At 47.5% G+C, this 144179-nt stretch overlaps 3 protein-coding genes across 3 annotated transcripts; 2 read left to right on the forward strand and 1 right to left on the reverse strand.

The window, feature by feature from the left end:
* The first annotated feature begins 4625 nt into the window (after positions 1 to 4625).
* Positions 4626 to 13279, forward strand: LOC132818241 (zinc finger C2HC domain-containing protein 1C-like). Its single transcript, XM_060829020.1, has 3 exons — positions 4626 to 5516; positions 6201 to 6602; positions 13043 to 13279. Exons 1-3 carry the CDS (start codon positions 4626 to 4628, stop codon positions 13277 to 13279), a joined length of 1530 nt encoding a protein of 509 aa, XP_060685003.1.
* A 4136-nt stretch (positions 13280 to 17415) lies between these two features.
* LOC132818452 (serine/threonine-protein kinase Nek9) lies at positions 17416 to 85864 on the reverse strand. The gene is made up of 23 exons (XM_060829536.1): positions 85568 to 85864; positions 80019 to 80196; positions 79459 to 79514; positions 78376 to 78446; positions 75450 to 75555; positions 66927 to 67058; positions 65432 to 65542; positions 65200 to 65264; positions 60373 to 60423; positions 55527 to 55719; positions 53640 to 53784; positions 50242 to 50442; positions 47064 to 47110; positions 46417 to 46578; positions 45636 to 45744; positions 40901 to 41062; positions 33890 to 34060; positions 32831 to 32890; positions 31064 to 31230; positions 30015 to 30176; positions 24279 to 24476; positions 21086 to 21139; positions 17416 to 20910 (listed from the first exon to the last, which is right to left on the reverse strand). Exons 1-23 carry the CDS (start codon positions 85775 to 85777, stop codon positions 20662 to 20664), a joined length of 3060 nt encoding a protein of 1019 aa, XP_060685519.1. The 5' UTR covers positions 85778 to 85864; the 3' UTR covers positions 17416 to 20661.
* A 52314-nt stretch (positions 85865 to 138178) lies between these two features.
* Positions 138179 to 141046, forward strand: LOC132818022 (protein c-Fos-like). Its single transcript, XM_060828624.1, has 4 exons — positions 138179 to 138444; positions 139167 to 139340; positions 139585 to 139692; positions 140149 to 141046. The coding sequence occupies exons 1-4, from the start codon at positions 138316 to 138318 to the stop codon at positions 140647 to 140649; spliced, it is 912 nt and encodes a 303-aa protein (XP_060684607.1). The 5' UTR covers positions 138179 to 138315; the 3' UTR covers positions 140650 to 141046.
* The last annotated feature ends 3133 nt before the right edge of the window (positions 141047 to 144179 follow it).

The following is a 144179-nucleotide window of genomic DNA, read 5'->3' on the forward strand; positions in this document are numbered from 1 at the left end:
CAGAGATGTATTACAGAGGTGTATTACAGAGATGTATTACAGAGGTGTATTACAGAGATGTATTACAGAGATGTATTACAGAGGTGTATTACCGACCTCTGGAGCAAGGGACCAACTTGAACCCAAGTGTCCTTGCTCAGAGGAAGGATACAACCACTGTACCACAGGAGGGAGCCCTTTATGTGACCAATGCGGTGGTGCAGCTTGATTGCACCTCCTGTACCAACTGGAACATCCTTTGGAAGCTCGGCATGGGATCTAAGGTGGAAACAACATGAAATTGGACATGGAGTAATAGAAATTGGTAAATAATAAAAAGAGAGGCACCAGATTTCTCAGCAAATCAAAACAATATTGGAAATGGCTAGAACATTCTGACAGGTGCAGGAACTACCTGTGACCGGTTTACAATATTTAATGAAAGCTAGGCTGGTGAAATTGACAAAGCTGTTCAAGGTAGAGGTGTCTGAAAAACTTACGCAAGCTGAGACAGCTGAGGTGTAACAATCAGGAGTGATAGAAATGTAAGAGGGACCAGTTGTTTCAGGAACCAAGTTATTGCAGTTAGTTGTGTTTGAGTTATCATTAAAGCAGATTAAACATGAAATACTGAAGCATCTTGAAATAGAAAAGGAATTAGAAATGAAGAAACTTGGAAGTGAAGAAAAGAAGCAAGAAAGAGCATTTATAAATATGGGAGTAGAATTGCAAAAGAGAGAAAGACTGAAACTACTTCTGACATCTGTCCTATATCTATCACCCCTCAATTTTATAGCTTCAAATTGAGGGGTGATAGATACAGGACAAATGTCAGAAGTAGTTTCTTTACTCAGAGAGTAGTAGGGGTGTAGAACGCCCTGCCTGCAACAGGAGTAGATTCACCAACTTTAAGGGGATTTAAATGGTCATTGGATAAACATATGGATGAGTTTGGAATAGTGTAGGTTAGATGGGCTTCAGATTGGTTTCACAGGTCAGCGCAACATCAAGGGCCGAAGGGCCTGTACTGTGCTGTAATGTTCTATGTTTCTATGCTCTATGTTTCTATGTTACGTTTTATATTTCTGTTCTATGTTCTATGTTTCTATGTGTATACGCTCTATGTTTCTATGTTGTATGTCCTATGTTTCTATTTTCTATGTTTCTGTGTTACATGTTTCTATGTTCCATGTTTATATGTTCTATGTTTCTATGTTTTATGCTTCTACATTCTGTGTCTATGTTGTATGTCCTATGTTTCTATGTTTTATATTTCTATGTTCTACGTTTCTGTGAAGGAAATACCAGCTTTAATGAGATGTCAGGTGCAGACGAATGTTCTGATGTTGAGAAACCAAGCCGTAAGCAAAAGTCCAAAAGCCTTGCTCAGGCTTAGGGCTGTGGAGGCAGGTGGAAGCATTCTATGTTTGGTTTGATAATGTAGCAAATTAAAAAGAGTCATAGAGGCACAGAGATGTTCAGCATGGAAGCAAACAGGGCGACACAGTGACTCAGTGGTTAGCACTGCTGCCTCACAGCACCAGGGACCCGGGTTCAATTCCAGCCTCGGGTGACTGTATGGAGTTTGTACATTCTCCCCATATCTGTGTGGGTTTTCTCCCACAGCCCAAGGAGGTGCAAGTTGGGTGAATTGGCCATGCTAAATTATCCATAGTGTTCAGGGATGTGTAGGTTAGGTGCTTAATCAGGGGGAAATGTGAGTAATAGGGTAGGGCAATGGGTCAAGGTGGGATACTCTTCAGAGGGTCAATGCGGACTTAGGCTGAAGGACCTGTTTCCACACTGTAAGGATTCTATGATTCCTCTATGAGAACCTTTGTTCCAACTCGTCCATGCCCACCAGATATCCTAACCTAATCTAGTCCCATTTGCTATCACTTGGTACATATCCCAGTAAACCCTTCCTATTCACATACTGTCTAGATGCCTTTTATATGTTGCAATTGTACCAGCCTCCACCACTTCCTCTGGCAGCTCATTCCATACACGCACCACCCTCTGAGTGAAAAAGTTGCCCTTTAGGCCCCTTTTATATCTTTCCCCTCTCACCCTAAACCTATGCCCTCTAATTCTGGCTCCACTACCCCAGGGAAAAGAATTTGTCTATTTATCCTATCCGTGCCCCTCATGATTTTATCAACCTCTATAAGATCACCCCTCAGCCTCCAACACTCCAGGGAAAACAGCCCCAGCCTGTTCAGTCTCTCCTGATAGCTCAGATCCTCCAACCCTGGCAACATCCTTGTCAATCTTTTCTAAGCCCTTTCAAATTTCACAACATTTTTCCTAAATGAAGTGATTGAAGGTACCAGCAAAGCAGGTTGACAAGAAGAGCTTGTGAGATTCATGCATCACAATCGGAGGTTTCTATGGGTTATGCCACTATTTTAAAAAGGTTATTCTGTGAGTTAATTGCTGATGCACACAGGCAAACATTTTGAAGCACGAGGATATAGCCTGGACACATCCACATTGAATTGGAAATGATAACGCAAACACCTTTGACCATTGGATATGGGTTTTGAGAGTACATACCATGGATGAATTTCATGGGAAGATTTCTCTCTTGGAGGAATTAAAAACATCACTTCTTCTAGAAATTCAATTTCATGTTGAAGACTGGAGTTGTTTTCCTCACAGCAGAGAAGATTGAGATGTACAAAAGTATAAGGGGCATAAAAAGGATAAACTGGAATCCTGCGATAGGGTTAGGGTTAAGGTTAGAAACCCAAAATGGAGGGATCAGTGATGAGGGAGCATAGATTTAAGGTAAGGGGCAGAAAATTGAGAGAAATGAGGAAAAAAAATATTTCACCCAGAGGGTAGTGGGAATCTGGAACTCACTGCCTGTAAGGGAGCTGGAGTATTTAGATGTACACTTGCAATGCCAAGACATACAAGGCCATGGGTCAGGTGCTGGCAAATGGGATTAGAATAGTTAGGCATCTGGCAGACACAGTAATAGCTGATGATGAACTGAATCCATGAAATTAAACATTTTCCCCATTACTCCCATAAACATCCAGAAAGGAAAGCGAGGAATCAGGGAAGATCTGGCGAGTTTTTGCTTTCATTGCAATGTATTTTTTGTGGGCGGCACGGTGGCACAGTGGTTAGCACTGCTGCCTCACAGCGCCTGAAGACCCGGGTTCAATTCCCGACTCAGGCGACTGACTGTGTGGAGTTTGCACGTTCTCCCCGTGTCTGCGTGGGTTTCCTCCGGGTGCTCCGGTTTCCTCCCACAGTCCAAAGATGTGCGGGTCAGGTGAATTGGCCATGCTAAATTGCCCGTAGTGTTAGGTAAGGGGTAATGTAGGGGTATGGGTGGGTTTCGCTTCGGCGGGTCGGTGTGGACTTGTTGGGCCGAAGGGCCTGTTTCCACACTGTAAGTCTAATCTACTGGGACCCTCTTCAGGTCAGAAATGAAGGAGGGTGCTGAGATTGGAGCTGAACATAAAGGCCTCAGTGTCTCACAAGAACATGAGAACTAGGAGCAGGAGGAGGCCATTCAGTCTGCTTGTGTCTATTCTGCCATTTGATATGATCATGGCTGATCTCACCTTGGTCTAAACTCCACGTTCCTGCCCTGGTCTCCATAACGCCTCAACGCATTACTAATTAAAAATCTGTATCTCCTTAAATTTACTCAATGTGAAGACAGATGTAAAATTATTGTTCAATGTCTCTGTTATTTCCCCATGATCTATAATACTTCCATTTCTAAGGTTGAACATTTACTTTAGCTACTCTCCTCCTTTTATTTACTTGTGAAACATTTCACAACCAGTTTTTATAGTTCTGGCTAGTACTCTTCTAATCAACTTTTGGTTATCCTTTGCTGATTTTTAAAATACTCCCCAATCTCAATGTTGTGACTATACTTTGCACTAGGTCCTTTTTTTAATTTAATATTGTCCTCAACTTTCCTGACTGTGCCTTTCCTGGCGAGTTTTTGCTTTCATTGCAATGTTTTTTTGTGAACATTTTGAACAATTTCTTTAACCATTTTCCCACTGCCTATTTGCTGTGATGCACTTCAGTGTCATTGCCAGTTATCCCTTCAGACCTCAATCACTGGTTTTAAGATTCTTGAAGACAGTGAGGACTGCAGATGCTGGAAATCAGAGTCTAGATTAGTGTGGTGCTGGAAAAGCACAGCAGATCAGGCAGCATTCGAGGAGCAGAAGAATTAATGTTTCGGGCAGAAGCATCGTTTCCTGATGAAGGGCTTGTGCCCGAAACGTCGATTCTCCTGCTCCTTGAATGCTGCCCGACCTGCTGTTTTCTTCCAGCCCTACACTCTCAGTTCTGATCTCCAGCATCTGCAGTCCTCATTTTCTCCCAAAGTAGTGTGATTCTTGTTAGTTTTGTAGCATATTGTTCTTGGATTCTGTTGCAAAAATATTTTATAAACCCATCTTTGAGACCACTTTGGCCAGGGTTATTCATCCAGTTGATAAGAATCATAAATCCCCACAGTTGTTTTATTGTCTTTGCTAGAAACTTCGATTATATCTTGTTTTGTGATGAAGTAACTTCCTGATAATGGTTAAGTTCTAACTGTCTCCTGGTCAATTCTGATGTGCTGTTTAAATTGTTTTTCCTGCAGGCTCCAGGACATGTTAATGGCTTGTTGGGAAATGGGTCCTTATCTTCAGATTGATCCTTTGTCCCCTTATGGCAAAAATAAATCTTCAAGGAAGCTCCCGCCCATCAGTCAGGGTGGCCATGATATTCCATTTGCGACACCTCAAACTAAACTGGACTTACTGAAATGTCAGATCCAACAGAAGTTGGAGCGAGAGAAACAGGTGAAACTTATGGCCATTTACAAACAGCAGTATCAGGAAGCTCTGTATCGCCTTCGAACCACCTACCTCGTGGAAGCTCACTCGGGGTCCTACAGAAATCCCGGAATCTCTGAGCAACTTTCAGCTGATGGGTCACATGTGCAATCTCCGATGTCAGAGGATCAGGATTTAGGATGGACCCAGGTTACTCTCGGTCCACAAGGCAAAAGGAGCGCTGGCATTGACAGAGCTCACCCTCTGAGGCCCATCGATCGGAGACACTCAGGACTCAGCAACGTCTTAAACTTTGAAGGAGAGACCCCTGATTGGAGGAGTTTAATACATTTGGATGCCCCCATGTGGCCAGCTGTTACATTCAGACCATCACCACCTAAAGCACCAAGAAGCAAATGTCAGTCCAACTGGTCACAGTTAAGGAGCAGGGAGCGGGGTATGGAACTGAGAACATCAGAAGATTCAACATCTCCAGTCCAACCTCATCAAAGGAGCAGCCAATGTCATAACTCAACCTTCAGTAAAGGGCAGGAAACCAGAGAGCTCCAAAACAGTCAGCAAAACGACAGAATCAACATAGACGTTGAGATTTCTAAGAAAGAGAGTCTTATTCAAGGAAGACTGAGGAAAATAGAAGAGGAACTGAGACTAATTCAGATGCAAAGAGATGAAACAGACGAAGAGACGGAAGATCAAAATATGGAGGAATCAGTGACAGCAGAAAGAGGGGTTATGGAAAGAGAGAGATCAGAGAGAGAGATGGAGGGGTCCGGGAGAGAGAGATCAGAAAGAGAAAGAGAGAACTCAGGGAGAGAGAGTTCAGGGAGAGAGAGGTTGATGAGAGCAAGAGAGAAGCCAGGGAGAGAAAGTGAGAGCTCAGGGAGAGAGTGGTTAGAGAGAGAAAGAGAGTGGTCAGGGAGAGAGAGATCAGAGAGAAAAAGAGAGATATCAGGGAGAGAGAGATCAGAGAGAGGAAGAGAGTGGTTAGGGAGAGAAAGTGAGAGCTCAGGGAGAGAGTGGTCAGAGAGAGGAAGGGAGTGGTCAGGGAGAGAAAGTGAGAGCTTGGGAAGAGAGAGGTCAGAAAGAGGAAGAGAGTGGTTAGGGAGAGAGTGGTCAGAGAGAGAAAGAGAGAGCTCAGGGAGAGCACGGTCTGAGAGAGAGAGGGAGAGTTCAGGGAGAGAGAGGGAGAGTTCAGGGAGAGAGAGGGAGAGTTCAGGGAGAGAGAGGTCAGAGAGAGAGAGGGCAAAAAGAGAAAGGACAGCTAGAGAAAGGGAAGACAAAGAGAAAATGTTGGAATTAGAAAGAGAAGCAAAACACAGACAGAGAGATATAACAGAGAATGTAAAAGATGTTGACCATAGAACAACAAAAAGCAGCAATGAAAATTCATACAAGGCGAAAATTAGCAACCAATATAAAGGGAAGGAACTAACCGAAGACAGCTTTGATGGCAGCTCCTCAGATGAATACAGTGATCATTCAAATCCATTCGCAAATTATAAAGAGATTGCAAATGAAGAAAAGAATGACACAAAGGATGATACTGATCGTACAGCACAATACAGTAACTCAGTAGAGAATGAGAGGACAGAGTGGAATGGACATTATTCACCAGAGGAGAAAGCCCACTGTCCTTTCTGTGGCCGAAGGTTTGTTCTAGACCGCCTCGACACACATACAGAAATCTGTAAGAAAGTTTACAAACGCAAACGGAAAGTCTACGATTCAGCACAGAAGAGAGCGAAAGGAACTGATTTGGAGAATTACCAGTGCTCCCACAAAGTCATCCCAGCACCGGTAAGACAAGGGCAACTCCTGAACCACCAGCCTGCATGTGGTTCATGGGTAATGGGCTCCTCTATCCAATCTTCACTCCAAATTCACTTCCGAGGCAACTAGGATTCATTTGCAAGGGAGTTGGGAATCTGAACAAGCACCTTAACACTAATATTGTCACAGGAAGGTGTCTCAGTGCTGTGGGGTTGGCACACTTAAAGCAGGGTTTGGCTGGGAAATGGATACAAAGGTATAGAAAGGCAAGGTAACGCTAGAAATAGAGAACAAAATATGAACTGAGTACATAAAGTCAAGAAGATAAGGGTGAGAAAATAGACAAGATGGAAGCTGCTAACTGAAACAAAAACAGAGTTAATATTTTTGAGTCCAGTGATCCTTCTTCAGAACTGGTCACTGGACCTGAAACGTTAGCTCTGTTTCTCTCCACAAATGCTGCTAGACTTGCTGAGTTTCTCCATCAATCTCTGGTTTTATTGCAGATCGTCAGCATCTGCAGTTCTTTGTTTTACCTTAGCTTTACCTTAGGAGGACAGGACAAACAACAACATTCCAGTTCACATGGTCTTCCGGTGGAGTGGGTGGGGCGCGGAGTCAGGAAAGGAGATACAATATTAGATAAACAATTACAGCTGTAAGGATGGTTGATCTATTGCAGGTTCATCAAATGAGGAATGTGGGTTGAACTGGGGAGTATTAAAGGGGCAATCACTGCTGGGAGTGTACTCCCGACTCCCTAAACAGTCATAGGATACTAGCAAACCTGGAGGGAAATCTCTGAGAAGGACATGATAACAAGGACAGCAATAGGAGGGATTCTGACCAGCCGAATATTAACAGGAATAAGGTCAGTATAAAAATTGAGAGGGTACAGAATTCATGACATGATCAGGAGAACATTTTGTAGTTAATCCCTCTCAAAACCAGCAAGAGATGGTTTGTGACTTTGCTTCAGGGAATGAAGCTGGGTATCAATGGGAGAGCATTTCGGTAACAGTGACCATAATAACTACAATACCTTAGAAACTACAATAAATCCTGGCCTAGCCATCCCACACAACGTTAAAAATTGGGAAAGGCAAATTTTACTAAAGTTGAGATGTAATTTTACAGAAGTGGGTTGGAAAAATCTATCCAAAAGTCAATCAAACCGGAGCAGTGGAATACATTCAGGAAGAAATATTGCCACAGATATCCTGGCACATAATGGGTGCAAAGATTCCAATGGTTCAGATTCACCTCAGGACCTTTACACGAACCTTGATGAGAATTGTGTACAGGCCTCTAAACAGTACTCAGGATGTGGGGAAGAAAACAAATCAGGAGATAGAAAAGGCATATAAGAAAGGCACTAGTGGAGACTGCAGTATGCAGGTGGACTGAGAAAATCAGGTTGATAGCCTATCTGAAGAAAGAAAATTGTGGAATATCTACATCATAGCTTTTTGGAGCAGCTTGTGGTAGAGCTCACTAAGAAACAGGCAGCTCTGGATTTGGTGCTGTTTAATGGGACAAACTTGATAAGGCAGCTTAAGGTGAAAGAATCCCTAGGGGGCAGCGACCATAATATTAAGGAACTCACCCTGCAGTTTGAGAGGGAGAACCTGGAATCGGATGTAACGTATTACAATTGAGTAAAGGGACTACAAAGACATGAGAGAGGAGCTGGCCAGAGTTGATTGGAAGGGGAGCCAAGGCGGGAAGATGGTAGAACACCAATGGCAGGAGTTTCTGGGGGTAATTCAGTAGAAACAGCAGAGATTCATCCCAAGGAAGAAGAAACATATGAAGGGGAGGATGCGACAATCATGGCTGACCAGGGAAGTCAGGGACAGCATTAAAACAAAAGAATAGGCATACAGTGTGGTGAAGATTAGTGGGAAGCCAGAGGAATTAGGAAGCCTTTAAAAACCAGCAGAGGACAACTAAAAAGCAGCAAAGGGGAGAAGATGAAACATGAGGGTTCAGAAAGATTTACAAAGATGTTGCCAGGGTTGGAGGGGTTGAGCTGTAGGGAGGGGTTGAACAGGCTGGGGCTGTTTTCCCTGGAGCGTTGGAGTCTGAGGGGTGACCTTATAGAGGTTTATAAAATCATGGGGGGCATCTAAAACTAGAAGGGATAGGATTAAGGTAAGAGGGAAAGAAGTAAAATGGACAACTTCTTTCACCCAGAGGGTGGTACGGGTATGGACTGAGCTGCCAGAGGGAGTGGTGGAGGCTGGGATAATTACAACATTTAAGAGGCATCTGGATGGGTTTATAAATAGGAAGGATTTGGAGGGATATGGGCCCAGGTGCTGGCAAATGGGACTAGATTAACTTAGGATGTATGAGTTGGATCAAAGAGTCTGTCTCTGTGCTGTACATCTCTATGACTCTCTGAAAACCCCAAGATGTTGTGTAAATATATAAACAGCAGCAGTAAGAAGCTTTGAAGGAGTTTAAAGGTAAAATATGTAAAAGACAAGGTTCAGTCCACTGTCTGCACCAACCTGCTGATACTAGTCACTTGGCCGCACATTGGGCTCATCGCCTTGAACTTCAAGAGCTCATCCAAGTATTGTTTAAAGGTTGTGAAGTTTCCCCTCCAAGGTGGGGCATTCAGATTCCTATCATCCTGAAGGCTTTTCCCCAAATCCTCTCTAAGCCTTTCACCTTAAAATTATGCCCCTTCTTACTTACTCTTCAACTAAGGGGAGCAGCTGCTTTCTATCTACTCTGCCCATGCCCCTCATAATCTTACACACCTCTAACACATCGTCTCTGAATCCTCTCCACTCTAAAAAAAACCTGAGCTGATCCAGTCTGTCTTCATCGCTAAACTGCTCCATTCCCGGCAACATCCTGGAGAATCTCCTCTGCCCCCCCTCCCCACTCCCCTCCTCCAGTGTAATCCCATCCTGCCTATAGTGTGGGGACAACTGCCCACAGTCCTCCAGCTGTGGCCTCACCAAGGTTCTGTCCATCTCCAGCATCACCTCCCTGCTCTTCCCATCTATACCTCAGCTGATAAAGGCAAGTATCCCATACACCTTCTTAACTACCACATGGACTTACCTTGCTGCCTTCAGGGATCAGTGGACAAACTCCCCAAGATCTCCATGTTCCTCTGAGCTTCCTAGTGTCCAGTCATTCTCCTTTGTCTTGTTATTTCTTCCAAAGTGCAGCACCTCATATTTATCAGAGTTAAACTCCATCTGCAACTGATCTGCCTGTGTGACCAATCATTTTTTTATCCTCCTGTAACCAAAGACCATCTTCACTATCAATTATTTTGCCAATCTTCATTACATCCGCAAACGTGGTTATCATCTCCTCCCCAAACCATATCACAAATGGTAAGGGACCCTGCACTGATCCCATTGGTATGTCCCTGCTCCAGTCACACAACCTGCTATCACCATCCACTGGCTCCAATTTGGATCTAACTTGCCAAGTTACTGCTAACCCTATGGGGTTTTATCGTCTTTATCAGATGTCCGTGTAACACCCTGTCAAAGGCCTTGCTGAAATCCACACAAACCACATCAACTGCACGACTTACATCCACACACCTTGTCCACTCCTAGAAAAATTCAAACTTATGAAATAGTAAAGAAGAAATGTATACACTGTGGGAAGGTGTCTCCATGGTGGTACAGTGGCAAGCACTGCTGCCTCACAGCGCCAGAGACCTGGGTTCAATTCCTGACTCAGGCGACTGACTATGTGGAGTTTGCACATTCTCCCCATGTCTGCGTGGGTTTCCTCCGGGTGCTCCGGTTTCATCCCACAGTATCAACAAAAATGTGCAGGTTAGGTGAATTGGCCATGCTAAATTGCCTGTAGTGTTAGGTGCAGGGGTAAATGTAGGGGAATGGGTCTGGGATGGGTACGCATCTATGGGCTGGTGTGGACTTGTTGGGCCGAAGGGCCTGTTTCCACACTGTAAGTAATCTAAACAGAATGGTACCCTTGTGTAATCTACTGTCAAGCACATACCGAGTCACACAGCACCCAAGTGTTATACAGTGAGGTCTATATCCACTGTACCCCTGTATTATACAGTGAGGGTTATTTGCCCCATATCCCAGTGTTATACAATGAGGGTTATATCCACCGTATCCCAGTGTTATACAGTGAGGGTTATATCCACCGTATCCCAGTGTTATAGAGTGAGGTCTATATCCACCGTACCTCAGTGTTATACAGTGACGGTTATATCCACCGTATCCCAGTGTTGTACAGTGAGGTCTATATCCACCGTATCCCAGTGTTATACAGTGAGGGTTATATCCATCGTATCCCAGTGTTATACAGTGAGGGTTATATCCACCGTACCCCAGTGTTATACAGTGAGGTCTCTATCCACCGTTCCCCAGTGTTATACAGTGAGGGTGATATTCACCATTCCCTAATGTTATACAGTGAGGGTTATATCCACCGTATCCCAGTGTTATACAGTGAGGTCTATATCCACCGTATCCCAGTGTTATACAGTGAGGCTTATATTCACCGTACCCCAGTGTTGTACAATGAGGGTTATATCCATCGTATCCCAGTGTTGTACAGTGAGGGTGATATTCACCATTCCGCAGTGTTATGCAGTGAGGGTTATATCCACCATATCCCAGTGTTATACAGTGAGGGTTATATCCACTGTATACGAGTGTTATACAGTGAGGGTTATATCCACCATACCCCAGTGTTATACAGTGAGGTCTATATCCACCATACCCCAGTGTTATACAGTGAGGTCTATATCCACCGTACCCCAGTGTTATACAGTGAGGGTTATATGCCCCGTACCCCAGTGTTATATAGTGAGGTCTATATCCACCGTTCCCCAGTGTTGTACAGTGAGGGTGATATTCACCATTCCCCAGTGTTATACAGGGAGGGTTAATATCCACCGTACCCCAGTTTTATACAGTGAGGGTTATATCCACCGTATCCCAGTGTTATACAGTGAGGGTTATATCCACTATATCCCAGTGTTATACAGTGAGGGTTATATCCACCGTACCCCAGTGTTATACAATGAGGGCTATATCCATCGTATCCCAGTGTTGTACAGTGAGGGTGATATTCACCATTCCCCAGTGTTATACAGTGAGGATTATATCGACTGTATACGAGTGTTATACAGTGAGGATTATATCCACTGTATACGAGTGTTATACAGTGAGGGTTATATCCACCATACCCCAATGTTATACAGTGAGGTCTATATCCACTGTACCCCAGTGTTATACAGTGAGGGTTATATGACCCGTACCCCAGTGTTATACTGTGAGGTCTATATCCACCGTTCCCCAGTGTTGTACAGTGAGGGTGATATTCACCATTCCCCAGTGTTATACAGTGAGGGTTAATATCCACCATTCCCCAGTGTTATACAGTGAGGGTTAATATCCACCATACCCCAGTGTTATACAGTGAGGGTTATATCCACCGTATCCCAGTGTTATACAGTGAGGGTTATATCCACCATACCCCAGTGTTATACAGTGAGGGTTATATCCACCGTATCCCAGTATTATACAGTGAGGTCTATATCCACTGTACCCCAGCGTTATACAGTGAGGGTTATATGATCCGAACCCCAGTGTTATACTGTGAGGTCTATATTCACCGTACCCCAGTGTTATATAGTGAGGTCTATATCCACCATTCCCCAGTGTTGTACAGTGAGGGTGATATTCACCATTCCCCAGTGTTATACAGTGAGGGTTAATATCCACCATACCCCAGTGTTATACAGTGAGGGTTATATGCCCCGTACCCCAGTGTTATACTGTGAGGTCTATATCCACCGTTCCCCAGTGTTGTACAGTGAGGGTGATATTCACCATTCCCCAGTGTTATACAGTGAGGGCTAATATCCACCGTACTCCAGTGTTATACAGTGAGGGTTATATCCACCGTATCCCAGTGTTATCCAGTGAGGGTTATATCCACCGTATCCCAGTGTTATACAGTGAGGGTTATATGCCCTGTACTCCAGTGTTATACTGTGCGGTCTATATCCACTGTACCCCAGTGTTATACTGTGAGGTCTATATCCACCGTACCCCAGTGTTATATAGTGAGGTCTATATCCACCGTATCCCAGTGTTATACAGTGAGGGTTATATCCACCATACCCCAGTGTTATACAGTGAGGGTTATATCCACCGTACCTCAGTGTTATACAGTGAGGGTTATATCCACCGTATCCCAGTGTTATACAGTGAGGGTTATATCCACCGTACCTCAGTGTTATACAGTGAGGGTTATATCCACCGTATCCCAGTGTTATACAGTAAGGGTTATATCCATCATACCTCAGTGTTATACAGAGCATCCGTTCCTCCCTCTAATGGTAGTGGTTTTGGGTGGTGGGTTTTGCCTGAAATGTTGTTTGTGACTCTCACTGTTGCTTTCCCCCCTCCCCCACATTGCTCCTGTGTCTAACTGCAAAGAGAGTGAACTGGAAGGTGAGGCATGATGCTTTCATCCGCATGTTGCATGCGGCCCAGCAAGCTGAACTTGAAATATATCGTGGGAAGAAGCAAGCAATTGCAGCGGCCTCCCCTTCTGTCAACTCCGACTACGTCCAGTGTCCACACTGCAGCCGTCGCTTTGAACCCAACGTGGCCCAGAGTCACATCCCCAAGTGTAAAACACTGAGGAGCCGACCAACTCCACCCAAGAGGTAACTCAGCTGATCCACTGTTGGAGGCTGCAACATCTGAAGAGAGCAGAGAGTGAGGAATTGGACTGGACTGTGGTGTGGGCGCGATATCAAGGGGAGAGGGTGTAGGGCAGAGTTTATCATATTCTATCTGGCTCATTACTTTACATAAATAAAATATGAATTATCATGTGAAAAATGCATCAGGAAGTGAATAGTCTTCAAACTGCAACCTCTTTTCAGAAAACACTCACACATGGATAATTAATCGGTCGTATTGATCAGAGGTGATCAAAGCTCTGAGACCTGGCAGAGGTTAATGTAACGCTCTGAATTCAGACACTAAAACACAAGGCAGAAGGTGACCCCTGGTCACCATTCCACAGACCAATCACTCCTTGTTACCCACAAAATCTTCATACACAGCCCCCTGGCTCCAGCTTATCTGCAGCTCAGTTTTCCCACGGCCAGAACAAACGACTGTGTAAATGAACCTTGTCGAGCGCCTTACTGAAGTGGTAGATCACATCTAGCACACTGCCCTCATCAATCCTCTTCTTCAAAAAACTCAATCAAGTTTGTGAGACATGATTTCCCACGCACAAAACCATGTTGACTATCCCTAATCAATCCTTGCCTTTCCAAATACATGTACATCCTGTCCCTCAGGATTCCCTCCAACGTGTTTACCACTGACATCAGGCTCACCGGTCTATAGTTCCCTGGCTTGTCTTTACCGCCCTTCTTAAACAATGGCACCACGTTTGCCAACCTCCAGTCTTCCGGCACCTCACCTGTGATTATTGATGATACAAATATCTCAGCAAGGGGCCCAGCAATCACTTTCCCAGCTTCCCACAGAGTTCTAGGTTCTGACAGCAGACCTGTGTATTTCTGACAGCAGATTCCGTTCCAGGTTGTTGGTGAAGGCAAAACTTGCTCCATCCTTCACAGCCATCTTCTGAAATGTAAAGATCCAGAAACACAGACTACTCTGGCAGCCGCTGTCACGAAGTATGTAAGTGTGAGGCTCAGGTACTGGGAGGTTTCAGCTGCCCAGTGAGTCAGGTGTCACGTAGGGTAGGGCTGCAACATCCAAACTCAAGATGACAACAGGGCCTGGTACGTGATGGAATGGTTAGGATAGGTCAGGGTGGGTCGGAGGTATTGGGTCCTGAGGGGCAGCTGTGGGCTAATGAATCAGGTTAGGTCCCAGAGAGGCAGGCGGTGTGCTAGCAGAATGGGGTTCATGTTTGGTTTTCAGGTCCTGAGCATAGGGAGGTCCAGAGGCAGGTGGTGGGGGTGGAGGATTTTGGGGGTGCCCACAGTGGAGATGGGATTCGGGTCCTGGAGGCAGTGGGGGCAGGAGCTGGAATTAGGGGTGTGTGGTGAAGGTGTAGTTGTGGGTGTGTTAGCTAAGTCGGGCATCAGTTCAAGATTTAGTCAGGGGTTAGTCTCGGTACAGTCTAGCTGTACTCAAGTAACTTCATTTAACTTCAACAAAAAGACTCCAAATTCTCTGATTTAAATGGCTCATTTTTTTGAGGCTACAGGGATTGGGGATTGCTTAGAATACTCAATTTCCCAATTAAGCCTTTTATATTCACTTGTGGGGCATGGGTGTCACTGGCTGGGACAGCATTACTCAGCCCTAATTGCCCTTCAGAAGGTGAAGTGAACTATTCCAGTTCATGAGAGGAATGGCAAAGTATTTCCCAGTCAGGATGGTGAGGGATTTGCAAGGGGACTTACAGACGGTGGTGCTCCCAAGTATCTGCTGTCCTTGTCCTTCCAGATGGAAGAGGTTCTCAGTTTGGAAGGTACTTTTTTTTAGATTACTTAGATTACTTACAGTGTGGAAACAGGCCCTTCGGCCCAATAAGTCCACACCGACCCGCTGAAGCGCAACCCACCCACACCCCTACATTTACCCCTTTACTTAACACTACGGGCAATTTAGCATGGCCAATTCACCTGACCCGCACATCTTTGTGACTGTGGGAGGAAACCGGAGCACCCGGAGGAAACCCACGCAGACACGGGGAGAACGTGCAAACTCTACACAGTCGCCTGAGTCGGGAATTGAACCCGGGTCTCTGGCACTGTGAGGCAGCAGTGCTAACCACTGTGCCACCATGCCACCCACTTTGGTGAATTCCAGCAGTGCATTTTATAAATGGTACACACTGCTGCTACTGAGCATCGGTGATGGATGCTTGTGGATGTGGTGCCAATCAAACAGGCTGCTTGGTCCTGGATTCTGTCAAACTTCCTGAGAGCTGTTTGAGCTACACCCATCCAGGCAAGTGGGGAGTATATCACATAGATGGTGAATAGGCTTTGGGATGTCAGGTGGTGAGTTACTTGCTGCAGTGTTCCTAGCTGCTGACTGGTTCCTGTAGTCACTATGTTTTTGTGGTGCGTTCAATTGCATTTCTGATCAATAGTAACCCTAAGGATGTTGATAATGGGGGGTATTAATTGATGGCAACTCCATTCCTGATGAAGGGCTTATGCCCGAAACGTCGAATTTCCTATTCCTTGGATGCTGCCCAACCTGCTGTGCTTTAACCAGCAACACATTTTCAGCTGGGATCTCTAGCATCTGCAGACCTCATTTTTTACCCAACTCCATACACTGTCAAAGGATGGTGATTAGATTGTCTCTTATTGGAAATGGTCAATGCCTGGCAGTTGTGTGGCGCTAATATTACTTGTCATTTGTCAGCCCCAGCCTGGATGTTGTCCAGATCATGTTGCATTTGAACATGGGCTGCTTCAGTATCTGAGGAGTTACAAATGGTACTGAACATTGTGCAATCAGCAGAGAACATTCTCACTTCTGACCTTATGGTGGAGGGAAGGTCATTGCTGAAGCAGCTGAAGATGGTTGGGCCTAGGACACTAGCCTGAGGAACTCCTGCAGAGATGACCTGGAGGTTAGGTGACTGACCGCCAACAACCATGACCAGCTTCCTCAGTGTTAGCTCTGACTCCAACCAGCAGAGAGTTTGCCCCCAGATTCCCATTATACCAGGGCTCCTTGATGCCACATTCGGTTGAATACAGCTTTGATGTCAAGGGCTGTCCCTCTCCCCTCCCTCTGGAATCCAGCTCTTTTGTCCATGTTTGACCCAAGGCTGTGATGAGGTCAGGAGCTGTCTGACCTTGTGGGAATCCAAACTGGGGGTTGCTGAGCAGGTTATTGCTGAGCAGGTACTGCTTGATAGCTCTGTTGATGACAACTTCCATCACTTTACTGATGATTGAGAGTAGACTGGTGGAACGGTAATTGGCCGGGTTGAATTTGTCCTGCTTTTTGTGTAGATGACATACCTGAACAATTTTCCACATTGTCAGGAAATGCCAGTGTTGTAACTATGTAACAGTTTGGCTTGGAGACGGGCAGGTTTTGCAGCACAAGTACTGTTGCTGGAATGATGTCAGGGCCCATAGCCTTTACAATATCCAGTGTCTCCAGCTGTTTCTTTGATGCTTCTCTCCTGAAAGATTATCTAAAACTTGTTGTAAACTCATTCTCTTAGGGGGTTGTGTTCACTTTGGTGTCTGTCTTCGTTTTTATATGTTCAAAGAAGTTCTTACTTTCTGTTTTGATATTACTTCAGAGTTTATTCTAAATGTTGATTGTCTTCCTCCATTATTTTGTGACCATAATTTGATAATTTTAAAAACTTGTCCAATCCTCTTGTTTACCATTAATCTTTGCCACACTGTATGTTGTTTCTTCCAATCTGATGCTCTCCTTAACCTCCCTGGTTAATCAGGTATGGCTTATCCCCTTTCCAGAATCCTCCTTCCTCACTAGAATGTCTTCCTTGTGAGTCATGAACTATTTTCTTACAAGTCTGCCATTGTTCCTCAACCATCTTTCCTACTAATCTCGATTTCCAGTCCAATGCTGTCTTCATTCCTTTGTAATTACCCTTGCTTACGTTTGGCACACATGATTCTGACCCAGGTTTCTCATTCTCAAACTGAATGCTCAATTCTGCCATCTTAAATGGCCTGTTGCTGGCTCTGCTTGTCCCTCCATTTGCCTTGTGCTCTATTCCGTCCACCCTGCCCTGCACTCACTCCAAATAGGCATTCAGCTTCGACATGCAACATTGTGCCTGCAGCAATATGGAACACAAGACAGGGCAAGATCCAAAGTACTTTATTGTGATTACACCTTTATTCTAAATGATTTTAAGCATATAAAATTAGTGTTTTCAGACATGATTTAGCGTTTAGAGACTTTGTAAACCAGATCTGTTGTGGTCAGAAGCAATAAACAGAAGCAGAGAGGAGCTGAGCTAATGTAAAACACAGGGGGAAAGTGTAAGTAACTTCATAAACATTGCAATTCAAATAATAAGCCACACCCAGGATGCTTTTTGCAGGGAATCCTGTGGGAAGCACTATTGCGGAGCTGAAAAATGCATAAAGAGCTGAGTTACAAAAAATTAAACTGATTGCCTGAGAGAATTCAGGGCTCAGGTACTTTGAGGGTCAAAGACAATTCATAACCAAGGGTATGTGACCAAAACCCCTCAGAAACAGAAATCAGGTTTCAAACACATCTCATCATAAATATACTCCAGATCAGCCCTAAACCACCCCCAAACCCCACTCTCAAAAATGATCCTCCCTCATTAACCCTCAATAACTCCTGCATGGTCCCCAAAACACCCACTGCGCAGTCGATACCTCTAACTTGTAAAATCCCTGAACACTTCCCCTTCCAACTCATACCTATCCTCTCCTAAATATTACCTCCATCCCTACTGTTCCAGCATCGCTTGCACAGCCCTAACACTTCCTGCTCAGCTTTCCCTCAATCTCACAGTCCTGACAGCATATTCATTCATCAGGGAAAATATAATCTCTTGAACACAGTATGCTCACACTCAATCCCTGGGAACAGAGTGAACAGGGAGTTGACCTGAAGTAAAGCTCTGAAATCTCGCAATTAATCTGGATTACAGATTACACCACAGACCAACTAATAACCGATACACATTGGAAATCACTGAATGCAAACCTCGTTCAAATGATAGAATTCCCACTGAATCAAACCTTTTCCCATTCACTCCCCATGAACCAAACCTCTTCCCACTCACTCTCGATGAACCAAATCTCTTCCCATTCACTCCCCATGAACCAAACCTTTTCCCACTCACTCCCCATGAACCAAACCTCTTCCCATGCACTCCCCATGAACCAAACCTCTTCCCATTCACTCCCCATGAACCAAACCTCTTCCCATGCACTCCCCATGAACCAAATCTCTTCCCATTCACTCCCCAAGAACCAAACCTCTTCCCATTCACTCCCCAAGAACCAAACCTCTTCCCATTCACTCCCCAAGAACCAAACCTCTTCCCACTCACTCCCCATGAACCAAACCTCTTCCCATTCACTCCCCAAGAACCAAACCTCTTCCCACTCACTCCCCATGAACCAAATCTCTTCCCACTCACTCCCCATGAACCAAATCTCTTCCCACTCACTCCCCATGAACCAAACCTCTTCCCATTCACTCCCCAAGAACCAAACCTCTTCCCACTCACTCCCCATGAACCAAACCTCTTCCCATTCACTCCCCAAGAACCAAACCTCTTCCCACTCACTCCCCATGAACCAAATCTCTTCCCACTCACTCCCCATGAACCAAATCTCTTCCCATTCACTCCCCATGAACCAAACCTCTTCCCACTCACTCCCCAAGAACCAAACCTCTTCCCACTCACTCCAAATACATGAAACTGCCTCTCATTCACTCCCAATGCTGCAAACGTCCTCCCACTCACTGCCAACATACAGAATTCCAATACATCAAACCTTTTCTATTTGTTCTTCTTACAGACTCATCAATATCTAACTTGTAATTCGCTGCTGAACCTAAGAACCCATAATGGTGATTCTAATCCAGCATGCCCACCAATGTCCGTTTAGGCATGTGTATACAGCTGGAGGTTATATAAGGATATGGCTCTATTAGAATCCTAGAACTTGACTCAAACCCTGGATCATGGCACCAGGAAGCTCCAATACACAGCAACTTCAAATCCCGGAGTAAAATAAAGAATCATGGATGCTGGAGACTTGAAACAAACCAACAAAACCAGAAATTGCTAGGGAAACTCAGCAAGACTGGCAGTATCTCTGAAAACAGAAAGCAGAGTTAATCCTTCAAGTTCAATATGGTACAGGGTCATATTGGATATGAAATGATAACTCTGCTCCATGGATACTGCCTGCCTGCTGACTTAGTATCAAATCCAAGAAATTCACTTCAACTGTTTCCTCGATCCTTCAGATTCCTGATGAAGGGCTCCTGCCCGAAACGTTGACTTTCCTGCTCCTCGGATGCTGCCTGACCTGCTGTGCATTTACAGCAACACTCTAATCTTGACAGTTTTCTAGATCCCATGAGTCTACATATTCAGGAGTGAAATCAACCTGGTCTGTGCGAGATCTCCATGGAGAGAGGATTTCTACTCGATACATTTCAGGCAGTGGTGCTCTGCCAGTATTCCCTCTCCACTCAGCAAATCCCCTCTGCACTGGGGAAAACTAACCCAGTAACACGGATTGAGGTGGGATGCCAGTCAGTGCCAGGGACACACCCAGCATATCTTAAACATCGACCCTTCCATTCCACAATTCAACTGCATTGCTGAAACTCTCCACAAGCTTCTCTTTATATTAGGCCTTATGCTTTGTTCTTTCTTCTTGCAGCTCAGTAAATACAACTCCTGCCTCAGAACCTGCAGCTGAGACACACGACCCTTTCCTACCTCTGCCCTGCAGTTAATGAAGAGATCCGGAGAGTTCACGGTGGGGTTACTGTGAGGCATTCACTCTCATCATTGTTACACTCAAAGGCTCTGTAGATATGACTTCTGTGCAAAATGTTCATAAACACTGTTTGGATATAAGGCACTAAATCGTATCGTGGACTGGGCTAAATTCTACTACTTTAAGGCACTGGAAGTTACAAACTGATCCATTCCCAGCATCTAAAATCAAATGGGCATGGACCATTTCTTACAAAGATATACACTTAAGCAATCTCACCTTGTACGCAACTTGGAGTAAACAGGCAAATGTGTTTCAACAGCCCTGCTGGTTTCTCTCAATACCAACGTATATAATCACACTGTCAAACTGCTTCAACCAATGGGTGTTAAATACTTCAATCCTCAGAGCACTGTTACCTTGAAGTAACACCATTCCTATAATTTACCCAATGCTTTCTGTAGTTTCTGCGTGGGGCAGGAACACAGCACAAGTTCCCTGACACTGGCAGGTGCAAAAGGCTCATGCCAGTTTTCCAGTTAAATGGAGCCCAGGGGGAGTGGATGAAAGCTGTGAGTGCTCAATGGCACAGCCATTCAAACTCTACTCAATCTGACAGAAAGTACCAGAAGGAGAGGTGGCTGTAGGACTAGTGTCCAAACTGGAATCTGCTCCCAGCTTTGAGTCCTTGTCTGAACTTGCAGATTGCAGACCAGATGCAGAAATAACTGTGGGATTCACCCTCAGAATGGCCGAATCTGACATCTCTTTCCCATCACTGTCCAATCTTCGGGTTTTCAACTCTTCAATGGCAGACCACAGCCTGTGATTCTCCTCCAGCTGAAGTTGCAACTGTGGACCAAACATGACACGGTTTTATCAGGAGATCAGAAAACTCAGCAGCAGGGGAATGCAAACGGGTACGTGCAGAAAATTATCCAGGGAAGGTGCAAATAGGGAGTACTCCACCAACACACAGGTGCAATGACCCTGATACCACAGCCACATTAACCATGGCAACACTGACCTGCTTTTCCAGATGGTCAATAGTTTTCTGTTTCTTTGTGAGGTTTTCTTGTAACTGTTTAGAAAAGCACAAGGAAGAGATTTCAGTGAGGAACACAGAACAGGTTAACATTCTGATCCCTCTCGCTGCCTGAGGAACATTCCCTCTCACAACTGGCCCCTTGTGAATTCCTCGAGCAATAGGGAATCCTTCCACATCCCAGTAAACACCCCCTCAGGGCCCTTTGAGATTCAGGGAGACACCTGAGTCACCTGATAGTTCAGAAATGTACTTCCAGTTAAGTCTGATGTAAGTCTGTTAGATTTAAGATGCTGCATATGAGGATAGCTGTGTTTAGCAATAGCTAATCTCTTCAGCATGAAGATTCATGTTTAATAATTATTGTGGAGCTGAGTTTGAGCATTATGCAGACACCTGGATCGTGTTTTATTAAAAGGGTAATGAAAATACACATAGGATTTTTTATTTTAAAAGAGGGAATTTCTTGGAAACCACAAAGTTCCCGACAAAGGCTCGTGTCAGTTGCTGAAACGCACTTCAGGGAAAACACATGACATTTTTATGACTGGGTTTTTTGGCTGTTAGGTTTGAATATTTGCAGGATTAGAGTTTGTGTTTGTATTTGTGGGGCAGCACGGTGGCTCAGTGGTTAGCACTGCTGTCTCACAGCACCAGGGTCCTAGGTTTGATTCCAGCCTCGGGTGACTGTCTGTGTGGAGTTTGCACATTCTCCCCGTGTCTGCGTGGGTTTCCTCCGGGTGCTCTGATTTCCTCCCACAGTCCAAAGATGTGCAGGTCAGGTGAATTGGCCATGGGAAATTGCCCGTAGCGTTAGGTGCATCAGTCAGAGGGAAATGGGTTTGGGTGGGTTACTCTTCGGAGGGTCGGTGTGGACTGGTTGGGCCAAAGGGCCTGTTTCCACGCTGTAGGGAATCTAATCTAATCTAATCTCATTTCTGAAACCTGGGTTGTGAGATCAGGATGAAATCTTATTTTTCTCCTCAGGCAGAGAGAATGAAAGAACTTCCCAACAGCCTCTCTATTTCCTGAGCAAGCTGTGACTGCTAAGATTCCAGACATAACCACGCAAGATTAGTGACCTGACCACATTTGCAACAGCACCGGACTGACAGACTTCACGACATTCTACGCCTGATACTGTTTGTCTTCAAGAATAATTAACCTTATCCAGAGAGTATTTTCTTCAAGCTAATCTTTAAAAGTACAAGGAAAAATAATTTTTTAAAAATTTGTTCACAAGATGGGGGTGTTGCTGGCTAGGCCAGCATTTATGGCCCATGCTGGAGTCAACCACATTGCTCAGAGTCTGGAGCCCATGTAGTCCCGATCAGATGAGGATATCAGTTTTCTTCTCTAAAGGACATTAGTGAATCAGATGGATTTTTCTGACATTGACTTTGGATTCACGGTCTCTTTGCCTTGAGGGTGTGCACCTGCCTCCTGTGCGTTTGTTTTTATTCATTCATGGAATGTCGGTATCACGGGCGGGACCAGCATTTGTTGGCTTCCCTTGAATACAGAGAATATAGAACATTATAGCACAGGAACAGGCCCTTCGGCCCACCAAGTCTGTGCCAAACATGATGCCATTCTAAACTAATCCCATCTGCCTGCACACGGTCCATATCTCTCTACTCCCTCACTGTACATGTGTCTGTCTAAATGCTTCTTAAACACAGCTCCCATGTCTGCTTCTACCACCTCCCCTGGCAGTGTGTTCCAGGTAACCATCATTCTCTGTGTAAAATACCTTCCTCACACATCTCCTTTAAACTTTCCCCCTCTCACCTTAAACCTATGTCTCCTGGTATTTGACATTTCTAACCCTGGGAAAGAGACTCCAATGATTCATGCCTCTCATCATTTTATGAACTTCTATAAGGTCACACACCTCGGCCTCCAACACTCTAACAAAAACAATCCAAGTTTTTCCAACTTCTCCCTCTCCTTATAGCTAATACACTCCAATCCAGGCAACATCCTGGGAAATCCTTTCCGCACCCTCTCCAAACCTCCACATCCTTCCTATAGTGTAGAGACCAGAACTGCACACAATACTCCAAATGTGGTCTAACTAAAGCCTTGTACAGCTGCAAGATGATTGCTAACATTTACACTCAATGTCCTGACCAATGAAGGTAAGCAATGCCACATGCCTTTTGTACCACCTCACCCACTACCCTCCTCAACCACCTTTGTCACTTCCGCACAAGGGCGATCTGCACCCCTACCCCCCCAACACACACACACACACAGGGATCTTGCCTGTGGCTAAAGAGGATATAAAGATCTCTGTCAAGGCCCCAGTAATCTCCTCCCTTGCCTCCTTCAGTATCCTGGGATTCAGATCCTGGGGGGTACCTAACTTAATGTTTTTCAAGACACATGCCACAGAATAATCTTCTATCATCACATCCTTCTCCTTGATGAATATCGATGCAAACTACTCATTAAGAATCTCAATCACTTCCTCGGACCTTACATATAAATTCCCTCCTTTCTCCTGGATTGGACCTACCCTTTCCCGAGCTACCCTCTTGCTCTTAATAAATGTATAAAATGCCTTGGGATTCTCCTTTATCCTAATTGCCAAGGACATTTCATAGCCCCTTTTAGCCCTTGTAATTCCTTGTTGTTTTCTGTTCTCTTTACAATCCTTAAAGGCCTTGTCTGATTTTAGCTTCCTAATTCTTACACATGCTTTCTTTTAGTTTTTGACTAAATTTTCAATATCTCTTGTCATTCAGCATTCCCAAATCTTACCATCCTTATTTTTCATCCTCACAGGAACATGCTAGTGCTAAACTCTGATCAACTGGCCTTTAAAAGACTCCCACATTTCAGAATTAGCACTTCCCCCAGAATTAGCACTTCCCCCAGAGGACCGGTCATATCCTTATCCATTAATGTCTTAGAAACAGACAATGTTGAGCTGCCTTCTTGAACCACTTCAGATCCTGTATTACAGGAATACCCACAATGCTCTTCGGAAGCCAGTTCCAGGAGTTTAAGCCAGCGACAGTGAAGCAACAGCAATTTATTTCCAAGTCGGGACGGTGACAGACTTGAAGCTTTAGCTTACTAAGAGGGGTGAACATCTTTATTTTCATACTTGCTACATTTATTTTCAAATTGTCAATATAAATCAATTCTGCACTTACAAGCCCCTTACCTGAAACACTGCTTCAACTTCCTTGCTCAGTCTCTGGATCTCAGCACAAAGTTTCTCCCGCTCTCGCTGTTCACTTTGTTGTTGACTGAAACACTGCTTCAGCATCTGCTGCACACTCCCCAACTCACCCTCCAGGTCCTTACACAGGCAGGGGGGGGTCACACAGGGGGAACAAGCCTCTGAAACAGGACTTCTTGCCTAAAGAGGGATGGCAAGAGAGAGTGGGGCAGAGCAGGAGGGGCCGGGGGGAGAGTGGGAGAGAGACAGAGAAAGTGATGGAGGTAGAGAGAGAAGGCGAGGCAGAGAGGAAGGGAGAGCAAGCAGGCAGAGCGGGAGAGGCCGGAGCACAAAAGACAGAGGAGAAAGCGGGGCAGAGAGAAGGAGAGTGCGCGGGGCAGAGAGGAGAGAGAATGGGGGAAGAGGGAAGGAGAGCGCACGGGGCAGAGAGAGGAGGAGAGAGCGGGAGAGGGGAGGAGAGCGCGCAGGGCAGAAAGGAGGAGAGCGCGCGGGGCAGAGAGGAGGAGAGCGCGCGGGGCAGAGAGGAGGAGAGCGCGCGGGGCAGAGAGGAGGAGAGCGCGCGGGGCAGAGAGAAGGAGAGAGCGCGGGGCAGAGAGAAGGAGAGCGCGCGGGGCAGAGAGGAGGAGAGCGCGCGGGGCAGAGAGAAGGAGAGAGCGCGGGGCGGAGAGGAGGAGAGAGCGCAGGGCAGAGAGAGGAGGAGAGAGCGGGAGAGGGGAGGAGAGCGCGCAGGGCAGAGAGAAGGAGAGAGCGCGGGGCGGAGAGGAGGAGAGAGCGCGGGGCAGAGAGAGGAGGAGAGAGCGGGAGAGGGGAGGAGAGCGCGCAGGGCAGAAAGGAGGAGAGCGCGCGGGGCAGAGAGGAGGAGAGCGCGCGGGGCAGAGAGGAGAGAGAGCGGGGCGGAGAGAAGGAGAGAGAACGAGGGAAGAGAGGAGGAGAGAGAGCAGGGGCAGAGAGAGCGGGCCGGAGAGAGAGGAGGGCAGAGAGCACGGGAGAGAGGAGGAGAGCGCGCGGGGCAGAGAGGAGGAGAGCGCGCGGGGCAGAGAGAAGGAGAGAGAGCGGGAGAGAGGAGGAGAGCGCGCGGGGCAGAGAGGAGGAGAGCGCGCGGGGCAGAGAGAAGGAGAGAGAGCGGGAGAGAGGAGGAGAGCGCGCGGGGCAGAGAGGAGGAGAGCGCGCGGGGCAGAGAGAAGGAGAGAGAGCGGGAGAGAGGAGGAGAGCGCGCGGGGCAGAGAGGAGGAGAGCGCGCGGGGCAGAGAGGAGGAGAGCGCGCGGGGCAGAGAGGAGGAGAGCGCGCGGGGCAGAGAGGAGGAGAGCGCGCGGGGCAGAGAGGAGGAGAGCGCGCGGGGCAGAGAGGAGGAGAGCGCACGGGGCAGAGAGGAGGAGAGAAAGAGGAGGAGAGAAAGACGAGGAGAGAGAGAGGAGGAGAGAGAGCCGGGCAGAGAGGAGGAGGGAGAGCGGGAAGAGTGAAGGAGACAAAATGGGGCAGAGAGAAGGAGAGAGAGCGGAGCAGAGAGAAAGAGAGCGCCGGGCAGAGAGAGAGAGCGCCGGGCAGAGAGCGCGAGCGGGGGGCAGAGAGAGAGAGCGCCGGGCAGAGAGCGCGAGCGGGGGGCAGAGAGAGCGAGCGGGGGGCAGAGAGAGCGAGCGGGGGGCAGAGAGCGCGAGCGGGGGGCAGAGAGAGCGAGCGGGGGGCAGAGAGAGCGAGAGCGAGCGGGGGGCAGAGAGAGCGAGCGGGGGGCAGAGAGAGCGCGCGGGGGGCAGAGAGAGCGAGCGGGGGGCAGAGAGAGAGTGGGGGGCAGAGAGAGAGAGCGGGGGGCAGAGAGAGAGCGGGGGGGCAGAGAGAGAGCGGGGGGCAGAGAGAGAGCGGGGGGGCAGAGAGAGAGCGGGGGGGGCAGAGAGAGAGCGGGGGGCAGAGAGAGAGCGGGGGGGCAGAGAGAGAGCGGGGGGGCAGAGAGAGAGCGGGGGGGCAGAGAGAGAGCGGGGGACAGAGAGAGAGCGGGGGGGCAGAGAGAGAGAGCGGGGGGGCAGAGAGAGCGAGCGGGGGGCAGAGAGAGAGAGCGGGGGGGCAGAGAGAGCGAGCGGGGGGCAGAGAGAGAGAGCGGGAGGCAGAGAGCGCAAGCGGGAGGCAGAGAGAGAGAGCGGGGGGCAGAGAGAGAGCGGGGGGGCAGAGAGAGAGCGGGGGGCAGAGAGAGAGCGGGGGGCAGAGAGAGAGCGGGGGGGCAGAGAGAGAGCGGGGGGCAGAGAGAGAGCGGGGGGCAGAGAGAGAGCGGGGGGGCAGAGAGAGAGCGGGGGGGCAGAGAGAGAGCGGGGGGGCAGAGAGAGAGCGGGGGGGCAGAGAGAGAGCGGGGGGGCAGAGAGAGAGAGCGGGGGGCAGAGAGAGAGAGCGGGGGGGCAGAGAGAGAGAGCGGGGGGGCAGAGAGAGCGAGCGGGGGGGCAGAGAGAGAGCGGGGGGCAGAGAGAGAGAGCGGGGGGCAGAGAGAGAGAGCGGGGGGCAGAGAGAGAGAGCGGGGGGCAGAGAGAGAGAGCGGGGGGCAGAGAGAGAGAGCGGGGGGCAGAGAGAGAGAGCGGGGGGCAGAGAGAGAGAGCGGGGGGCAGAGAGAGCGAGCGGGGGGCAGAGAGAGAGAGCGGGGGGGGCAGAGAGAGAGAGCGGGGGGCAGAGAGCGCAAGCGGGAGGCAGAGAGAGAGAGCGGGGGGCAGAGAGAGAGAGCGGGGGGCAGAGAGAGCGAGCGGGGGGCAGAGAGAGAGAGCGGGGGGGCAGAGAGAGAGAGCGGGGGGCAGAGAGCGCAAGCGGGAGGCAGAGAGAGAGAGCGGGGGGCAGAGTAGTAGCAGGACAGTGTGAGGGAGAAAGGGATAGAGTTGGTGAGGTGCCAGTGGTGCCAGGCAGAGCAAGGTGGTGTTCAAATAAAGCAAAGCCAGGGGGTTGATTCCAGCAGGGGAGGACAGGGAGAGAGGGGGGCGGACAGGGAGGAGGGGGTGGGACAGGGAGGAGGGGGTGGGACAGGGAGGAGGGGGTGGGACAGGGAGGAGGGGGTGGGACAGGGAGGAGGGGGTGGGACAGGGAGGGGGGGTGGGACAGGGAGAGGGAGGGGACAGGGAGGGGGGGTGGGACAGGGAGAGGGAGGGGACAGGGAGGGGGGGGGGGGGACAGGGAGAGGACAAGTTTAATGTTAACCAGACACAGGGATAAACGATCCTGCTAATCTCAGTGACAAACAGAAAACACAAGTGCTGGCAGTCACAGCGGGTCAGGCAGCGCCCGGGGAGGGTGGGCACGGTCACATCTGGAGTCGGGATAACCCCATCATTCTCTCGGATGAAGAATCATCTATATTCAAAACATTAGCCTGCTCTCTCTCCATGGACGCTGCCTGACCCAGTGTGATCGCCGTGCTCCCGCAGTGATGGGCTCCCGCGGTGACCGGCTCCCGCGGTGACCGGCTCCCGCGGTGACCGGCTCCCGCGGTGACCGGCTCCCGCGGTGACCGGCTCCCGCGGCGACCGGCTCCCGCGGCGACCTGCTCCCGCGGCGACCTGCTCCCGCGGTGAGGTGCTCCCGCGGTGACGGGCTCCCGCGGTGACGGGCTCCCGCGGTGACCTGCTCCCGCGGTGACGGGCTCCCGCGGCGACGGGCTCCCGTGGCGACGGGCTCCCGCGGTGACCGGCTCCCGCGGTGACCGGCTCCCGCGGTGACCGGCTCCCGCGGTGACCTGCTCCCGCGGTGACCTGCTCCCGCGGTGACGGGCTCCCGCGGTGACCTGCTCCCGCGGTGACGGGCTCCCGCGGTGACCTGCTCCCGCGGTGACGGGCTCCCGCGGTGACCTGCTCCCGCGGTGACGGGCTCCCGCGGTGACCTGCTCCCGCGGTGACCGGCTCCCGCGGTGACCTGCTCCCGCGGTGACGGGCTCCCGCGGTGACCTGCTCCCGCGGTGACGGGCTCCCGCGGTGACCTGCTCCCGCGGTGACCTGCTCCCGCGGTGACCTGCTCCCGCGGTGACGGGCTCCCGCGGTGACGGGCTCCCGCGGTGACGGGCTCCCGCGGTGACCTGCTCCCGCGGTGACGGGCTCCCACGGTGACCTGCTCCCGCGGTGACGGGCTCCCGCGGTGACGGGCTCCCGCGGTGACGGGCTCCCGCGGTGACCTGCTCCCGCGGTGACCTGCTCCCGCGGTGACGGGCTCCCGCGGTGACGGGCTCCCGCGGTGACGGGCTCCCGCGGTGACCTGCTCCCGCGGTGACGGGCTCCCGCGGTGACCTGCTCCCGCGGTGACGGGCTCCCGCGGTGACGGGCTCCCGCGGTGACGGGCTCCCGCGGTGACCTGCTCCCACGGTGACGGGCTCCCGTGGTGACCTGCTCCCGCGGTGAGGTGCTCCCGCGGTGAGGGGCTCCCGCGGTGACGGGCTCCCGCGGTGACCTGCTCCCGCGGTGACCTGCTCCCGCGGTGACCTGCTCCCACGGTGACGGGCTCCCGTGGTGACCTGCTCCCGCGGTGACCTGCTCCCGCGGTGACGGGCTCCCGCGGTGACGGGCTCCCGCGGTGACCTGCTCCCGCGGTGACCTGCTCCCGCGGTGACCTGCTCCCGCGGTGACCTGCTCCCGCGGTGACCGCCTCCCGCGGTGACCGGCTCCCGCGGTGACCTGCTCCCGCGGTGACCTGCTCCCGCGGTGACCTGCTCCCGCGGTGACCTGCTCCCGCGGTGACCTGCTCCCGCGGTGAGGTGCTCCCGCGGCGACGGGCTCCCGCGGTGACGTGCTCCCGCGGTGATGGGCTCCCGCGGTGACCTGCTCCCGCGGTGACGGGCTCCCGTGGTGACGTGCTCCCGCGGTGACGGGCTCCCGCGGTGACGGGCTCCCGCTTCTTTCAGGAGAAAGTGAGCACTGTGGATGCTGGAGGTCAGAGCTGAAACGTGCGGGCTGGAAAAGCACAACCAGTCAGGCAGCGTCCAAGGAGCAGGAGAATCAACATTTCCTGATGAAGAGTGTATGCCTGAAACCTCAGTTCTCCTGCTCCTGGCATGCTGCCTGACCGGATGTGCCTTTCCAGCACCACACTCTGATCCTGTTTCTTTCAGTGTTTTTATTAGCTGCAACTTTAAGACAACACTGTAAATTCACTCATGGCACTGCAGTGGTGGGTCGGAGTTTCCACTGCATGAAACCTGAGATAGTCCTTGAAAATATTCTGTCTCCCCTCAGACTGAGGATGACACACTTCCAGCCCAGTTTGATGGAATCCACACAGCTGGTAAAGTAACTGCACAGTCTGTAGGTTTAACCATAAGCCAGGCAGGACCTGTTTGAACGGGTGGGTACACTCCATCCAGTGCCACAGTTCATCTCTTCACATTCCCAATCCAGTTCCTCGATGTATTCCCGAATAAACCTTCTGCATATACACCTGCTCGTTTCAGGAGGAGCTGGCAGGCAGCCGGTGGATATCAGTAACCTCACAGCTTCCCCGAACACGTCAAATAATTCCCCACTCAATCATGGGAGACCTTTGCAGTGACGTGCTGCAAATGGAGAAAAGTGCTGGCTAATATTCCAGCCTCAGCCAATTGTGCAGAAGTTAGCTGTGTTTTGATATTCCAAATAGTGGAGATGTGGAAGATGCTTGGTTTCATGAACACTCACTGATCAATGGAACTCTGGCACACAGCAAGCTGTTTACCGTGTGTGAACTGAGCAGACTCTCGGAGGACAGTGTCGGGTTAATGATTGGTTACTTACCACAGGAAGCTTGCTTTTGTCTGATTCACCTGGCAGATTTCCTGCAGTCGTCATTTCTTTCAGCTTCTCATATGGAAGAGTTTCTTGACAGGAATATGTTAGCAGCTTGGCTGTGTCTCTAGGACTTGCTGGAATTGGGATAAACTCAGCATTTTCTAACTCCTGGAAAACCAAAAGGACATAGCCATTAATTCAGCTGGAAGAGTTCAGGAAGCATCTGGGTGCCCACTCACTCTCTGACACCTCACTCACTGCAGTAACACATATACACCCCCCTGACACACACACACACACACACACAGTCAGCCAACAGGGGTTTTGGTACAAGACTCTCTGCCCTACCACTCACTGAGGGGAGGGCAGGTTTAAAGGGACCTGCCAGGGTACATGGTGGAATGCGGATTCAATAGAAATCTCGAATTAAGAGTCCACTGATGACCATGAATTTATTGTTGATTGTTGATTATCGGAAAAACCCATCTGGTTCAGTAATGCCCTTTAAGGAAGGAAACTGCCATCTTTACCCGGTCTGGTCTATATGTGACTCCAGACCCACAGCAATGTGGTTGACTCAACTGTCCTCTGGGTAATTAGGGATGGGCAATACATTCTGGCCCAGTGACGACCAAATCCCATGAACAATTTTTAAAAAGGTATCACCCACACAGACTCATACTGTCCCCACAGCACCCAGTTAGATTGGCCCTGGAATTGAAGAGAGAGAGTGTGTGAGAGCCACTCCAATAATACAAACCCCCTTCCCATTTCTTTCTGATAGGACTCATGGGTTTGTTGCAAGAGTGACCTTTCCTCTGTCTATAATTGCTCTGATTAATTGTTGCTCAGCTGTAAGCAGCTGGCTGAGATTATTCAACCAGTGGTGCATTTCCCTCCAATTCCCCACAACAGGAAAGTGTTCAGTGTTCCCGAGTATAACCCAAAACCCTAAGGGCTTACCTGCTGCTCAGCTGACCCGGTTCAGCACAGAGCCAGCATGAAGCCTGCCCTCCCTTTCCCGGGCCCAGACTTTGACTCCTGTCACCACTCACCTGTAAGAGCCACTCGGGACAGGAGCTCTCAGTCAGATTACTTGTAGACTTGAGGGGGTTGAACATTCCAATTCCTCGCCTGTCCTCTGCTGTTCTTTTCATCCCGTTTTGCCCATCATCCTCCTGTTCATTCCTGAAGTCATCCTCAAGTGTTGAGCCCTGTGGAACTGGATGATATCAGCAGGGTCAGATACAAGGATCTGGTGTGCTGTGTAGCCAACAGCAAACAGCCAGAAGCAAATACACTGGTATTGGTATCAACATCAGCCTTGAACACGCACAGACATGGACAGACAAGCAAACACAGACACACACACAACTAGATCTGGCTGGAGGGACTCAGCTTTAGGACTCTCACCCACAGCCAGGGCTTTCAACAAGAGATTTCCTCACACTGTGAGACCCATCCAATCCCTCAGATTCTCTGCAAACAAACATCTTCCCACCTCAGGATAAGCACATATCCAAACTGGGACATGTGAACACTGAAACGAACACACATCCGCTCAGGAACACACAGATCCTGACTTACATACCCACACTCTCACTGTGACAGCCATACACAACCACAACACGCGCACACACCCAAGAACACACACCCATGAGCTCATCAATGGCATGCTACACACACGCTAGCTCACAGCCTGACCAGTGCAGCAGCTTCACACAGAGATACACAAAAGCAATACACTATCACCCACACGCCACACATGAACACCAGGACACACAAGGACACACGGATGGGCACACCCGACACACACACAGACACAGGGGGGTACACCCCCACACACACACAGACACAGGGGGGTACACCCCCACACACACAGACACAGGGGGGTACACCCCCCCACACACACAGACACAGGGGGGTACACCCCCCGACACACACAGACACAGGGGGTACACCCCCCCCCACACACAGACACAGGGGGGTACACCCCCCCACACACACAGACACAGGGGGGTACACCCCCCCACACACACAGACACAGGGGGGTACACCCCCCCCCCCACACATACACAGACACAGGGGGGTACACCCCCCCACACACACACACAGACACAGGGGGGTACACCCCCCCACACACACAGACACAGGGGGGTACACCCCCACACACACACACACACACAGACACAGGGGGGTACACCCCCACACACACACACACACACACACACACACAGACACAAGGGGGTACACCCCCCCACACACACAAACACAGGGGGTACACCCCCACACACACAGACACAGGGGGGTACACCCCCCCACACACACAGACACAGGGGGGTACACCCCCACACACACACACACACACACAGAGACAGGTAAACTGTGACACACTCTGGCACACAGACCCAAGCGTGTACACACAGGCTCAAACCAACATGCATTACCATGTGTGACACACAAACGCTCACTGTGATACACTGACATTGCACCCTAACCCATGTACTCACACAACGTGGCACAGGCATCTGCTCAAGGACATTCACCCCAGGAGGCCTACAGCGAGACACACACTTCAAACTCCAGCTGCCTCCCCAGTCTATCCCACTGCTCCATGCTATTGCTGTCTCGATCCAATTTCCTGTAATAAAACTGCCTGCCTTTCTTCCACAGCCCTCAGCGTCAGTGAGCTCCAGATCTTTGCTGTTCCTCAGACCTCCTTTGACCACGACTTGAAGTCTGTGACCCTGAGACCTTCTCCCATGCCCCAACAGGATTACCGATGTCTCCCTGATCGCTGATTATAGTTCAGTCACACTCACCAGCTCCTATAGACAGGCCACTGCTGTTCGAGCGAATGGTTTTCGATGCACCCACAATTTCTGGAATAACAAAGGCACAGTCTATATTTCTGAAGTTTGAATAGGACAGGAACAAGCAAAGGGTCTCGAGTCACCATGAAGAAACTAGAGAACAGTGAGCAGACGCTACTAGATATTAAACTGAAAACCAACATCTTCTCGGTCACAGCTCGCATGTGCTACGAGTTCATTTAAGCAGCATCACAGTAGCATTTGTGCCTCAGCCAATAGCACAGCACCCTCTCAACAAAATGTTGTGGATTCAAATCCTATTTCAGGCTGGCTTCCTTCCAGATGTGACGTTTCAGTACAGGAACTCTAGAGTCATAGAGATGTACAGTACGGAAACAGACTCTTCGGTCCAACCCATCCATGCTGACCAGGTACCCCAAACTAATCCAGTCCCACCTGCCAGCTCCCAGCTCATATCCCTCCAACCCTTCCTATTTATTTACTCACCCAAATGCCTTTTACATGTTGCAATTGTACCAGCACTGAAAATGTGTTGCTGGAAAAGCACAGTAGGTCAGGCAGCATCCAAGGAACAGGAAATTCGACGTTTCGGGCATAAGCCCTTCATCAGGAATGAATCAGCAATTGTACCAGCCTCCACCACTTCCTCTGGCAGCTCATTCCATACACGCACCACCCTGTGTGAAAGCGTTGCCCCTTAGGTCTCTTTTATATCTTTCCCCTCTCACCCGAAACCTATGCCCTCTAATTCTGGACTCCCCGACCCCAGGGAAAAGACTTTGTCTATTTATCCTATCCATGCCCCTCATAATTTTACAAATCTCTATAAGGTCACCCCTCAGCCTCTGATGCTCCAAGGAAAACAGCTCCAGCCTGTTCAGCGTCTCCCTATAGCTCAAATCCTCCAACCCTGGCAACATCCTTGTAAATCTTTTCTGAACCCTTTCAAGTTTCATAACATCTTTCCGATAGGAAGGAGACCCGAACTGCATGCAGTTATCAGCGGTTAACAGCAAGAGGAGCCGGTAGGTGGCATGTGTTACTGACCGGCAATGAGGATAGTGTGCCAACCGTGGCAAGACAGATCCGAGACTTTGTGAAGGGAGCCAAAAATAGGCCGAGGCCAAGAACTGCAAATTTCAGAACCAAAGCCTTTCTCTGTAGCGGTCATTCCAAGGCGGCCATTCCCACCATTTCCCCAGGCAAAGATATGGTTATCTGGTAAACACAATGGACAGTGGTGTTATTACTCACTTAATCCACAGCAGCAAAACTGTCCTGAAACTCTTCAGAGTGTGAAAGTCAGAAGTTTTATAATGAGCACACAGGACATTGAAAACCATTCCGTTTGAACACGTAAAGCCTGAAAACTGCTGGAGTGAGAACTCACTCCCCAAGGGCAGCACTGGTGCATGCTCTGACAGCAAGCATTGTAACCACAATCTAACGTTCATTAAGGAAATGATTACATTTGTACAGGCCCCAACCAAATTTAAGAAAAAAGATGCCTTTGTGTCATTTGAAAAGTAACTGAAATAAATGAACTGGCCAAAGGAAAACTCGACAGTGTCCAAGCAGTGTAAGTTTGTGGGTAAAGCAGAGGAAATTTATGCTTCACTATCGGAGGAAGCTCCTGAGGATTAAACGCGACTGGGTCTGTATGATTCCAGAATGACACAGGAAAATGCTTCAAAATTTAAGGAAACAACCTGAACATATATTCATTGAATGTGAAATGGTTAAGCAAATTAATTTTGATCAGTGGATATGAGTACTAAAAGCTCAGAGAGAGGTAAATCTCTGAAGAAGTATTTAACAATTCACTATCTTCTATAATACAACACCATGCTGAAGACCAATGAGCTGTAACTGTTAGACAGGCTGCAGCAATGCTCGATGATTTTGAGCTGATCTATAAAACTAAACCTTTATTCTATCAGCTCCATAAACACGAGGCTGGATGACGGAAGAGTGTAAGAAAGGCAAGTGGTTAGGGTAAAGAATGAACAATATGTTGTCCTCAAACCAGAAGAGACAGTATTGATGACGGAGGAGATCATTGAAAGCCTAAGCGTTTCCTTTGTATCAAAGTGGAAAACCTCCAGAATGCTGCAGAGTTCTGACAGCAGACCATGGGATGTTTTTAGGCTCATAAGAATGGATCTGAAAAAGGAATGCAAAATGAGAATATAATAAATCAAATTATAGCTCCACCTACAACCAACAAACCAGATTGGTGAGATTGTAAGTGAGATGAATAGGGTAGATGAGACATAGAAGATAATCAGAGGGTGAGATGGGGCGGACAGTGAGAGCCTTTTTTCTCAGATGGCGATGGCTAACACGAGGGGACACAGCTTTAACTTGAGGGGTGATAAATATAGGACAGATGTCAAAGGTAATTTCTTTACTCAGAGAGTAGTAGGGGCATGGAATGCCCTGCCTGCGACAGTAGTAGACTCGCCAACTTTAAGGGCATTTAAATGGTCATTGGATAGACATATCTACGTTCTATAATGGGTGCTGTGAAACCAATCACTACATTTAAGGAAAGGCAGCTATTCAGATTCTCCTGCTGAAGGAAGATCTATTTTTCCTTCGTATAGTTCAATGAAAACCAAAGTCCCAGTTATCAGGACAGGTGGAGAGTACATCCCAGTTCCATTGTACAAAAAGCAATTGGAGTGTGACCTCTTGTCCAGACCAGTGGTAGTCAGGGTAGTTAAGAAATTATCTGTGGATTGTGTGTACTTACACCTGGTTAGTGATGTGTCTAGAGTAAAGGTTATAGCTTTACCCATAATCACAGAAAGTTAAAGTACAGATAGTTAACTAACATCCATCAACAGAGATCACTGTAATACCACAAGCAGATGATAGAACATCTGAAACTTTATTGAGAAAAGGGCATAATTCAAAGGAAGTGATACATTAGGTAAAATATGGAGCTCTAATGAGGACATGGAGACACCCTCACAGACTTGAGGCTGAGAAGTGGACAGTGATTTATCAAATCTTGGTACCACCCAGAGGGAATAACAAGTAACACATGAAGATCCTATAAGCAGGGCACAGCAATAGCGCAATTCTGTCAGACAGGTCAGGCAGCTTGAAATCCTCAACATGAAAATAAGGTAGCACATCTGATGTTCATTATGGTCTTACAAAGATAGATAAGTCCTTGACTGCCAAGGGGTTCAAAGGTTACAGGGAGGAAGTGGGAAAATGGGGCTGATTAAATGGTAGAGCAGACTTGATGGGCCGAATGGCCTGATTTCTGTTCCAATGCTCTTATTCCATACTCTGAAGATCCACTTCGCTGAGTATTGGTAGACTGTGTAGGACCATTACTCAGAGGGTTAGAGTTATATCCTAACAGTTATAGATATGACAACCCCATTTTCTAGAAGCTGTTCTTTGTGGTCAATGACAGCTCAGGTGGGAGCAGAAAAACCCGAACTGAACAGTTTACCTGCTCATAGCCGACCAAGTGAAGTACAATCTGATAAAGGTTCAAAATTCACTGCCGAAGGACTTTATGTCTAAGGAGTTGCTTTAGATATATAAAGGATAAAAGAGAGGCAAAAGTGGACATTGGGTTGCTGGAAAATGAGGCTCGGGAAGCAGTAATGGAGAACAAAGAAATGGTGGAGGAACTGAACAAGTACTTTGTGTTAGTTTTCATGGTGGAGGCCATGAGTAACATTTCAAAAATTCAAGACAGCTTTTGGGGGGGGCGGGGGGGGAGGCTTCAGTGGCGAGTATGGTGGCCATCACCAAGTAGAAGGTGTGAGAAAAACTGTAAGCTCTGAAGGTGGATAAAACTCTTGGAGCAGATGGACTACACCCCAGAGTTCTGAAGGAGTCGTCTGAAGAGATAATGAAGTCTTTAGTAGTGATCTTTCAGGAAGACCCCAAAGGACTGGAACACCACGAATGTAATACCCCCTCCCCCCACTGGTTTAAGAAGGGAGTGAGGCAAAAGATGGGAGATTACAGACCAATCAGCCTTGGCCTTGATTGTGGGTAAGATCCTGGAATCCATTGTGAAGGATGCGATTTCTGAATGCTTGGAAGTGTCCGGTAAAATAGGGCAAAGTCAGCTTGGTTTCATCAAGGGGAGGTCACTCCTGACAAATCTGCTAGAATTCTTTGAGGAAGTAATGAGCAGGTTAGACCAAGGAGAGCCAGTGAATATTATCTACTTGGGACTTCCTAATGCTTTTGACAAGGTCCTGCATAGGACGTTGCTGAGCTAAAACAAGAGCCCATAGTATTACAGGCTTGGATCCAAGCTTGGCTATCTGGTAGAAGGCAGCGAGTGGGGATAAAAGGGCCCTTCTCAGGACGGCAGCCGGTGACATACAAAGTTCTGCAAGAATCAGTGTTGGGATCACATGATACATTAATGATCTGAATGAAAGAACTGAGGGCATTCTGGTTAAGTTTGCAGATGATACTAAGATAGGTGGAGGGTCAGTTAGTACTGAGGAAGCAGGAAGGCTGCAGAAGGAGAGTGGGCAAACAAGTGGCAGATGAAATATGTGGCAAAGTGTGAGGTCATGCAATTTGGTGGGAAGAGGAGGCACGGACTGTTGTCTAAATGGACAGAACATTCAGAAATCTGAAAGGGACTAGGGAGTCCTAGTCCAGGATTCCCTTAAGTTTAACGTGCAGATTGAGATGGCAGTTAAAAAGGCAAATGTAATGACGGCATTTATTTTGAGAGGACTAGAATATAAAAGCAGGGATGTACTGCTGAGGCTTTATAAAGCTCTGGCCAGACTACATATAGAATACGGTGAGCAATTTTAAACCCTATTCCTCAGGAAGGATGGAGTGGCCATGGAGCTTCACAAGAATGACCCCAGGATTGAAAAACTTAACACATGAGGAAGGTTTGAGGACTCTGGGACTATCCTCAAAGTTTAGAAGGATGAGGGGTGATCTATTTGAAACTTACAGAATACTGAAAGGCCTGGATACAATGGATGTTGGGAAGATGTTGCCATTAGCTGGAAGGATTAGGACCCCAGAGCACAGCCTTACAGTAAAGGCAAGACCCTTGAGAATGGAGATGAGGAGAAACTTCATCAGCCAGAGAGTGGTAAATCTATGGAATTCATTATAACAGAAGGCTGTGGAGGCCAGGTCATTGAGTATAATTAAGACTGAGATGGATAGGTTCTTGATTGTTATGTTGATCAAAGGGTACAGGAAGAAAGCAGGAGGAATGGGATTGAGAAACTTATCAGTCATGACTAAATGACTCGATGGGCCAAATTGCCTTTGTCTGCTCTTCTGTCTTACAGTCTAAAATTTTCCAGGCATAATCAGCAATCTGGGTATAACAGAGTTGAAGGCTGTCATGCATAAACACATGAAACTTTGGAGAGATACCACCAGCATTTCAAAACATTGACTGAAGCCTACTGTCACAAATACCCACAGAATGGGGACACAGGATTAGGGGTCTTACTATTGGCTATCAGAGACTTCCTAAATGATTCATTCACTTGATCTATGGCCATGAGGTTTTAACTCCATTAAAACTGATTCAGGAAAAGTTCTTAAGACAAAATGATAAATTCTCAATATTGTCTATGTTTTGAGAGAGATATACAGGAACATGTAAAGTCTCACGAGACCATTTAAAATTTTCATGAGCAAAATAAAAGAAGGTGCAGGAGATGACGTTGTGGGTTTATTCCCTTTAGGAGGTGAACATTTGAAAGCAACACCTGTAAGGTATATGAACCTATATGAGAGTTAACAAAGTCACTTAGCTCCTTGACCACAGTAATTAAAATGCACAATGTCACATGAAGGTGTCAAAATTATATCATGGCCAGGAAGATAAGGAGAAAGAACAGATGTGCCAGGTGATAAGAGTAGTGGAGGATGCCACAGATAATAACAGAGAGGTCAAAGGAGAGACAGATAGTTCATAAAGTGAATCCCCTATCACTGACAGAATGCAGGTCTGGGCAGATGGGGTTCAACCTGGAAAAGTGTGAAGTGATTCACTTTGGAAGGTCAAGTTTGAATTCAGAATACAGGATTAAAGGCAGGATTCTTGGCAGTGTGGAGGAACAGAGGGATCTTGGGATCCTGAGATCCATGTCCATAAGTCCCTCAAAGTGGCCACCCAGGTTGGCAGGGTTGTTAAGGTGGCATATGGTGTATTGGCCTTCATTAGCAGGGGGATTGAGTTTAAGAGCTGCAAGGTTATGCTGCAGCTCTGTAAAGCCCTGGTTAGACCACGCTTGGAATACAGGCAAAAGTGAGGACTGCAGATGCTTGAGATCAGAGTCTAGATTAGAATGGTGCTGGAAAAGCACAGCAGGTCAGGCAGCATCCGAGGAGCAGGAAAATCGACGGTTTGGAATTCCTAATGAAGGGCTTTTGCCTGAAATGTTGATTTTCCTGCTCCTCGGATGCTGCTTGACCTACTGTGCTTTTCCAGCACCACTCTAATCTATACACTTGTAATATTGTGTTCAGTTCTAGTCACCTCATTATAGGACAGATGTGGGAGCTTTCGAGAGGGTGCAGAGGAGATTTACCAGGATGCTGCCTGAACTGGAGGGCATGTCTTATGAAGAAAGGTTGAGGGGGCTAGTGCTTTTCTCACTGGAGTGAAGAAGGATGAGAGATGTTCAAGATGTTGAGAGGCATAGCTATAGTGGATAGCCAGAGACGTTTTCCCACGGCAGAAATGTCTATCACGAGGGGGTATAAATTTTAAGATAACTGGAGGAAGGTTTAGAGGAGATGTCAGAGGTAGGTTCTTTACTCAGAGTGGTAGGTGCGTGGATTGTGCTACCTGCAGTGGTAGTAGAACCTGATACTTTAGGGATATTTAAGTGACTCTTAGATGGGCACATGGAGGGTAGTACAATGAAGGATATGTGGGCTAGTCTGACCTTAGAGTAGGATAGAAGGCTGGTACAACATCGAGGGCCAAAGGGCCTGTACTGTTCTATGTTCATCTAGCCAATACAGAAATACTATAGCAGTTAGGCACTATATTCAGAGGAAGGACAACAGGAAGATCTACTAAGGTTCCTTGCAGAGTATAAGGAAATTCTATAGAGATACACCTGAATGTACAATGTTAGACATGCTGTACATGTAGGAAATTCAATACAACAACACCCTTATCAATTAAGGCCCAACAATAAGTTCAGGAGGAAATAAAGGATCAATACTTGCGAGAACATTATTTGATTGAACCTAGTCAAAATAACTTAAGTTCACAGATTCTGCATAGACCATTGGAAAATAAATGCAGGCACAAAAACAGATTTTTATAAATTCTTTGGTTAGGAGACTGTATCAACAGGTTGATCGTGCCTTATTTCTTTATAAAATTGATCTATTGAAGGGTGTAATGGCAAGTACGACTCACATCAAAAGCTGAAGAAATATCCTTTTCAGCATCTTGAATGGGTTACATAACTGTTGGATGAAGCCACTAAGGTTTAAAAATGTAAGGACCTATAAATCACGTTGTAGCTGAAGTACCTACGTAGTTTATTTAGGCAATCTTGTACAGTAACACATATGCAAAGAAATCACATAACCTGTTTGAGCAATTGCAGTCAACCAGCTTTGAAATAAATCTTGTCAAAAGCAAGAGTAACATACCTAGGGGCTATTGCAGGGCGAGGGCACATCTAAGGATGTGATTCAACACAGCTTTCATTTGAGGATTATCCAGTTGCACCAATGGGACTCTATCACCAGCCCCCTCTTGGTGGGATTCTGCATCCAGTCCCCTCTCAGTAGGAAAGTGAGGACTGCAGATGCTGGAGATCAGAGCCGAAAATGTGTTGCTGGAAAAGCACAGCAGGTCAGGCAGCATCCAAGGAGCAGGAGAATCGACGTTTCGGGCATAAGCTTTTCCAGCAACACATTTTCAGCCCCTCTCAGTGGGAATATATAACTAGTTAAAAAAAAATTCAATACAGTCCGACAGATCGACCACATTTTGAAATTCTGTTTCCATTCCAGCACACTTCTCACACTCAATATGCCACATTCACTCTCAGGTACCATCAGTAGATGCAATGGTGAATCCATCTCCACACGACACTTTAGTCACTTGTTTCCCTCCAAGCGCACCAACCAACACATTGATACCATCTCTCTTCTTGTAGTCTCCCACTCCAAGTTGTCCATACTTATTGCAGCCAAATGTTAGCAGGCGGCCTCGCTCTGAGTAAATAAAAACAAATTAACATTGAAACGGGTGCAATATCCAGCCCTTACTAACCCATGATATAAGGAGTATAATACCCAACCCTTTCCTAACACAAGATATAAAGGGTACACAAATGTAACCCCTGTCATCAATGGATGGGCACAGGGCTTAGGGGGTTTCAGGTTGGGAACGACTGTGTAGAAATAGCAAGGTGTTGCTGAGGAGAGGGCTATGAAAACATAATTGAATACCCTTGGAGCTCTTAAGGCCGTTCTATTACTGACCATGATAACCGACATGAGAGCTATGCTCCAGAATGATCATACTGTGATACCTGTGTGAGCTTCCGTGACATAAATATGAGACACAGGGTCATGTAGTACTGAAGAATTCAGTGAACTCTGTTACAGCACCTTGTAGTTAGAAATGCTCACTACAATCTCAGTAACCTGTGAGACCAGACTCAAGCTCATCAATTCAAATATACTGGAACACACTTCACTCAGAGTGTCATGCTGCAAGGGGGCAGAGCTCAGTAAGATGGAGACAAGAATGTTATACCAGAAGGTCACAGGCCGTCGCAGAATAGTGCCCCTTAACCAGATATCATACATCTGCTGAGAGACAGAACTCAACATCGCCCGTTTTCTAAAGTAAAGAAATCCCAAACAGATAACTTGCATAGGCATGATATAGGTATTTAAAAACAAAATGTACTAGTTTAATCATCCAAACCTTGGAATAATACTTTGAAGATGAGGTAATTGGTGTTGATGTGGTGACTGTCCGCCCATCTGGACAGGGTGTGTTATTCTTGGGTGCTCTCAGCTTGCAGCTTCATTGTTTTGTAGCTGTCCCTCATCATTATCACATAATCCCCATCGTTAGAATGTTCTTCCTCACTCTCCATGTGGATTGTCTGTGGTATCACACACTGCTGTAAGCTGGCTTCGGATCCTTCACAACAGGCATACACCTTGGTCAGGATGTCATTCTGGGATCACTGCCTACAATCCTCCCATTATTCATGAGGCTACGTGGACCTTCAAGGTCCGGGTATAGTTGGCAGGGACCTCTGAACCAGCTGTCAATATGCCCTGACACTTCCTGTCACGGGTGGACCGTCCAGGCAGCTGTACAGACATTCAGATTTGAGGGAAGATTGCATATTGTAGAAACCTATGCTGATATCCAGAAATTGTGACTATATTTCTAACTCTCACTGTCATGCACACCTCTTTCATTCTCTTCTGTCACTGAAGAACAATGTCCCGTATCTTAAAATAGTTAGTGACAACTAGTTGTTAGTTAAGGTTGTTGTTCAAAGTGTAGGTTGTGCTGGGGATGGCAGTCCCTTCTGATTATGCAGCAGCTTTGTGACTCGACACTTGAGCGTACACTTCATACACTGTTAGACTGTTTCAGCGTAGGTAGTGGGATGACAATGTGATAGACTCCCCATTTAGCACACATCTTGGAATGGTTCGACAGTGAGCTACAATCCTTTGTCAGAGGCTACCTGCTCCTATATGCTGAATATGTTGAAGAGTGAAGTCATTGCTCCAGTTATTGCATTGCAAGTTGTCAAACAATGTGAAATTTAGCAAAATAATCCATCACAAGGATATAATTTTCCCAGTTTATTGTGAATAGTTCTGTCAGTATTTTGTCCAAGTAGTGGAGGGAACATGGTGGATGTAGAGGCTCCCTCTGCTGCTGGGACTGGTATGTCTGACATGCCTCACATGCATTCATGAATTTCTGGATATTCTGATTTATCCCCACATGAATATCTGAGCATAGTGTTTTTGGTATTAGATCTTGTTTGCCCTTACATGGGGTAGCACGGTGGTTCTGTGGTCAGCACTGCTGCCTTGGGTTCGATTCCAGCCTCGGGTGAGTGCCTGTGTGGAGTTTGCACATTCTCAGTGTCTGCATGGGTTTCCTCCGGGTGCTCCGGCTTCCTCCCACAGTCCAAAGATGTGGTAAGGTGATTTGGTCATGCTAAATTGTCCATAGTGTTCAGGGATCTGTAAATTAGGTGCATTAGTCAGGGATAAGTGTCCAGTAACAGGGTAGGGGAATGGGTTTGGGTCGGTGTGAACTTGTTGGGCCTAATGGCCTGTTTCCACACTGTAGGGAATTTATGATAACTGACCATGATACATCAAGAAGTATGAACCTCCTTCATGCCGTCAGGCCATCCTTAGTTAACAGACTTTTGCAACTCACAAAGTTGCTCCTCTTCAGGAGGTGCCAGATACAACAGTTCCCACTGTCCTGGTGCGAAGTGCAACAGATCCATCTTGAGAATGCCTTCAATCTCATAGCACAGAGCATTCATATAGAGAGCAAGAGAAACATGATTGGGTAGTCTGCTCGGTGTGTCTTGATGTAATCATTCTGGTCTCTGGCTTGTATTTCATTCAAAGTAGTCTTTTTCTTATTCTTTCATGTGATATGACACTGGCTGGGCCAGCATTTATTGCCTGTCCTTACTTAGCCATTGAGAAGGTAGTGGTGAGTTGCCTTCTTGAACCACTGCAGTCCATGTGCTCTCGGGTAATTCATAATGCCCTTAAGGAGGGAATTCCAGGATTTTGATCCAATGACTGAAGGAACAGCAACATATTTCCAAGTCAGGATGGTGAGTGGCTTGGAGGGGAACTTAATGGGGCTGGTGTTCCCATGTCCTTCTAGATGGAAGTGGTTGTGTGTTTGGGAGGTACGGTTTATTGAGCTTCGGTGGTGGAGGGAGTGGATGCATGTGGGTGTGGTGCCAATCTAGTGAGCTGCTTTGTCCTGGATGGTGTCGAGCTTCTTGAGTGTTGTTGGAGCTGCCCCCATCCAGGGCAAGTGGGGAATGTTCCATCTCTGTCCTGACTTGTGCCTTGTAGATGGTGGACAGGCTTTGGGGAGTCAGGAGGAGAGTTACTCGCTACAGCATTCCTCACCTCTGACCTGCCCATGTGGCTACTGCATTTATGTGGTGAGTCCAGTTGAGCTCCTGAACAGTTGTAACCCCCCGATGTTGATAGTGAGGGATTTGACGATGGTAAAACCATTGAAAGTTAATGAGTGGTGATTAGATTGTCTCTAATTGGAAACGGCTATTGTCTGGCATTTGTGTGGTGCAAATGTTACTTACCACTTGTCACCCCAAGCCTGGATATTGTTTGGATCTTGCTGCATTTGACCTTGGACTGTTTCAGTATCTAAGGAATCCCGAATGGTGCTGAACATCGTTTGCGATGATTGCACATCTCCACTTTGATCTTATGATAGATAGAAGGTCGTTAATGAAGCAGCTGAAGATGGTTGGGCCTAGGATACTACCTTGAGGAACTCCTGTAGAGATGATCTCCAACAATCACAACCCTCTTCCTATGAGGGAGGTCTTACTTCAACCAGCTGAGAGTTTACCCCTTAATATCCACTAATTCCAGTTTCGCTCAGGCTCCTTAATGCCACAGTCAAATGCTGCGATGGTGTCAAGGGCTGTCCCTCTCCCCTCCCTGCTGGAATTCAGCTCTTTTGTCCATGTTCGACCCAAGGCTGTAATGAGGTCAGGAGCGGAGTAGCCCTGGTGGAACCCAAACTGGGCGTTACTGAGCAGGTGCTGCTTGATAACACTATTGATGACACCTTCCATCTCTTTACTGATGATGGAGAGGAGACTGATGGGCAGTGATTGGCCGGGTTGGATTTGTCCTGTATTTTGTGTACAGGATATGCCTGGGCAATTTTCCACCTTGTTGGGTAGATGTCAGTGTGCAACTGGTGAAGCCTTGTATGAAGTATTTAAAGAGTAAAAAGTGAGGTCTGCAGATGCTGGCAGGAATGTCTGAAGAAGGGCTCTGGCCCGAAACGTCGAATTTCCTGTTCCTTGGATGCCGCCTGACCTGTTGTGATTTGACCAGCAACACATTTTCAGCTATGAAGTATTTAAACCATGGATTTTGCTTTTAGACTTCAGACATAGTTTAACTGCTGTGCCTTAACCTCTATATGGTGAAGCAAGCCAAAACTTAGTGCTTTTTTTCACTTGTCTTGCAACGGGGCTTATAGTTTGATAGGTCTTAAGTGCAGAGAAGAAACTCTGCCTCCTGGCCAGTAAACGTATTGTGGTTGGTTATCTGAGTGCTTTATACTTTAGGATTGTATCATCTTCACTGAGGATTCTTTTATTGTCAAGTTGCTGGTGCTTATTGCCACTGTGTCTGCATGACCTAAGATGGTGTGATATACTAACGATATACTGATATACCTTTATCACTGTGATTTTTATGTTTGCTCCCTGAACAAAAATATGAGATGTGGTTCACATAATATGAAGAATTCAATGAATTCTATCATGACTCCTAGTATTCACATATGGACATTACAATCTCAGGGATTTGTGTATCTGGGCTGAAGCTCAGCGATTCAGGTACACTGTTGCACGTTTTCCTCTGCAAGGGGTCAAAGGTCAGTAGGTCACAAGCCATGGTACGGTGTTGATATCCTGTAGGTGATATAATCTACTGTAATACATAACACAACAGCAATGATATACTCACCGCGATGTGCTCACCACGATGTACTCACCGTCAATAGCTGCTGTGTGGGTCTTGCCAGCAGAAATGGTTTTGATTTTGTAAATGGCCAGCTGCTTGGACAGAGTTAGTGAGGTCATGTAGGGAACTTCCTGATCAGCCTAGGGAGAGAGGATCAAGTTATTTACCCACACCCCCAACACAACAGGCATTGTCTAAGCATATTACGTCCTCACATATCCCACTTCCCGCCCCAGTGTAGAAACAGTATCAAACATAGCATGCAGAAGTACAGGAACAATTTGTCCCTAGTGCTGACACAGCACAACCCCCTACCAAAAATCAATGTGGTCTCAGGTATTCAGTGTCCAACACATTCAAATCCTTCCAATGATGCCAGTAGTTCTCCAGGAAATCAAGCTCGATTCTTTGGGCCTATTCTCGGGGCGACCAGCCAGATTTCACTAGGGCTGGAGCCTGGCCACTCAACAATGGAGCTGAACAAGGCTTTCAGTCTAAGTGTGTTACTGAATCACAGTCCTTTGAATAAAAACATATTAATTTCAGCTTTGACACCTAAAAATCTCAGCTTCTTGAAGCAGAGAGCTCGAGATGTTCACTTTACTTTTTCTGAAGAATTCTTTCCTGACATCCCACCAAATAAGTTAATATAAATTTTCATGTTTTGTCGCTTCATTCTGGGCTACCCTTCAAAGAGGAAACAGTTTTTATCCTGTCCTCGAGTTAGCTCATTAACACCTCAATGCGATTACCCAGTAATCTTCAAGGCTGTGGTTTAATTCGGATTGATGTGGGCTGTAATCAGGACTCACTTTGATTGGGTGTTTGCGAAGACCGCGCATGTAGTGGTTCAGGCCCAGTTTATTGTACTCGTTGTTACCACAGGCCAGCACCTTGCCACTCTGGGTCATGAAGAAAGTCCCATCAGAGCCACACTGCACTGACACAATACTCAGGCTCATGGGCAGATCAACCTGAAATCAGCAGGAGAACATATGAACCAGCAATCAGTGATTAGAAATCTGTCAAACAGCAGAAACCCAAGCGTCACTGACCAGAAACACCCTCAGCAAGCACACAACACACACAAGAGGAGCAAACGCCTGCCCTCATGGGCAGCAGACTTAATGCAGAGTGTTCCAGAAGCTATTCGGCTCATAACCACTCACCCTCCCACGACCTCCCCCAACCCTGCGCCTGCCCCCACCTCGCTATCCCGCGCCCTCCCCCTCCCCGCTATCCCGCGCCCTCCCCCACCCCGCTACCCCACCATCTCTGTACCCAGCGCACAAACAGCAGCCCTCTCCTGACCACCTCTTTCCCCTCTCCCCCACACCTCCCCACATTATTTTCTGCTTACCACTCACCTGCCACTGCCCCTTCCACTGAGCTGCTCCCAATCCCACCCTGAATCATCTCTTCACCCTCCCCCATTTCCCCTTGGTTTGCAAGGACTCACGCGTTCTGGGTATTTGTAATCCTCCTCTGAATCCAGCCCAAGGCGCCCTGTAACCAACAAACAAGATCGAGGTGAGGAGCACACAAAGTGGAACACTGTTAACCTAAATACTCATTCGCAAAGATTAAACAAATGTTAATTTTTTTTCTTGCAAATTCAAATACAAAATCAATGAACTGAAGCTAAACCACACCAAGCTCCTTCACTGCCATCCAGGCTAATTCGGCCCAGTTCTGGGTGAGGCTCCTGAGGAAGGAGAGACTGGTTGGGAGGGAGAGGGGGAGGGGAAGGAGTGCAGATTTACCAGAATAAAAAAAACACAGAACTGTAGATGTTGGAAATCTGAAACAAAACTACTGGGAAAACCCACTGAGTCTGGCAGCACCTGTGGAGAGAAAGCAGAGCTAACAAATGCAGTGTTAACGTTTCAGAACCAGTGACCCTTCAGACCAGAATCATACTGGGGCTAAAAGATCAAATAATAAGGAGAAACTATACTGAATAGATTTGCAATTCCTCTAACATTAATCAATTAGTGCACTATATTTGGGGTGTTTAAACCACTGAGCTAGTGAACCGAGGAACTGGAGTGACAGCATTCCCACTGAGGGCACGTTCAGGTTAAGAGGGAGATAACATGAGTTTAGATCAGAGTGGTGCTGGAAAAGCACAGCAGGTCCGAGGAGCAGGAAAATCAATGTTTCGGACAAAAGCCCTTCATCAGGAATAGAGGCAGGAAGCCTCCATAGTGGAGAGATAAATGGGAGGGGGGTGGGGCTGGGGAGGAGGTAGCAAAGAGTACAATAGGTGAATAGCGGTGGGGATGGAGGTGATAGGTCAGAGGGGAGGGTAGAGAGGATAGGTGGGAAGGGAGATTGGCATGTAGGACAGGCTATGAGGATAGTGAAGAGCTTCAGGGCAGAGGAGATGACCAGGGGGTTGCAGCGAGAGAGAGAGAGACTCACTGAGATTCTTGTGGAGAGAGGAGGAGAACTTCTTCAAGGTAGGCATCCTTGCAAGAGGATTCGCAGTAGGGTTAAAATCAGCTAGGCACAAGTGAGGACTGTAGATGCTAGAAACCAGAGTCTAGATTAGAGTGGTGCTGGAAAAGCACAGCAGGTCTGGCAACTCCTTGGAATGAGGGGCTGCCTGACCTGCTGTGCTTTTCCAACACCATTCTGATCTAAACTCAAGACAGATGGAGTTAATTTAAAGATTAATCCTGACTGACTTCACTTGGGGCAACGTCAGAATGTTTGAGCGACCCTTCCTGGTTCATATGTCACTAATTTCAAACCCGAGAAAGTCTATAACCTTAAAACTTGACTTTAAACATTTAGACTAAAATGTAATGCTGAATTATAGAACACATTTGCTGCACTAGACAATAAACAGGCAGGAAGACTCAGAAAAAGGGGGGAATTCAAGCAACGCGGAAGATAGGGACCCCCAACTGGGCTCACCAAATGATAACAGGATGCTGTAGGGCAATTAAGAACTTTTGCCTTAGCATCGCTGAATCTGTGTGAACAGACACCAAGTGATAACATTCACAGCCATTCCCTTGTGAAATGAATGACATTATTGTGGTTGTGTTCGCCGAGCTGGGAATTTGTGTTGCAGACGTTTCGTCCCCTGTCTAGGTGACATCCTCAGTGCTTGGGACCCTCCTGTGAAGCACTTCTTTCCTCCGGAGGAATCAGCACAGAAGCGCTTCACAGGAGGCTCCCAAGCACTGAGGATGTCACCTAGCCAGGGGACGAAACGTTTGCAACAAAAACTCCCAGCTCGGTGAACAGAACCACAACAACGAGCACCCGAGCTACAAATCTTCTCACAAACTTTAATGAAATTAACGTGAAATTGAGTCTGACCCTGAAACGAAACTCAGTACTATCAAAAACTTTGTAATTAACGGTCAGATGCTGTAAATATAATGGATTCTTAATACCCCTTGCAAGCGGGTGACACAGAGAGAGAGAGAGAGAGAGAGAGAGAGAGAAAAAATCTTTGCAATTACAAAACCCTGACTTGAGAATTCAAAAGGACACTAGAGAGAGACCATTTTAGTGCTGGGGCTGTTGGAGCCAGTAGAAAATTAACTCTTAGTGCTTATCTGCTATGGATTGAATTTAATTGCATTTTGGGACTTTATGATGGCATTGAGTAGCCAATCCCGGTTATTAAATACAAACTCTGTAAAAGGTAATATTAATGAAGCTTTAACTTACTTGCTGTTCTTGCAGACCACTCTACACACCTTACACAGACTGCCCCACTGTCAATTCTAACTAATCAGATTTTATTACTTATTTGAATTTGAATCACAACTCTGAAAAGAAAGCGTGTTTAATTCGAAGACTAACGAAGCAGTTTAAATACAACCTTACAGTAACATTTCAGCCTGAGGTACAAAATGATTCTGTGCTTAAAATAAAAAGCAGGAATCTGCTCCTAGCTTAAATTATTCTAAACCTAACATTGAAGAGATTCTGACACAATCTGTCAAGAAGCCATTTTATGGTCAAAAGTTTGCCCTCCTTGCTAAGAAGCCATTTCATAAAAATAATGATATCAATGCTGCGAGCTGTGCAAGGTTACCTTATGACATCACCCACTTAATTGAGAGTGGTACTTCTTTATCGGAACTTACCTTGCTGCAGACCCTGAACCCGGCTGGATTTGTTTTTCCCACCTGATGGATAGCTCAAGGCCTGTAGGACTGTGTACAAGCGTACACAGACTCTCAGTTAACCTTTCTTCCTTATGAGTTATTGGCTCTCACTGTTATCTGTCTCATTAAGAACATGCAATGTTTTTGTAAACTTTTGTATAAAGGAAGCCACTTTGTGTCAGTACATCAGAGTAGCCTGACGGGGCACTTGAAGGTACCCTGGGACCCTACTCTCCTAGGTTATTAGAACCTAGTTAGTTTAGCTTATAGATATCAATGTTATGTTGTAACAGTGATGCTAGTAATGAATAAAGGGGATGACTAAAATTAAACTAAACTTCTGTAAGAGGTTTTTATTCCAGACTTCCAAAAAATATGACCTCCGGGACCAACCAAGAGAGAGGCTTTCCAAGGGAATACCTGAGCCATCTCAAATCTGTACTTTAACAAACCTACAGTCCCAGCCTCTGTTCCCTATTACAAACTCCCCCATTGAGTACTTACCATGCTCTCCGCAGCCCCACGAGAACACCTCTTTATTGCGTGTTAATGCAACAACATGATTATCACCACAGGATACGTGTTCAACAGCATGATCGAGGGAGAACTCCACCAGCACAGGCTCCAGTACCTCGTGTCCATACTGACCATCACAGCCGATGCAGCCATAATAATCAGAGCCAAATGTATACAGGTGACCCTCATCTACAAGGAAAACACAAGGGTCAGGACAGGCACCACGGCTATGGAGAGACTCCAATAAATCCTAATGTCAAATAAAACTCTCTGTACTCCTCGACACAATCCACATCAGACACCCCGAGTCGGGGATAGCACAGAATTAGATAACAGAATAAAGATCCCTCTATTCTTTTAAACTGGAAGTAAAGCTTCCTCTATACTGTCCATTTCAAACATCCCAGGTCAGTGACAGCACAGGGTTCGATACAGGTTAAAGCACTCTCTGCTCTTTTAAAATGAAAGTAAAACAAACTCTACACCACCCACTGCACAACAGTACAAGCTTGGGTATAGAGTAAAGTTTTCTACTGTGTTAGCCTGAAGGTACAACTTCCATTCTCTGTCCCATTAAATGCTCTAGGGACAGGGATAGCATGAGTTAGATACACAGTACAGTTGCCTCTGGACTGTCCCCCACTAAACACTCCCAAGAAAGGTACAGCGTAAAGTTCCAATTAAACTGATGATGACACAGGAGTCTCTGATTTGAGATAATTGTGTTGTAGTGAACATGATAGATAGGAACGTAGAAGTTACAAGGAAGCTACAAAGGGATACAGGCAGTTAAGTGAGTTGACAAAGATCTGGCAAATGGAACATAATGCAGGAAAATGTGATTTTTCTCATTTGGCAGAAAGGTTAGATGTTGAGTATATTATCTAAATGGTGAAGAACGTGGAACTGGGTCAGAGAAGGAACTGCATCACCACATGAACAAATCACAAAAGGTTAGTAAGCAGAGAAAGCAAATAACTGGGAAAGCCAAGAGAATTTTGCTATTGGTTGAAGTGAATTGTTTAACCTTGCTATTTTTGTATCCATCAGTTATACAAGGCACTGGTGAGACCTTGCCTGGAGCAGGGTGTACAGAATTGATCAACAATTCTCCCATGGATCGTGGGTGTCACCAGCAGGCTAGCCCCTATTATCCAGTCGCCCTAGAGAAGGTGGGGTTGAGCTGTCTTCTCAAACCGCTCCAGTCCCTGCTCTGTAGGTTGACCTACAATCCCCTTAGGGAGGGAATTCCAGGATTTTGATGCATTGACAGTGAAGGAACAGATTCTGGATTAGTGGTGCTGGAAGAGCACAGCAGTTCAGGCAGCATCCAAAGTGCAGCAAAATCGACGTTTCAGGCAAAAGCCCTTCATCAGGAAACACGACATATTTCCAAGTTAGGATGGTAAGGGGCTTGGAGAGGAACTTGCAGATGGTGGCGTTCCCATGTATCTGCTGCCCTCGTCCTAGATAGAAGTGGTCATGGATTTGGAAGATGCTGTCTAAAGATCTTTGGTGAATACCTGCAGTGCATCTTGTGGATAATACACAAATGCTGCTAGCGAGCGTCGGTGGGAAGGAATGGATGTTTGTGGATGTGGTGCCAACCAAGCAGCTGCTTCGTCCTGGAGGGTGTCGAGCTTCTTGAGAGATGTTGGAGCTGCCCCCATCCAGGCCCAGTAGGAGTATTCTATCACATTCCTGACTTGTACCTTGTAGATAGTGGACAGGCTTTGGAGAGTCAGGTGGTAAGTTACTGGCTACAGTCTGCCTTGCTTCTGACCTACCCTCATATCCACTACGTTTATATGGCTAGACCAGTTCAGTTTCAGGTCAATAATAACCCCAAGATATTGATGGTGGGGTATTGAGTGATGGTCTCAAGGGGTGGTGATTAGATAGTCTCTTACTGGAAATGCCCAATGCCTGGCATTTATGTGACACAAATGTTAGTTGCCACTTGTCAGCTCAAGCCTGGATATTGTCCAGATCTTGTTACATATGAACATGGACTGTTTCAGTATCTGAGGAATCATGAATGGTGCTGAACATTGATAAAAATCCCCACTTCTGACTTTATGTTGGAGGGAAGGTCATTGATGAAGCAGCTGAAGATGGCTGGGCCTAGGGCAATTCCCTGAGGAACTCCTGCAGAGATGTCCTGGAGCTGAGATGACTGACCTTCAACAACCACAACCATCTTCTTCAGTGCCAGCTCTGACTCCAACCAGCAGAGAGTTTGCCCCCAGATTCCCATTATACCAGGGCTCCTTGATGCCACACTCGGTTGAATGCAGCTTTGATGTTAAGGGCTGTCCCTCTCCCCTCCCTCTGGAATCCAGCTCCTTTGTCCATGTTTGACCCAAGGCTGTGATGAGGTCAGCAGCTGAGTGACCTTGTGGGAACCCAAACTGTACATCACTGAGCAGGTTATTGCTGAGCAGGTGCTGCTTGATAGCTCTGTTGATGACACACTCCATCACTTTACTGAAGATTGAGAGTAGACTGATGGGGTGGGAATTAGCTGTGTTGGATTTGTTGTGTGTCTTATATACAGGATATACCTGGGCATAGGATGTAAAATGCTTTGGAGGTAGTTGAGGTAATGTTTATCACACTAATATTTGGAATGACAGAATGGTCTTAAAATGAAAAGTTGGACAGTTGAGGTTTCTATCTGCAGGTGTTGAGAAGGTTAAATGGCTGGATTGAAGCGTATCAGATCCTGAAGGGTCTGACAAGGTGGGTGCAGAGAGGATTTTTTTTGGTGGGAGAATCTAGAGCTAATGGATCACTTTGATTAGGGTTTGCCTATTTAAAGCAGAGATGAGTTGAGTTTTGTTTTCTCTGTCAGATGGCTGAACCTTGGGAACTCTTCCTAAAAAGATGCTGGAATCAGAGTCCCTGACTGATTATAAATCAGAGAAGGATAGATTTAGATTAGATTAGATTAGAATACTTGTGAGATATGGAAACAGGTCTTTCAGCCCAACAACTCCACACTGACCCTCCAAAGAGCAATCCACCCAGACCCATTCAGTTACCCCCTTCACCTAACACTACGGGCAATTTCCCATGGCCAACTCACCTAACCTGCACAACTTTGGACTGTGGGAAGAAACCGGAGCACCCAGAGGAAACCCACGCAGACACGGGGAGAATGCGCAAACTCCACACAGACTGTCGCCTGAGGTGGGATTCTTGATTAACAAGGAGTTGAAAGACGATCAGGGTAGGTGGGATTAGTATTTGAGGTTACATCAGATCAGCTACAATCTTGTTTAATGACAGAACAGTTTTGAGCTGAATACCCAACTGCTGCTCTTTGGTTGACAATGATTGAGTGAGGATCCTGTAGATCCTGATCCTCCTTGCTGCCCACTCACCGGTAACACAGGCAGTAAATTCATCCCCACAGGCTGCCTGGTGGATGGCCTTCCCCTGCAGCTTCTCCACCCACTTGGGTTGACGATAGGAGGCCCGGTCACCATGGCCCAGTTGGCCCACCATCTTTGTCCCGCCCTGAACATTCTGAACAAATAAGAACATGGGCTTGTTTTGGCACAGCACAAAATCTCAGTGCAATTCGCAATCAATAAGGCAGACATAAAGAGCAAGCTGCTTCATGTATCAAACAGAGTCAGCAATCTGCACACAGCAAGGTCTCACCGACAATTCTGCAACAACTCCCACGTAATGTCAGTGACGTGGGTCTTTCTCTTTCCCCACTTCTCCCTACCTCTCTCTGCCCTCATCTCTCTCTCTGTTTCCCCCATCTCTCATCCCCTGACCCGACACCTTCTCTCTCTCCCCTCCCTTCTACTGTCTATTGCTCATTCTCACCCATCTCTATCCTCCGATCTCTCTAGCTCTCCACTTTATGTGTGTCCCTCTCTCTTTCCATCTCATTGTCTCTCTCTCTCTCTCTTCCTTTCTCTGTACAGGTCTCACGCTCACTGACTCTCTCTATCTAAACCAGTCTGCCTGTATGTCTCCCTCTATCCCACTTTTCTGTCTATTTCTTTAGTCCAGTCCGTCTGTCTGTCTGTCTCTCTCTGTTCCAATTTGTCTGTGCATCTGCCTCCCGCTATTCCAGTCTATCCATTGCTGGATTCAGGTTTGCTCGCTAAGCTGGAAGGTTCATTTCCAGACGTTTCGTCACCCTACTAAGTAACATCTTCAGTGGCTCTGATCTAAACTCTGGTTTCCAGCATCTGCAGTCCTCACTTTTGCCGAACATCTTCAGTGGGCCTCAGGCAAAGCATTGTACATGTTTCCTGCTTTCTATTTATATGTTTGGGTTACTCAGACCCCTTGGCAACATGGGAGCCCACAAACCCACCAACACACTAAAACAACAGCTAATAAACACGAAAGACCCGATACAGACAACAAGCAAAACTAATGTCATTTACAAAATACCATGCAAGGACTGTAACAAACACTACATTGGACATACAGGCAGAAAACTAGCCACCAGGATACATGAACACCAACTAGCCACAAAACGACATGACCCTCTCTCACTAGTATCCTCACACACGGATGAAGGAGGACACCACTTCGACTGGGACAACACATCCATCCTAGGACAAGTCAAACAGAGACATGTACAAGAATTCCTCAAAGCATGGCATTCCAACTGAAACTCTACCAACAATCACATCGAGTTTGACCCCATCTACCACCCCGAGTAAAAGAACAGGAAATGACATCACCACAGGAAATGACAGCACCAACCCAAAGAAACCCAAACATATAAATAGAAAGCAGGAATCATGTACAATGCTTCGCCTGAGGCCCACTGAAGATGTTACCTAGTAGGTTGATGAAACGTCTGGAAATGAACCTTCCAGCTCAGCTAGCAAACCAATATCCATTGCTCTATCCCAGTCTGTTTATATGTCCCTCTAGCCCAGTCTGATTATATGTCCCTCTAGCCCAGTGTATATGTCCCTCTAGCCCAGTGTATATGTCCCTCTATCCTAGTCTGTTTGCCAGTGTCTGCATCCCATTCTTTCTCTCTCCCTATCTCAGTGCTTGACTGTTGAATGGACCTGGCTCCACCCCACACACACTGTACATTCCAGCCCCTAACCACTTGCTGTGTTTGCAGAAAAGTTTCCCATTGTATGTTTTTTTAATGATCGCCTTAAAAGGTGTGCCCTCTGGGTTGAAGTTCTTCCACCCACAGGAACATTTTCACTCTGTCCAGGTCCAATCTGATTTTGAAGACACTTTCTCTCTCCTCTCCCTCCCACTATGGTACTCACCGCCCAGGTGTATAGCTCCTTTTCCACTGATATCACAGCGAAATGTGTGTTGCTGGCACAGACCTGCTGTGCACTGCGTCCACCCTTGAATAGGTCCAGTTTCTGTGGCGTGGCTTTTCCACCGCCCCAGTAGTAAACATCGCTGAACTGACTAGTCACCACTGCAATGGGAGGGTCCGTAGGTGTATTCAATCTGAGCAAAAAACACAGACAACAATCAGAACTGAATATAACAACTGGAACTCAATAAGACAATGCTTCCAGCACCTCTGCATGCCCACACTGTCTCATTCCAGATCGGTTCAGGTGGAATCTGAGGGTACAGGGCCCTCCTGTCACAATACGGATGGCAGTACCGTATGAAATCGAACCCCTCTTTCCCACCCATTCCTTTAGCCAACTGTTTACTTTCCTGATCTTATCTCTTTGCCAATTTGCTCAATTAATAATCCAGAGATTACAACCTTCGGAGGTCCTGTTTTTAATTTTGTTCCTAATTCCTGATATTCCCCAAACAGGACCCTTGCCTCCTCTTGCCTATGTTGCTGGTGCCAACATGGGCCACAACAACTGGATCCTCCCCCTCTCTCCCCTGTATCCTTTCAAGCCTACTCTAGATGTACTTCACCTGCTAGGTAGGCAATACATCAGGCAGGCCTCTCAATCCTGCTCAGAAACTATGGTATCTCCACCACTAACTCAGGAATACCCTAGCACTATCATTTCCCTTTGTGCTGCTTGGACCACGGTGCAGGGAGTTTGACCATTCGCCCTGCAGACTCCTTCCTCAGCCACACAGGGAGCAAGTACCTCACACCTGTTGACCAAGGCCAAGAGGTGAGGCTCCACCAATGACACATTCAGGAACACTCTCCCTGCCTCATGTGTCATCACATACTCCCATACTTGACTAGCAGCTCAATTTGAAATATTTAAGCTGCAGGGTGTGACTGCATGGAACACAGCGTCAAGGTAACCCGCCTCCTCCCAGATGTACCGCAGTCTGAATCTTGGCTTCCAGCTTAATAACGCTGAGCTAAAGCTCCTCGAGCTGCAGACAAGGTCTCAGTGACTTAGAACATGGAACAATCCAGCGCAGAACAGGCCCTTCAGAACACGATGTTGTGCCGACTTGTGAACTATTCTCAGCTCATCCCCCTACACTATCCCAAAATCATCCATGTGCTTATCTAAGGACTGTTTAAATCTCCCTAATGTGGCTGAGTTGACTACATTAGCAGGTAGGGCATTCCACGCCCTTACCACTCTCTGTGTAAAGAACCTGCCTCTGACATCTGTCTTAAATCTATCACCCCTCAATTTGTAGCTATGCCCCCTCATACACACTGACGTCATCATCCTAGGAATAGGACTGTCCACCCTATCTAATCCTCTGATCATCTTGTATGTCTCTATTAAATCCCCTTTTAGCCTTCTTCTCTCCAATGAGAAGAGGTTCAAGTCTCTCAGCCTTTCCTCATAAGACCTTCCCTCCAGACCAGGCAACATCCTGGTAAATCTTCTCTGCACCTTTTCCAATGCTTCCACATCCTTCCTGAAAAATGGGGACCAGAACTGTACACAATATTCCAAGTGTGGCCGCACCAGCGTTTTGTACAGTTGAACATGATATTGCAGTTCCAGAACTCAATCCCTCTACCAATAAAACCTAACACACCGTATACCTTCTTAACAGCACTATCCACCTGGGTGGCAATTTTCAGAGATCTATGTACATGGACACCAAGATCCCACTGCACATCCACACTACCAATAATCTTTCCATTGACCCAGTACTCTGCCTTCCTGCTATTCTTCCCAAAGTGCATCACCTCACATTTAGCTGCATTGAACTCTATTTGCCACCTCTCAGTCCAATTCTGCAGTTTATCCAAGTCCTCCTGCAACCTGTAACATTCTTCCACACTGACCACTACTCCACCGACTTTAGTGTTGTCTGCAAATTTACTAATCTATCCACCTATGCCTGCATCTAAGTTATTTATAAAAATGACAAACAGCAGTGGTCCCAAAACAGACCCTTGTGGCACACCACTAGTAATCAGACACTAGGCTGAATATTTTCCATCAACCACCACTCATTGCCTTCTTTCAGAAAGCCAGTTTCTAATCCAAGTGGAATCCACCAGCTCCCACATCATGCAACAACCACACATCGTCTGGACTATCATTTCTAACAGAGTTAATTAGGTTTTGCTTATTGTTAAAAATATTATTCTTGGACAATCCCTAAATTATTATATAAAGAATTCGTGAGAGTCAGCCCCTTCAGGAGAGGGAGGGAGACCCCGTACCCGAGAGAGAGCTAGCCCCTTCAGGAGAGGGCGGGAGACCCCGTATCCCAGTGAGGGTCAGCCCCTTCAGGAGAGGGAGGGAGACCCCGTACCCCAGTGAGAGTCAGCCCCTTCAGGAGAGGGAGGGGGACCCCGTACCCCAGTGAGGGTCAGCCCCTTCAGGAGAGGGAGGGGGACCCCGTACCTCAGTGAGGGTCAGTACATTTTACAGAGTGATGGTCTCAAAAGAATTTTGTTTCTCTACTGAAGGGGTGGTCCTCTCAATTTGGGGGAAGCAGTTGTGCTGGGATAGTATCACTGGATTAGCAATCCAGAAACCCAGGCTTATGCTCTGCTACATGGATTTGAATCATGGAAGGTGATGGAATTTTAACTCAATAAATATGTGTATTTAAAAACTTGCCTAATGGTTTAACCACTGTTGATTGTCATTAAAAACTCATCTACTTCCTTAATGCTGTTTCAGGTTGGAAATCCACCATGCTTATCTGGTCCCATCAACATGTAACTCCAGACCCACATAAATGTAGTTGATTCTTATCTGCCCTTTTGACCAATTATGGATGATTAATAAATTCATCGGTATATCAGGAATAAAAGAATGACTAGGCTAAGATTAGGGCCAATCAAGGACAGTAGTGGAAAGCTGTGCATGGAGCCAGAAGAGATGGGAAAGCGCTAAATGAATATTTTTTGTCAGTTTTTACACTAGAAAAAGACAACGCTGTTGAGGAGAATACGGAGGTACAGGCTACTAGATAGATGAGATTGAGGTTCACAAGGAGGTTGTGTTAGCAATTCTGGAATATGTGAAAACAGGTAAGTCCCCTGGGCCAGATGGAATTATTTATCCTAGAATTCTCTGGGAATCCAGAGAGGGGATTGCAGAGCTTTTGGCTTTGATCTTTATGTTTAGATTAGAGTGGTGCTAGAAAAGCACAGCAGGTCAGGCAGCACCTGAGGAGCAGGAGTATCAATGTTTTGGGCAAAAGCCCTTCATCAGGAATGATCTTTATGTTATCATTGTCTGCAGGAATAGTGCTGGAAGATTGGAAGATACCAAATGTTGTCCCCTTGTTCAGGAAGGTGAGTAGAGCCAATCCTGGTAATTATAGACCGGAGAGCCTTACTTTGGTTATGGGTAAAGTGTTGAAAAAGAGTATAAGAGGTAGGATTTATAATCATCTAGAAACGAATAAGTTGATTAGGGATTGTCAACATAGTTTTGTGAAGGGTAGGTCGTGCCTCACAAACTTTATTAAATTCTTTGAGAAGGTGTCGAAACAGGTGGACGAGGGTAAAGCAGTTGATGTGGTGTATCTGGATTTCAGTATGGTGTTTGATAAGGTTCCCCACAGTAGGCTATTGCACAAAATACAGAGGCATGGATTGAGGGGGATTTAGCGGTTTGGATCAGAATTGGCTAGCTAAAAAAACGACAGAGGATGGTGGTTGATGGAAGACGTTCATCCTGGAACTCAGTTACTACTGGTGTACCACAAGGATCTGTTTTGGGTCCACTGCTGTTTGTCATTTTTATAAATGACCTGGATGAGGGCGTAGAAGGGTGGGTTAGTAAATTTGCATATGACACTAAGGTCTGTAGAGTTTGAATAGTGCTGAAGGATGTTGTAGGTTACAGAGGGACATAGATAAGCTGCAGAGGTGGGCTGGGCTGAGAGGTAGCAAATGAAGTTTAATGCAGAAAAGTGTGAGGTGCTTGAGTTTGGAAGGAGTAACAGGAATGCAGAGTACTGGGTTAATGGTAAGATTCTTGGTAGTGTCAATGAGCAGAGAGATCTCAGTGTCCATATACGTAGACCCCTCAAAGTTGCCACCCAGGTTGGTAGGGTTGTTAAGAAGGTGTACAGTGTATTAGCTTTTATTAGTAGAGGGATTGAGTTCCAGAACCATGAGATCGTGCTGCACCTGTACAAAACTCTGGTGCGGCCGCACGTGGAGTATTGCGTACAGTTCTGGTCACCACATTATTGGAAGGATATGGAAGCTTTGGAAAGGGTTCAGAGGAGATCTACCAGGATGTTGCCTGGTATGGAGGGAAGGTCTTACAAGGAAAGACAAAGGGACTTGAGGCTGTTTTCATTGGAGGGAAGAAGGTTGAGTGGTGACTTAATTGAGACGTATAAGATAAAGAGAGGGTTAGATAGGGTAGACAGGGAGAGCCTTTTTCCTTGGATGGTGATGGCTAGCACAAGGGGACATAGCTTTAAATTGAGGGGTGGTAGATATAGGAGAGATGTCAGAGACAGGTTCTTTACTCAGGGAGTAGCAGGAGCATGGAATGCACTGCCTGCAACAGTAGATTCGACAACTTTAAGGACATTTAAGTGGTCATTGGATAGAAATATGGATAAAAATGGAATAGTGTCGGTGGAATGGGCTTCAGATTGGTTACACAGGTTGGCGCATCACCGAGGGCCGAAGGGCCTGCACTGCCCTGGAATGTTCTATATTTTAAATGTTCTCCTGATTATTGCCTACATCCCATGAACAAATCAAAACAAACTCACCTGGTTTTACGTGCTGATCCATTCAATTGAGTAACTCTGTCCTCCATTGACCTGGAAACAAGAGGAGACAGTCAGGTTGTGAAGAAAAGATGATCCACAATATGTCTCCATTCCAGTGAGAGAGCAAGCTAGAGGGATAGGGAAAGATGGGAGGGGTGAGGTGAGACGACAGATAAGATCAAAAGGGCAAAGAGGAGATATGGTGAATGAAGGGAAGGGTTGAGAGATGAGATGGTGGTAAAGGGGAAGATGGGTGATAGCGAGTGGACAGATGTTGTTTATCTCCTCCTTACTCAATGTCCTGACATCCTTTGCAATTTGGTACAGTGAATTCCACAGACCCTTTGACAGAACCAATTTCTCTTCATCTCTGTTTTAAATCTACTCCTCCTTACCCTAAAACTATGACTTCTCGTTTTAGACTGACCCACATGCAGAAACATCCTTTCCATGTCTCAATTAGATCTCCGCTCGCCTTTCTAAACTGTACTATCTGTCTAACCTGGACAATCTTTTCCCATAAGACAAGCCTTCCATCTCTGGAATTAAACAAGCGAACCCTCACGGGACTGTCTCCAATAAAATTACAACCCTCCTTTAGTAAAGGGATCAAAACTGTACACTGGACCCCAATGTGGCCTCACAGATGTCCTGTACAATTGCAATAACGTTTCCCTACTTTTATACTCCATTCCTTTAGCAAAAAATGCCAAAATTCCATTTGCAATCGTTATTACCTGCATCCGAGCTTTCTCTGACTCCTCAATCCTTTGTACTGAAGTCATCTACATTTCCTCTCCATCTGCTGGATTTTGGCCCATTCACCTAACCCATCCATATCCACTGGTAACTGATTATATCATTCACCTAACCCATCCATATCCACTGGTAACTTATTGTATCATTCACCTAACCCATCCATATCCACTGGTAACTGATTATATCATTCACCTAACCCATCCATATCCACTGGTAACTGATGATATCATTCATCTAACCCATCCATATCCACTGGTAACTGATTATATCATTCACCTAACCCATCCATATCCACTGGTAACTGATTATATCATTCATCTAACCCATCCATATCCACTGGTAACTGATTATATCATTCACCTAACCCATCCATATCCACTGGTAACTGATTATATCGTTCATCTAACCCATCCATATCCACTGGTAACTGATTATATCATTCACCTAACCCATCCATATCCACTGGTAACTGATTATATCATTCATCTAACCCATCCATATCCACTGGTAACTGATTATATCATTCACCTAACCCATCCATATCCACTGGTAACTGATTATATCATTCATCTAACCCATCCATATCCACTGGTAACTGATTATATCATTCACCTAACCCATCCATATCCACTGGTAACTGATTATATCATTCACCTAACCCATCCATATCCACTGGTAACTTATTGTATCATTCACCTAACCCATCCATATCCACTGGTAACTGATTATATCATTCACCTAACCCATCCATATCCACTGGTAACTGATTATATCATTGCAACTTAATTTCCTATTTACTTATAAGTGTCTGGTAAATGGTTAAGGTCTATTTTATTCCGAAAGTTTAAAATATTACAGGAGCTCATGGTAATGTTAACAAAATATATGAAAATGAAAAATAAAAGGAAATTGAAAATAATTATCTAATTAACTAAGACACCTCAAGGTTGGCAGAAAGGATGGTGCACCACAGTCACTCCATTTGAGCACTTCTGAATGCTCTTGTGATTCAGCACTATGGTTGACTGTGTCTGCATTGACTCAGTCACTGAGCTGGGGGCTGAGTACATCAGGGGAAACATTACCTGGATATTACGTACCAGAAGGCAGTCACAGCCCTCAGGATAAGGTCTTATAATTTAGTCAGTAGTCGGGAAGAGGTGTGTGTGCTTGGTGAGGACCCAGAGGCTAGTAGCCTCAGTCTTTGCAATGCTCCAACAGTGCTGAAGCTCTTTCAGCTTGGATGAGAGTGGAGACTGCAGGGTGGATGAGCTAAATAACCATAGTACAGGAAGCCACTAAAGTTGGGGAGCAAAATGGTATGTAGTGGCAGTAGGGAACAGGACAGTGAGGGGAAGTGAAATTGGAAACAGATAAAGTGAAGGCAACCATCAAATATGATCAGAATATGGAATAATGCTTCAAAAACAAAGTTAAGAGTACTCTATCTGTACACATGCAGCATTCACAGCACGTTAGAGGGTACAAATAGATTTAACTGCCATTACACAAGAGTGGCAACAGACTAGGAACAGAACATTCAAGAAAGGATGGACAAAGAGGAAAAAGAGGTGAGATAGCAATCCTAATAAGGGATGGGATCAGTCCAGTACTGAGAGACGACCTTAGGATCGAGATTGGGTGAAGCTATGAAATAGCAAGGGGCAGCTGTTTCTCAAGTTACCAAATAGCAGTAGTAATGTCAGGCCCAAGTAAAACAAAAATCAAGAAATTATAGCTGCATGTCAGATGGACAATAAACAATGGGTGACTTCAAGTTAGATAGAAATATAGAGTGGGTTAACCATGTTACAGCATCGCTGTAGAGATTACTTCCTGGAATATGTACAAGATGGGTTTCTGGAACAGTACTTTAAGAAATCAATTACAGAACGGGCTATTTTGATTTGATATCAAGTAAAGAGAAAGGGTTAATTATTAACCCTGTCGTAAAAGAGAATTTTTGGAAACACTAACCATAATACAATAGAATTTTATATGAAACCTGAAAATAACATTGCTCATTCTGAAGCTCAGGTCTTAAACTTAAACAAGACAAACTGAAGGTATAAGGGGTAAGTTGTCTCTGATGGATTGGAAAAATACAATAAAAGAGTTAATGGTAGACAGACAAAGGTTAGTATTTAAGACAATAAGAGGAACAGGAGTAGGCCATTCGGTCCCTCGAACCTGCTCCAACATTCAATAGGATCATGATTGATCCAATGTTCCTTATGTCCACTTCCTGTCCTTTCCCCGTAAGCCCCGATTCCCTGACTGACCAGGAATCTATCTCAGCCTTAAATGTACACAAGGACTGTGCCCCCACAGCTCTCTGTGATAATGAGTTCCAAGGACTGTCAGCCCTCAGAGAAGAAATTCCTCCTCATCTCAGTCTTAAACTGGCACCCCCTTTAATCTGAGTTTGTGCCCCCTGGCCCTAGACTCGCCGTGAGGTAAGGCAACTGCCTTGTGGTATTATCGCTGGATCCAGAGGCCCAGGTAATGCTCTGGGGACCTGGTTCGAATCCTGCCATGGCAGATGGTGGAATCTGAATTCAATAGAATTCAGGAATTAATAGTCTCATGATGATCATGAATCCAACATCGTCTATCAGTAAAAAAAACATCTGGTTCACTAATATCCTCTAGGGAAGGAAACTGCAATCCTTACCTCGTCTGGACTCCAAGTGATTCGAGCCCCACAGCAATGTGGTTAACTCTAAAGCACTCTCTGAACAAACACAGATGGATAATAAGATGCTGCAAAGTCAGTGATACCCTCACATTGTGAATGAATGAATTCTCTCAACATTTACCCTGTCAAGCCCCTTACCAATTCTATATGTTTCAATGAGATCATCTCTTGTTTGAAATTCCAATGAGTAGAGTTCAACCTGCCTAACATCTGTTCATGAAACAATCTCTCAGTACTAGGGATCATCCCAGCGAACATTCTCTGAACTGCATCCAATGAAATTATACTTTTCCTGATATAAAGGGAGCAAAGCTGCCTCAGTACTCCAGGTGTGGTCTCACCAACACCCTCCATTAAATTGTGTACAACAAATACACATTGACCCAAGACACAAAAACCCAACAGGAAAGATGGTCCAACTGTGGCTAACAAAAGAAATGACATGACTTTTTCAATCAAACAAGTGGCTTAGAAGAAAGCCAGAAGAACCATGGATGCTGTAAATCAGAAACAAAAACAGAAGCTGCTGGAAAAGCTCAGCAGGTCTGGCAGCAGCTCAAAACCACTTGGATTTCTGTTCAGAAGGTTAATTTAAGCCTGAGGATTCAAAACATTTTAGAATCCAGCAAAGAAGGATCAAGAATCTGATAAAGAAAGGGACAAATGACATGAGTGCAAACCCGGAAGGCATATCAAAGCTGACTGTGACAGCCACTTTTTTGTTATGAAAAGGAAAATATTAGGAAAGACAAAGTTCATGTCAGTCAGAAACAGGAGAATTTGTAATGAAGAACAGGGAAATGATGCAGAGGTAAACAACAGAATCGGGATCACAACTAGAGCCAAAGTTGTTCATGGTCTATATAAATGATTGCGATTTCGGTGATTTTGAGATCCTTGAGGCCATGTAACTACTTACCCTGCGTTAATCGAGGATATTGTGTGTGCAAGTGACTGATACTTGGGAATCAAGTAATCAATGGGGTGCAAGTTGGTATGTGAGCAAGCTGGAATAATATCTGAACCAGAAACACACAAGCCTGAACTCCATCTAAATAAGATTTGAACCCCTGCTGTTTACAGGGACCAAATGCAGCTTTTCCAATTTCTTTTAATATTCACTTGGGGGGACATGGGAGTTGCTGGCTGGGCCCAGCACTGATTGCCCGTCCCTAGTTGTCCTTTGAGAAGGTGGGGGTGAGCTGCCTTCTTGAACTGCTGTGTGATGTGGGTTGACCCACAATGCACTTAGAGGGAATTTCAGGATTTTAACTCAGCGACAGTGCTTTCACTGCCCCCTATCTGTTCACTCCTTGCCCTCTGTCCCCTTACAGTCTGAATACACTGGGCCAAGTCACCAAGGAACTCACAAGCGCTGGCTGTCGATGATTGGCTGGTTCAGGATGTCATTGGCTGTCGGTCTCTTCCCTGGATCCTGAAACAGAGAAAGAGACAGCGATGGGCACATGAAGGGGCAACATGTACTCAGCAAGGGGCACTGCGTGTACACCAAGGAGCACCACATGTACACCAACGGGCACCCGCCTACACCAAGGGGCATGACAAACCCTGAGTAGATGCAGGTGTGTGTACCAAGCTCACCTGGTCCAAACACTCCAAGACTAGAGAGCGCATGGCCTCACTGTATACAGTGGGATCCACATCCATTGTACGCGTTCCCTTCACTATCTTCACACAAAGATTCAGCGGATTCTGGGAAACAGAAACATATAACATCAGTACAATGATCAGCACAAGGGAGGAAAGGGGAAAGAGGGGACTGGAAAATAAAGGGCAGGTGAGATAGGGTGGCATAGAAAGGTAAAAGGCCGGGATGGGAAGGAGTGAGTGTGAGAAAGGAGGGTAAAGACAGGTGGAGTCAGAGAGAGGGAGAGAGAGAGAGAGGTGCGGTGGTGAAGAGCGAAGAGGAGAGAGCGAGTAAATGAGAGGGAGGAAATGCGGATGGGGGGGGAGAGGGGCAGCGGGAGAGAGGAATAGGGGGGATGGCAGGGGGAGTGCGGAGAGAGTGGGGGGGGGAAGACTGAGGGAGGGCGGGAGAGAATGAGGAAAGTGGGGACGAGGGGGGGGAGGGGGGGGGAGAGTGGGGAGGGAGAGAAAGGACTGAGAGAGAGGGTGGGAGAGAGGGCAGAGAGCAGGAGAGAGGGTTGGGGCATGCGCAGTAGGCAGGGGAGATTAGGTTACTTACAGTGTGGAAACAGGCCCTTCGGCCCAACAAGTCCACACCGACCCACCGAAGCGCAACCCACCCATACCCTTACATTTACCCCTTCACCTAACATTACGGGCAATTTAGCATGGCCAATTCACCTGACCCGCACATCTTTGGACTGTGGGAGGAAACTGGAGGAAACCCACACAGACACGGGGAGAACGTGCACATTCCACACAGTCAGTTGCCTGAGGCTGGAGTTGAACCCGGGTCTCTGGCGCTGTGAGGCAGCAGTGCTAACCACTGTGCCACCGTGCCGCCCAGGGAGTGGTGAGAGGGCACGGTGAGAAGCAGAGTGGGAGACAGTGCCGAGGGTGCAGGAAAGGGGGTGGCGGGAGGGGGAAAGCAGAACAGCACCGGCAGGAGAGAGGTGCGGGGGTGGGGTGGAAGGGTGCTGTGGGGGGAGGAGGGGGTGCAGGGGGCGGGGGCGGCGGTGGGGGAAGTGTGGTTGGTAACACCAGGAAAGTGGAAAAATAAGCCAGAAGCAGAGCAAGGGTGGCTGGGCAGGGAGGGAGGAGGCAGAGGGAGATGCAGCTAGAGTAGTAGAGATGGATGGTTCAGGAGTGGTGCAAGGAGCAGGGGGCTTAAAGGGGTAAGGTCTGCGAAGTTTGTGGCAGGGGGAGGGATGTAGGGCATTGTGAGTTGACACTCTGGGTCGGGGTTGGGGGGAAGAGAGAGAGAAAGGGTTCAGGTGGGGGATTAAGGTTGGGGTGTTGGCAAGTGGGTGGATTGAAAGGAGCTGAGTGAAGGTTGAGTGGGGGAGTTGGCATGGACAGCAGGAACAGATGGGACTGTCCCTGGCCTCCTACTCAATGGGAGCAGAAGGATGTGGATTGCAGGCAGGACACAGATCGTTGAGGTTCATACCGTTGCATCAAAGGTGCGTGTGAGGGTCAGTAGTTCGAACAGCACACAGCCGACTGCCCAGATATCCGATTTGAAATTATACTTCTCCCCTTGGCAAAGTTCCGGTGACATGTAATATGGAGTCCCGACACACTGCAGAGAGACACATGTATCAGCCAGACGACAGAACACACTGGTCAGAACCCCAGCTCAGACTCACCGATACCAATATCAGCACCTCCATTCCAGGGAAAACATTTCTTCTAGCTCACCTGTACCTGTGAGATTACTCACAATGTTTTATGAAATCACATCATCTCCCACAGTTCTGTCTGCACCACAGTTTAAATGGGATTAAACGAGAGGTCAGGAGAGACGTGGTGGAAGACACTTACAGAGATGCTAAACAACCCAGCAAAGTGAGAAAGACTCAAAAGGTAAGGTGTCACAAAACAGGTCCTTTTCTCCACGCTAAGGTGACCTTGGGTTTTTCAGAGGGATCGTAAACAAGTCGGGCTCCGAAACGGCTGGGTTAGGTCCAGAGATGAAAGACCTTTTCGTTTATACATAAATAGATGAGTCTTTCGGCCAAAGCAATTATGTCTTAAGAAGTAACCTATATAAGTCAAGGGGGTGTGGCCAGCTCTCCAGCTGAGGCATTCAGTCCAGAACTAGCTAGAAGTTCAGTTGTGGGCTATGTGAACTTTGTGAATAAGTTTTCATCTGTCTTAAAACCTGGTAGTCAACCTAGCTAGGAGAAAGTGACGTCTGTAGATGCTGGAGATCAGAGCTGAAAAATGTCTTGCTGGAAAACTACAGCCAGTCAGGTAGCAAGCAAGGAGCAGGAGAATCGATGTTTCGGGCACATGCCCTTCTTCAGGAATGAGGAGCGTGCCAAGCAGGTTAAGATAAAAGGTAGGGAGAAGGTGCTTGGGGGAGGGGCATTGGGAATGCGATAGGTGGAAGGAGGTTACTGTGAGGGTGATAGGCCGGAGTGGCGGTGGGGGTGGGGGCAGAGAGGTCGGGAAGAAGATTGCAGGTCAAGAAGGTGGTGCTGAATCCGAGGGTTAGGACTGAGATAAGGTGGGGGGAGGGGAAATGAAGCTGAAGAAATCTCCATTTATCCCTTGGGGTTGGAGGGTTCCAAGGCGGAAGCTGAGGCGCTCTTCCTCCAGGCGTCGTGTTGCCATGGTCTGGCGATGGAGGAGGCCAAGGACCTGCATGTCCTTGGCAGAGTGGGAGGGGGAGTTAAAGTGTTGAGCCATGGGGTGGTTGGGTGGTTGGTCCAGGTGTCCCAGAGGTGTTCTCTGAAACATTCCGCAAGTAGGCAGCCTGTCTCCCCAATGTAGAGGAGGCCACATCGGGTGCAGCGGATGCAGTAAATGATGTGTGTGGAGGTGCAGGTGAATTTGTGACGGATATGGAAGGATCCCTTGGGGCCTTGGAGGAAGGTGAGGGGGGAAGGTGTGGGCGCAAGTTTTGCATTTCTTGCGGTTGCAGGGGAAGGTGCCGGGAGTGGAGGTTGGGTTGGTGGGGGGTGGATGGACCTGACGAGGGAGTCACGGAGGCAGTGGTCTTTCCGGAACACTGATAGGGGAGGGGAGGGAAATATATCCTTGGTGATGGGGTCTGTTTGGATATATTTCCCTCCCCCCCCCATCAGCGTTCCGGAAAGACCACTCCCTCCGTGTAATTCCTGAGTAATTTTGACTGTACACTTAGTGAAAGAAATTGCAACGTTATGGTCTGGATTGCCTGCTTGAGAATGTTTTGAGTGGTCTGGCCTAGTCCATAGCAAACAGAACCAGTGGAGTTCCACAGTTGGGACCACAACTATTCACGTCATGCATTAACGATCTAAACGAAGGAACAACACAGGAACAGGCTGCTCGGCTCACCAAACCTCTGCTGACACATTTTGCCTTTCTATATTAAAACTGTCTTCACTTACAGGATCCATATCCCTCTATTCCCTTCCTGTTCATGTATTCGTCCAGGTGTTTCTTGAATGCTGCTATTGTGTCTGTTCCCACCATATTCTCTGGCAGCACATTCCAGACACGCACCACCTTTTGCGTGAAAAACATGCCTCGCACATCTCTTTTAAACACCTTGAACCTGTGTCCCTAGTAATTGACCCCTCCACTCAGGGAAAAAGGCTTGTACTTTCCCCTCTATCCATGCCATTCAAAACCTTATAAATATCTGTCAAGTCGCCCTTCAACCTCCTACGTTCCAGTGAAAACAAACCCAGTCTCTCCAACCTTTCTTCATAGCTAAAATCCCCCATACCAGGCAACATCCTGGTAAACTTTCCTGTATCCTCTTCAGCATATCCACATCCTTCTGGTAGTGTGGTAACCAGAACTACATGCAGTATGCCAAGTGAGACCTAACTAAAGTTCGATAAAGCTGCAGAATAACTTATCTATCGTTAAACTGAGGGCATTGTCACTAAGGTTGCAGATGACTCTAAGATAAGTGGTGAGGTCAGTAGCATTGAGGAAGCAGGGAGGTTCCAGTCGGACTTGGTCAGGCTGGGAAGTGGACCAAGGAGTGGCAGATGGAATATAATGTGGGGAAGTGAGAGTTTATACATTTCATCAGGAAGGTGTAGACTAGTTTCTAAATGGGGAAGGGCTTTGGAAATCTGAAGTGCAAAGGTGATTGAGAGTTCCAGTTTAACATGCAGATTCAACTGATGGTTAGGAAAGCAAATGTAATGTTGGCATTCATTTCAACAGAGCTGAAAATATGTTGCTGGAAAAGCACAGCAGGTCAGACAGCAACCAAGGAGCAGGGGAATTGACATTTCGGGCACAAGCCCTTCTTCAGGAAATCACCCTCCCCATAGCCTTGTAAATTCCATTGGTTACAAACTCAGAGTCCTTAACAGCTCATGCCCAAAACGTCGATTCTCCTGCTCCTTGGATGCTGCCTGACCTGCTGCACTTTTCCAGCAACACATTTTTCAGCTCTGATCTCCAGCATCTGCAGTCCTCACTTTCTCCTAATTCATTTCAACAGGGCTGGAATACATGAACAGAATACAAGATGTCCTGCTGAGGCTGAACAACACTCTGGTCAGTCTGTATTTGGAACACTGGGAGCAGGTTTGGGCCCCATATCTAGGGAAGGATGTGCTGATGTTGGAAAGGGTCCAGAAAAGATTCACAAGAATGAATCTGTGGATGAAGGGTTTGCCACAATGCATAGCTGTTACGGACTCTGAGTTTGTAACCAATGGAATTTAGAAGGATATGGGGAGGTTGATTTAAACTTACAGAGTACAGTGAAACATGGAGAAGATGTCTCTCCTACTAGTGGAACCTGGGACCTAGGAACACAGTCCCAGAGTGAAGAGACAACCTTTCAGAACTGAGATGAGGAGGAATTTCTTCAGCCAGAGGCTGGAATTAATTGTTGCAGAGGGCTGTGGAAGCCAGGTCATTGTGTGTATTTAAGGCAGAGATGGATGGGTTCTTGATTAGTAAGGGCATCAAGAGTTATGACAGGAGAATGGGGTTAAGAAACATATCACCCAGGATCCCTCTCAGAGAAAACACTCTCATCTCTGTCCTGAAAGGCGACCCCTCATTTTAAACACTGCCCCCTAGTTCTGGGCTGACCCACAGGAGGAACCGTCCTTTCCACATTCACATTGTCAAGACCATTCAGGATCTGAGACACTTCAATCAATATACCCTTCAACACAAGCTCAGTTTGTCTAACCCATGACCATAAAACAACCCGCACATTCCAGGTATCATCGAGTAAATTTCCTCTGATCAGTGACCTACCTCCAATGTAGTTATCCTATTTCTTACAGAAGGAACTGCACACAATATTTAAGATGTGATCTTACCAAAGTGCTGAATAACTGAAGCAGGACATCCTTATATTTCTGTTCAATTCCTCTTGTAATAAAAGATAACTGTCCATTAGCCCTCTTGATTTTATACTGGACCTGTACACTAACATTTTGAGATTCATAGTGAGAGCACACGAATCCCTCTGCACCTCAGAATTCTGCAGTCATTCTCCATTTATGTAACACTCTTGTTATTTTACACTTCCTGCCATCCATGGCTGACTAAGTAAGCTAAAAATTGTATAAAATTGAAAGAAAAAAATGCATAATTCTAGAAAGATGACTAGCAGGTAGGAATGGAGAACAGAAGAACAGAATATTATTTAAAAGGAGACAAACTGCAGGCAGCTGCAACACTAAGGCATTTCACAGGGGTTGGAGTATAAGAGTAGGGAAGTCTTACTGCAACTGGAAAGGTGTTGGGGAGACTACACCTGGAGCACTGTGAGCAGTTTCGGGTTGGTCCCCTTATTTAAGAAAAATATCATTTCATTGAAGGCAGTTCAGAGAATGTTCATTGGGGTGATCCCTGAGACGGAGGGATTAAAGAATAAACAAGTTGGGATTCTACTCATTGGAATTCAGAAGAACGAGAGGTTAAGACACATCAGATTCTTAAGGGCCATGACAGGGTCAATGCTGAGAGGATGTTCCCCTCATGGGAGAGTCTGGGACCAGAGGCACTGTCTCAAAATAAAGGGGCGCCAATGCAACATAGAAATATAGATGATAGCAGCGGGAGGAGGCCATTCGGCCCTTCCAGCCTGCTCAGTCTTTCCTCACGATCATGGCTGATTGTCCAAGTTACAGCCTAGTAGTGCTATCTCTTTGATCCCTTTCACCCCAAGTGGTATATCTAACTGCCTCTTGAATATATTCAATGTTTTGGTATCAACTCCTTCCCATGGTAATGAATTCCTCAGGCTAACCACTCTTTGAGTGAAGACATGCCTCCTCACCTTCAAATTAAATGGTCCATTCAGACTGTGAAACCTGGTTCTGGACACCCCCACCATTGGGAATGTCCTCTCTGCAGCTACCCTGTCTTGTCCTAGAGTCTTACAGCACTGCGACAGGTCCTTAGCCCAAATTGATCCGTGCCGACCAAAATGTCCATCCACGCTAACCCCATTTCCCTGCACTTGGCCCATATCCTTCTAAACCTTTCCTATCCATGTATTTGTTCAAACGCCTTTTAAATGCTCTTGATGCACCTCCCTTAAACATTCCACTGGCAGCTCATTCCATGTACACAACACGCTCTGTGTAAAAAAGGTTGCCCTTCAGGTTCCCTTTTATTCTTTCCCCTGTTGGAATATTATAATTTCCTACAAGATCTCCCCTCAGTCATCTGAACTGCAGCAAAACCAATCCTAACCGAGTCAATCTCTCCTCATCCGTCAGTGCCACCATCCCCGGAATCAGCCTGGGAAACCTTCGCTGCATTCCCTCGAGAGCAAGAGCATCCTTCCTCAGAAAAGGAGACCAAACTGCACACAATATTCTCGATGTGACCTCACCAAGGCCCTGTACAACTGCAACAACACATCCCTGCTCCTGGACTCAAACCCTCTCACAGTGAAGGCCAGCATCCCATTTGCCTCTTTTACTGCCTGCTGCACCTGCAGATTTAAAAACTGAGATCGAGTCATAGAGATGTACAGCATGGAAACTTGTCCATGCTGACCAAATATCCTAAGTTAATCTAGTCCCATTTGCTAGTATTTGGCTGATATCCCTCTAAACCCTTCCGATTGCTATACCCATCCAGATGCCTTTTAAATGTTGTCATTGTACCAGCGTCTGCCACTTCCTCTGGCAGCTCATTCCATACACGTACCACTCTATGTGTGAAAACGTTGCCCCTTAGGTCCCTTTTAAACCTTTCTCCTTTCATCTTAAACTATGCCCTCTAATTTTGGACTCCCTTACATCAGGGAAAGAGACATTGGCTATCCATACCCCTCATGATTTTATAAACCTCTATAAGATCACCCCTCAGCCTCCGACGCTCCAGGGAAAACAGCCCCAGCCTGTTCAGCCTCTCCCTGTAGCACAAACCCTCCAACCCTGGCAACATCCTTGTAAATCTTTTCTGAACCCTTCACAATAGCGTTCCTATAGCAGGGAGAGCAGAATTGCACACACTATACCAACCGTGGCCTAACCAATGTCCTGTACAGCCGCAACATGACCTCCCAACTCTGATACTCAATACTCTGACCAATAAAGGAAAGCATACCAAACACCTTCTTCACTATCCTATCTGCCTGCGACTCCACTGATGAAGAGGACTTTCTTCTTCAGAGGGTTGAGGGTCTTTGGAACTCCTTGCCACAATCAGCTGTGGGGGCACAGTCCTTCTGTATATTTAATACTGTGGCAGATTCTTGATCAGTCGGGAATCAAGGGATACAGGAAAAGGGGAAGGCACGTGGATGTGAGGAATGTCTGATCAACTACAATGTTAACAAATGGCAGAGCAGGCTCCTCCTGTTCCTCTTTCGTATGGTCTGAACATTGGACAGTGTTTAAAAAATAACAAGGACTTCAAAGGAGGGAGAAGTTCCAGGGTAAAGGCAAAATATGTAGATACATAAAAACATCTACAGGTCTTTTAACAGACAAACTGTAAATAAAAGTGTTGGCCCTCTAGATAGTGATTCTGGTGAATTAATAATGAATAAGAGCCAAGCTAGATGAACTGAACTGCTACTTTGTAACTATGTTTACAACAAGGGGTTCAAATCACATCCCAAAAATAATTATAAATCAGGAGATAAAAGTGAGGAAGGATCTTCCAATATTTACAATCTCCAGTGAAAAGACACTAAGGAATTCTGAGAACTAAAATCTGACAGAAGTGAATGCCCTATTGCCATGTTTACAGATGATGAAAGTAGTTGGGAAGATGAGGATCACACACCGAGTCCACAGAGGGATATTCCCAGGTTAGACGAGGAGGCAAATACTTGTCCATTGGAATAGTATGTAGGAAAATGCAGACAAAAACAAAATACTGCTGTCTGGGGAGATAGACCGGATCACAGGGCGTGTCTGGAGACAGACAGACTGGATCACAGCCCTTGTCGGGGGGGGACTCTAGATCACAGTCTGTGTCTGGAGGAGAGAAACCTGATTACAGTCCGTGTCCAGGGGAAGGCAGACTGGATCACAGTCAATGTCTGAGGGGAGACAGACTGGATCACAGTCAATGTCTGAGGGGAGACAGACTGGATCACAGTCAATGTCTGAGGGGAAGGCAGACTGGATCACAGTCAATGTCTGAGGGGAAGGCAGACTGGATCACAGTCAATGTCTGAGGGGAAGGCAGACTGGATCACAGTCAATGTCTGAGGGGAGACAGACTGGATCACAGTCAATGTCTGAGGGGAGACAGACTGGATCACAGTCAATATCTGAGGGGAGACAGACTGGATCACAGTCAATGTCTGAGGGGAGACAGACTGGATCACAGTCAATGTCTGAGGGGAGACAGACTGGATCACAGTCAATGTCTGAGGGGAAGGCAGACTGGATCACAGTCAATGTCTGAGGGGAAGGCAGACTGGATCACAGTCAATGTCTGAGGGGAGACAGACTGGATCACAGTCAATGTCTGAGGGGAAGGCAGACTGGATCACAGTCAATGTCTGAGGGGAGACAGACTGGATCACAGTCAATGTCTGAGGGGAAGGCAGACTGGATCACAGTCAATGTCTGAGGGGAAGGCAGACTGGATCACAGTCAATGTCTGAGGGGAGACAGACTGGATCACAGTCAATGTCTGAGGGGAGACAGACTGGATCACAGTCAATGTCTGAGGGGAGACAGACTGGATCACAGTCAATGTCTGAGGGGAGACAGACTGGATCACAGTCAATGTCTGAGGGGAGACAGACTGGATCACAGTCAATGTCTGAGGGGAGACAGACTGGATCACAGTCAATGTCTGAGGGGAGACAGACTGGATCACAGTCAATGTCTGAGGGGAGACAGACTGGATCACAGTCAATGTCTGAGGGGAGACAGACTGGATCACAGTCAATGTCTGAGGGGAGACAGACTGGATCACAGTCAATGTCTGAGGGGAGACAGACTGGATCACAGTCAATGTCTGAGGGGAGACAGACTGGATCACAGTCAATGTCTGAGGGGAGACAGACTGGATCACAGTCAATGTCTGAGGGGAGACAGACTGGATCACAGTCAATGTCTGAGGGGAGACAGACTGGATCACAGTCAATGTCTGAGGGGAGACAGACTGGATCACAATCTGTATCTGGGCCTTCTACTGATTGGGTAGTTGAAAGGCAGTCCCCGAGCACTGTCGAAATGCTGTATCCTGGGCTGGGGCTAATGTCTGGTGTGTGTCTATTGAGTGGAGATGTTGCAGCTGAAGCTGATGCCCTGTCAGTCACTCACACTGGACTGGGCTCACTCAGTCACAGCATCAGAAGCAGAGCCAAGGAGAGACGGTTAGTTAACATTGACCATGAGAGTCAACTATGTCTCCATGGTCAATCTTCAGCCTTGTGGTCGAAGTGTCTGCATTCAAGCCCAGCCTCATATATGACGAGTTTCCAGACACCTCTGATGGACTGCTTGTAAACAGCCTCTGATCAGTGACCCCTGAGCAGTGTAATGTAATACCATGCAGCATCAATACTTACAGTCTCTGCCATTGAGTGAAGGGAGTTTAGCTGTTTCGCCAGTCCATAGTCACCCAGCTTGATCAGGTCCGACTTTGTCAGGAAGATGTTCAGTGTCTTTATATCCCTGTGGAGTGGTAGCAGCAAACATCTCACACACAGCTCAGACAGAATAACCAAGCCTGGCAAATCAGCATCACATGCTAAACAGTACACATCACACAGCTCAAACTGCCAACCGATTACCAGCCTCACTACCCGTCTCGGGTCATTCCCCAGTCACCATCCTACACCAGGGTACCATCCCATACTGGGGTCACTCTCCCACACGCCTGGATTGTCTGACCCAATCTTGGGTCACTTACCTCACTCACAGCTCACCTGCTTTACCCGTCCCAATCTCAGACACTCAGTACATTCCCAGGTTACTCCCTGTACTGCACACCCACTTTTACATACAGCCAGTGATCTCTCTCAGGCACAAACACAGGGAGGTCATTACAGAGTTCGATTGCTCCAGTACACCAGAGTGGGCAGACAGCCCTTTGCCCTCCTCCTGGAGTTTGTACAGTTTTGGATAACTTGTTACTTTGGTTAGACCCTCAGCATTGCGACTCTTATACCTATCAGGTTATTCCAGCCCTTTGGTTTGTCTCCAGCACCACCTTTTTTTTGTAATTATCTCTCGGCCTCAATTGGATTATAGATCATCCCTTCAGTTGTTATTCAGCTGTTGACACTTTACTCACACCATCTGGCACTTTTGATCACCTGCAGAGACTTACTATTCGGCCTGTTGACACCTCACTCACACCATTTGTACGATCTTTTGATCTCTCTGCCTGTACATTCTGTGTCTGTGCGCTTCCCTTCACTTCTCCTGATAAAGGGGCAGCGCTCTGAAAGCTCGTGATTCCAAATAAACCTGGTGGACTATAACCTGGTGTTGTCTGACTTCTGACCTCTTCATGCAGAATGACCATTACGCCACCTCCTGCGTACAGATCCGTCTCCCCATACCCCCACACTAGGTACCCTATTGGTAATCAAGTCACTATTTCCAGAGTCATCATGAAGGCTAACGGTTCTATCAAAGTACACAAACTTTTCCCAGTTCCCCAGTGGGTATTGACCAAAGTCAACAATAAACAGGTTTTTGTACTGAGCAAGAGTGAGTTTACTACAAATACATAGATTCTAGCTATTGTGGGACTATGGAAATATAACTCTACTAGTTAATACACTAACCCCTATCTGAAAATCCCCTCCCTCTCACAGACAGTTCAATGGTTCGTGTCCACGCAGTTATAGATTCATAGAGTCATAGAAATGTACTGCATGGAAACACACCCTTCGGTCCAATCTGTCCATGCTGACCAGAAATCCCAACCCAATCTAGTACCCGGCCCATATCCTTCCAAACCCTTCCTATTTATGTACCCATCCAGATGCCTTTTAAATGTTGCAATTGTACCAGCCTCCACCACTTCTTCTGGCAGCTCATTCCATACACATACCACTCTCTGCGTGAAAAAGTTGCCCCTTAGGTCTCTTTTATATCTTTCCCCTCTCACCCTAAACCTATGCCCTCTAGTTCTGGACTCCCCACCCCAGGGAAAAGACTTTGTTTATTTATCCTATCCATGCCCCTCATGATTTTATAAACCTCTATAAGGTCACCCCTCAGCCTCTGATGTTCCAGGGAAAACAGCCCCAGCCTGTTCAGCCTCTCCCTGTAACTCAAACCCTCCAATCCTAGCAACATCCTTGTCGATCTTTTCTGAACCCTTTCAAGTTCCACAACATCTTTCCGATAGGAAGGAGACCAGAATTGCACGCAATATTCCAATAGTGGCCTAACCAATGTCCTGTACAGCCGCAACATGACCTCCCAACTCCTGTACTCAACACTCTGACCAATAAAGGAAAGCATACCAAACACCTTCTTCACTATCCTATCTACCTGTGACTCCACTTTCAAGAAACTATGACCCTGCACTCCAAGGTCTCTTTGTTCAGCAACACTCCCTAGGACCTTACCATTAAGTGTATAAGTCCTGCTAAGAACTACACCTCCAATTTTGGTGTAATCTGCAAACTTACTAACTGTACCTCTTATGCTCACATCCAAATCATTTATATAACTGACTTGCTGGGGGTGGGAACGGATGGGGGGGGGGGGGGGGGGGGGGGGAACGGCGGGGGGGTGGGGGGTAGAGAGAGAAGAGGTGGGGACGGGCAGGGGAGGGGGAGGGCTGGGGACGACGGGGGGGTGGGGGAGATCAGACGGGGGGAGGGGTGGGGATCGGACGGGGGTTTGGAGGAGAGGGGACGGTTGGGGGGAGGAGTGGGGACGGTCGGGGGGGGACGGGGATGGTCGGGGGAGTGGGGTGGGGATGGATGGGGGGGGATGGACGAGGGGGGGGGCGGGAGAGAGGGGCGGGAACGATCGGGGGAGGGGTGGGGACAGTCGGGGCACCAGCAGAAGGTAACGTTGCGAGTCAAAAGTGCTATACGATTGGCTGCTCAGGAACCTGGTCTGGAGACTGAGTGAGGATTGCCTGGAGGGAGATGGAGGGGGATGTACTTAATTCTGTTATTGTAGTTTGTTAGGAATAGACATCAAGTGTGAAACTCCCTAAGTTAGGTGAGTAGTGGGTAAGGTTGTAATTGCTTCCTGGATTATTGCCTGTGGTTGTTCAGGTGGATTGAGTTAGTATGCTACACAATGCCAAGAGAACCTGGTCAGTGGAATACTCCTCCCACTGTCCCTGCCCTGCAGGGTACAGACTCTCCTCGCCCACTGCGTGGTACAGACTGCTTCCTCCGCCTTCCCTGTGGAGTACAGGCTGGTCCACCCTTCCCAACACCCCACCATCCCCCTCCCCTCCTCCACAACCCCATGGGGTACAGACTGCCCGTCCCGAGGTGAGGAATATTCACTGACCTGTGTAGAATTCCATAGCTGTGAATGTGTGCCACCGCTGACACGATTTGGTACAAATACCACACCACCGTCTAAAAGGAGAGACACAGGAGCAACGTCATTCCCAGGATCAGTGAACCTCCGCTGGGGACAGGCGCGGAGATTAGACAGGACAGGCTACCGCCTACACAGAGCATTCCTCACTCGGTGCTTTCAGTTTGGAGTTGTGTGTGTTCATGTGTATATGATTCCTCACACAGTAACGTCGATTGTGTGTGTGTGTGTGTGTGTGTGTGTGTGTAAGAAAAAACTGAACAGCAGATTATCTAAATGTGGGTAAATTGAGAGAGGGGAATGTGCAATAAGACCTTGATGCTCAACCACGATCAGACTGAGAGGTGGAGCAGGCTCACAGGGCGGAACAGCGCTAGTTTCTATATTTCTATGTCATCATTACTAAGTAGTTTCGATTGTGTGTGTCAGTACTCTCACTCAGTGTTTTTACAGTGTGTCGATGTGTTTGTGGCGATGGGGTCTGTGGGGACAAGGGGGTGCAGGAGTGTGCTTCTGTGTGTGTGGGGCAAGAGTATTTGTCTCTGTGTATGAGAGCATGTGTGAGAGGGCGTGCCGGTGAGGGCATGTGTATATGCCAGTGTGGGGCGCAGGTGTCAGGGTGGGGGGAGGCGTGATAGCGCAGGGGTTAACAGCACGGGGGTGTGATAGTGTGTGTGACAGGAGGGTGTGTCTGAGGGACAGTGTGTGAGTATGTGTGAGAGAGTGAGTGTCAGAATGTATCTGTGTGAGAGTGAATGTGGGTGTGAGAGTGAGTGTAAAAGAGTGTGTGTGTATCTCAGTGTGCATGAGAGAGAGAGAGGTTGTGCATGTGAGAGTATACGCATGAGATAGTGTGTGAGATCGTGTGTGTGTGTGTGTGTGTGTGAGAGAGAGATATGTGTGTGCACATGAGGGAGAGATACTGTGTGTGTGGATGAGAGAGAGAATGTGCATGCATGACAGAGATTGTGTGTGTGTCTCTGTATATAAATATTCTCGCTCAGTATTTTGATCCTGTGTACGTACCTCACTCTGTACTCACTGCCTTACCTCCTCAGGAAATAGTTTCCCACTCTGCTGCAGGATCTTATCATATAAGTTGCCCCCTGAAAGAAAGAATGATTTGCATATTTTAACTGTTCACAACTGCAGTTCGTCCCAAAGTACATTACGGTCTAAGAAGAGTAGACACTGCTGTAAAACAGGAACCAGCTGCTGACAGTTTCCACACAGCAAGTTCCCACAAACATCAACAATGATAATGCCTGGATTACCTTCAGGCTAATGTTGACAGAGGGATGAATACCGACTCCAGAACACTGGAATAACTCCCAGCAGTGCCTCCTTGACAATCAAACTGTCCCTCATTCACCAGTGCCCCTTCTGCAGTGCCTTGAAGGTGATGCCTCTCCTATAGTTCAATCTGTGATAAGTTCCTCTGCCCACATATTGTCCCCCACCAGCTGCTGTGTTCCACAGCCAGAGCTCCTGCTGCAGTGACCCCTCCCCTCTGCGGTGACCCCCCACTTCTCTGCGGTCACTCCCACCCCTTCCCCACGGCAGTGCTCCCCCTGCAGTGTCCCCCCTAACAACATCCTGTCCCCACTCACCATTGCAGTACTCCACCTCAATCAGGAGTTTGTTTTCATCCAGGAAATGGTTGTAGTAGGCGATGATGTTGTGATGCTGCAACACCGACAGGATGAGAATCTCGTTCTGTGTGTCTCGTCGCTCCTTCTCTGAGAGCCGAGCAAGGTCAATCTCTTTCCAAACCACCAGGGAGTTATCCTGTTACAGAAAGGGCAGGGATTCCTGTTAACCCTGGCAACTGGCACTGTCTTAGAGGTGGTGGTACAAGGAGGAGCCCAGGCAATGTTCCCTCAGCACTGGCTCCAGTCAGAGTGACAGCAGCCATCAGTACCTCACAGAGAATAACCTGCACTGACCCCAGCATTCCAGGAAGGCAGCTTCCCTTCTTCAGTATAATTAGGGATGGACAATTAATGCTGGCCCAGCCTGTGAAGCCCAGAACAAATATATAGAGCAAAAGGTAGTTCTGGTAAAGTCAGCTGGATCAAGGGTTGGTAAAATTGCAGGACCAGATCAGCTTCATCCCACCGAGATGATGGAAGTAGTAACAGAGACAGTGGTTATCACTAGTAACACTATTCTGAAAGTTTCCACTATCCAGGAGGCACCAAATGTGATCCCACTATTTAAGATGAGAGAAAGCAAAGTCGAAAAGTACAGACCAATCAGTTTGACATCCATAGCGTGAAAATATTAGAAAGGATGTGATACGTAGGGAGAATGGCAAGGTTGAGCAGGGTGAACAAGGATTTAAGGAAAAGAAAATCATGTTCAACAAACCTCATAAATAACCCCACCATCCCACTTATTAGCAGAGTGAACGTTGTTCAACAGCGTCAAATGACCTCAATAATCAGGAACAGGCTGGTCAGAGCCCACATCAACTCCAGCCTCCCAGCCTGCCTCCATCCCTGGACATGTGCCCACTGACGTGACGGATCCACACTGGATGCCATGCTCCCAGCCCTGCACTCATCTCTGGAACATCTGGACAACAAGGACACCTTCGTCAGACTCCTGCTCATCAACTACACCCCCATTTTCAACACCATAATCCCCTCCACAATGATCTCAAAACTCAGTGACCTTGGTCTTGGCTCCACCTTCTGCAACTGGGTGCTCAGCTTTCTGACCCACAGACTGCATCTCCTCCACAATACCCCCCCGCCTGCCCAGGGATGTGTCCTCAGCCTCCCTACTGTACTCTCTGTATACCCACAACTGTGGAGCCAAACTCCAAACAAACACCATCTACACACACACTGCTGACACCACTGTGGTGGGATGGACATCAAATGACCACTAGTCAAAATACAGAAGAGAGAAATGGGGCCTAGTGATGTGGTGCAATGAGAACAACCTGCCTCTCAACGTCGACAAAAATAAAGATCTGATCGCTGACTTCAGAACGACAGAGAACACCCTCCCATCTACATTAATGGAGTGGAGGTACAGAGGGTGGACACCATCAAGTTCCTCGGAGTGACAACATGGACATCTCGTCCTGGACTTCCCACTTGGATGTGATGGTCAAGGTGGCATGACTCAGAAACTCAGCATGTCCATAAGGACCCTCACCAACTTCAACAGGTGCACCATTGACAGCATAATGTCCAGGTGCGTACAGATGCCAACCTCCCATCCATGGACTCTAGTTCCACTAATCACTGCAACAGAAAGGCTGCTAACATCATTAAAGACTCATCACACCCCAGTAACAGAACACAGAACATTACATCGCAGTACAAGCCCTTCAACCCTCGATGTTGTATTGACCTGTGAAATTCATCTGATGTCTATCTAACCTACACCGTTGCATTATCATCCATATGTACGTCCCATGCCAATTTAAATGCCCTTAACATCGCCGAGTCCACTACCATTGCAGGCAGGCCGTTCCACGCCCCTACTACTCTCTGCGTGAAGAAACTACCTTTAATATCTGTCCTAAATCTATCATCCCTGAATTTAAATCTATGTCCCCTCATGTTAGCCTTCAACATCCCAGGAAAAAGGTTCTCACTGTCCACCCTATCTAACCCTCTGATTATCTTGTATGTCTCAGTTGAGAGATAACTTAACCTTCTTCTCTCCAATGAAAACAGTCTCAGTTCCCTCAGCCTTTCCTCGTAAGACCTTCCTTCCATACCAGACACCATCTTAGTAAATCCCCTCTGAACCCTTTTCAATGCTTCCACATCCTTCTTATAAAGCGGTGACCAGAACGCTACGTAGTACTCCAGGTGTGGCCTTACCAGTGTCTTGTACAGCTGAAGCATGACCTTGTGGCTCCGAAACTCAATCCCCCTGCCAATAAACTCCAACACACCATATGCCTTCTTAACAACCCGATCAACCTGGGTGGCAACTTTCAGGGATTTATGCACCAGGATACCGAGATCTCTCTGTTCATCTACACTGCCAAGAATTTTATCATTAGCCCAGTACTCTGCATTCCTGTTATGAGTGGCACGGTGGCACAGTGGTTAGCACTGCTGCCTTAGAGTGCCAGAGACCCGAGTTCTGCCTCAGGTAACTGTCTGTGTAGAGTTTGCACATTCTCCCCGTGGATTTCCTCCGGGTGCTCCGGTTTCCTCCCACAATCCAAAGGTGTGCAGGTTAGGGTGAATTGGCCATGCTAAATTGCCCATAGTGTTAGGTGAAGGGGTAAATGTAGGCCAATGGGTCTGGGTGGGTTGCTCTTCGGCGGGTCGGTGTGGACGTGTTGGGCCGAAGGGCCTGTTTCCACACTGTAAGTAATCTAATCTGATCTACTTTTGAAGTGAACGACCTCACACCTGTCCACATTAAACTCCATTTGCCAGCGCTCAGCCCAGCTCTGCAGCTTATCATGTGCCTCTGGAACCCACAACATCCTTCAGCACTATCCACAACTCTGCTGCCGACCTTAGTGTCATCCGTAGATTTACTAACCCATCCTTCTACACCCTCATCCAGATGATTTATAGCAATGACAAACAGCAGTGGCCCCAGAGCAGATCCTTGCAGCACCCCACTGGTAACTGAGCTCCAGGATGAACATTTCCCATCAGCCACCACCCTCTGTCTTCTTTCAGCTAGCCAATTTCTGAACCAAACCGCTAAATCACCTTCAATCCCGAAACCCTGTATTTTGTGCAAAAGCCTACCATGTGGGACATTATCAAATGCCTTACTGAAATCCATTTACACATCAACCGCTCAACCTTCATCCACCTGTTTGGTCACCTTCATGAAAAACTCAATAAGGTTGGTGAGGCATGACCTACCCTTCACAAAACTGTGTTTGACTATCCCTAATGATCTCCTACAACCTCTTCCATCAGGTACAAGATACAGAAGCTTGAACACACGCACCGAGGGGCTCAGGAACAGCTTCCTCCGAGTTGTTACGAGACTGTGAATGGACACTCTAGCCTCAACTAACGCGGATCTTCCTAACACTGATCACGCCTCACACACGCTCTGTGCAATGTAACTGGTCAGCCTCTGGCTAAAACTTTTTGATCTGTACATCCTTGCTTACTATGATCTACCTGTACTGCTCGTGAACAAAGCTTTTCACTGTACCTCAGTACACGTGACAATCAATCAAATACACTTATGTTGTTTCATTAGGCAAAGTCATTATGGGTTTGGTGAATGGGAAGGGATTAATTTATTGGTGTTATCTAAGGAAGGACAAGCAATGTAAATAAAGGGGAACTGGTGCATGCATTGACTTTAGTTTCCAAATTCACTTGACAAGGTTTTACATCAAAGGATACAATACAAAATAAGACGTTGGGGTGTAAGATAATAGTATTGACAGAGGATTTGTTGGATAACATGGAGCACAGGGAGTGCATAAATAGATGGCTTTCAGTTCAGGAACATGGGAAGACTGGTGTATTTCATGGATTTGGATGGAGGACCTGAAATTATGGTTGACAAATTTTCTAATGACACAAACGTAAAAAGAAATCTAAGTTAATACAAGGTCACGAAAACTGCAGATCGGAAGAGTGAGTGAGGAACAATGTGGCAGATACAGTATAATTTGGGAAAAAGTGAACTTTTCCACTTTAGCAAGACTTAAATGGAAAGAAATTGCTGCTGTCCGAGAATCAGCAGGATGCTGCAGTGCAGGTACAAGAAGCTCAAATGCAGAGGGCAGGAGACACAGGTGTTCACGAAAACAACTGAATGTTTTCATTCCTGGCCTGGGGATTGGAACATAAAAGCAAGCAAATGTCAAGGGAGGCCCGCGCAGTGGGAGGGTCAGCGCCGAGGGAGCGCCACGCTGTCGGAGGGTCAGCGCTGGGGGAGCACCACGCTGTCGGAGGGTCAGCGCCGAGGGAGCACCGCGCTGTCGGAGAATCAGCGCCAAGAGGGCCCCGCACTGTCGGAGGATCAGCACCGTGCTGTCACAGGGTCAGCGCCGAGGGAGCGCTGTGCTGTCGGAGGATCAGTGCCGAGGGAGTGGGCACTGTCGGAGGGTCAATGTTGAGGGTGTGCCGCAATGTCGGAGGGTCAGTGGGGAGGGAGTGGGCACTGTCGGGGGTCAGCGCCGAGGGAGCGCCGCAATGTCGGAGGATCAGCGCCGAGGGAGCGCCGCAATGTCGGAGGGTCAGTGCTGAGGGAGTGCCGCACTGTCGGAGGGTCAGTGCTGAGGGAGTGCCGCACTGTCGGAGGGTCAGTGCTGAGGGAGCGCCGCACTGTCGGAGGGTCAGTGCTGAGGGAGCGGGCACTGTCGGAGGATCAGTGCTGAGGGAGTGGGCACTGTCGGAGGGTCAGTGCTGAGGGAGCGCCGCACTGTCAGAGGGTCAGTGCCGAGGGAGTGGGCACTGTCGGAGGGTCAGTGCCGAGGGAGCGCCGCACTGTCGGAGGGTCAGTGCCGAGGGAGTGCCGCACTGCCGGAGGGTCAGTGCTGAGGGAGTGCCGCACTGTCGGAGGGTCAGTGCTGAGGGAGTGGGCACTGTCGGAGGGTCAGTGCCGAGGGAGCGCCGCACTGTCGGAGGGTCAGTGCCGAGGGAGTGCCGCACTGCCGGAGGGTCAGTGCTGAGGGAGTGCCGCACTGTCGGAGGGTCAGTGCTGAGGGAGTGGGCACTGTCGGAGGGTCAGTGCTGAGGGAGTGGGCACTGTCGGAGGGTCAGTGCTGAGGGAGTGGGCACTGTCGGAGGGTCAGTGCTGAGGGAGTGGGCACTGTCAGAGGGTCAGTGCTGAGGGAGTGGGCACTGTCGGAGGGTCAGTGCTGAGTGAGTGCTGCACTGTCGGAGGGTCAGTGCTGAGGGAGTGCCGCACTGTCGGAGGGTCAGTGCTGAGGGAGTGGGCACTGTCGGAGGGTCAGTGCTGAGGGAGTGCCGCACTGTCGGGGGGGTCAGTGCTGAGGGAGTGGGCACTGTCGGAGGGTCAGTGCTGAGGGAGTGGGCACTGTCGGAGGGTCAGTGCTGAGGGAGTGGGCACTGTCGGAGGGTCAGTGCTGAGGGAGTGGGCACTGTCGGGGGGGTCAGTGTGTGGGGGTGGGGTGGGGGGTGTAGGAGCCTGTGACGGCGGTGTCTGTCCCCCCTCCCCCGGGGCCCGGCCTCACCTCCGTCCTCCGGTACAGGGTGGCCTCCCCGAACGCCCCTCTGCCCAGGACCTTCACCGGGATGTAGTGAACCTCGGCCCCGGCCTCACTCAGCAGCGCCTCCCCGGGGCCTGGGCCGGGGCCTGGGGCTGGGCCGGGGCCCCCTGACTCACTGCCGCCGAACTCCGAGCTCACCGACGCCAGGTGCCGCTCAAACGGCTTCAGGTCCATCGCGGCGGCCGACGGCCCACAGCCCACAACGAGGCCGCACCGTCCTCAGCCTGAGGCCCGAGGCCGCGACCACCTGCCGCACACACCGCCCCCTGGCCGCGGGAGGACCGCGCACACCGCCCCCTGGCCGCGGGAGGACCGCGCTCTCCGCCCCCTGGCCGCGGGAGGACCGCACACACCGCCCCCTGGCCGCGGGAGGACCGCGCTCTCCGCCCCCTGGCCGCGGGAGGACCGCGCACACCGCCCCCTGACCGCGGGAGGACCGCGCTCTCCGCCCCCTGGCCGCGGGAGGACCGCACTCACCGCTTCCGGCGACTGGAGGAGCGCCCTTACTGTCCCCTCTTGTCGGGAGGACCCGACTTACGCCGCCTGGTGTCCGGAGGGCCGCATTTACTGCCCCCGGTGTCTGGACGACCACACTTACTGTTCCTGGCCACGGGAGGACCGCACTTACTACCCCCTGGTGTCCGGAGGTCCTCACTTTCCGCCCTCTGACCACGGGAGGACCGCAGTTTCCGCCCCCTGGTGTCCGGAGGCCCGCACTTACCGCTGCCTGGCCACGGGGCGGACTGCACTTACCGCCCCCTGGCCGCGGGAGGACCGCACTTACTACCTCCTGTTGTCGGGAGGACCGCCCTGACCGCCCCCGGCGGCTGGAGGACCGTTCTGACCGCCCCCTACCGGCTGGAGGACCGTTCTGACCGCCCCCTGGCGGCTGGAGGACTACACTCGCCGCCCCCTGGCGGCTGGAGGACTACATTGACCTCCCCCGGCGGCTGGAGGAGCGCACTGACCGCCCCCTGGCGGCTGGAGGAGGCTGTGACACTCCCTTGACCATGAGCCCCTGTCTGAGCACAGCCACGTGACCCAGTGGAGGGCCTGTGTGTTGTGGTAGTGCCCCTAGCTCTGAGTCAGGAGGCTCAGGTTCAACTCTCACCCTCTGTACGGGACAAAATGTGGGGAGGGGGTCGGGCCGTGTCTGTGGGGGGGGGCCGTGTCCGTGGGGGGGGGGCCAGGCCGTGTCCGTGGGGGGGGGGGGGGCCAGGCCGTGCCTGTGGGGGGGGGGGGGGCCAGGCCGTGTCCGTGGGGGGGGGGGCCAGGCCGTGCCTGTGGGGGGGGGCCGTGTCCGTGGGGGGGGGGCCAGGCCGTGCCTGTGGGAGGGGGCCAGGCCGTGTCCGTGGGGGGGGGGGCCAGGCCGTGCCTGTGGGGGGGGGCCAGGCCGTGTCCGTGGGGGGGGGGCCAGGCCGTGTCCGTGGGGGGGGGGGGCCAGGCCGTGCCTGTGGGGGGGGGGGCCAGGCCGTGTCCGTGGGGGGGGGGCCGGGCCGTGTCTGTGGGGAGGGGGCCGTGTCTGTGGGAGGGGGCCGGGCCGTGCCCGTGGGGGGGGGGGGCAGGGTTCATGTTAATGTTCCGGGTCAGACCGGGGTGATGTCGCCTCGCGGACCCTCCCTGGGTTTATTAGAAAATAACAATATCGCAGAGTTGCTGTCCCCATCATACGGTGTAGAAGGAGGCCATTCTGCCCGATGAGTCCCACTGAAGACTATCCCACACTGGCTGACCATTCTGAGGGCACATTGGAAACAGCCACGGCCCAACCTGGTGCCATCTGCTCCAGTTGTTGTGAAGCTGTGACCTGGCACCAGGCCCTGACTCTGTCAGAGGATATGCCACAGAGTCATAGAGATGTACAGCATGGAAACAGACCCTTCGGCCCAACCCGTCCCTGCCGGCCAGATATCCCAACCCAATCTAGTCCCACCTGCCAGCACCCGGCCCATATCCCTCCAAACCCTTCCTATTCATATACCCATCCAAATGCCTCCTAAATGTTGTAATTGTACCAGCCTCCACCACATCCTCTGGCAGCTCATTCCATACACGTACCACCCTCTGTGTGAAAAAATTGCCCCTTAGGTCTCTTTTATATCTTTCCCCTCTCACCCTAAACCTATGCCCTCTAGTTCTGGACTCCCCCACATCAGGGAAAAGACTTTGTCTATTTACCCTATCCATGCCCCTCATAATTTTAGAAACCTCTATAAGATCACCCCTCAGCCTCCGACGCTCCAGGGAAAACAGCCCCAGCCTGTTCAGCCTCTCCCTGTAGCTCAAATCCTCCAACCCTGGCAACATCCTTGTAAATCTTTTCTGAACCCTTTCAAGTTTCACAACATCCTTCCGATGTCTCACCTCTTCACACAGGCTCATTCCCCACTCAGCCCCCAGGGCACCAGCACCACTGCCTTAGATGAGCTGAATGTTTATGAAGTGTTGACAGTGGGAGACTGGGCAGGAATTTGTGTTGATCATTTTCTCTGGAGACAAAGGTGTGGATGGGAGTTCAGCAGCGGGCGTGCTGAGACTGGGCACAGTCGGGTGTGACAGGAGGTGGAAATGAGCAATGATACTGCAGGTATGGCTCTGTCAGTTAGCTGCATGGCTGGTTGTTATTGCAGACAAATACCAACAGCGAGAGTTCAATTACTGCATTGGCGGAGGTCACATGAAGGGCTCTCCTTCTTCAATCTCTCCCATCACCTGAGGCATGGTAACCCTCAGATTAAAACCACCACTGGTCACCTCAGTCTAATGATTGAGCAGCCCTATGGTCCAGTCAGAAAAAGCAACTTTACGCATTAGATCACAGATAGACCGGGTTTCATATTGACGTATATTAGATCAGGGGTTAATACCCCTATACATTGTATCAGCGATGGGCTGGGATTAATATTGATGCATATTATATCAGAGATAGACAAGGGTTAATATCCCTGTATGTTATATCAGTGATAGACTGATGGGCTGGGATTAATATTGATGCATATTAGATCAGAGACAGAATGGTTTTCTTTATTAACATATTTTTTCTAATCGACCTGTTCAGAAATGCTCCTCTGGAACAGGTGGGAGTTGAACCTGGGCCTCCTGGTCGGTAGACATCAGACCAGAGATGGACTGGGGGTTCAATGCTTATGCAGAATGAAGTTGCGAGATGGATTGTGAGCATTGGTCTGAATGGGTTGGAGTCTATGGTGTGAACAGGACACGATCCAATAAGGAGAAAGAATGGTGACTACAGTGATGACGGGAGGGCAGTATTTTTAGCATTTCCTATTTTTAGAAGCCAGCTGTGAGCGAGAGTCTCTGCAAACAGCAGTATGTCATTGCCTGAGGCTCTGGCTGCTAGCTATTTCTCCCACTCCAGCAGAGCTCACACTCACTCACACTCTCTCTCTCACACTCTGATATACCGCTGCTCCTGCTAATATTAGCCACCTACCAGACAGCCTCTCTCTCTTACAGTGTATGACAAAGTCACAAGCACCCCGTTCTTAAAGACCCTCACTTCCTTCTGGGGAACATTAATGTCTGTAACTACAGTTCCTGTAATTCATAGTCAGAAGATAGATAGTTCGAATCTCTACAGTGTGGAAACAGGCGATTTGGCCCTGGAGCGTTGGAGGCTGAGGGGTGACCTGATAGAGATTTATAAATCATGAGGGGCATGGATAGGGTAAATAGACAAGGTCTTTTCCCTGGGGTCGGGGAGTCCAGAACTAGAGGGCAGAGGTTTAGGGTGAGAGGGGAAAGATATAAAAGAGACTTAAGGGGCAACTTTTTCACACAGAGGGTGGTACATGTATGGAATGAGCTGCTAGATTTACAAGGATGTTGCCAGGGTTGGAGAATTTGAGCTATAGGGAGAGGCTGAACAGGCTGGGGCTGTTTTCCTTGGAGCGTTGGAGGCTGAGGGGTGACCTTATAGAGGTTTACAAAATTATGAGGAGCATGGATAGGATAAATGGGCAAAGTCTTTTCCCTGGGGTCGGGGAGTCCACAACTAGAGGGGCATAGGTTTAGGGTGAGAGGGGAAAGATATAAAAGAGACCTAAGGGGCAACATTTTCATGCAGAGGGTGGTGTGTGTATGGAATGAGCTGCCAGAGGAAGTGGTGGAGGCTGGTACAATTACAGCATTTAAGAGGCATTTGGATGGGTATATGAATAGGAAGGGTTTGGATGGATATGGGCCGGGTGCTGACAGGTGGGACTAGATTGGGTTGGGATATCAGGTCAGCGTGGACGGGTTGGACCGAAGGGTCTGTTTCTATAGGTCTACACCAACCCTCTGAAGAATATCCCACCTGGACCCATTCTCCTACCCTATTACTCTACATTTCCCCTGACTATTGCACCTAACCTACACACCCCTGAACACTATGAACAATTTAGCATGGCCAATTGACCTAACCTGATTTGGAGGTGCTGGTGTTGGACTGGGGTGTACAAAGTTAATAATCACACAACAGGATTATTTGGAAGCACTAGCTTTCAGAGCCCTGCTCCTTCATCAGGTGGTTATGGAGTGTAAGATCATAGGGCACAGAATTTATAGCAAAAGTTTACAATATGATGTAACTGAAATTATATATTGAAAAAGACCTGGATTGTTTGTTAAGTCTCTCATCTTTTAGAATGACCATGTTGGTTTCAGTTCTTTCGTATGTAAATTTCACAACTTTCTAACAGTTACATTCTCATTATCTCCTGATTCTCTCTTCGATGGTCCATATTCCTGCAACATTTCCCTTCTCCTAATATTTCAGTTTGCACATTTGGCGCTGATATATCTGGGGAAGCTTTTAATCGTCTCTTTTTGCACCTCGTATGACTTTAACCCAAAACTTTTGTTGTTTTATCGTAACTCATTCAGTGTGTGAGGGTTTAACTTTTACTTGCTTTTAAGTAAGCTTTTCGCTTTTGCTGACTACTCTTGACTGTGTCATCACCATTTCACACGTATGTGTGTGTGTGTTTGTCTGTCCCAGGGTTCGATTCCAGCCCCAGGTGACTGACTGTGTGGAGTTTGCACATTCCCCTCCTGTCTGTGTGGGTTTCACCAGGAGCTCCGGTTTCCTCCCACAGTTTAAGGATGTGCAGGTCAGGGTGGATTGGATGTGGGAAATGCAGGGATAGGTGCGGGGTGGATCTGGATGGGATGTTCTTTGGAGGGTCGGTGCAAGCCCGATGGGCCGAATGATCTCCTTCCCCACTGTAGGGATGTTTTAGTCAGGGATTAGTGTAGACTTTAGCTATGCTTAGATTTTCCTGAGCACAGAATAGATCCTAAATGTTTAACCGCATATTTTTAAACATTTTGGATGTTTTTCTTGCCCCTTTCCTGATAAATATTTCAGTATAATAGTCCTCATGCAACCCTGACACATCACCTGACTGCTGCCTGCATGGACCTGGGGAGAGGGGAGGGGGGTGGGGGGAGTTGGTTTTACTGGATCAGACGCAATGTTTGAGAACTGCCCAGAGACACATTCCATCAGTAATAAACCCGCCTATTCGCCTCTGATGCCAAGAAGTAATCCATGGCAACATAACATTCCCACCCCAAACCGGAGACATGTTAATTGCTGGGAAAGGGGTGGAGACTGACTGTAACCAGATCTGGCCTGGAATTGTACAGACACAGAGGTTACAGCAGCATTGAAGGTAATATTCAGGACCTGAGTGTGTGTGAGAGACAGAGAGAGAGGGACAGAGAGAGAGAGAGAGAGACTCGCACACAATCACAAAATGTGTGAGACATAGAGAGAGATTAGGAGTTAATTATCCTGAACTTTGTTCCGAGCTAATTCCCCCGAAGCTAAGGGTTGGGTAGATGACGTTTCAGAAATTGATGGCACTTTGTGCTGCTGAGGTAAACCGAGAGCCAGCCCAGGTATAAACTGTTCACTAGAGGCAATAGTGCTCTCATATCTGAGAGAGAGGGTCAGAGGAGAGGGAGAAAGATGAAGAGCGAAAGAGGAAGAGAGAGATGGTATGGGTATAGAGAAGGGAGAGACAGGAGAGAATATTGAGGAAAGGAGGGGGTTGGGAAGAGGATGGGGACAGACTGGGATGGAGAGGGAGCAGGAGGGTGGGAGACATTGTTAGATAGTAGAGATTAAGCATAGTTTCTCTGATTAGTGTGAAATGAGAGATGGTCCATGTTCCACTGCGATCAGCGATAGGACCCTTCTCCATTCACAAAAACCACATCAACAACTTCAACATTTGCAGGTATTTTGGAGGCTGTAGTTAATATAGAGGAACAAACTACAGGAAGTTAGAGAGTCATGCATAAGGGGGAAGACAAAGGTTTTTCCATAGGGTGGGGGTTTCAAGAGTAGAAGGTGAGAGGAAAAATATTTTAAATGGGGCATTTTTTTACACAGAGAGTGATTCATGTGTGGAATGAACATCCAGAGCAAGTGGTGGATGTCGGCACAGTGACAGCGTGTAAAAGACATTTGGATAAGTCCATGACTAGGGAAGGTTTGGGGGGATATGGGCCAGGAGCAGGCAGGTGGAAGTCGTTTAGGAACATGATCGGCATGGACTGGTTGGACTGAAGGGTCCGTTTCCATGCCGACTGACTCTATGCTTCTATGAATAGACTTGCAGAACAGAAATAGAATTGACAAATTATAGGGTTAAGGAGAATCCAGAGGGCATTTATAATACATTAAGGATATAGAGTAATGTGGGAGAGAATAGGGCCCCTCAAAGATCAGCAAGGCAGTCTTTGTATGAAGCCGCAGGAGATGGAGGAGATACTAAAGGGGTATTTTGCATCAGGATTTACTGTGGAAAAGGACATGGAGGATATAGAATGTAGGGAAATAGATGATGAAAAATATCTATATTACAGAGGAGGAAGTGCTGGATGTCTTGAAATGCATAAAGGTGGATAAATCCCCAGGACTTGATCAGCTGTACCCTAGAACTCTGTGGGAAGCTAGAGATGTGATTGTTGGGTTTCTTGCTGAGATATTTGTATCATCGATAGTCACAGGTGAGATACTGGAAGACTGGAGGTTGGCTAACGTGGTGCCATTGTTTAAGAAGGGCGGTAAAGACAAGCCAGGGAACTATAGACCAGTGAGCCTGACCTCAGTAATGGGCAAGTTGTTGGAGGGAATCCTGAGGGACAGGATGTACATGAATTTGGAAAAGCAAAGACTGATTCGGGATAGTCAACATGGCTTTGTGCATGGGAAATCATGTCTCACAAACTTGATTGAGTTTTTTAAAGAAGTAACAAAGAGGACTGATGAGGACAGAGCAGTAGATGTGATCTACATGGACTTCAGTAAGGTATTCAACAAGATTCCCCATAGGAGACTGATTAGCAAGGTCAGAACTCACGGAATACAGGGAGAACTAGCCATTTGGATACAGAACTGGGACAGAGGGTGGTGGTGGAGGGTTGTTTTTCAGACTGAAGGCCAGTGACCAGTGGAGTGCCACAAGGATCGGTGCTGGGTCCACTACGTTTAGTCATTTATATAAATGAGTTGAATGTGAACATAGGAGGTATAGTTAGTAAGTTTGCAGATGACACCAAAATTGGAGGTGTAGTGGACAGCGAAGAAGGTTACCTTAGAGTACAACAGGATCTTGACCAGATGGGCCAATGGGCTGAGGAGTGGCAGATGGAGTTTAATTCAGATAAATGTGAGGTACTGCATTTTGGAAAGGCAAATCAGAAAAGAGCTTACACACTTGGTGGTAAGGAGAAAGTGAGGACTGCAGATGCTGGAGATTAGAGTGGTGCTGGAAAAGCACAGCACGGCAGGCAGCATCCGAGGAGCAGGAGAATCAATGTTTCAGGCAAAAGCCTTTCATCAGGAATGAGGCTTGTGGGCTGGGAAGCTGAGAGATAAATGGAAGAGGGGTGGGGCTGGGGGAAAGTAGCTGGGAATGTGATGGATGGAGGTGGGGGGGAAGGTGATAGGTTGGAGGGGATGGTGGAATGGATAGGTGGGAAGGAAGATGGACAGGTCAAGGGGACAGTGCCAAGTTGAAGGCTTGGGTCTGAGATAACATGGGGGGAGGGGAAATAAGGAAACTGGTCAAGGTTTTGGATCATTTCAGAAAACATCTCTGGGACACCCAAACACCAACTTGCGGATCATTTCAGAGAACATCTCTGAGACACACACATCAACCAAGCCCACTGCCGCATGGCTAAACACTTCAATTCCCCCTCCCACTCTACCAAGGACATGCAGGTCCTGGGCTTCCTCCATCGCCACACCCTAACCACCCAAGACCTAGAGGAGGAAGACCTCGTCTTCCACCTCAGGACCCTGAACCACATGGCATCAATGTGGACTTTACCAGTTTCCGCAGTCCCCCTCCCCCCACCTTATCCCAGACCCAAGCTTCCAACTTGGCACCGGCCCCATGACCTGTCCTACCCGTCCATCCTCCTTCCCATCTATCCGCTCCACCCTCCTCTCTGACCTATCACCATTACCCCCCACCTTCATCCACCTGTCGCACTCTCAGCTACCTTCCCTCCAGCCCCACCCCCTCCCATTTCTCTCTCCAACCTTGAGGTTCCCAGCCTCACTCCTGATGAAGGGCTTTTGCTGGAAACATTGATTCTCCTTCTCCTCAGATATTGCCTGACCTGCAGCACTACAGCACTTTCCAGCACTACACTCTCAACTTAATGGTAAGTTCCTGGGGAATGTTGCTGAACAAAGAGACCTTGGAGTGCAGGTTCATAGCTCCTTCAAAGTGGAGAAACAGGTAGAAGGGATAGTGTGGGGCCTTGTCATTAGCAACATTGTGGTGTGAGAACCTTTGGGGTAGAGTGACCATAATATGGTAGAATTCGTCATTAAGATGGAGAGTGACACAATTAAATCTGAAACAAGGGTCCTGAACTTAAAGAAAGCTACCTTTGATGGTATGGGGCATGCATTGACTAGGATAAGCTGCCCAAGGAGACTCAAAGGGTTGACATGGATTGGCAATGGCAGACATTTGAAGAATACATGGATGAACTTCAACAATTATACACTTTAACCCTATCACTGATTTCCCTTGTTAGTCACAGTTGAGCCACCCTCTCTGGTTTTCAGACTATGGATTCTGTTCAACAGTTTTGGATCACAATGTGTTGCCTCATTTTTCCAGACAGCAGTCATTGGTAATTATCCCAGTTATTTAGTTACTCTTCCTCGATGTTGTTTCTTTACGATACATCCTGCCTATAGTGTGGGGACCAGAACTGCCCTCAGTACTCCAGCTGTGGCCTCACTATAGTCCTGTACATCTCCAGAATCACCTCCCTGTTCTTACAATCTATGTCACAACTGATAACGTAATGTCCCAATGCCGCCTTAACCACCCTATTAATCTGCTGTACGTCGTACAGGGATCTGAGGACAAGATCCCCAAGATCCCTGTGTCTCTCTGAGATTCCCAATGATGCTCTGAGAAACCTCGTGTCCTTCTGAGATTCCCAGTGTCTCTCTGAGATTCCCAGTGATGCTCTGAGATTCCCAGTGTCCCCCTGAGATTCCCCGTATCCCTCTGAGATTCCCAGTGTTCTGCCATTCATTGAGTGCTCTCTTGTCATGTTAATTCTTCCAAAGTGCATCACGTTAAATCAATGTTAATCAAATTTACCAGTCAACGTTAAATCCCATCTGCCACTGATCCCATCTGACCAATCCGTTTATATCCTCCTGTAACCTAACACCTTCCTCTCATTATCAACTACCCAGCCAATCTTTGTGTCATCTACAAATGTATTTATCATCACCACCACCCCACCCCTCCATATTCTCATCTCCATCATTTATGAATATCACAGACAATAAGGAACCCAGCATTGATCCCTGTGGGACACCCACTGCACACTGAGCTCCAGTCACACAAACAGCCGTCTCTCACCACCCTCTGTCTCCTGTCGGTAAGTGAATTTTGGATCCATCTTGTTATATCTCTACCTTTTTCCTGTTCTGAAGAAAGGTCACCAACCTGAAACATTAGTATACCTGGCCCAATCAGGGTCAAAAGTCCAATATAGAATCAAAGAGATGTACAGCACAGAAACAAACCCCTCAATTCAACTCATCTATGCCAACTGATATCTTAAATTAATCTAGAAGCATGTGCCAGCACTTGGCCTATATCCCTCTGAATCCTTCCCATTCATGTTCCCATCCAGGTGCCTTTTACATGCTGCAATGGTACCAGCCTCCATGGAAGATCTGGCCCCACCTCGGGCGGGGGGTGGTGGCTGCTGGTGATTGCAGAATGTTCTGCACCATTTGTGATTCCGCTGATGCTGAAACAGTCCTTAGGGATGTTGTGAAACTTGAAAGGGTTCAGAAAACATTTACAAGGATGTTGCCAGGGTTGGAGGGTTTGAGTTATAGGGCGAGGGTGAACAGGCTGGGGCTGTTTTCACTGGAGCATCAGGGCTGAGGGGTGACCTTATAGAGATTTATAACATCATGAGAGACATGGATAGGGTAAATAGACAAAGTCTTTTCCCTGGTGTGGGTGAGTCCAGAACTAGAGGGCATAGGTTTAGGGTGAGAGGGGAAAGATATAAAAGAGATCTAAGGGGCAACTTTTTCACACAGAGGGTGGTGTATGTATGGAATGAGCTGCCAGAGGAAGTGGTGGAGGCTGGTACAATTACAACATTTAAAAGGCACCTGGATAAGTGTGGACTTTATGGGCTGAATGGCCTCTAACTGCACTGTGGGAATTCAGTGGTTCTACATAAAAACAGTAGCTACAAAAGCAGGTCAGAGGCTGGGAATCCTGCAGCAAGTAACTCACCTCCTGACTCCCCAAAGCCTGTCCACCATCTACAAGGCACAGGTCAGGAGTGTGATGGAATCCTACCCACTTGCCCTGGATGGGGGCAGCTCCAACATCACTCAAGAAGCTTGACACCATCCAGGACAAAGCAACCGCTTGGTTGGCACCACACCCACAAACATCCCCTCCCTCTACCATCGAATGTTTCAGAGTCTGGGGAATTGCCGATTGGAAGTTTTAATTTGCCAGATAATTCCCTCAGAGTCTGTTACGGTGATGATGCCACAAGACTCTCGGCGTCTAACTACACTTCTTCTGCAAGAGTGACTGTCTGAGCATCGGCATATCCCAGTTGTTAGCTCTCTCCCTCTGTTTTTCTCTCTCACTCTCTCCCTCAGTTCCTCTTTCTCTCTCTGTTTGTTTCTGTTTCTCTCCCTCTCTGCACAGCAGCTACCTGACCCATGAGAATTCACATCATTTTCGGAGTTGGTTTGACATCTCCAACACCCAGTGTTTTGGTTGTTAATATTTACGTGTACTGTGTTTTCTGAACACGGCCCACAGTTACCACGAGTTAGTGTTGAGCTTTTTCTTGTTTCCACGCTCCTTTTATTTCCTCCATATTTCTCGGTAAACATCCCACTCCCATCCTCTCAGCCTGAACACGTTGTCTCTGTGCTGTCAACATTGCCCCATGTGTTTGGTTAGTTTCTTTGCCCAGAGACACATTCTGTCAGTAATAAACCCGCCTATTCGCCTATGATGCCAAGAAGTAATCCATGGCAACATAACATTCCCACCCCAAACCGGAGACATGTTAATTGATGGGAAAGGGGTGGAGACTGACTGTAACCAGATCTGGCCTGGAATTGTACAGACACAGAGGTTACAGCAGCATTGAAGGTAATATTCAGGACCTGAGTGTGTGTGTGTGAGAGAGAGAGAGACAGGGACAGAGAGAGAGGCAAAGAGATGGAGAGAAAGATGTAGAGACAGGAGAGGGAGAGACAGAAAGGCAGAGAGGGGAGAGGCAGAGGGCAGGAGAAAAAGAAGGAAAACAGAGAGAAAGACAGAAGGAGAGAAAGTTAGGAAGAGGGAAAGAGAGGAAGGGAGAGGCAGAGGGACAGAAAGATCAGTAGACATGATGTAAATAGACCAAAGTAACATACACACCCACCTTCAGCAGGTTCAACCACCTTTTCCCAGTGACTGTTAGTTACAGGATCACAGAATCCCTCCGGTGGGGAGGGGTGGGGGGCAGCCTTTTGGCCAATGGTGACCAGACCAGCCCTCTGAAAAGCATCCCACCCACACTCACTCCCCTACCTTCTCCCTGCAGCCCTGTATTTCCTATGGCAAATCCACCCAGCTCACACCTCCCTGCACACTGCGGACAATTTAGCACAGCCAATCATTATTTTTCTTTTACTTTTCTCATTTTTGGTTTGGAACTATGAATTGCACTTGAGAACTGAACTTTGAATTGTGAACAGCAGCTTGTTTTTTTGTAAAAAGATGATAACAAGAGATTAAGGTTTGCTTTTGGGAACTGGCTTGGAAAGATAATTCAAGTTAATTATTGCTCTTGGAATAATATTAACAGTCCAGTTCTGTAGAAGGGTCTCCAGACCCGAAACATTAACTTGCTTTCACTGCACAGACCTGCTGAGTTTCTCCAGCAATTTCTGATTTTATTACAAAAGTAAGTTACTGCAGATGCTGGAAGATTGAAGCCAGCTCAGGGAGTGCTGGAAATATTCAGCAGTCACAGCAGTGTCTGTGGGAGAGGAGAGTCCTGGAAGGAACATTCTTTCCCTTCTCTTTTTCCTAGACATTCCCTCAGGATTGAGGGCAACTTCTTCCACTGCAGCTCAAAGGATTCTGGGATAGCTGGGGTAGGTTAAAGGCCAAAACAGAGCCTGCTCCACCACTCCCCACCCCCCCCACCACCCCAAATACACACACACACACACACAGCACACAAATGGTTAATTGAGGTTTCATCACTTGTCCCATGCCTCAAATTGATCTCTGCAAATTAGTGATGAGATCTACCTGTGCTCTGTGCGGTTCTGAAAGAGCCTGCCTCTATGTGATTGGTTACTAGCCCATATCTCCTGGGAGTCAGTGAAGGGTGTTTGACCTCTTTATGGAGGCTGTGAGGACATTCTCCGTTTTGCAGGTTCTGCCTGGGAGCATCCTGCTGAGGTCCAGTTCTGAGTTGAGTCCTTGCTTAGGGAAACTTGACATCAGGTACACGGGTGGCAAGTCCGTCACTGCATCGCTGGTTTGGAGTGATTAGAACCTAAAAGTGTAGTGCTGGGAAAGCACAGTCAGTCAGGCAGCATCCGAGAAACAGGAGAGTCAACATTTCAAGCATAAGCTCTTCATCAGGAATGTGTGGGGGTAGCCAGGGGGCTGAGAGATAAATGTGGGGTGGGGTGGGGAGGGTTGGTACTGGGAAGGTAGATGAAGGTGGGGGGATGATGGTGATAGGTCAGAGAGGAGGGTGGAGCAGATAGGTGGGAAGGAAGATAGACGGGTAGGACAGTTCAAGAGGTTGGTGCCAGGTTGAAGGATTGGATCTGGGATAAGGTAGGGGGAGGGGAGATGAGGAAACTGGTGAAATCCACATTGATCCCATGTAGGACAGCGGATGATGGAGGTCAGAGTCCTCACTTTCTCCTAGTGATTAGAACCTGGATGCTGGGCACCTTTCCCTCATGTAGGTGCAGCAGGCAATAAAGAAGGAAATACTATGTTCATAGTGAGAGGATCCGAGTACAGGAGTAGGGATGTCTTGCTGCAATTGTTCAGAGCCTTGGTGAGACCACACCTGGAATACTCTGTGCAGTTTTGCTCTCCTGATCTGAGGAAGGGTGTTCAGTTCGGAGAAACTTGTTCACCCAGAAGAGTGTTGGGCCTATGGAAATTCTTGACCACACAAAGCAATTGAAGCCAAGATTTCAAGAACGAGTTGGACATAGTATTTGGAGTTAAAGGGGTCAAAAGATATGGGATAAAAGCAGGAACAGGCTATTGAGTTGGATAATCAATCATGATCAAACTGAACAGCGCAGCAGGTTTGAAAGGCTGAATGACCCACTGTTGCTATTTTCCATGTTTCTATATTCTAAAGCTTTGTACAGAATCTAGATTTTTCTAATCTATTACAAAATTGTGGTGAACAAAACATTTTTTTTATTTAAAGAGGTTGAGGAATAATGTGTGTGGTTGGTGGGCATTAAGTGCAGATTCATTCCTGCTCCTATAAGGTTCTCGTGGCACAGTGGTAGTGTCATTGCCTCTGGGCCAGGAGGACTGGGTTTATGTGCAACCTGTTTCAGAGGTACGTCATAACACACCTGAACAGCACAATTACAAAATGTAAAAACCATGCATGAGCAGATGGTCTGTGCTTATACTGTCAAACTCTCTAAATATCTGCATACTGTACATGAATGCAAAAACCTGGCTACCATCCCCCCCTCTACCAACCCATTTTCCACAACTGAACATTGGTATGGGGATGGTCTTTCTCTTTCACAGAATTCCCTCTATCTGTGATCGGGATTGCTCCTCTCTCTGATTGGGACTCCGTCATCCTCTGCTTGGAATAGCACTTTGCCTTTATCTCTGTTTGGTATTCTGTGTTTGTTTATGTGTCTGTGTTAGGTGTTCCCCACATATTGTCAACCAGATTTATTAAGGTGTGTTCGTGTTATCGTTCAGGTTAAAGGGTATTAATTGTCCTTAATTATATGTAAACAAAGGGTGATGGGAGTAGTGAGATTGCGTCTGTCAGAAGGTCCAGATTCACATTCCACCTGCTGCTGGGGTGTGGCATAACATGTTCACAAAGTTGATTAAAAAGCATTATAAAGAGTGTCCAGGTTAGCTGAAATACTGGCTGGATGAGGTATGTACGTTTCAGCAAGTCAATAAACCCTCTCTGCAAAGACAAGGTTCATTTTTGTTTCAGTCTCACCAGCCAGCTTTGGAATCTGGGGTCCTTTCTCTCTCACATACACTCTCTGATCAAGATTTTAGACAATTCTCCCAGTGACCCTAAAGGACTGCCCATCCTCTTCCCAATGACTGTAAGAGTCTTCCTCCCTTCCCTGCTATGATTATGAAGAACACCTCCAGCCCAGGGGAAAGTGCTGAGAAACAAGCAGATTGTCTTCCCCTCCAGCAGTTTTAAACATTCATTCCCAGGTGACTGGGCCAGCGTGGATTGCACACCTTTTAGATTAGATTACTTACAGTGTGGAAACAGGCCCTTCGGCCCAACAAGTCCACACCGCCCCTTGAGTAGCTGCAGTCTTTGGGCAAACCCCTTACCAGGTCCTCAGGGACCTGATCAAATCCTTCACAGTTCCCCTGAAGGGTAGGCCATGTGCTGTACTTGGGGGACATCCCAGAGCCTCCCTCAGTGCCTGGTGGGACTTCCCCAGTTGCTCCCTGGTAACTGAGGGACTCCCCTCTCCACTCGCTTTCAACCTGATACTTTAGCTGCGGAAACATTCCCTGTTTCCTCATGTTGAAATGGACTCCCTGAATTCCTCATTCTAGGCAGGAATTATGTGGTTTTCAGTTTAATGAGCAGTGTGTGAACTACAAGCAGGAAACAGGTAATGTTGGGTTAGTTGTGCCTTGCCTCGGGCTAATAGCACACTCTATTCGGTTGTCTGACCAGGGAGGCTGAACAGGCACAGGCATATCGCTCTGCAAGGTACAGATAGCTGGAGGCCATTCTCTTAGACACTGATGCAATCAAAGTGCAATTGGCAAGGAGCCCTGATTTTTGGAAGGTACTGGAAGAACGGGGTGTGGGGTTTGAGCAGTTGTGGTTGTAATGTTTCTGTTTGAGGTTTGGTCAGGGTGTGCCTTACTCAAGTATGTACAGCTCTCATGTGGGCATAATTTCTTTTCATCTACATTCCCAATCACTGATTGTGTATGGAATCAGACAGAAGAATCCATTTCTCTACAGCATTATAAACAAAACACTATCACTCATCAGACAGTGTTTAAACACTCCCATTGCTGAGAAACCTACAACACAGTTTTGAGTTTTTGTTTGCCCAATCAAAGTTACTTCCTAAACCTAAGCCCAGAGATCACAGGAACAGTTAATGACAGGAGAGCTTTCGGATCACAAATCTGTGCACAGCTCAGTCTATCCTGCTCAATCTACACAGCTACCAATGAGGGTCCAAACCACAGCAGGTCTGAGGCCAGGTCAGAAACCTTCAAGGCTCCATTGTAAGGTTTACTCCCACAGACAAATGGTCTAGTTGACTGCAGTGCTACAGTTATACCCTGCCCAGGTCCAGAATTAGATTAACCATCTCTCGCACCAGTAACTCAAAGCTTCCAATTTTGAACCAATTTGTAACCCAAAGAGATTCTCACAATATCTCCTATGGGAGTTAGCTTGTTCAACTGCTAAGCAGTGTCTATAGGAGCTCTTCATGATTACGACAACTCATGTAGGAGTGAGCTGTTTGCAGCAGAGACACACACACATGTCCCAGTGAAAAGGGGTTACACACATTGGTGGTGCATACTTCAGGAACAGCTGTTTTCATGTCAGATGCTGATCTTTTCATTACCTGGGGCTCCTTAAATACTGGACAATGGATTCCAGCCAGGAGATCTTGCTTCATCGCTGTCACATTAAAACTCATAGACTGTGCAATCCACGCTGGCCCAGCCACCTGGGAAATAATGTTTTAAAACTGCTGGAGGGGAAGAGAATCTGCTTATTTCTCACCACTTTCCTCTGGGCTGGAGGTGTTCTTCATAACCATGGCAGGGAATGGAGGAAGACTCTTACAGCAGGAGGCCATGCGGCCATTGTGACTACATTAGTCAACAGAGATCCGGCAAACAGTTCTGGCAAAACTTCAAATAAATGCAAAATACTATAGACATGTGCAATCTGAAACAAACACAAAGCGTTCTGGAGAAACTCAGCGGGTCTGACATAATCTTCTGCCATGCAGTTCTGAAGAAGTCTTCTCCGACTAGAAGCATGTCTCCAAATTGGCTGCCAGATCTGCTGAGTTTCTCCAGCATTCTCCATGCTTGTTTCAGCATAACCTGCCTGCTCTTGTATTCTATACCTCAGCTAATAAAGGTAAGTATTTCAATTGCTTTCTTGTGGAGGTGCTGGTGTTGATTTGGGGTGGATACGGTCAGATGTCAGACAACACCAGGTTACAGTCCAGCAGGTTCATTTGAAATCACAAGGTTTTGGAGCATTTGCTGCATGCCTTCTTAACCATTTTACCAAACTGCCCTTCAATCTTCGGTGCAAATGCTGCATCAAGGACCCTTTGATCTTCAATATTTTCCAGGGTCCTACATTCACAGTGTAATCTCTTGCATTGCTTGCCCTCCCTAATGCATTACCTCCCACCTTTCCAGGTTGAGTTCCATTTACCCATCCCACCTGTATATTAGACACCTTATCACAAGCCTTGCTAAAGTCCATGTAGACCACATCAAATTCATTGCTCTTATCAACACTAATGGCTACCTCTTCAACATGTTAATCAAATCTGTTAAATATAACCCTCCCTTAACAAATCTATGTCATCCATGAATAATTCATGTCTCTCCAAGTGCAGATATATTCTGACCCTCAGAATTCTTTCTAATACCCTCCTTATCATTGAAGTTAGACTGACTGGGCTATAATTTCCTAGTGTATCCCTCCCTCCCTTTTTAGCAGAATGGGACGATGTCAGCAGTTCCAACTGCAAAAGCTCCTATAGATACGTGGAGAGAAAAAGACTGGCAAAGACCAATATAGGTCCCTTGCAGTTGGAATTGGGTGAATTCATAATGGACACCAAAGAGACAGCAGACCAGGTGAACAAATACTTTAGATCTGTTTTCACTCAGGAGGGAGCAGGGAGAGAGAAAATGGGTGATGAAGGGCTGGTGAGCCTGACATCAGCGTGGGGACAATGCTGGAGTCAATCATTAAGGATGTAATAACGGAGCATTGGGAGAGAGGTGACAGAATCAGGCCCAGTCAGCATGGATTCACTGAAGGGAAATCATGCTTGACACATCTTCTGGAATGTTTTGAGGATGTGACCAACAGAGTGGATGAGAGTGAATCAGTAGATGTTGTGTATCTGGATTTTCCAAAAGGCTTTTGACAAGCTTCCATGTAAGAGATGAGTTAAAAAAAAATTAAAGTTCATGGTATAGCAGGTAATGTATTGACATGGATAGAGAGTTGAAATAAACGGGTCCTTTTCAGAGTGACAGTGATGATGGGGTACCGCAGGGTTCAGTGCTGGGACCCCAGCTGTATACGATATACCTGAATGATTGGATGAAGGAGCTGAATGCAGTTTCTCCCCATTTGCAGTGACACTAAGCTGGGTGGCAGTGGGTGCTGTGGGGAGGATGCTAAGAGGCTGCAGGGTGACTTGGACAGACTGGCTGAATGGGCAGATACTTGGTAAATGTAATATAATGTGGATAAATGTGAGGTCATCCATTTTGGTCACAAAAACGGAAGGCAGGTTATTATGTGAATGGTGGCAGTTTAGGAGAAGATGAGTTGCAGCGAGACCTGGGTGTCATGGTGGGACAGTTGCTGAAGGTTGGCAGGCAGGTGCAGCAGGCAGTGAGGACAGCTAATGGCATGTTCTCCTTCATAGCAAGAGGATGAGAATATTGGAGTAAGGAGGTCTTGTTGCAGTTACACAGGGCCTTGGTGAGGCCACACCTTCAGGATTGTGTGCAGTTTTGGTCTCCGAGTCTGAGGAAGAACATCCTTGCTCCTGAGGGAGTCCAGCGAAGGTTGACCAGACTGACTCCCGGGATGGCAGGACTGACAGATGGGGAAAGACTGGATTGACTGGGCTGGGCTTGTACTCACTGGCATTTACAAGAATGGGGATGGAATCTCACAGAAACATATAAAATCCTGATGGGTCTGGACAGACTAGATGTAGGAAGAATGTACCCGATGTTGGGGAAATCCAGAAGGGGCCTCAGTCTAAGGATAAGGGGTAAGCCATTCAGGACTGAAATGAGGAAGAATTTCTTCACTCAGAGAGCTGTGAACCTGTGGAATTCTCTCCCACAGGAAGCTGTTGGGGCCAGTTCATTAGATAGATTCAAGAGGGAGCTGTATTGGGCCCCTGGGGCGAAAGGGATCAAGGGGTATGGAGAGAGAGTGGGAATGGGATACTGAGATTGCATGATTAGCCATGATCATATTGAATGGTGGTACAGGTTCAAAGGGCTGAATGGCCTACTCCTGCAGCTATTTTCTATTTTTTTTAGATTAGATTAGATTACTTAGTGTGGAAACAGGCCCTTCGGCCCAACAAGTCCATACCGACCCGCCCCCAAACGCAACCCACCCATATCTCTACATTCACCTCTTACCTAACACTACGGGCAATTTAGCATGGCCAATTCACCTGACCCGCACATCTTTGGACTGTGGGAGGAAACCGGAGCACCCAGAGGAAACCCACGCAGACACGGGGAGAATGTGCAAACTCCACACAGTCAGTTGCCTGAGGTGGGAATTGAACCCGGGTCTTCGGCGCTTTGTCACCGTGCCACCTACGTTTCTCCAGTCCTCTAAACACCTCACATTTCATCAGAGAGAATTTGACAATTACTGCTAGGGCCTGATATCTCCTTCCTTGCCTTTTTCAACAATTTGTGATACATCTCATCCAGGCCTACTTTGAAGCTTGCTATAACTACTAGTACATCCTCTCTCTCTCTCTCTCTCCCTCTCACTCTGTTAATTTCTTCCACTTTCTTAGTGAGGACCCGGTGCATTAATTTTACTTGCCTGTTTAATCCAAGTCTTTCCATGAGATGTTTCCATAATTGACGCTGACCAGCCATCCAATGCCCTCCTCTGAGCAACCACTCTGCCTGCTGGAGCAGATCTGCCCTGAAGACTGAACTGTGATGTCATACCTGAACTGCAGAAAGACTTACTATTTTATGGTTGTATGGGACTTGCGTGTTGCTGAAAAAAAAACATTTTGTTGAAGCTTTTCATCTTCACTCATCAGGACACCTTGCAAGAATACCAACTCATTGGGGGAAACCAATGTTCAATGTTTGAGAGAAGAGTGCTGATTGGTTGGGAGTTGTACTCTGATTGATGGAGGCATTGCCATGGAGAATGCATCCATTAATGACAATTAAGATTTGGAGTCCTGAGCCTTGTGGAGAACTTCACTGCTTTCTGTGTCACAAATTTACAAGAGGAACAGTCAAACATGGGTTGAAAGACAAAATTGTCATTCATCTCTTGATTGCTGAGACCATAACAGATTCAATTTGTCAGCTACTGACTTAACTCATCAATTGGAACAAACATCCCAGCAGATTCTAATTAACATCATTGTGACCTTCTCTTGCAATGTGCAAATGCTGCATCACACATGACTGATGTGGGTAACCACAATCTCCAGACTGCAGGTTGTTTCTTTACCCAGAGAAACACAGCAAGCTATGCAAAACCTGCAAACCATGACGAAATGGTTCCATGCATAACAGGGGGACCCAGGTAACCGAGGAACAAACTCTTCTGTGGGTTAAGGCAAGACCCTATGTGTGGGTGCTAAACATAGGGGAGAGCTGCAGTCAGCTCTTGTTACTTCCTGTGTATCAGGATTGTTTTAGTGTGTATTCAAAACTAGAATTATGTGAATTTCAACAGGACATTGCAACATCTCAAAGAGCTGGGCTGTGGCCAATTCTGAGCTCTTCAGCAGGGTGTGGTTTTTCTATTGTAGTCGGATCACCAATACTGATTCCGTCAGTTTGACCCATTCAGATTCATTCCAAACAGCTGATCTTTAAGCACTTTCTGCTACTGGCTGCCCTGTAATACAATATTTGCAAAACACAAATGGGTAATATCTCCCTAGTTGCTGTTTGAGTAAAGTCAAAAGTCACACGTCACCAGGTTATAGTCCAACAGATTGATTTGAAATCACAGGTGGTGAAGGAGCAGCAGTCTGAATAAACCTGTTGGACTATAACCTGGTATTGTGTGACTTCTGATTTTGTGCACCCCAGTCCAACACTGGCACTTCCACATCGTGGCTGTTTGAGGAGAAATTGGCAGAACCAGAACGATGCAGAGCATAAAGGTATCCCGATTCCCTCAATGTAGTGTTATTTAACAGCTCATGATCTTCACTTGTAACCCCCTTGTTCAAGAAAGGATCAAGACAAAAGATGGAAAATTATAGGCCAATTAGCCTAACCTCGGTTGTTGGTAAAATTCTAGAGTCCATCATTAAGGATGAGGTTTCTAAATTCTTGGAAGAGCAGAGTCTGATTAGAAGATGTCAACATGGATTTAGTAAGTGGAGGTCATGTCTGACAAACCTGTTGGAATTCTTTGAAGAGGTGACAAGTAGGTTAGACCAGGGAAACCCATGGATGTGGTCTATCTAGACTTCCAAAAGGCCTTTGATAAGGTGCCATACGGGAGGCTGCTGAGCAAGGTGAGGGCCCATGGTGTTCGAGGTGAGTTACTGGGATGGATTGAGGATTGGCTGTCTGACAGAAGGCAGAGAGTTGGGATAAAAGGTTCTTTTTTGGAATGGCAGCCGGTGACAAGCGCAGGGTTCAGTGTTGGGGCCACAGCTGTTCACATTATATACTAATGATCTGGATGAAGGAAGTTTGCCGATGATACGAAGTTAGGTGGACAGGCAGGTAGTACTGAGGAAGTGGGGAGGCTACAGAAGGATCTAGACAGTTTGGGAGAGTGGTCCAGGAAATGGCTGATGGAATTCGATGTGAGCAAATGCAAGGTCTTGCACTTTGGAAAAAAGAATAAAAGCATAGTCTACTTTCTAAACGGTGAGAAAATTCGTAAAGCCAAATTACAAAGGGATTTGGGAGTGCTAGTCGAGGATTCTCTAAAGGTAAACATGCAGGTTGAGTCCGTGATTAAGAAAGCGAATGCAATGTTGTCTTTTATCTCAAGAGGATTGGAATATAAAAGCACCGTTGTGCTACTGAGACTGTATAAAGCTCTGGTTAGGCCCCATTTGGAGTACTGTGTCCAGTTTTGGTCCCCACACCTCAGGAAGGACATACTGGCACTGGAGCGTGTCCAGCGGAGATTCACACGGATGATCCCTGGAATGATAGGTCTAACAAACGAGGAACGGCTGAGGATCCTGGGATTGTATTCATTGGAGTTTAGAAGATTAAGGGGAGATTTAATAGAGATGTACAAGATAATACATGGCTTGGAAAGGGTGGACGCTAGGAAATTGTTTCCGTTAGGAGAGGAGACTAGGTCCCGTGGACACAGCCTTAGAATTAGAGGGGGTCAATTCAGAACAGAAATGCGGAGACATTTCTTCAGCCAGAGAGTGGTGGGCCTGTGGAATTCATTGCCGCAGAGTGCAGTGGAGGCCGGGATGCTAAATGTCTTCAAGGCAGAGATTGATAAATTCTTGATGTCACAAGGAATTAAGGGCTACGGGGAGAATGCGGGTAAGTGGAGTTGAAATGCCCATCAGCCATGATTGAATGGCGGAGTGGACTCGATGGGCCGAATGGCCTTACTTCCACTCCTATGGTCTTATGGTCTTTCACTATGCCCCTGGCAATTCAGAGGCAGTTTTTTAAAGGTTCCTTTGTGGGATGTGGGTCTCACTGGGCGGCCAGCATTTATTGTCCTTCCCTCGTTGCCTCTTGATTTCAAAGTAGGTTGACTTGGATGATCCCTGACTTGGATGATCCCTGACTTGGATGATCCCTGACATGGAGGATTGCCTTATGAGCAAAGGTTAGACAGGTTGGGACTCGAATCGATGGAGCTTAGAAGAATGAGAAGAGACTTAATTAAAACATAACAGATTCTTAAGGGGCTTGACGGGCTAAATGCTGAGAGGATGTTTCCCCTCATAGGGGGAGTCTAGGACCAGAGCGTATAGTCTCAGTTTAAAGGAGCACCAATTTAAGACTCCAATGAGGAGGAATTTCTACTTTCAGAGGGTTGTGAGCCTTTGGAACTCCTTGCCCCAGAGAACGGTAGGGGCAGAGTCTTTCTGTATATTTAAGGCTGAGACAGATAGATCCTTGATCAGTCAAGGAATCACGAGAAATGGGAAAACGTAGGGAAATGGACATAAGGAATGTCAGATTGGCCATGATCTTATTGAATGGCGGACCAGGCTTGAGGGACTGAACAGCCAACTCCTGATCATATTTCTGATGGTCTTATAGAGTATTAACAATTCATTTCACTTCTTTATACAGGTGATCACTCCTTTAACAGATTTAATCCTATTTTTCTGTTTTAACGTACTACATTTTATTTTGAACAGGGACAAATTGATCATCAAAAGATGAAAACTTAAGGGTTCGAGAGAAAATGCAGAAAAACACTGTAATACTTGGAAGGAAATGTTCAGTTTACTGGACATCCATTTTGAATGATACAAGTTGAGTATTCTTTATTTGCCAGGTTTTTTTTATTCACTTGCAAGATGTGGGCCTTTAGTTGCTTGGCCAGTATTTCTTGCCTCTCCCTAATCGCTGAGAGGGATATGGTGGTGACCTTTCATTGCTTTCTCCTTCTGGAGGAGCAGAATGAGCACAAGAAACAGTCCAACCTGGGGTTAGAATAAGTGCAGGCTGAGAGAGAAAAGAATAAAATGAATCAAAATGATCTTTGAGGTCCATTGTCCTTCTATCTCGTGGTTTAATCCTCCCATTGAAGAACAACCCTCTGAGGCTGGGAAAATTGGGGAAACACCTGCATGATCTATTTTCATCTCATCTTGTTAGATTGATTGGGAGAAAGTGAGGACTGCAGATGCTGAGATCAGAGCTTAAAAATGTGTTCCTGGAAAAGCGCAGCAGGTCAGGCAGCATCAAAGGAGCAGGAGAATCGACATAACGGGCATAAGCCCTTCTTCAGGAATGGGAGGAGGAGAGCTTCTTTAAGGAAGGCATCCTTGCTAGAGGATTTGCAATAAGTTAAGATCAACTAGGAGAAAATGAGGATTGCAGATGCTGGAGATCAGAGCTTAAAAATGTGTTGCTGGAAAAGTGCAGCAGGTCAGGCAGCATCAAAGGAACAGGAGAGTTAATTGATTAGATTGATTGTCGACCAGTGTTGATGGGTGCCTTTACCACGAAATATTTTGTAAAGTTTATCACAGAATGGAGATTTTAAATTCGCTTTCCCATGGTTTTCATAGAGACTGTTACACCCTATTATACGCATGTTGCAATATAACCACTTTACGCACGGCGCTGAAACTAATTTCAGCACTTACATCTGCTTGCAGCCGGAAGAAGCAGAACGTTATGTACATTCAGTCTTACACAACTCAGAAAAATCCTTCCTCTTTACCCTCCACTTCTCCCTGGTCTGTGACATAAACCAATGTTACATCATTCCACCAAATGGCTCTCTGACCTGCTCACTGGGTGCCTTAGAGCTGCACAAAATCCTGGTAACTCCTGGAAAAGACCGCAAATGCGTAGCATCAGAGACATTAAAAGCAGGCTCAGGGTCATCAGTGCCTCAACCTGTTCGTGACACACTATCCCAGATGCAAGTCGTCACATAATTCAATTCATTCCACATGATATTAAGAAATCTCCGAAGGCAGCAATATTCTGGCAATGGTACTGGGGCCTGTGTCCCAGAACCAGCCATGGCCCAAGCTAAAAGCTGAATTCCAAAGGTGAGGTGAGAGTGACAGCCCTCAATATTAAAAATGCATTTCACCGAGTGTGGCATGAAGGAACCCGAGCAAAACTGGAATCAATTGGTATCAGGGGGCAAAGTCTCCAGTGGTTGGAATCATATCTGACACATTGGAAGATGATTGTGGCTGTTGGAAGTCAATCATCTCAGCTCCAGGACATCTCTGAAGGAGTTCCTCAGGGTAGTGTCCTTGGCCCAACCAGCTGCTTCATCAATGACCTTCCCACCATCAATAAGGACATAACTGGGGATGTTCGCCAATGATTGCACAACGTTCAGCACCATTCACGACTCGGATACTGAAATAGTCCGTGTCCATTTATAGCAAGACTTGGACAATATTCAGTTTGGGCTTGTATGTGATAAATAATGTCTGTGCCACACAAATGCCAGGCAATGATTGTCTCTCACAAGACAGAATCCAACTACCACCCCTTGACATCCAGCAACATTATCATTACCGACATCCTATATCATCATCCTGAGCAGTACCATTGACCAGAAACTAAATTGACCACATAAACACAGTCAAAAATCACACAATACCAGGTTATAGTCCAACAGGTTTATATGGAAGCACTAGCTTTCGGAGCGACGCTCCTTCATCAGGTGATTTTGGAGAATAAAATTGTAAATCACAGAATTTATAGCAAAAGTTTCCAGTGTGATATAACTGAAATTATATATTGAAAAAGACCCAGATTGTTTGTTAAGTCTCTCATCTTTTAGAAAGACCATGTTGATATCAGTTCTTTCATATGTAAATTGCAAAACCTTTTCTAAAAGTTAATCCTCAAGTGAACTTTAATAATTGGCGTCATGTCGGCCCAGATAAGGTATTGAAGGTGTGAGCTTCCCTGTGTGAGGTTGTCTGTGCCACAATGGTCAGACTGATTCTCATCTAAAGAAAAATCTGACATGGATTCATGCAGTTGTTGAGCAAAATAAAATGTAATTTGCAAGTATAAAGGATCTCCAACCAACATTGTACACCAGGTACATTGATGATATTTTCTTCCTCTGGACCCGTGGAGAGGAGTCACTGATAAAACTACACAGTGACATCAACAAATTTCATCCCACCATCAAACTCACCATGGACTACTCTCGACTATCTGTCTCATTGTTGGACACATGCATCTCCAAGGATGGACACCTCAGCACCTCACTCTACCACAAACCCACGGATAACCTCACGATGCTACACTTCTCCAGCTTCCACCTGAAACATAATCAAACTGCCATCCCCTATGGACAAGCCTGACACATACACAGGATATGTTCAGATGAGGAGGAACATGACGGGCACCTGGAAGTACTCAGCGATGCCCTCATAGGAACAGGGTACGATGCTCAACTCATCGACCTCCAGTTCCGATGTGCCACAGTGAGGAACCGTAATGACCTCCTCAGGAGACAGACACATGCTGCAACCGACAGGGTACCCTTCGTTGTCCTGTACTTCCCAGGAGCCGAAAAACTACGCTATGTTCTTTGCAGCCTGTAACAGATTATCGATGAGGATGAGCACCTCACCAAGACCTTCCCCACACCTCCTCTACTTGCCTTTAAACAACCACCAAATCTCAAACAGATCATTGTTCGTAGCAAATTGCCCGACCTTCAGGACAATACCATACAACCTTGTCACAGTAGACACTGCAAGACATGTCAGTGTCGACATGGATGTCACCATTATGCATGGGGACACCTCCCACCATGTACGTGGCAGGTACTTATGTGACTCAGCCAACATCATCTATCTCATACGCTGCGGGCAAGGATGTCCTGAGGCCTGGTACATTGGTGAGACCGAGCAGAGGCTACGGCAACGGATGAACGGGCAACGCGCAACAAAAAACAGACAGGAGTGTTCCCTCCCAGTTGGGGAACACTTTAGCCATCTGGGACATTTGACATCGAACCTTCAGGTGACCATCCTCCAAGGTGGACTTCGGGACAGGCAACAACGAAAAGTAGCCGAGCAGAGGCTGATAGCCGAGTTTGGTACCCCTGGGATGGCTACAACCTGGACCTTGGATTCATGTCACACTACAGGTGACCCCATTGTACTATATACACATACAGACAGACGGACACACACACACACACTCGCTCATATACTGACACATACATTCCCACATACACCCTCTCTCAGACTTAAACCCCTTTACACTCACGCTCACACACACACACACACACCCTCCCACAGACACTCATAACACCCCCACCACCACTCCCCCGTCCCCACACACCCACATACACACACAAGTTTGTGGGATGAATTTGTACTTGCAGAATTACATTTTACTTTGCTCAAAAACTGCATGAATCCATGTAAGATTCTGTAAATCTGTTTCTTTTGGTTAGAATCAGTCTGACCCATTGTGGCACAGACAGTCGCACACAGGGAGCTAACACCTTCAATACATTATCTGGGCCGATTTACATATGAAAGAACTGATGGTCATTCTAAAAGATAAGAGACTTAACAAATAATCTGGGTCTTTTTCAATATATAAATTCAGTTACATCACACTGGAAATTTTTGCTATAAATTCTGTGTCTTACAATCTTATTCTCCACAATCATCTGATGAAGGAACAGCGCTCCGAAAGCTAGTACTTCCAATTAAACCTGTTGGACCATAACCTGGTGTTGTGTGATTTTTAACTTTGTCCACCCCAGTCCAACACCAACGTCTCCAAATCACGTAAACATAGTGGCTGCAACAGAGACTGGAGATTCTTCAGTGAGTAACTGTCTGGCTCCCCAAAGCCTGTCCACCATCTACAAGGCACAAGTCAGGAGGGTGATGGAATACTCGCCACTTGCCTGGATGTGCACAGATCCAACAACACTCAAGAAACTTGACACCATCCAGAAAAAGCAGCCCACTTGATTGGCACCACATCTGCAAGCATCCATTCCCTCCACCACCAATGTCCAGTAGCTTCGGTGTGTACCATCTACAAGATTCACTGTTGAAATTCACCAAATATCCTCAGACAGCACCTTCCAAACCCACAACCATGTCCATTTAAAAGGACAAGGGCATCTGTATCCCATGCAGATACATGGGAGCACCACCTCCTGCAAACTCCCCTTCACACTACACATCATCCTGACTTGGAAATATATCACCATTCCTTCACTGTCACTGGGTCAGAATCCTAGAGTTCTCCCCCTAAGGGCATTGTAGGTCAACCAACAGCACATGGACTGCAGTGGTTCAAGGAGGCAGTTCACCCTCATCTTCTCAAGAACAACTACATTAACTCACAGTCTGGCAATGCATCTATTTTACAACCAAATTTGTTTCCAAGTCCCTCTGTGGCCTGTCCTCCTTTCTTTATCTTTTCCAGCCCCACAATGCTCCGAGATCTTTGCACTCTGTGAATTCTGAACTTTTGGGCATCTTCCATTTCCTATTCATGGCTGAGCCTTCAGTTGCAGAAACCCTCAATGTTGCCTTCCTTAAATCTGTCTCTCTACCCCTCCTCTTGTCCACCAGTCCTTAAAACCAGCTTTTGGCCATCTGCCATTACATCACAACAATTCAGCGTGAGAAGAATCAGTTGACATCGAGCCAATTTGAGTGGGTAAGAACTGCGCTGAGCAGGATGGACAGAAACAGGAGGTTTGGCAGGAAAAACATTAACACATCAAAATGCCACCGTCGAAAAAGAATGCTTCAGGTACAGTCAAGATATATTGCATCAAATGGGAAAGATATGAAAGGACATAGAAATAAGGGTAATGAAAATGTGTGCTTTTGATAGGTGTCAGATTGAAAATACAACTGAAATACAGGAGATTTGGAGCAGAGGTGAGAAACAAATAAAAGAATCAAAGAGCAATGAGGAGAAAGGATTGACAACCAACAGAATGGGTGTCCAAAAGCAAATCAATAGGCAGAGAGTCATCTGAAACCGGCCAAGTGTCAGGACTCAAACTGGATGCAATGGAAACTGGTTGTAGCCAGGCAGCACCTGCTGATGAAGGGCTCCTGCCTGAAACGCCGATTTTCCTGCTCCTCGGATGCTGCCTGACCTGCTGTGCTTTTCCAGCACCACTCTGATCTAAGCACTGCAACAATTGATCATGGGAATACATCCAATCATTTTCCATGATGCAGTCCTGACCTTTCCTCCATCGAACATTCACAGAGTCTGAGAGATCTACAGCACAGGAAAAGGCCCTTCAGCCCAATGCATCCAAATGAGGGTTTTTGTGAGGATTTCAGGATTCGGTTTAACAGACAATGACCATCTTCAGTAGACCCTAACTTTTCCATTTTTGCCTTCAACAGCGTAACCTCCCTCCACCCTTATTCATTTCTCCAGCTTCTAGCCCCACAACACTCCAGCACTACTGTATTATTTAAGGTGCAGGCTCCCGTGATTATATTCACTCCATCATTGAAACGTGTGTCATTGTCTGCACGCAATGCCCTGCAATTCCCTCCCTAAACCTCTCCATGTCATGTTCCTCTGATTAGATGCTTGCTTCTTGGGCCAGGTTTTGATCATTTGGTTCTAAAATGTGGAGAAAGTGAGGACTGCAGATGCTGGAGATCAGAGCTGAAAATGTGTTGCTGGAAAGGTGCAGCAGGTCAGGCAGCATCCAAGGAGCAGGAGAATCGACATTCCTGAAGAAGGGCTTATGTTCTGAAATCTGACCAGTGTCAAGCTTCATTTGATGTAGCACCTATGAAGAATCATGTAGTGTTTTTACCATATTAAAAAGTGATAGAAATGTAACTTGTAGATAACTAAAAGGTGAGAAGCAAGATTGCACATTGAAGCACAGGAAACTGAGGCTTAAAAAGTAGTAATAGGGAAGAAAAGAATGGCAGAGGAACTGAAATAGGTACTTTGAATCAGTTATCACAGTGGAAGGTACCAGCAGCATAGCAGAACTTCAGTCGAGTCAGAGGGCAGGGTTGAGTGTAGTGGGGGAAAGTGGGAGGGAAAAAAGTGCTGGGGAAGCTGAAACATCTGAAGGTGAACGAATCACCCAGTCCTTACTACACCCAGAGTTCTAATAGAGAGAGCTGAAGAGATTGTCGAAGCACTGGAGTCAGGGAGGGTCCCGGAGGATGGGAAAATGGCTAATGTAACATCCCTGTTTAAGAGGGGAGGGAGGGAGGGAGGGAGGCAGAAGCCCGGAAGCTATAGGCCAGTTAGCCTGACCTTGGTCATTGCTAAGATATTAAAATCCATTATTAAGGATGAGATTTCAAAGTACTTGGAAGAGCATGGTAAAATAAGGTTGAGTCAGCATGGCCTTCAACAAGAGGAGGTTATGCCTAACAAATCTGTTACAATTCTCTGAGAAGGTACTGAGCAGATTGGACATTGGCAAGTCAGTGGATGTAATGTATTTCAATTTCCACAAAGCCTTTGGCAAGGTATCACATGGGAGGCTGCTGAAAAAGATAAGAACCCCTGGTGTTGGGGTAAGGAATTGGCATGGCTAGACGATTGGGTGACCGGCAGAAGGCAGAGGGTAGGGATAAAGAAGCCTTTTTCAGGATGGCAATCAGTGATTAGTAAAGTTCCACAGGAGTCAGTGTTGGGGCCGTAGCTGTTCACGTTATATGGGCGAAAGAGCAGAGAATTTGTTGCTAAGTTTGCAGATTACACAAAGGTAGAAGGACAGTGTTGAAGATGTAGAGAGGCTGCAGAAGGACTTGGACAACTAGGAGAGTTGCCAACAAAGTAGCAAATGGAATACAATGTGTGTGAGGTCATACACATTCGTTGGAAAATAGAACATAGAAACGCCCATAACAGTACAGGCCCTTCGGCCCTCAATGTTGTGCTGACCTATGGAACCAACCTGAATTCGACACTATTCCATTCTCTTCCATATACCTATCCAATAACCAGTTAAATGCCCATAAAGTTGGTGAGTCTACAACCTTCCACACCCCTATACTTTTGTTTAGATTAGAGTGGTGCTGGAAAAGCACAGCAGGTCAGGCAGCATTCGAGGAGCAGGAAAATCGACGTTTCGGGCAAAAGCCCTTCATCAGGAATAGTTGAGGACTCTTAGAATCATAGAGATGTAGAGCACAGAAACAGACCCTTCATTCCAACTTGTCCATGCCAACCAGATATCCCAGATATCCCAGTCTAGTCCCACCCGCCAGCACCCGGCCCATATCCCTCCAAACCCTTCCTATTCATATACCCATGCAGATACCTTTTAAATGTTACAATTGTACCAGCCTCCTCCACTTCCTCTGGCAGCTCATTCCATACACACACCACCCTCTGCGTGAAAAAGCTGCCCCTTAGATCTCTTTTATATCTTTCCCCTCTCACCCTAAACCTATGCCCTCTAGTTCTGGACTCCCCCACCCCATTTGTCCATTTACCCTCTCCATGCCCCTCATAGTTTTATAAACCTCTATAAGGTCACCCTTCAGCCTCCAACGCTCCAGGGAAAACAGCCCCAGCCTGCTCATCCTCTTGCTATAGGTCAAATCCTCCAACCCTGGCAACATCCTTGTAAATCTTCTCTGAACCCTTTCAAGTTTCACAACATCCTTCTGACAGGAACGAGACCAGAACTGCACACAATATTCCAAAACTTGATGAAGTTTAGAAGGATGATGGGGGGGAATCTGATTGATACTCTCAGAACACTGATACACCTGTATAAAGTGGATATGGAGAAGACATTTCCACTAGTAGGAGAGACTAGGACCCAAGACCACAAGCTCAGAGTGAAGGGACAACCCTTAGAACTGAGATGAGGAGAGAGTTCTTCAGCCAGAGAGTGGTGAATCTGTGGTACTCAGGCCAAGTCATGGAATGTATTTAAGACTGAAATTAATAAAAGGGGATCAAGGGTTATGGGGAGAAAGCGGGAGGATGGGGTTTAGAAACCTATCAGGAGAAAGTGAGGAACTGCAGCTGCTGGAGATCAGGGTCAAGAGTGTGGTGCTGGAAAAACACAGCAGGAATTCCTGATGAAGGGCTTATGACCGAAACGTCGATCCTACTGCTCCTCAGATGCTGCCTGACCAGCTATGCTTTTCAGCACCACACTCCCGACTCTGATTCCCATCTCCCTACAAGGGTATTCTCGTTCCTTGACTGTATCTCCCATTGATTCCTCTCTCGCTCCATCCTTTTCATTGCCCGTCTTGCCCTATCCTCTATTCTTCCTCCTCTTCACCAACCTCCTTAAAGGGTATCACGGTGGCTCAGTGGTTAGCACTGCTGCCTCACAGCACCAGGGCCCCAGATTAGATTCCCATCTCAGGCACCTGTGTGGAGTTTGCACATTCTCCCCCATGTTTGTGTGGGTTTCCTCCGGGTGCTCCAGTTTCCTCCCACTGTCAAAAGATGTGCAGGTCAGGTGAATTGGCCACGCTAAATTGCCCGTAGTGTTAGGTGCATTAGTCAGGGGTAAATATAGGGTAGGGGAATGGGTCTGGGTGGGTTACTCTTCGGAGGATCGGTGTGGACTTGTTGGGCCGAAGGGCTTGTTTCCATTGTGTAGTGAGTCTAGTCTAATCCAATCTAAATGTATTCCGTTTTCTAGCAGTTCATTTCATTGTCAACATATCCGCAGGGATCCAGACCCTCCCCCACTGATCCAGGAGCAGCAGTGTGTACTGTTGACAAGATGCAATGCAGAAATTCACGAACAATTCTCAGACAACACTGCCCAAACTTACAACAACTTCCAACTCAAAGGACAAAGGCAACAGACACATGGGCACACCATCACCCGCAGGTTCCCCTCCAATCCACTCACCATACGGACTTGAAAGCGTAATGCTGTTCCTTCATTGTCGCCGAGTCAAATTCTTGGAATTCCGTCCTTAACAATATTGGGGATCAATCGATAGCATGTGGACTACAGTGGATCAAGGCGGCAGCTCACCCCCACCTTTGACCGGTGAACCTGACCTCAGTGGTGGGCAAGTTGTTGGAGGGAATCTTGAGGGACAGGATGTACATGTATTTGGAAAGGCAAGGACTGATTAGGGATAGTCAACGTGGCTTTGTGCGTGGGAAATCATGTCTCACAAACTTGATTGAGTTTTTTGAAGTAACAAAGACGATTGATGAGGGCAGGGCAGTAGATGTGATCTATCTGGACTTCAGTAAGGCGTTCGACAAGGTTCCCCATGGGAGACTGATTAGCAAGGTTAGATCTCACGGAATACAGGGAGAACTAGCCATTTGGATACAGAACTGGCTCAAAGGTAGAAGACAGAGGGTGGTGGTGGAGGGTTGTTTTTCAGACTGGAGGCCTGTGACCAGTGGACTGCCACAAGGATCGGTGCTGGGCCCTCTACTTTTTGTCATTTACGTAAATGGTTTGGATGTGAGCATAAGAGGTACAGTTAGTAAGTTTGCAGATGACACCAAAATTGGAGGTGTAGTGGACAGCGAAGAGGGTTACCTCAGATTACAACAGGATCTGGACCAGATGGGCCAATGGACTGTGAAGTGGCAGATGGAGTTTAATTCAGATAAATGCAAGGTACTGCATTTGGGGAAAGCAAATCTTAGCAGGACTTATATACTTAATGGTAAGGTCCTCGGGAGTGTTGCTGAACAAAGAGACCTTGGAGTACAGGTTCATAGCTCCTTGAAAGTAGAGTCACAGGTAGATAGGATAGTGAAGAAGGCGTTTGGTATGCTTTCCTTTATTGGTCAGAGTATTGAGTACAGGAGTTGGGAGGTCATGTTGCGGCTGTACAGGACATTGGTTAGGCCACTGTTAGAATATTGAGTGCAATTCTGGTCTCCTTCCTATCGGAAAGATGTTGTGAAACTTGAAAGGACTCAGAAAAGATTTACAAGGATGTTGCCAGAGTTGGAGGGTTTGAGCTACAGGGAGAGGCTGAACAGGCTGGGGCTGTTTTCCCTGGAGCTTCGGAGGCTGAGGGGTGACCTTATAGAGGTTTACAAAAGTATGAGGGGCATGGATAGGATAAATAGACAAAGTCTTTTCCCTGGGGTCGGGGAGTCCAGAACTAGAGGGTATAGGTTTAGGGTGAGAGGGGAAAGATATAAAAGAGACTTAAGGGGCAACTTTTTCACCAAGAATGTGGTACGTGTATGGAATGAGCTGCCAGAGGAAGTGGTGGAGGCTGGTACAATTGTAACATTTAAGAGGTATGGACGGGTTTGACCAAAGGGTCTGTTTCCGTGCTGTGCATCTCTATGGCTCTATAACCTTTCATGCTTATATTTGCTTTACTATAACACAAAAAATTCTGGATGCTGAAAATCTTAAACATAAACAGAAAATGCTGTGGAAACTCAGTAGTTCTGGTGGTATGTGAAGGGCCCACTACCTGCACAGATACCACTCCCCACCCCCAAAGACAGTGCCTCCCATCCCTGAGCCCCTCCCCATCACCACCCCTCAGACACCACAGCGAAGGTGAGGGGTGGGGGAGGGTGTGGGTGGGGATGGGTGCGGGTGAGGGCTGGGGAGGTGGGGGAGGATGGGGTTGTGGGGGAGGGTGTCAGTGAGGGCTGGGGGGAGTGGGGGAGGGTGAGGGCTGAGGGAGGGTGTGGGGCGAGTGGGGGAGGGTGGGGGCTGGGGGTGAGTGGGGGAGGGTTGGGGTGAGTGGGGGAGAGTGAGGGTTGGGGGGAGGCTGAGGCCGGGGAGGGTATGGGGGAGGGTGGGGGCGAGTGGGGGAGGGTGAGGGCTGAGGGAGGGTGGGGGCGAGTGGGGGAGGGTGAGGGCTGAGGGAGGGTGTGGGGCGAGTGGGGGAGGGTGGGGGCTGGAGGTGAGTGGGTGAGGGTTGGGGTGAGTGGGGGAGGGTGAGGGTTGGGGGGAGGCTGAGGCCGGGGAGGGTATGGGGGAGGGTGGGGGCTGGGAGGGATTGTGGGGGCTGTGGGAGAGTGGGGGAGGGGGAGGGTTGGGGGCAGTGGGGAAGGGAAAGGGACGTGACATAGCCCCGCCCTCGGTTGCTGAGCGACCGCGCACACCGTCTGTGTCACGTGCCCTGACGGCGACGTCACACGGTCTAAACGTCACAGTTTCCATGGAAACACGGAATGACGACAATGAGGTGTGCGCCGAATGAACCATCTCCAAGGCAACGGGATCAACAGAGACACAGCAACCCCCACCCTCACAACAACCCCCACCCTCACCCTCACAGCAACCCCCACCCCCACAACAACCCCCACCCTCACCCTCACAGCAACCCCCACCCTCACAGCAACCCCCACCCCCACAACAACCCCCACCCTCACCCTCACAGCAACCCCCACCCTCACAGCAACCCCCACCCCCACAACAACCCCCACCCTCACCCTCACAGCAACCCCCACCCCCACAACAACCCCCACCCTCACCCTCACAGCAACCCCCACGCTCACAACAACCCCCACCCTCACAGCAACCCCCACCCCCAGCCTCACAGCAACCCCCACCCCCACAACAACCCCCACCCTCACCCCCACAACAACCCCCACCCTCACCCTCACAGCAACCCCCACCCCCAGCCTCACAGCAACCCCCACCCCCACAGCAACCCCCACCCCCCACAACAACCCTCACCCCCACAACAACCCCCACCCCCACAGCAACTTCCACCCCCACAGCAATCCCCACTCTCACAACAATCTTCACCACCAACACCCACACAATTTCTAATCCCGACAGCAATCCCCACCCTCACCCCAACCCCCACAGTAACCCCCACCCTCACCCCACCCCCCACAGCAATCCCCACCCTCACCCCAACCCCCACAGTAACCCCCACCCTCACCCCAACCCCCACAGCAATCCCCACCCTCACCCCAACCCCCACAGTAACCCCAACCCCCACAGCAATCCCCACCCTCACCCCAACCCCCACAGTAACCCCCACCCTCACCCCAACCCCCACAGCAATCCCCATGCTCACCCCAATCCCTACAGTAACCCCCACCCTCACCCCAACCCCCACAGCAATCCCCACCCTCACCCCAACCCCCACAGCAATCCCCATGCTCACCCCAACCCCTACAGTAACCCCCACCCTCACCCCAACCCCCACAGCAATCCCCATGCTCACCCCAACCCCTACAGTAACCCCAACCCCCACAGTAACTCCCACCCTCACCCCAACCCCCACAGCAATCCCCACCCTCACCCCAACCCCCACAGTAACCCCCACCCTCACCCTAACCCCCACAGCAATCCCCATGCTCACCCCAACCCCTACAGTAACCCCCACCCTCACCCCAACCCCCACAGCAATCCCCACCCTCACCCCAACCCCCACAGTAACCCCCACCCTCACCCCAACCCCCACAGCAATCCCCATGCTCACCCCAACCCCTACAGTAACCCCCACCCTCACCCCAACCCCCACAGCAATCCCCATGCTCACCCCAACCCCTACAGTAACCCCCACCTATCCCCCAGCAATCACCACTCACCCCCAACCCCCACCCTCACCCCATCCCCACAGCAACCCCACTCTCACCCCCAACCCCCACAGCAACCCCCACCCACACTACCAACTCCCACAACAACCCCAAGCACACCCCCCACAGCAATCTCCAAACCCCACAGCAATGCCTACCCCACAGTGCCTACCAATCCTCACCCTCACCCCTAGAGCAATCCCCACCCTCGCCCTCATCCCCATAGCAATCCTCACCCTCACCCCAGCAATCCTCACCCTCACATGCACAGCAATCCACACACCAATCCCCACCCTCACTCCCCAGCCCGCACTCCTTACAACAATCCCCACGTTCACTGCCCACCCCTATAGCAAACCCCACTCTCACCTCCAACCTCCCACATCCACCCTCACCACCATCCCCACAGTCACCCCCATTCCCACCTTCACCTTCAATCTCTCTCCCACTGCATACCTGACCGTCTCACTCACCCTCAATCTAAACTCCACCCACACCCTCATGCCCAACCTCACGCCACTACCTTCTCAAGGGGAAATAGGGATGGACAATAAGCGTGGCTCCTCCAGTGATGCCCACATCCCACAAATGAATACATAACTTACAGATGTACACCCACCCCCACTGTCACCTTCTCCCCCACAATTAACCTCACCTTTGCTCTCAGCCCATCAATAAACCCACCAACACACATGCTACCACCCTCAAAACCTGCACCAGGCACTCAGTACTACCCTCACTCTCTCCCTCAAACCCTCACCCTGTCACTGAATCTTACCCTGACCTTCACTCTGACTCTCACCGTCAATCTGATCTTCACCCTCACCCTGACCCTCAGTCTCACTCTAACCATCACCCTGATCCTAATCCTAACCCTCAACCTGAGCCTTTTTATTTCTTTCACGGGATGTGGGTATCGCTGGCTGGGCCAGTATTTTATTACCCATCCCTAGTTGCCCCTTGAGAAGATGGGGGTGAGCTGCCTTCTTGAACCGCTGCAGTCTATGTGCTGTGGGCTAACTCACTCCCTTAGGGAGGGAATTCCGGGATTCTGACCCAGCGATAGTGAAGGAATGGTGATATATTTCCAAGTCAGGATGGTGAGTGACTTGGAGGAGAACTTACAGGTGGTGGTGTTTCCATGTATCTGCTGCCCTTGTTGTTCCTAGTGGAAGTGGCCATATGTTTGGAAGGTGCTGTTAAGGATCTTTGGTGAATTTCTACAGTGTATCTTGTAGATAGTAAACACTGCTGCTACTGAGTGTCAGTGGTGGAGGGAGTGGATGTTTGTAGATGTGATGCCAAATGGTGTCAAGCTTCTTGTTGGAGCTGCACCCATCACACTCCTGAATTTTTTTTACCTTCAGTCATTCCTGGGATGAGAGTGTCTCTGGCTAGGCCAACATTTATTGCCCATTCCCAATTGCCCTGAGGGCAGTTAAGAGTCATCCACATTGCTGTGGGTCTGGAGTCACATGTTGGCCAGACCAGGTAAGGATGGCAGTTTCCTTCCTGACAGGACATTAGTGACACAGATGGGTTTTTCCAACAATCGACAATGGATTCACAGGCATTGTTAAACTCTTAATTCCAGATTTTTATTGTATTGAAATTCCACCATCAGCCGTGGCAGGATTTGAACCCGGGTACCCACAATATTACCTGGGTTTCTGGATTAATAGTCATGAAATGATACTACAAGGCCATCAACTCCCCATTTACATCTTGTAAAAGGTGGACAGGCTTTGGAGAGTCTGGAGGTGAGTTACTTACTACAATATTCCTGGCCTATGATATGCTGTTGTAGCCAATGTGTTTATCTTCTGAGTCCAGTTGAGTTTCTGGTAAATAGTAACCCCAAGGATGTTGGAGGATTCAGTGATAGTAACACTATTGATGTCAAGAGCAATGATTAGTTGTTTCTTATTTGTGATGGTCATAGCCTGTCATTTGTGTGACGTGAATGTTACTTGCGAACCCAAACCCAGATATTGTCTAAATCTCGTTGAAGGTGGACTGCTCAGTATCTGAGGAGTTGTGAGTGGTGCTGAACATTGTGCAATGATCAGCCAACATCCCCACTTCTATCCTTAAGATGGAGGGCAGGTCATTGATGAAGCAGTTGAAGGTGGTTGGGCCGAAGACATGACCCTGAGGAACTCCTGCTGAGATGACTGACCTCCAACAACAACAATGTGCCTTCCTATGTGCCAAGTATGACTCCAACCAGTGAAGAGTTTGCTACTGATACTCATTGATTCCCATTTTGCCAGGGCTTCTTGATACCACACTCAGTCAAATGCAGCCTTGATATCAAGGTCTGTCCCTCTCCCCTCCCCTCTGGAATCCAGCTCTATTGTCCACATTTGACCCAAGGCTGTAATGAGGTCAGGAGCTGAGTGACCCTGGGGGAACCCAAACTGGGCGACACTGAGCAGGTTATTGCTGAGCAGGTGCTGCTTGATAGCTCTGTTGATGATATCTTCCATCACTTTACTGATGGTTGAGAGTGGACTAATGGGATGGTGATTGGCCGGGTTGGATTTGTCCTGCTTTTTGTGTTCAATTTTCCACATTGTTGGATGGATGGCAAGAAGAAAGAAGTGACAGAGAGTTAAAAAGACAGAGTGAATGAGACACACAGGGAAAGTAAGGAAGGGAGAGGGAGGAAGTTAAGCAGACAGAGTGAGACAGAATGATAGGAAATGGGAGAGACATAGAAATAAAGGCAAGTGAAAGACAGAGAGAGGGAAAGAAAGATGGAGAGAGAAAGAGATAAGGGTTTAGAAGACAGAGTCCAAGTACAAACAAATGAAAGGTGACACAGGGTAAATCGTATAAATTAAGTAGGATGTGACTTGGCTAGCTATCAGTGTTTATGTACATTATCCTCTGTTGTTATATACAGATTTGTGCCCAGGAGCCTCAGTGACGTCTTTAACGCAGGTTATGCTCACCACTCCCTTTTCTTCATGACTTATCTAGAGCACCAGCACACGCTTCATCCATAAAATACTTGCACAATAAACACTTTGGTCTGCTTAGCCAGCTACATTCTCAGCACTTACTTATCAGCCCCAACCTAGGGATGTGTGTACACGGGGGATGAGTTGAGAAACCTTACTGCTGGGAGCTGTTGAGGTGGGGTCATTAAGTATGTTCATGGCTAAGATAGACAAATGTTTAATCAGTAAGGCTATCAAGGGTTATAGGGAGTAGGCAGGAAAGTGAAGTTGAGAACAATCAGGTCAGCCATGATCTAATTGAATGACAGAGCAGTCTTGATGGGCTACGTGGACAACTTCTGCTCCTACATCTCATGGTTTAAGTGGCAAATAACATAGAACATAGAACATTACAGCGCAGTACAGGCCCTTCGGCCCTCGATGTTATGCTGCCCTGTCATACTGATCTGAAGCCCATCATACCTACACTATTCCATGTACGTCCATTAAATGCCCAGGTGTCAAGCAGTGACCATTGGCAACACAAGAGAATCTAATGTGCCCCTTGACATTCAGTGATCTTATCATTTACCAAACCTTCTCAATGTCAGCATCTTGGGAGATACCTTTGACTAAAAGTTAACTGGATTCGCCATACAGATACTGTTGTAGTCTTAACATCTGAGAAGCAACTCAAAATCAACAAGTGCAAGGGAGGGACAGACTCAAGAAAATCACCAGGATTGTGGTTCTAAATAAAGTGATGGAGCTGGGATCCATGATGTGCCAAGTGCCCAGATCCTGATGAACTTCATCCTAGGGTTTAAAAGAAGTGACTTGTGAAATAGTTGATCTGTTAGTTATCATTCCACAAATTCCATAGAATTGGGAAAAGTTCCATTCGATCGGGAAATAGTGAATATAACTCTGTTATTTAGAAAGGGAGGGAGAGGGACAGCAGGAGATTATAGTCCTGTTAATGTAACATCTGTCATCAGGAAAAGTGTTAGAAGCTGTTATTAATGTACAATGTGGAAAAATGTGAGGTTATCCACTTTGGTGGCAAAAACAGAAAGACAGATTATTATCATCGCTAAGGATATCTAACTGCAATTACAACGGGGTCTTGGTGAGACCATAACAATGTGATACTGTTATTTAAAAAGGATAAACAGGAAGTTACAGGCCAGTGAGTCTAGCATCTGGGCCAGAGAAACTTTTGGATAAAATTCTGAGGGAGAGAATTAATCACCACTTGGACTGGTAGGGATTAATCAAGGATAGTCAACATGATTCGCCAGGGGAGATCATGTCTGATAATTGGGTTTTTCCAGGTGATTGGATGTGCGGGTGGGGTTAGTGCAGTTGATACTTTCTACATGAGAATAAAACAAAGACCTACAGATGCTGTAAATCTGAAACAGTTCATCAAGGCATAGTGAGGCTATATCTGGAATACTGTCAATAGATTCATAGAGATAAATGCAAGGTGCTGCATTTTGGGAAAGCAAATCTTAGCAGGACTTATACACTTAATGGAAAGGTCCAGGGGACTGTTGCTGAACAAAGAGACCTTGGAGTGCAGATTCATAGCTCCTTGAAAGTGGAGTCACAGGTAGATAGGATAGTGAAGAAGTATTTGGTATGCTTTTCTTTATGGTCAGAGTATTGAGTACAGGAGTTGGGAGGTCACGTTGCGGCTGTATAGGGCACTGTTGAGGCCACTGTTGGAATATTGCATGCAATTCTGGTTTCCTTCCTATCGGAAAGATGTTGTGAAACTTGAAAGGGTTCAGAAAGGATTTGCAAGGATGTTGCCAGGGTTGGAGGATTTGAGCTAGAGGGTGAGGCTGAATCGACTAGGGCTGTTTTCCCTGGAGCGTCGGAGGCTGAGGGGTGACCTCATAGAGGTTTATAAAATCATGAGGAGCATCCATAGGATAAATGGACAAAGTCTTTTCCCTGGGGTCGGGGAGTCCAGAACTAGAGGGGCATAGGTTTAGGGTGAGAGGGAAAAGATATAAAAGGGACCTAAGGGGCAACTTTTTCACGCGGAGTGTGGTACGTGTATGGAATGAGCTGCCAGAGGAAGTGGTGGAGGCTGGTACAATTGCAGCATTTAAAAAGCATCTAGATGGATACATGAATAGGATGCATTTAGAGGAATATGGTCCAAGTGCTGGCAAATGGGACGAGATTAATTTAGGAATCTGGTTGGCATGGATGAGTTGGACTGAAGGGTCTGTTTCAATACTGTACAGCTCTAAGACTCTATGACTCTTGGTCACTTTATTTCAGGAAGAATACAAAATAAATTGGAAGTAGATGAAACATTTTAGTTCCCAAGGGGTCTTAACCAGGTGTATGTGGAGAGGGTATTTCCTGGATGTAGGCTTGCTCGCTGAGCTGGGAGGTTCATTTCCAGACGTTTCGTCACCCTACTAGGTAACATCTTCAGTGGGCCTCAGGCGAAGCATTGTACATGATTCCTGCTTTCTATTCATATGATTGGGTTTCTTTGGGTTGATGATGTTATTTCCTGTGGTGATGTCATTTCCTGTTCTTTTTCTCAGGGGGTGGTAGATGGGGTCTAACTTGATGTGCTTGTTGGTAGAGTTCCAGTTGGAATGGCCATCTTCTAAGAATTTTCATGCTTGTCTCTGTTTGGCTTGTCCCAGTCAAAGAGGTGTCCTACCTTACCTGTATGTAAGGATTTTAGTGAGAGACGGACATGTCGTTTTGTGGCTAGTCGGTGTTCATGTATCCTGGTGGTTAGTTTTCTGCCTGTTTGTCCAATGTAGTGTGTGTTACAGTTCTTGCACGGTATTTTGTAAATGACATTAGTTTTGCTCATTGTCTGTATACGGTCTTTCAGGTTCATTAGCTGCTGTTTTAGTGTGTTGGTGGGTTTGTGGGTTACCATGATGCCAAGGGGTCTGAGTAGTCTGGCAGTCATTTCTGAAATGTCTTTGATGTGGGGGAGAGTGGCTCGGGTTTCTGAATGTGTTTTGTCTGCTTGTTTGGGTTTGTTGCTGAGTTAGCAACACATCAAGTTAGACCCCATCTACCCTGAGAAAAAGAACAGGAAATGATATCACCACAGGAATAACATCACCAACCCAATCATATAAATAGAAAGCAGGAATCATGTAGACTGCTTTGCCTGAGACCCACTGAAGATGTTACCTAGTATAGTGACGAAACGTCTGGAAATGAACCTTCCAGCTCAGCGAGCAAGCCTACATCCAGAACCTCAACCTGAGCTACAAATCTTCTCAAAACTCACTAGGATGTTTCCTTTTATGTGAGAATCTCAAAACTGGGGACATAGTTTAAAAATCAGGTGTCACCCATTTAAAACCGAGATGAGGCAAGTGGTTTTCATCTCAGAGGGTCATGAGTCTTTGGAACTCTCTTCCTGAAAAGAAGATGGAAATAGAGTCTCAGAATATTTTTAAGGCACAGGTAGGTAGATATTTGATAAGCAAGGGGGTGTAATCAGATAAGCCATGAGCATATTTAATAGCACATTAAGATCAAGGGGCTGAGAGGCATACTCCCACTCCTAATCTATGTGTTCATATGTATGGCTACAAGTGCACATCAGAGGCGAGCAAATAAATCATTTCCTTACACCCCCCCCCCCCCCCCCCCCCCACCAAAGCCTGGCATAATTTCATAAGAGATTAATGTATAAAACTAAAGCCCATGCGATTGGGGGTAGTGTATAGAAATATATGGAGAACTGGTTGGCAAAAAAGAAACAAAGTGTAGGATAAAACTTTCCAAATGACAGGCAGTAACTAGTGGGGTACAGCAGGGATCAGTGCTTGGACCCCAGCTATACATACTATACATTAACAATGAGGAAACTAAATGTAACATAGCCAAGTTTCCAGGTGACACAACGCGAGGTGGAAAGGTGAGCTGTGAACAGGATGCTGAGATGTTACAGTGTGAATTGGACAGGCTGACTGAGTGGGAAAATGCATGGCAGATAATTTGGATAAATATGAGGTTATGCAGCAAAAATAGGAACACAGATTATTAACTGAAGGGCTAGAAATTGAGAGGGTGGATGTACAATGCGACTTGGGTATCATTGTGCTGAATGTAAACCTGTCAGTGTGGCAGGTGATGAAGAAGGCAAATGGCATGATGGTCTTCATAGCAAAAGGGTTTGTGTGCAGGAGCAGGAATGCCTTGCTGCAGTTATACAAGGCGGAAAATGTGTTGCTGGTTAAAGCGCAGCAGGTCAGGCAGCATCCAAGGTGCAGGAAATTCGACGTTTCGGGCACAAGCCCTTCATCAGGAAGGCTTCATCAGGCTTGTGCCTGAAACGTCGAATTTCCTGCTCCTTGGATGCTGCCTGACCTGCTGTGCTTTAACCAGCAACACATTTTCAGCTCTGATCTCCAGCATCTGCAGACCTCACTTTTTACTTGCAGTTATACAAGACCTTGGTGAAACCACACCAGGAATATTGTGTGCGGTTTTGGTTTCCTTATCAGAGGAAGGATGTTCTGGCGATTGAGGGAGTGCAGCAAAGGTTTCACACTGATTCCTGGGATGATGAAACTGGCATTTGAGGAGAGGTTGAATTGGTTAGGAATATATCTGCAGTCCTCACTTTTCCCTAGTGTATTCACTAGAGTTCAGAAGAATGAGAGATATTTCCTAGAAAATTCTAACAGTACTGGACAGCAGAAACATAGGAGGGATGTTCCCAGTGACCGAGGCTTCCAGAACCAGGGGCTCACAATTTAAGGATACAGGCTAGGCTATTAGGCCACATGGATTGCAGTAGTTCAAGAAGGCAGCTCACCATCACCTTCTTGAGAGCAACTGGAGTCATGCAATAAATGCTGATCTACCAGTGACACCCATGCCCCACGCGTGAAAAAAAAATTAGCGCTGAGGTGAGGAGGAATGTCTTCACCCAGAGAGTGGGGAGCCTGTGAAACTCTCTGCCACAGAAAGTAGATGAGGCCAAAACATCTTCTGATTTTAAGGAAGAGGTGGATATAGTATTTGAGGTTTAAGGGCTCAAAGGATACAGGGAAAAGTAAGACCAGGCTATTGAGTCGGACAATAGGCCTTTATTATACCGAATGGCAGTGCAGGCTTATTTTCTGTGTTTCTACGTAGTTCCCTGATTCTACAGCCTCGCAGTCACTGCATTCCAACTCATTGCATGAAAAGTGTACATATTGTCCAACAATACAAACCTGTGCTCTCTGGTTATCATCACACTCTGAAGTGGAAATGATTTCTCTTTGTTAACTTTTCTAATATGGATATCTTGAATAAATCTCCCATTTAACCTTTGCTTTCAGGAGAATAATCCCTCATCTGCTGCCATTCTGGTAAATCTCGTCTTCACCCTCTCTATGGTCTTGACATCTTTTCTAAAGTATGATGTCCAGTATTGAGCACAATATTATACTAGATTACTTTTATAAAGGATTGGAGTACAGGAGTAAAGTCTTTCTGCAATTATACAGTATCTTATCGAAACCACACCTAGAATATTGTGTACAATGTTGCAGTCTGTTCCTCAGGAAGGGATTATTTGCCTTAGAGGGAGTGAAGTGATAGTTATCTTGACTGTTTCCGGGGAGGAGGGGATAAGCCTATAAGAAAAGGTAAAATAGTGTAGTCTTTATTTCCTAGTGCATACAATAATACAAGGTAGTCCCATTGCAGTATAACAATCATAAGGAGTTTGATGTGGGGGAGTTGGGGGGGGGGAGGCGGGGGGGCGGGTGGTGGTGTTGCTGGGGAGGTGAGGAGGAGGAGAGGTGTTTGCCTTCATGAGGGAGTCTAGATCATAGGGTACCAGATTGTGACAGATGCTTTCTTGATGAGATTTGGATCAGCAGGATTATGGTTATAGTGTGGGATGGTGGCGTTGAAGTAGATGATCAGACATTTATCTGTTTGAATGGCAGAACTGGTTTAATGGGCTGAATGGCCTCCTCCTGCTCCTTTCTTACATCCTCCTACTCTACCAGTGCTTCTAATACTTACATTGCATTACATTGACTGATCCCTTCACCACAAAAATGGGCCAATTTCAACTGGTAAATGCCTGTGAATTTTTCCAGAGTATCTGGGGCAAAGATTTATAGGATTCAATTTTCATTAACTTATGAAGGGCTCAGGATCTATGAATTACTTCCATTAAACGTACATCTACAATACAATACATCAAATTGCATTCATATGATACCTTTACTGAATTAAATTGCCACATAAGAATATATGAAAGTAGATGAGTCAAAACTTAGTCAAAGGGGTAAGCTGTGAGAGCATCTTGAAGGAGGACAGAGATATGGAGAGATTTAGATTCCCTGCCGTGTGGAAATGGGCCCTTCAGCCCAACCAGTCCTCACTGACCCTCCAAAGAGTAACCCACCCAGACCCATTTCCCTCTGACTAATGCACCTAACACTATGGGCAATTGAGCATGGCCAATCCACCTGACCTGCACATCTTTGGACTGTGGGAGGAAACCCGAGCTCCCAGAGGAAACCCACGCAGACACGGGGAGAATGTGCAAACTCCACACAGTCACCTGAGGCTGGAATCGAACCTGGGACCCTGGTGCTGTGAGGCAGCAGTGCTAACCACTGAGCCACCGTGCTGGCCCTATTTAGGGAGAGAGTTCAAGATGTTGGAGCCCAAGCAGCTGAAGGCATGCCCTCTGATAACAGAATGATTAAAATCAAGGAGGTTCAAGAGCCCAGAGTGAGGAGAGTGCAGAAGAGCTGAAGGAGGCTACAGAAGGAAAGAGAACTGTGGAGCAATGGAGTGATTTGAGCAAAGAATTCTTAAAATCAGACATTGCTGTAAATGGAAAGCACAAGAATGACTGGTACAACTTGGTGCCAAAGAGTTGGCTAGGGATGGATTTAGAAACCATGATGAAAATTGGGCTATTACTTAAATGGAAGCCATTGTAGGGTCACCAGCACAGAAGGTTATGGACAAAAAGGAACTACTGCAAGTTTAGACACATCCAGCAGTTCCAGTGGAACTACCACCTGCAAGTTCCACTCCAAGCCACATATAATCTCCATTCTTCCATATTGTTTTTCCGTTATGTATCTCTAAAGTCAGCGCACAGCACCAACTTCCACACGCTGAAGGCAATTTGTTGGCATGCTAACCGGTGTTCACAAAACCTTCAACCAGCACTCACACAGCATACAAATAATATTGTACACCATCCTGACTTCACAGAATTCCTACAGTTTGGAAGGAGGCTATTCGGCCCATCAAGTCCACACCGACCCTCTGAACAGCATCACACCCAGACCCACTCCCCCACCCTATCCCCAGAATGTCACATTTCCCGTTGCCAATCCACCTAACCTGCACATCTTTGGACTGAGGGAGGAAACTGGAGCATCCAGGGGAAACCCACACAGATGTGGGGAGAATGTGCAAACTCCCCACAGTCGCCTGAGGGTGGAATCAAACCCGGGTCCCTGGCATTGTGAGGCATCAGTGCTAACCATTAGGCCACCGTGCCACCCAACGTAGAAATATTTCAAGGTTCCTTCATCACGGCTGGGTTAAAATGCTGGAAATGCCTCCATAATAACATCGTGATAGTCACAATACCCACAGCAGTTCAAGAAGGCATCTCATTACCACTTTCTCCAGAACAACAGCAGAAGGGAATAAATGTTGGCCCAACCAGTGACTCCCACATTATGAATAAATAAATAAAAGGTTGGGTGAGAATGAGAGTTTTCAGGCACACTTAACACATAGTCAAAGCATGCTGAATAATTTATGTTTGATTCTGGTAATCAATAAAATATGTGCATACATAATGACCAAGACAGTCTCATTAACAGCACAGTACACTGTATGAATATAAAGTTTTACCGCACGGGACTTGGTTTACTGTTAGTGAAAGTTATTGGGTAAATATTTCTGGCATTTCTTGTTTAGCTCTAATTAATTCCACATGTCGATCTCATTCTTGCTGCTCTTTACACGATACACTGTCATTTGGTCAGATTATATTCTGAGGAAATGCAGTTTTTCAATTTAATGTTTACCAGCTGCTTACAACTCAACCACTGGAGGAATGTCTCCCTGGGGTAAGGATGGACACTGCTAGCACAGTTGATGTGTTGCTGTGATCATTGTAAATGTCTGGGATTGGAGCCAGTAATCGAAGCTTGTGTTGTGGTAAAGATTGGAACTCACAGACTATTTCTGGTTCTCCTGGAGAGGGATTCCCAGAAAACACAAGGCTGTCAGTCAGGGAGTGCGGTTAGAGAGGCCCAATGTGGGGGCAGTATGCTTACTCCTGCCAGACTGCAGTTACTGGCAGCTGCTGGTTCCTGGGAGCAGACAAACCTTGCACTCAGACAACAAAAATTACAAAAGGTAACCAGGAAAATTTCAAAGCCCACTTACATAAACCTGCACCCCTCAAACTTCAACAATCTCAGTGCAGCCCCATCTCCTCTCATACAAAACCTCACTTCCCTGACTATATCCTCCCAAATTCCCTCTGCCTCAGACCCTGTCAACTCTCCTTGCCTCCTCAAATGCCACATGCCATCACCCCAGAAACCCACCACACACCACAACCCACTTCCATCCAACACTTGCCTATGTGCTCCCCCACTGCTCTCGTAGTCTGCCCATACCCATTCTCCTGTTGGTATGTACTCTTCCAAACACACTCCCAGCTCTTGCTTCTGTAACTGTGCATCTTACCTCTTGAATCATTTCCCCTTTGTCCAAAGCTTTTTCCACTTGGTGCCAAAACATCGAATGTAGAAATTAGCCACTGCTCTTAGGGCTACAGGGATCAAAGAGTATAGGGTGAAAGTGGGAACAGGGGTCTGAGTTGGATGATCAGTCCTTGATCATATTGAATGGTGGAACAGGTACGATGGGCTGAGTGTCCTACTCCTGCTCATATTTTCTATGTTTCTCTGTGTAAAGCCCATATGTGAAGGTGGGTTTGAGAATGTAATGCTGGAGGAGCACAGCAGGTCAGACAGCATCCGAGGAGCAGGAGAATCAATGTTTTAGGCATAAACCCTTCATCAGGAAGCCCATAATTCCTGATGAAGGGCTCTTGCCCGAAACTTCGATTCTCTTGCTCTTCGGATGCTGCCTGACCTGCTGTGCTTTTTCAGCACCACACTCTCAACTCTGATCTCCAGCATCTGCAGTGCCTCACTGTCTCCACACATGAAGGCCTCCCCTGACATGAAGGCTGCAATAACTCTTAGGTGTGAAGCCATGGCAAAGTACATTAGAATATCCCACTGGACAGCTGAAGTTTCCTTTCCAGTTTGTACACAATGACCTATGTCTGTATCCTGACCAAAAGAATTGCAGATGAATAAATTTACTGTCAGCTTCCACAGATTCAGCCAGCTGATGGTATAAGTAACCATCAGAGGTCACTGGATGACAAATCACCTGGTTAACATTGTAATCTCACCTCCTGCAAACTCTATCACTCAGACAGAAACAGTGAACAATAATGGAAGAAGCAAACTAGGTAACAGATACAATATGGCAGGATGTTGTACTTTAAGTGAAAAATGAGGCGTACATAACTGGAATATACACTTAACAGGAATATATACTCAATGAGTGTATACACTCCATAGGAATGTGTATTCATTGGGAATATTGTCTCAAGTAGTGTCAATATATTCAATGCAAATATATACTCAAAGGAAATTTACAGTTGATGGGAGGATATACTCCATGGAAATGTACAGTCAATGAGAATATACACTCAATGAGTGCATAAGCTCCATAGAAATATGCACTCAATGGAAATTTACACTCAACAGAAATGTCTATATGGTGGCGAGTTTTGAGATTTGTAGTTCAGGTTGACATTCTGGATGTAGGTTTGCTCACTGAGCTGGAAGATTTGTTTTCAGATGTTTCGTCACCATACTAGGTAACATTATCAGCTATATCATTTCCTATGGATGTGGATCACCAGAAATGACATCACCAACCCAAGGAAACTTAAACACACAAATAGAAAGTGGGCCATGCCACCATTGCTTCATCTGGAGGTTCACTGATAATGTTACCTAGTATGGTGACGAAACATCTGAAAACAAATCTTCCAGCTCAGGGAGGAACACAGGAGAGGCAGCTGACTTAACACTTTCAATCTTTGTGACAGAGATGTCCATGGGTTCATTACTCCTGTTTTTGGTGGAGAGGCTAGAAGAGACAGGGTGAGGAGATTGTTTGTAGTACAACATGAAGGTGAGTATTCTGTTAGCATCTTAAAATGATGATGACATAGTGAACATTTTTGATAAATGAGAACATAACCTGATAGTGTTTTAAGTTGCTCTGTCAGATCTAAAAATGGAGAGCTAAATCATTTGTCCATCAGCAGGCTGCTTTGTCCTCGGTGGTGTCAAGCTTCCTGAATGTTGTTGGAGCTGCATTCACCCAGGGAAGTGTGGAGTATTCCATCACACTCTTGATCTGCGCCTTGCAGATGGTGGAGAGGCTTTGGGGAGTCAGGAGGTGAGTTACTAGCCACAGAATTCTCAGCTGCTGACCTGCTGTTGTGGCCACTGTACCTGTATGGCTTGTCCAGTTCAGTTCATTTCTGATCAGTGGTCTCCCCCAGGTTGTCAGTTACAGAATTAGAGTCCCAGAGCCCTACATCATGGACACAGTCCCTTTGACCCAAACTGGTCCGTGCTGACCAAAATGTCCATCCATGCTAACCCCATTTCCCTGCACTTGGCCCATATCCTTCTAAACCTTTCCAATTCATGTTTTTGTCCGAATGGCTTTTAAATGTTGTTAATGCACTCACCTCAACCACTTCTGCTGGCAGCTCATTCCACTTGCCTACTACCCTCTGTGTCAAAATATTGCCCCTCAGGCTTCCTTTTATTCTTTCCCCAATAACCTTAAACTTAGAACATACAACATTACAGTGCAGTACAGGCCCTTTGGCCCTTGATGTTGCGCCAAACTGTGGAACCAGTTGGAACCCTATCTATCCAACACCATTCCATTTTCATCCATATGTTTATCCAAGGCTGTGATGAGGTCTAAAAGTGAAACAAATTCTTCTCACATCACCTTTGCTTCATTTGTACGTGACTTGAAATCGATGCCATTAGATCAGGAGGAACATTTGACCTCTTGAGCCTGCTCTGCCATTCAATGGGATCGTGGCTGATCTGACATTCCTCACGACCACTTTCTTGTCCTTTCCCCGTTACCACTGATTCTCCACCTGATCAAGAATCTATCTACATCAACCTTAAATATACTCAAGAACTCTGCTGTCTGTGGCAAGGAGTTCCAAAGACACTCAACACCCGGGAGAAGAAATTCCTCCTTATCTCAGTCTTAAATTCACACCTCTTTATTTTGAGACTATGCTGTCTGGTCCTAGACACTCCCACGAGGGGAAACATCCTCTCAGCATTCACCCTGCCTAGCTGCTTAAGAATCCTATGTATTTCAATGAGATCACCTCTCATTCTTATAAACTCCAATGAGTAGAGTCCCAATCTTTTTAACCTTTCTCCTAAGACACCCCTCCATGCCAGGAATCACCCTCGTGAACATTCTCTGAACTGCATCCAATGAAATGATCCTTTCCTTAAATAAGAGACCAAAACTGCTCAGAGTACTCCAGATGTGCTCTCCCCAGCACCTTGACCAGTTGCAGTAAGACTTCCCTACTCTTATTCTCCAAACTCTTTGAAATAAGGGTCAGCATTCCATGAGCCTTCCTGATTGCCAGCTGCACCTATGTGCTTGGTTTCTGTGTTTCGTGCACAAGTTTCCCCAAATCCCTTTAGTTCGCAGCTTTTTTTCATTTACATAATATTCATTTCTTTTGTACTCCCTTCCAAAATGACCAACTTTGCATTTTCCCACGTTATATGCCATTTGCATACTTACTTAACCTATCAATATCTCTCTGTAAACTATCTGTATCCCTCTCAGACCTTGTCTTTCCACCTATTTTTGAGTCATCTGTAAACTTCATCATTTACTTCCTTCCTTCAAGTCATTAATGTATGTTGTAAATGGTTGTGGTCCTTGTTTTCAAATCCCTCCATGAATTCCCATCACCACCCCACCACTCACACCCTGTCTTGTCTCCTCCAGCCCCAGATTGTTAGTAGTTCCCCAAAACAGCCTCAATCAGTGAGTGGTCCTTCAGAAAGCTGGGTGTAAGTTCTGGAATTTTATTCCTACATGTTATCACCTCTCTGTCCACCTTTCAGAGGTTCCTTAAAATGTTGCTCTTTGACCAAACTCTGGACATCTGCCTGAAGATTTCCTGTGTGTGAGTGTGGCTGTAAAAAGATACACTGTTGACATTTCTTTTTATCTTCACTCATCAGGGCAGCTGCAAGAATAGAAAATTTCAAAGTAAATAATTTATACGGGATGAAAAAGTGTGCTGATTCTTAGTCTTCAATTGGTTGAAGTGTCAAGCGCACACAACAGGGACCCATAAATAAGCACTACTGCAGTTAGGTGGTAATGTGGGGGTAAAAAGAAGGAAAAAAGAAATTAAAAAGAGAAATAAAAAGAAAAAAAATGGACATATAGAGGTTCTGTTCATTCTTAAAAAAAGTCATGTTTTTCTCTTTTGATTGGTACTTTTGCAATTATCCTGATGAGGGAAAAAAAGAAGAAAGAATAGAAAAAAAAGACAGGGACCCATTTCTGTGTTTTTGTAAGTTCAGGTAAGGCAGAGTGCCTTTTCCTGCAGTGAGCAGGTAGTTTGTCAATACTACCAGCCCGTCTCACAATGTTAAAATAAAGAGAATAAGCCACATAATATCCTGGCTTGGAAAAATCTTGGTATTCCTTCACTGTCACTGGGTCAGAGTCCTGGGACGCCCTCCCTGACAGCATTATGGACGTACCCATAGCACGCAGACTGCAGCAATTCAGGAAGGCAGTTCATTCTCCAAGCGATATCCACAGCCCGTGAATGTGATCTGAATGGTGCAAAGGTATCAGCCCGTGCTGGGCATGGCAGCTACCACTGCGCACTGCTTACACGCTGCACACGGACAGCTGAGAATAAAAGTTATAAATGTTTTGGTGATGGGTCAGGGTCAGATGTAAATCCGGGCTAAAAACAGAGAGATGTGGCTGATGAGACTGAGACAGAATACTGGCCGGCTGCCATCCTGGGCCACAGAGACGGCCTCAGTTTTATTTCTGTTCCTGCCCATATGTTTTGTTGTTGTTTTGCAGACTCCAGGCTAAGAGCCTGGGATCTTGCTGTGCCGCCGGCTCTCTCTCCCCTCCCCCCACCCCATTTCTCCTGCTTTCCGGACCTCGCTCCAAATAAGGGCATCTACGTCAGTGGATTCCCGGTGCAGGGCCGCACCAAGTCGGCGCGGGGGTGGGCGAGCCGACAGCACCGAGCACAACCGGCGGTTCCCGCGGCTCAGGCGGCTCCTCACTGAGTCACGGGGCTGATCTCGACCCTGAGTCCCTCTGACCGTCCGGAGCCTGCCCTCCCTCCTGTCTCTGGTGGTTGTGGTGTTTGCGTGAAGGGGATTCCCCCCCCCCGTTCTCTCACACATGATGGAACCGTCCAGTCTGCGTCATTCGCCGGGAACCCAATAAAAGGCGGCGGCTCCGAACCTGACACAGCAAACAGTGGAGTGAGAGACACCCGGGATCTGCCCAGAGACAGAGGGAGAGACAGAGGCTGAGACCCCACCGCAGAGAGCTCCAGCACCGGCACACACAGGCACACAGCCCGGGGGAATCCTGCACCATGTTCCAGCCTTTCAGCACCGAGTATGACTCCGCTTCCCGCTGCAGTAACTCTCCGTCCGTCGGCGACCCGTTTTATTTCTCACCCGCCGACTCCTTCTCCAGCCTCGGCAGCCCGGCCCGCGCCTCGGTAAGTGACCGAGAGGGTACAGGAGGGCCCCGGGGGGAGGGGGCATCTCCCGCTGGGGGAGGGGGGGGTAAATATCCCCCACCGGGGGAGGGGGAATGAGAGAGGGGGCAAAATCTCCTCCCGGGGGAGAGGGGGCAAATATCTCCCGGGGGGGGGGATGGGCAGACGGGGGGGGAGGCAAACATCTCCCACTGGGGGGAGGGGGGATGGGCTGGGGGGGGGTGTAGGTGGTGAACACTCCCCTCGGGGAGGAGGGTAACGGGATGGGGGTAAACACTGGCCACCAGCGGAGGGACTGGGACGGGGGGAGGGTAAACACCCCCCTCCCCGGGGGATGGGCGGGAGGGTGACCAATCCCCGGCAGGGGGAGAGACTGGGACAGGGGGTAAACAATAACTCCCGGGGGGGGGGGGGGTCCATTTAGTGTTTGTTTGGGGGGTGGGGGAGGGGCAGGTCACTCCGGTTCCGGGAGAATCCACGTAAAGTGTGACGTCTGGGGCGAGTGACGCGCTCGCTCTGAACCAATCACCGCCGCTCTATTAATAACCCGCGTGACGTCAACTCCATTCACAAAAACAGTCTCTCTCCCCCCGGGGGGGGGGGGGGGGGGGGAAGAAGTGGTGACCCCACATTGTCCCCGTCCCCCCCCCCCCCCCCCCGGGGGGGTTGGGGAGTGTGTGCCAGCTGTTTGCTCATGTCTCCCCCTCTCTCTCTCTGTGCAGGACCCCGGCTCGGAGCTGGCCCCCACTCTGACCGCCCTGAGCCGCCGGCCCGAGCTGCAGTGGATGGTGCAGCCCACCCTGAGCCCCGGCTCCAGGCAGGACTACAGCCCCGGAGCCCCGTACCGAGCCCGGCTCACCAGCAAATACTCCGGCCGCAGGGGCAAGACTGACCAGGTGAGACCTGCTGACACCCGGCTGGGAGGGGGGGGGTTCCTGGTATAAGACACCCTGAGGTGGGGGCATCTCTCTGCACTTGCCCCCTCCCTATTGCCCAGTGCAGCCTGGGAAGGGGGCAGCTGCTCTCAACCTGGGTCTGTCTCCCCTCGGTGATACAGCTGAGGGGGTCAGTGTTTGGGGGTAAGTGGTGCTGCAGTCTGAACCAGGGTCTCACTGTCTTCCCCCTCCCCTTCTATTGCAGCTGAGTCCCGAGGATGAGGAGAAGCGGAAGGTCCGGAGGGAGCGGAACAAACTGGCGGCAGCTAAATGCAGGAACCGCCGGAGGGAGCTGACCGACAGCCTGCAGACGGTGAGTGTGGCTTACGGTGCGGTGGGGGTGGGGGGTGGGGAGAGAATGGACTGCTCCGGGGGAGGTGGTGAAACCAGAAACCCCACGGTGTGGGAAGAAGCCATTCAGCCCATCGAGCCTGTACCGGCTCCAATGGCCCATTGACCCGGGATCAAGCCCCCTCCCCAGGTGCACATTCCTGGCTCAGGACCAGGGCTTGGCTGAGGCTGAAACCTGGGCCCCACCGTCTTTCCCCGGGGGGGGGGGGGGGGGAGAGGGGGGAGGGGGAGGACGTTGACTTGTCTGAGAGGAGGGATTTGGGGGTGGGGAATGTCTGACTGTGAGCTGCCCTCTGACCCTCCCCCGGGTTTGTTTGGGTTTTGGGGGTGGGGGTGTTTGTTGTGGGGGGGGGGTGGGGAATGTCTGGCTGTGTGTGAGCTGCCCTCTGACCCTCCCCCGGGTTTGTTTCTCCCGCAGGAGACGGAGAAACTGGAAGGGGAGAAGTCTGTCCTGGAGACGGAGATCGCGGAGCTGCTGAAGGAGAAGGAGAAGCTGGAGTTTATTCTGGCCGCTCACCGGCCGGTCTGTCGCCTTCCAGACTCCGAGGCCCTGGGACTCCCGGCCAGCAGCATGGGGGGAGCGGACTCCGAGCCTGCAGCGCCCCCGGCCCCAGCCCCGGCCCCGGGCCTGGACACTAACCTGGGAGCAGACTTACTGAACAGCATGGACACAGGCCGCTCAGTCCCCGATGTGGATTTGATCAACCTAGCCGACTGGGAGCCTCTGTATTCCTCACTGCCTGCCGAGTGTGAGCCGCTGTGTACCCCTGTCCTGCCCGCCACCCCGAGCGGCTCCTACTCCTCTTCCTTCGCCTTCAGTTACCCCGAGCTGGCGGAGTGCGGCTCCTCTCTCAACCCTGTGATCGGCAGTGACCATTCCTCCGACTCTCTGAACTCTCCCACCCTGTTGGCTTTGTAGGAAGATGCAGGACACGGACATATACACGCCAGCTCTCCAGAGCTGCATGCACCAGCCTGGGAAATGCATGAGACTGGCTTTCACATCCCACCCCCTGGACTGGAGCTCCACACACACTCACTCAGCCAGAGACACGGTGCTAGACTGGCCTCCAGACGGTGTTTAGTCGGATCTACATTACTGCGATATTGTGTTATATAATATATCTAACTTATTGTAGAAGTTTATTTTTGAACGATGTACCCTGCTCCTCATTGTGCTCAGTGGTCTTGGATATTGACATCAGTTTTCCATGAAAACGGTTTAATTTATTTGTACAGATATTTATTTTTTCTATTTTCCATGAGATTCCAAGTGTTTGCCTTGTGCTAACATTAATAAAATGATTTACGTCAAAGATTGGCGTTGCTATCTGTGTGGGTTATTAATCACCAGGCTGGTCATGGGTCAGACAAAAAGGGATATACTTTTTTTAGGAGCAGGACAACTGAAACGTAACCTTGAATATTCGATTGTCATTGGTTTCCGAAACATTCTATTAGCTCTTATTCCTGACTGCATACTGGTCATGTGACTCGGGCCTTTCTGCAGCTGTTTCTGTGCTGACCATCATACAATTCTGAACTAATCTCAACTGCCTGCATGTGATCCATAATCCCTGTATTCGGTTTACATATTTAAATACTACTTAAACTTTTAACATCTGTGCTTCTCACACTACCCCTGGCACTGTGCCAGGCACTTACCACCCTCACATTTCTCTTAGTTTTCCCCCTCGCCTTTAAACTAGGCCACTGACTATAGCATCTCCACCTTTTGGGAGGTGGGGAAAGAGAGACTGACAATTCATTGCATGCCTCTCCCGTTTATAAACGTTTATCAGGTCACATCTCTGTCCCTGCTGCTCTAGTGAAAACAATGAGTAGCTAATCCATGGCAGGTAAAATCATGGTAAACGTCTTCACAATCGCTCAAGTAATCACACCGCAGGTGAGGAGAGAGGTTGAGCAGGAGAGTCCTTTATTGAAACTGCAGATAGTGCAAGAATTGAACCCACGCTGGTGGAGTCCTTCTGCATCATAAACTAGCTGTCCCACCAACTTGACTAAACAACCATCAGGTGAACTACAGACTGAACAGTATAGATAGCCTGTATTGCTCAAAGATCAGGGATCTATATCCCAGTAATTGTCAGTGCCCAAGAAACATTGTATCCCAGTAATGATTCGTTTCAAGGGGAAACTGCTTCTGTATTAACCTGATTTCACCTGTTAGACTGAAACAGAATGAGTTCAAATATCTAAAATTCCCTCGGCTGAATTAGGTGTTGATTACTGTCTTGGGAAATTAATGTTAGCACCACTGAATCCCCCACTACCAACATCTATGGGATTACCATTGAGCAGAACCTGAACTGGACTCACCACATAAACGCAGAAGCTACAACAGCAGGTCAGAGGTTAGGAATACTGTGCACAGTACCTCTCCTAACTCCCCAAAGCCTCTCCTCCAGCTACAAGGCACAAGTCAGGAGGGTGATGGAACACTCCCCACTTGCCTGGGTGGATGCAGCTCCAACAACACTGTTAGAAGCTTGACACCATCCAGGACAAAGCAGCCGCATGATACGCACTGCATCCACAAACAGGGATGTTTTGAGTCAGTGACCCTTCCTCAGACCTGCTGAGTAATTTCTGTTTTTGTTTCTTATTTACAGCATCTGCAGTTCTTTCGTTTTTTTTCTCTTTATCTACCCTGTCTTTTCCTGTTATTAATATCCTGAAGACGTTGATCAGACCTTCCAAATTCTAAATAAAAGCCTAATTCGTGTACATGTAATCTCTCCTCAGACCTTAACCCGTGAAGTTCAAGTATCATTCTCATTAACCTGTAGTGTACTCTCTCCAGGGCTCCCTCCCCTCTCATTCTCCTGCTGTATCATTTTCTCTCGCTCAGGGATTCCCAAACACGGGCCAGGAAACGATGTCCATATATGGAGTGACATGACGTCATCGTTTCCAGGCCAACGACGCAACAAACTGGCGCCAAGGGATTCCCGGAACATCCGACAGCCCAGCGCCACCTTCCCGCAACCAGCGGAATTATACTCGTAATTAACGAAATCGTCCGCAATTAACGGATTTTTATCCATAATTAGCAGAATTACATCCTAATTAATAGAGTGAGACTCACAATTAGCGGTAATTTCTTCATTCACGGGATGCTTGGCCAGCATCTGTTGCCCAGAGGGCAGTTGAGAATCACCCACATTGCTCTGGGTCTGAGTTACATGTTGGCCAGAACGGGGACGGATGGCATCTCCCTTAAAGGATATTAGTGAACCAGATGAGATTTGCCCACAGTGCATAGATTTATGATCAACATTAGACCCTCATTCCCAAATGTTTATTGAATTGAAATTTCACCATCTGCCATGGCATGATTTGAGTTGAAAATGTGTTGCTGGTTAAAGCACAGCAGGTCAGGCAGCATCCAAGGAACAGGAAATTCCTGATGAAGGGCTTATGCCCGAAACGTCGAATTTCCTATTCCTTGGATGCTGCCTGACCTGCTGTGCTTTAACCAGCAACACATTTTCAACTGTGATCTCCAGCATCTGCAGACCTAATTTTTTACCCATGGCATGATTTGAACCCATTAATGGCATTATATTGATGATTAGAAGTTTATTCACAATGCATGGAGTTACATCCATAATTAGCAGAACTGTACACACAATTTGTGGAATTATACCTGTAATTATTGAAATGATATCTATAATTAGTAGATTTACGTCTGCAAGTGATGGAATTATGCCCTTAATTAGTGGAATTACTAATATTCACTATTAGCGGAGTTATACTCCCACCACTGCTGACCTCCCCACCCTGGGAAGGGGAACATCCCCACTCTGCTGACATTCCTGGAACAGGAAACCAGAGGAATGGGAAAGTTTTAAACTCTACTAAATATAAGCAAAACATAATAGAGAATCTTCTCGGAGAAAGTGAGGACTGCAGATGCTGGAGATCAGAGCTGAAAATGTGTTGCTGGAAAAGCGCAGCAGGTCAGGCAGCATCCAAGGAGCAGGAGAATCGATGTTTCGGGCATAAGCCCTTCTTCAGGAGCCTTTCCTGAAGAAGGGCTCATGCCTGAAACGTCGATTCTCCTGCTCCTTGGATGCTGCCTGACCTGCTGCACTTTTCCAACAACACATTTTCAGCCATAATAGAGAGAGAGAGAGACAATAAACATAGTCAGTAATATCAAGATGGACCACAAGAGCTTCTTTAAATAGATAAAAACAAACAGAGAAGCCAAAGTGAACACAGGGTCCTCAGAGAATGAGGTTGCAGAAATAATGAGAAACCAGGAAATTGCAAAGGTGTTGAACAAGTACTTTGCATCAGTCTTCACAGGAGAAGACAGTGATAGCATCTCAAAATTACTAAATATTTAAGGAGCAAACATAACACACAGTGATGGAATTTTTTTTATAACAACAAAATGCTAATAAAAATTGAATACTC

Source organism: Hemiscyllium ocellatum, chromosome 8 (genome assembly GCF_020745735.1).
Source record: "Hemiscyllium ocellatum isolate sHemOce1 chromosome 8, sHemOce1.pat.X.cur, whole genome shotgun sequence".
In the NCBI taxonomy this organism is placed as follows: domain Eukaryota; kingdom Metazoa; phylum Chordata; class Chondrichthyes; order Orectolobiformes; family Hemiscylliidae; genus Hemiscyllium; species Hemiscyllium ocellatum.

Bases quoted from the DNA above. Each gene is read 5' to 3' on its own strand.
- LOC132818022 (XM_060828624.1), top strand. From the start codon at position 138,316: ATGTTCCAGCCTTTCAGCACCGAGTATGACTCCGCTTCCCGCTGCAGT. The intron at 138,445-139,166 runs GTAAGTGACCGA...CTCTCTGTGCAG, and splicing joins GCAGCCCGGCCCGCGCCTCG to GACCCCGGCTCGGAGCTGGC. The intron at 139,341-139,584 runs GTGAGACCTGCT...CTTCTATTGCAG, and splicing joins GCAGGGGCAAGACTGACCAG to CTGAGTCCCGAGGATGAGGA.
- LOC132818452 (XM_060829536.1), bottom strand. From the start codon at position 85,777: ATGGACCTGAAGCCGTTTGAGCGGCACCTGGCGTCGGTGAGCTCGGAG. The intron at 65,265-65,431 runs GTGAGCTTGGTA...TCTCTGTTTCAG, and splicing joins TCTTGGAGTGTTTGGACCAG to GATCCAGGGAAGAGACCGAC. The intron at 24,477-30,014 runs GTAAGTAACCAA...ATCCCTCTTTAG, and splicing joins ACAAAAGCAAGCTTCCTGTG to GCAAGAAGTCCTGTTTCAGA.
- LOC132818241 (XM_060829020.1), top strand. From the start codon at position 4,626: ATGGCTTGTTGGGAAATGGGTCCTTATCTTCAGATTGATCCTTTGTCC. The intron at 5,517-6,200 runs GTGACAGCAGAA...AATTCATACAAG, and splicing joins ATCAAAATATGGAGGAATCA to GCGAAAATTAGCAACCAATA. The intron at 6,603-13,042 runs GTAAGACAAGGG...CTAACTGCAAAG, and splicing joins ACAAAGTCATCCCAGCACCG to AGAGTGAACTGGAAGGTGAG.